The 121,896-nt window shown below is 40.2% G+C and overlaps 1 protein-coding gene and 2 long non-coding RNA genes across 3 annotated transcripts; 2 read left to right on the top strand and 1 right to left on the bottom strand.

The window, feature by feature from the left end:
* Positions 1-4,136: 4,136 nt before the first annotated feature.
* Positions 4,137-25,682, top strand: LOC107980027. The gene is made up of 4 exons (XR_003482456.2): positions 4,137-4,270; positions 19,640-19,752; positions 21,414-21,502; positions 25,220-25,682. It is a non-coding gene; the product is annotated as an uncharacterized LOC107980027 (long non-coding RNA).
* Positions 16,075-112,400, bottom strand: Fyb1 (FYN binding protein 1). The gene is made up of 19 exons (XM_035440592.1): positions 112,261-112,400; positions 96,201-97,332; positions 59,800-59,989; positions 52,046-52,092; positions 48,446-48,465; positions 47,854-47,888; positions 46,845-46,965; positions 43,905-44,064; positions 42,393-42,537; positions 40,450-40,472; positions 38,737-38,803; positions 37,423-37,560; positions 35,632-35,657; positions 33,573-33,639; positions 29,353-29,452; positions 28,308-28,470; positions 22,810-22,843; positions 20,755-20,786; positions 16,075-18,071 (listed from the first exon to the last, which is right to left on the bottom strand). The coding sequence occupies exons 1-19, from the start codon at positions 112,288-112,290 to the stop codon at positions 18,049-18,051; spliced, it is 2,553 nt and encodes an 850-aa protein (XP_035296483.1). The 5' UTR covers positions 112,291-112,400; the 3' UTR covers positions 16,075-18,048.
* Positions 96,532-97,577, top strand: LOC113834129. The gene is made up of 2 exons (XR_004768555.1): positions 96,532-96,667; positions 97,221-97,577. It is a non-coding gene; the product is annotated as an uncharacterized LOC113834129 (long non-coding RNA).
* Positions 112,401-121,896: the final 9,496 nt, after the last annotated feature.

The following is a 121,896-nucleotide window of genomic DNA, read 5'->3' as shown; positions in this document are numbered from 1 at the left end:
ACCAAACAGAAAACAGGAAACGTGGGAAGTGAACTATCTAGAGGGTGAATACCCTTGGTATGACTGAGATAAGACTAAGGTAGTAAACAAGGCTGGAGAGTTGGACTCTTCATTGAGCTCAGACTCAGGCGGTAGATCAAAGTGAACCCAGGTTGGTAGCGCCCCCTGCTCTCCATCACTAGCAAGTACAAGTTCTTTTGGGAGAAGTCTGGCATGTACTGAAAAATTCAATCATCACATGACTTGATCGAATAAAGAATAGTTTATATTCTAAAACATTATCAAAATTACAGGGAAAGTCATCACAAAACTGACAGAACTGTATCACTTCTAGAACAATTTACAGGTAAAGTTGAGTGATAGTGGACTTAAGGTATCGACTATAGAAACAGAATTTAAATTGCCCATTGCAAGATGGAATGATTGTTTTTTTAAACTCCACCCATGATGGAGAAGTGAGTATGGGACTTTCCTTCCCACAGTGCAGAACTGCTACTCTAGATAGAAATGTAAAGCAACTGTTTTTAGGTTGGACAACGGATACTGTGACCTTGAGATAAAAGAAACAAAGTGATCACATTCTCTCTGGATTTCTGCCTGGAATTTTTCTTTTTAAACACAGTACAAAGTTATGGAAACTAACACAACAGCAGGCTCACTGGATGGGAACTAAAGTGACTGAAATTTGCCTGGCAATGGTGGTGGTGCACATCTTTAATTCCAGCACTTGGGAAGCAGAGGCAGATGGATCTCTGTGAGTTTGAGGCCAGCTTGGTCTATAGAGCTAGTTCCAGGACAGCCAGAGCTGTTACACAGAGAAACTCTGTGTAAAACAAAAAAGTCTAAAGTTCAATGATAAAGAGTCATTTTATGTTTGATAAGCAGGGTACCAGGGATGAGGGACTTCTACTGTGCAAGAGACTCGGGAGTCTGCACATGAACTCTCTCTTGCTTATTTACTGGAATTTAAAGTTTAAAAAGCTCTGGGCAGGACTCTGGGGAAGCTTGGCACTGTTCAGTATTAGTTTTTGAAGGACTTTTAATATCTAATATCTTGGTATGTTGGGGGAATGGAAAGTAAATTGCCATGTTAAAAAAAGAACTTGTTCTACTAAATTGCTTCATCTAACCTTAAGAGAAGAGGAAGTGCCTAGTCTCACTGCAGCTTGATATGCCATGGCTGGTTGATATCCATGGGAGATCCACCTATATCTGAAGAGAAACAGGCGGAGGAGTGGATGGTAGATGGGAAGATGGAGAGAGGAACTGGGGTGAGAAGAGCAGGGGAAACTTTGGTTGAGATGGAAAAAACAACAAAAAATAAACAAGCTGGACAGTGGTGGCACACACCTTTAAGCCCAGTACTCGGGAGGCAGAGGCAGGCAGATCTCTATGAGTTTGAGGACAACCTGGTCTACAGAGTGAGTTCCAGGACAGCCAAGGCTACACAGAGAAACCCTTTCTTGAAAACAAACAAATATAATGCATGAAACACGAGATATTATAACATAACAAATGCTAAAAGCAAGGAAGAAAATAATAATCTTACTACTTAAGTGAGCCAACTCATTGGAGGGCAGAAAATGCCGAAGCTTGCTCTCAAGCTATTTAATAGATATATCAAATGACTCTCATGTTTAGATAAAGGGAAAGGTCCTATGGAAACCAGCACAGTGCCAAAGAAAATCAATCTAGGGAGCTCACAATTTCTGATTTATTTCTGATTTAAAGACTTATTTAAAGCTACCAGGCATTTTTAGAGAATGGAAAGACATATAAATTAATAGCACAGGAAAACATCTCAGAAAAAAAGTTATTTGCAATTAAATTTTGATTAATATGACAAAGCAATCCATTGTAAAAAGAACCTTTTCAACAACTGGTGCTGGCTGGATCAACTGGATTGCCATCTACAATTAATGGGTATCGATCTGTACCTTAAAACTTACACAAAAATTGAATCAAGATGGATCATAAACCTTAAAACTGCAAATGTCCAGAAGAAAACAGTAGAAAATCTCCATGATGTTGCAGAGGAGAAGCACTTCTGAGACACGATAGATATCAGGGACATGATCAATACAAGGCTAAAAGGATAAACTTGGATTTTATCAAAAGGCAGACTATCCCTAGGAAGGACACTGTTGGAATGAAAGGATTGGCCACAGACTCCTAGGAAGTATTGGGGTTGTTTGTTTGTTGTGTGTCTCTTTTGTGGCACTGGAGATTAAACCTGGGATATCACATGACTGAGTTGTATCCCCAACCTTGGAAAATATTTTTAATCATATATTTGATAAAGTACTTATATACAAGCTAAGTAGAGACCGCTCAATATTTAATTGGTTTTTTTTAAAGAAAAAGAATCTATGGTGTGATGGCTATTCTTGGTTGACTGTATATATGGAATGGACTATAATCCAGAAAGGGAGGACATATTTTTGATCTGGATCTTGAGGCAAGAAGACAGCATGCCTCTGATTTAGATCTTAAGGCTGGATGACCACACCTTTAATCCAGACCTTAAGGCTAGAAGGCACATGCCTTTATTCTGGGGCCGCACCTTCTGCTGAAAGGACACTGGAAGAAGAAAGTGATATGTGTTCATTCACCTACTTGCCCTTACACATCCATCCATTCCTTCATTGGCATTGGAGTCTGTTTCTAGCATATACAGAAGACCAGCTAAGATTCCCCAGACTCATGGGACTGAGCAACTACTGGATTCCTGGACTTTTATTCATAGATCTCTCTCTCTCTCTCTCTCTCTCTCTCTCTCTCTCTCTCTCTCTCTCTCCCTCTCCCTCCCTCTCTCTCTCTCTCTCCTCTCTCAAACCACCACAGTTTGTGTCTCATCTAATCCATTTAATATTTCATGAAATATGAAGAGAAAAATATAAGGTTGAGCAGTAATAAAGAAGCAATAGTGTGTAGAATTTGCCTATGAGTAATGGAAGGCTAGGATAAATTCCATCAATGAAGAAATAAACCAGTCTCCAGGAAAGGACAGGAAGCAAGTGAAGAGCAGGGAAAGAAAACTCATGAACAGAAGTCTCCATGAGACAGAAGTGCCCAATATAATCATTATCATGTTACATGTATTCCACTGTCTTCCTCCTCCACTTAAGATCTGTCCTTCTCCTCTCATGGTCCTCTTTCTTGTGTCATGACCTATTTATTTTGTTGTTTTGAGCTTTGGGTTTTTGGGTTTTTTTTTAATATTATCTCATAGCCCAAGCCAGACTCAAATTCCATACTTAGCTAAGGATGGTCTTGAACTCCTGAGGCCTCTTGCCTCTGCCGCCAAGTACTACGATTACAGGCATGGGAGCCAGGTGTGGTTGTGCGTGCCTTTAGTTCCAGCACTCAGGAGGCAGATCTCTGTGAGTTCAAGGTCAGCCTGGTCTACATACAGGACAGGCTCCAAAGCTATACAGAGGAACCCTGTCTCAATGTGGTAGTTTGAAAGAAAATAGCCACTAAAGGGAGTAGCACTATTGGAGTGTAGCTGGTTGAAGTAGGTGTGCCCTTGTTGGAGGAAGTGTGTCACTGTGGGGGTGGGCTTTGAGGTCTCCTTTGCTCAAGCTCCCCTCAGTGTGACTATCAGTTGACTTCCTGTTGCCTGCAAGATGTAACACTCTCAGCTCCAGAACCATATCTGCATGCTGCCATGCTCCCTATCATGAAAAACGGACTAGACCTCTGAAACTGTAATCCAGCTCCACTTAAATGTTTTTGCTGTGGTCATGATATCTCTTCACAGCAATAAAAACCCTAACTATGATACTCAAAGTAACAAAACAAAACTGAAAATATTTGCCTGGTGTTTTTTGGTAGTATATGGTAGTATGACACTATCATAGCTGGCTTTAGTGTGTTGATTTCTTTGAAACAACAAGCAGACTTCTTGTTAATGTTCTGTTGTGCAAAGATTCATATTAGTGAATTATAGTTAATGCTTTCAGACCTGGTTCTCCAATTATATCATCTTAATGAGATCTGCAATAACTTCTCTTCTTGAACAAAAATTACCTCCAACAGCCAATTTCTATCCCTCAATGATACGCGTTACCTTTTTAGCTGAGTTTATCCTATCAATAATATACACTATATTTACTAATCTTTCTTTCATATAGGTGTGGTCAACTAACTACTTGATCACTGGGATAGTTAAAATACAATATTTGAACCATCCAGGAAATGCCCTTAAAATGAGAGGTGAATGCTTCCTTCCATCTTTCTTCCCTCTGGATGGAATCTGCACCACAAAGTAAGTTTGGAATCGGAGTTCTATGTCATGCCACAGCAATGGTGTGTGATGACACATGTAAAATTGAGTTTACTGCTGAAGCTTGTTAGAGACTCAGTGTTCAAGTTTTTTCTTTTGTTTTGTTTTCATTGTTGTTGTTTTTTGAGGGCTGATTCTATGTGGACCTGGCACATACCAAAATTCCAAATTTCCAGAGGGTAGCAAATGTTCATAAATCATATTGTTCATACAATGGATTTGAGCATAGTAAGTGATGTTTATCTGTTCTGGAAAAGGTTCTAGAATTCTCTGTAAATTTAAGTCCCCACCCCAGGCCTAAGCCAGGTTTCCCAACAGTACTTACTGGTCTCAGGCCTGTGTTTGTAACTCTTTTATATACAGAACCTTAACTGATATTTTACCAAACTTAAATCAGACATGGTGCCATGAAAAAGTGATTGGATGCTATGTTAGTTAATTTTCTCATTGCTGTGCTGAAAATATCCCAACAAAAGCAGTTGAGGAAGGAAGGATTTATTGAAGTTGTAGTCCATCCTTGTGGCAGGAGCTTGAGTCAGTTGGTCACATTTCACCTGCAGTTAATGAACAGAACAATGTTTGCTTCTGAGCTCAGGTCCCTCTTTCCATTATTTCCCATCCAGAACCCAGCTCACGAAACTGCCCACATTTCTAACATCCTCTCTCCTCAATAAACACAATCTAAGAGCTCTTTCTTGGGCACACCACACGCTTGTCTCCTAGAAGCTCTATTCCACACTGACTCTGGAGCTCATCAAGTGGACAATCATTACAGTTGCTTAGGTGACTAACACATCCACCCATCTTAACAGGGGTGATTATATACCCACTAAGTTGCAACCATTTGCCAGATGCCACCAATTTTTCCTGAAGGTTGTAAAGGGTACATCATGTTCAGGAGAAGATATACTTCTCTTGTACTTTCTTGTCTGCCTACAAGACTAGGAAACAAAATTTAGTCATTGCAAGAAAGCTTGAGGCAACAAAATCTGTAGCTGCCCTTCTCATCTTAGTGTATTGGGATTAAAACCAACACTTTGCAGGGAACAGTGTGATGTGTTGGTAATCCGCCCACATCATGAGTGTAATCACTGTCAGCCCAAGCAAGGGGGTGGGGCGTAATATCACCCTGATCTGGTGATATTAGTGCTATTATGAGAAGTAATGCCTATTTGACAATACCTTCCAACATGGGTCCTGGTACAGGCAAAGGTTTCTGCTTTTATCTCTTTTTCTCTCCCTTTTTTGTTTTTTTGAGATAGGGTTTCTCTGTAGCTTTGGAGTCTGTCTTGGAGCTTGCTCTGTAGACCAGCGTGGCCTCGAACTCACAGAGATCTGTCTGCCTCTACCTCCCAAGTAATGGGATTAAAGGCTGTATTTGTTTATTTATTTATTTATTTATGTTTGTGTGTGTGTGCAGCCACACACAGCCACAAATGTGCACACAAGTATGCCATCATACATGTAGAGGTCAGAGGACAATTTGTTCTTTCCTTCTACTATTTGGGCTCAAGGGGTTGCACTCAGGTTGTCAGGCTTGAAGACAAGTGTCTCCTTTGTCTGCTGAAGAAGCCTTTTCTGTTTGTTTTGATTGTGTTTGTGTTTTTGCTTCTTGTCTTCTTAAAGGAAAGGGTTCAGCGGAGACACAGATAAGCAGTTTAGTTGACAAAGCAAAGGATAGTACACTCCACTCTGGAGGAAGATAGAGAAGGTTCACTCAGATGTGGGGATAGAGGAGGGGGGAGTTAGCAGCCCACTGTGTATTATAATATAGATTGTAAATATGTTTTATGAATATTTATGAGTTTAGTAGAATATTCATGGAGTGAGATGACCCTTTTTTTTCCCACACCATAGTGCACCAGAGCTCTTTTAGTGTATGTCTTCCCATGATCCTCTTGTAAAACTCCTGGGGCTGGGTAGGAGGTCTCAACCATGGTGCAAATGATATTATAATGTAGCCAGTTATTTTTGAGAATGAGACTGTGCATGTGTGGCAGTTGGGAAGTTCTTTGGCACCTTAGTTTCTGGTATAATGGGAAGAATTCAAAAGCTTCATCAAGGAGTTAAACCACAAAACCGAATTCAGATGACCAGGAGACAGAGGCCAGGACACAGTCTGTTTCTGCAGTACTTTGTACTTAGCTCCTTGCCTCTCAACCTTGTCTAATACTAGTGGAATAAGCCCTAAAATATGCTTTGTTTTTTTGAGACAGGTTTTCTCTGTCGTTTGGAGACTGTCCTGGAACTCTCTTTGAAGACCAGGCTGGCCTAGAACTCACAGAAATCTGCCTGCTTCTGCCTCCCGAGTGCTAGGATTAAAGGCATGCACCACCATCACCTGGCTAGAATACCTTTTTTAAAAATGAGGGCTATTAAAGAATTCTTCAAATATGTTTCATCTTAGAGTAAGTAAAGAAATACCAGGTTATTTGATGAATATAAAACTCACAGTTGGTAATTTGCTATGTTCTTGTGTTAGAGCCATGCTCCCCTCTTTTTTAAATGTCCTTCATAAGTAATTGGGGTTTTTTCTTTGTTATTTTTATTCCTGGTGAGGCTTGATCTGTTTGAAAATTGCCCTTTATTTTATTTCCTTGGAAAATGGAAGTCAGTTTTAAAAATACTATTGAAGCAATGTTATTAACATTTAAAAAGGTCCATAAAAATGAACTTATTCCATCTAGAAAAAAGATCTAGAAGCATCAAAACAATGAGTATAAGAAAGCCAGGCTTACATCTCATTTTAAAATGTGATGATGATTAGTTTCATGTGGTCAGACAGACCATGAAAGATGAATATGTTTCATGGTCTGAGTTGCCATGTTAGACACCCGTGAGATGAACACTCAGAGGACAAGGAGCCATTCTAGCTTCCAAGTTGTGTTCTTTGGTGGGAATGTTACCTAAAAGACTTACTCCTATAAAACAATAACATTAAGAAACTATTAATTCAGGATAGGAGAGCATCATAGTTATGTTTCCATTGCTGTGAAGAGACCAAGGCAGCATATAAAATGAAAGCATTTAATTGAGGCTTTCAGAGGACAGTAGAGCCCATGACCACCATGGCAGAGAGCAGGGCAGCAGGCAGGCATGCAGGGCCCTGGAGCAGTAGCTGAGAGCTTACATATGATCTATAATATGAATCAGAGAGAGACAGAGACAGAGAGAATGATGTCTGGGGATAGTGTGGGCTTTTTGAAACCTCCAAGCATTATCCCCCAGTGATATACCTCCTCTAATCACCCCCCCCAACAGTTCCACCTAGGGACCAAGCATTCAGGCACATGAACCTATAGAAACTATTTTCAATAAAGCCGCCACAGGGACCATAAGCTTTTCTTTAAATGCATAGCTGATCCCCCAAGGGGGTGGGACCTGTGGTCAAAGCTGGGAAGTAGGGTGGCTAGTTGCAGCTCGTGTGATTTTTCAGGGTTATTGGAAAATACTTATGCCCCAGACACTTCCATAGGGTTTTGCTGTTGTCCCCCCCCCCCCCGCACTTTGTAATTGTGTTATGTTTTGAGATGGGATCTGGCTGTGTTGCCTAGGCTGGTTTCTCATTTCTGATTTTGAGTGACAACTCCCTTGCCTCAGCCTCCTAAGTGGCTGGTACTGTAGGCACCTCCCTCCACACTTTGCTAAAGGCTTATGCATTTTGTTGTTTACTTGCTTCTGTGTGCATCTTAAATTATTTTATGTTTCGCTTTAGGATTTTTCTTTCTTTCTTTTTTTTTTTTTTTTTTAGACGGGGTTTCATGAGATATCCGAAGTTGGTCCCAAACTCTTAATTCTCCTATCTCAGTCTTCTGAGTGCAGGAATTATAGCATCACATCCATCTGAGGCTTGCGTTTTAAAAGTAAATTGTGTTTGTGTTGTTGTGAAGAGTTCAACTGAGAGTGCCCACAATGGACTGAGTCCTGATTCTGTTTCTTAGGTGATGTTGCAACTGAAATGATTAGTTATGATGGCAGGACCAAGTCAAGTCATGTCATGTGGAGAGGGATGGCCATAAGGTCTCATCCATAAAACACATACTTTTCTGCCCCATTTATTCTCAGTGAATCACTATCCCTACTGAGAAATCTGCAGACTTATTCCTGATAATTGTCCCTGGCAGAACCTATCCCTCAGGTGCTGAATGATTTGACTGCTAAATGTGTTGCACCTGCAAATATTCCAGACCTCCACACACCAAGTGATCCACAGGAACTGAGGTTGCAGAGGAGAGCTTCTGCCAGCCGGTGACTAAGATGGAGCAAACAAATGGCCAGCCTGAGTCAGTGCTATTCTTTCTCCAGGACAAGGCTGACACTGACCATTAGCTGAACTCATATTTTTGTTCAGCTTCTTCCCTGTGTTCCTCATTTCCTGATCCTTGGAAATCTTTCCTGAGAGTAATCTCTCAAGAAATCCATCACAGAAATTCTGCATTAAACTCTGTTTCTGAGGAACCTGACTGGTATGGATGGTATGGATTACATGTTCACGTCTAGATTTTGACGACTAGAATCCAAAATGTGGTGGTATTTGGAGATGGGGCCATTGGGAGGTGACTAGATCATGAAGGTAGAACCTTGACAAATGGGTCTTTATGTGAAGAAGTCTTTATGTGAAGAAGTCTTTATGAGAAGAAGTCAGAGAGAGAGAGAGAGAGAGAGAGAGAGAGAGAGAGAGAGAGAGAGAGAGAGGCGCCCCTCTGCTAACAAAAGTACACAGAAGTTGGAAGTGTGCAACCTGGAAGAGAGGAGGTTCTCTAGAACCCAGCCACACTGGTACTCTGATATTGGATTTCCTGTGTCAGAACCATGAGAAATATGTGTGATACTCACTGTCTATAGTGCTTTATCATAGCCCCTTTGTCTTAGGGTTTCTATTGCTGTGATGAAACACCATGACCAAAAAGCAAGGTGGGAGAAAAGAGTTTATTTGTCTTACACTTCTATATTATTGTTGAAGGAAGTCAGGACAGGAACTCAAACAGGGCATGATCCTAGAGGCACAAGATGATGAAGAACCTATAGAGACTTACTGGATTGCTCACCGTGGTTTGCTGAGCCTGCTTTCTTATAGAACCCAGGACCACCAACCCAAGAATCGAAACATCTACCATGGGCTCAGCCCTCCCGCATTGATCATTACTTGAGAAAATGCCTTACAGCTTTATCTCATGAAGACATTTCCTCAACTGAGGCTCTTTCCTCTCTGATGACTCTTGCTTCTATCACAAAACCAGCCAGTACAAGCTTGAAGTAAGATACTGACCAATTAGTCATTGATCATTAACTCAGCAGGATCTAGAATCCCTGTGTATGTGAGGGAGTGTCTATAATGAGTGGAATGACTGACCCTAAACTTGGCATCATTCAGATTGTATAAAAAAGGAGAGGAAGTGAGCTGAGCACCAGCATCCATATCTTTCTGTTTCTTGATCATAGTCATTGAACAAGGACTCTATCAGGAATGAGACTAAGGGCCATTTATGCTATATCCCTGAACAGGTCCATTCATATCATACTCTAGTGAAGAATTAGACTTAATTCTTTGTATTTCCTTAGTACTGGAGTAAGGTCAAATTTAAAAGTAATAGGCTATTTAGTTTGGCAGGGGAAATTTTCAGAGAGAATAAGATCCATTTCTTTCTTCTTCTTGATCACAGACTAAATCTGAACAACCAACTGGCTCATGCCCCTGCTGCCTTGTCTTTCCTACCTTGATGGATTATACCTTCAAGCTACGAGTCTGTAACAGAGCCCCAGACCTTAGCACAATTGAATCCATGATGGAAGTACTATTCAGGCCAGAAAACTCAGCACATAGATGGTACCACCTGTCAAAATGAAAACAAAGCCCCAATCCATCTAAGTCCATAGTTCTGGGAAAGTCTCTAAATGTAGGAAACTTTCCTTTTCCTTCTATAGTTCCACTCTAGACTTGTGCTTCAAAGCTCACCCTTAGAAAGTCTCAGGGCTACACTGGTATCTCCAATACCCAGTGCAGTCTTCAGCTGGCTAATTAAGACTATTGGTTTAAACTCATGTCAGAGCAGCCCTCTCTGCTGACTACCCCACAAAAAATTTAAAATAAATCTCCTTCCTTCAGTTACTTTGGTTAGATATTTTTTCATAGCAACAAGAAAAATAACTAATACATACCAAGACTCCTTCCTAATGTCTACTTCTCCAATTAGAAGAGATTTTTTTTCTGTTGTTTCTCTTCTAAATGAATATACAACAAGTTTTATGTGTCTATTATTACTGTGTGGTCTGGTTTTCTAGCATTGCATATTTATTTATATCTTGAAGGTTAGATAACCACCATAGCTTAGTATATCTCTTTGAGATCTTTATATATTAAAAATAAGAAAACTCTGGTCCCTTGAGGTATGTGGGAGGCAATGGGATTCAGTGCTTCACTTAACATAGCATCTCCCACTTAGGGCGAGGCTCAGCAAGCACATTGTACTAGCTGACATATCTGAATTCTAGCCTAACTTTAGAAAGGATTGCTTTAAGAAGTGCTGGTAGAAATATAATAGGATAATGCTTTCACATTTGATTACAGATGTATTAAGATCACTGAATTAAAAAGGAAGCTGTAACTTGCATGCCTAAATAAAACTCACTAACTTATTAGAAAATTTTGGAAAAAATATCACAATATCTCAAAGACCCATTTTAAGGAACTGAGGTGAATGAGATGATACTGGTGTCATAAAAGTTGTTTCTTTGGTCTACTTTTTTTTCATTTTTTGAGACAGGGTTTCTATGTGTAATAGTCTGTAACACAAATAATAAAAAAATCCAGAGACAGATATTGGGGTTACAGATGAAGACCAGAAAAGCAAAGCAGCCAAACCACTAAAGAATTCTCACCTGTACCAGTGCTCAGACCAAAGGGACAATGCTGTCCTTAGGTTGCATTTCCAGGCAGCACTGCTCTCCACAAAACCTCAGACTGTTTCCTCCCCCCTTATATTCCTCTCTAGTGCTGGGATTAAAGGCATGGGATCCCAAGTGCTGAGATCAACTTTGTGTGAGCTCTGTTTCTCTTTTAGACAGATTCAATTTCGTGTAGCTCAGGGTGGCCTTGAACTAATGGAGATCTGTCTGCTTCCATCTCCCAAGTGCTGGGATTAAAGGTGCCTACCACCACTGCCTGGACAACTGTGACTAACTAGTATGGCTGGCTAGCTTTGCACTCTGATCTCCAGACAAGATTTATTTGTTAGATCATAAGCAAAGTATCACCACAACAGTCCTGGCCATTCTGGAACTCTGTTTGTAGACCATGCTGGCCTCAAACTCAGAAATCTGCCTGCCTCTGTCTCTCAAGTGCTGGAATTAAAGGAATGCAACACCACTGCATGCCCTTTTTTTGCTCTTCTTGGGTAAGAACTTGGCTATTAGCTACTGAGTGCTATCCTCAGTTGGGCATGTCTCAAACCACAGTAATATTTTAGAATTTTTATAATAGTGTGTCTCTGTTGTATCCCTGGCTGTACTGGAACTCAGTATATAGACCAGATTGGCATCGAACTCACAAGAGAGCTTACCGCTGAATGGCAGGATTAAAGCTTTGAGAATTCTATTTGGTTTCAAGCTATGGTATTTGCAATGTCCTAGACATTGAAGAACGTGAGAACACCAATTTTACCTTTAACAATAGGTTTTCTTATTTTTAATTATATGTGTAGGTGTGTGCATGTGAGTCCAGATACCCCAAGAGTCCAGAAGAGGGTGTTGGGTCCCTTGGAAATAGCTAGAATTAAACACAGTTGTAACCCATGCAATGTGGGTGCTGGGAACTGAAGTTGGGCCCTTTGCAAGAGCAGGAAGTGCTTGTAACCCTGAGCCATCATTCCATATGCCACTATAATTTTACTTTTTAATGCCCACTTTTCTGTAAGATATTCTTTAATTGCTTCTTGTATGACTAAGAAACATGGAAACTGGCTTTCTATTTAAATTGTGAGAAAACTTAGTGGCATGGGACTCATAAGCCTTTACAATTGAGTCATGTATCTCTAGGGCTTAGGTGGAAAACAAATGGTTAACTCAAACTGAGAAGTCTGAGGAAACAAGAACAGGGCATGTTTACAAGTGGATAGACAGTGTATGGAAACTCCAAATAGAGGGATTTCCTTCAACTGACACTTACTGGGTGTGTCTGCAATCCTGACGGAGCCAGATGAGGGAGAAGCAATGAAATCAGATAGCCTGTACCATGTGGAAAAGTCTGTCTGAGTGAGCTGGAATTCAAGGGAGCAAGGACACAACCAGCTATGGGGACTCCTCCAGAAAGATTCTAAAGAAACCTCATTCTCTGTGTCTCTGATAGGCTGCTGTTGTTCCCCACAGGTCACATGATACAGAAGCTGGTAGTCAGGTGATCCTCTGGAGGGAGCTGATAAAGGTTAGGCTCAAAGGGCACAGAACAGTAACAAGCATGTTGGAAAGGGTTATCTGAATGGAAAATACCTATCACCATCAGCAATTTACTCCTGTGCCTAGAACATAAATTCTACAGTTTGCCACAGTCCTCACTGCTCCCTGCCATGCCCAGACCAAAAGCTGAGTATCAAGTTGCCATCTTGTCAGTGTAAGCACCAGTGTTTTTCATAGCATACAACCATTTATTCGTTCATGGAGCTACAAACAATGAGCAAGGAATGTTAGAGAACTGAATTCTTCAAGAAAACAAAGTAAGAATATGTAGAAGTATGATTTTGAGCTTAATGTGTAAACAAAACTGTGATATTCTCTAAAAATAATTTTGGGGCTGGCTGAGAGATGGCTCCATGGTTATGGGTACTTGCTGCTCTTGCAGAGGACTCAAGTTCTGTTCCCACACCTACATTGAGTGGCTCATAATCTCTAATTCTGCCTATAATTCTAGCTCCATGGGGGATCAGTCGTCTCTGGCCTGCTCAGGTACCTGAACTCATGTATACATATGTCCCTACCCCATGCACACATTATTTAAAAGGCAAGAATTTTGTTTCAATTAATTTTTAGTCACTAAGTATACACTTTCATATTTTATAAATAAAAGACCTTGAGTCCTTAAAAAGTTCAGAATCTTGTTTAAGGTTATACAACCTAGCTGATTCTCTCAAATAAGTGAGAGGGGTATGCCGATAGCCATGTCTTTGTCACTCCCAGGTTTGCCACAGCTGCACTCATCTGTCACAAGGCTGTGCCTCTCTTGGGATGAGGAGGCTTACACAATGAAGAATATGAAGGGTTCTGTTCAAGGTTTACCACTTTGTCTAAAGGGAGACAACAGATGAAGCATTATTCAGAGGCCTCTCTGTTTGCTCCAAACTTTGCCAGCCCTGTATCACATTCAGCCATCTTCTTTGAGCAAAGTTGCTCCTTCTTCCTTTCATACATACCAATCTCTAAGAGACAAGTTGTAATCTATTCTCTGTCCCACCATCTGTTTCCAGAAGGCCCAGCACTATTGTGATCAACTTGATCTTGATCATGATCACTTAAGTGAATCTAAAGTCAGCAGTAACCTATGTTTTAGGGAGGGTAGTAGCTTAGCTACCCATTCATTGAAGCTCTTAAGGCACTTGAAATGTAATTAAGAAAAACTGGCAGCCTACAGGCTTAACACATCCTTATAGACGCACCACCCACTGACTCTTCCATTATCAAATATATTATTAAGAGCTTCAAATACCACTTTATAAAAGGATATAAAAGCAAATAAGGCAAGAGTCCTTGTTTTCATGGGGCTCTGTATCTCACTGAACAAAGAAGATAAAGAGTAGAAACAGACTTCTGAGTTTCAAGCTTGGGTAATAAGATAACAGAATGCCAGTGAGGAAAAATATAGAGGAAGAATAATTAGCTCTCAGGTCAGAGAAAGAATTCCATTTGGAGTATTATGAAGTTAATACGTCAGTTACTTTTCATATTGCTGTGACAAAACACCTAACTGAGGAAACTGAAGGAAGGATTTATTTAGCCTTACAGTTTGAGGGGTTACAGTGGTGGTTTGAATGAAAATGGCTCCATAGGCTCGAAGGGAATGAGTCAGTTAGGAGGTATGGAGTAGGTATGGCCTTGTTGGAAGAAGTGTATCAATGTGGGTAGGCTTTGGGATTTCAAAATGCTCAAGCCAAGCCCAGTGTCTCTCTCTTCCTGCTGCCTGTGGATTCAGATGCAGAACTCTCAACAACTTCTCCAGTACCAAGTCTGCCTACATGACACCATGCTTCCCACTGAGATGGTAATACACTAAACCTCTGAACCTGTAAGACAGCCTCAATGAAATGTTTTCCTTTATAAAAGTTACCATTGCCTTAACTGCTATAAGGCTCTTTGGGGACATTGCAAAGAAATGGCTTTAAAGTGATGGCAGCAGAAGCCAGGTTGGAGCCATCTGGAGATGGAGTGGATCTTGAGAACACGAGAAAGGATGAACAGGGTGGGGAATGCTCAAATGTAGCCTCAAACTCACATTCAGTGTTACTTAAAGATGCTTTCCAAAGTTAGTTCCCCAAATTCTGATTCAGTTTATCCCAGGGTTCAGATACAGGTTTTGTTGTTGTTTTTTTGCTTTGTTTTGATCTGTTTGTTTGGTTCAGTGTTTTCAAGACAGGGTTTCTCTGTGTAACCCTGGCTGCCCTGGAACTCACTCTATAGATCAGGCTGGTCAAGAACTCAGAGACATCTGCTTTTGTCTGACTCATGAGTCCTGGGATTAAAGGTGTGTGCCACCACTACCCAGACAGATACAGGTTTTAATAATCTTTCAAGCTGTACTGTGCTTAGTCTGGTTTCCCTGGAAAGCTGACATCAAGATGGGCTGAAAATGCAGGAGTTCTCTTTTGGTGGACAGGAAGGAACGGGTGTGTGTAAGAGAGCCATCCAGGTGATGTGGAGGAGCCTGCTGACAGCAGTGAGTACCTGCCCCAGTGAAGGCAGAAGGCAGGATGGTTGGAACTCTAAGGAGGGGTTAGCAGGGCTGCTAGGGAGGCCTCAACTGACTGGGTTTGCTCTGTGAAGAGTCTGTATGCTGCCTTCTGTCCCTGTTATCCTCAATCGCTGGTTAGGACACTCTGTAGGGACCTTGATCTCTACACAAACCTGGTGATGCTCTCAGAAGCACAGTAGCGGGAGCCTTTGGGTCAACAAATTCCAAACAACTGGAGGAATCTGAGGCATGTTGTAACAGCTGGTGCATACACCTCACCAGTTTAAGATAATGGAATGAGAAAGGGAGTGTGGAAATGGGTTGTGGGTGAAGTATTCAGGTTCAAGTTAAAATTTCAGGTTTTTTTATTGCTAAGAAATATTTTAGTATATTTTAAATATACAGAGAAAGCTACTCACAGCAGAAGTTAAAGATAGGAAGGAATGGGGAAAGAAGGGAGGGAGGGAAGAAAGACGTGGCAGAGAAAGAGGGAGAGAGAAAGAAGGAGGGGAGGAGGTAAAAAAGAGAAGAAGATAGAAAGGGAATAAAGAGCATGAATGGATTATGGAGGAAGAAACTCAGAGACAAGTTAGGAGGAAATTGGATCCTTGGTTATGGCTTTGAATTCCGATTGTGATGTCTTACCCTCTGAGCATTTTGAACATGGGTTAAATTTACGTCTCAGGGAGTTGGAGAGAATTGTACTTAGCTATCTGTTTCTAAGACAAAATCGGAAGCAATGTATCAAGAGGCAGGAGGAGGATGGTACAGATAGGGTTCTTCTGTAGACAGAATCACATTGAGAGAGAGGAAAGACGGTGGCCTTGATGTGCATATGAAGCAGAGGGCAGGGTCACTTGCTGAAAAGGCATTTTATTGGCAGTTCTTCCCACATGACAAAATCTCACACACAATCTACAACAAAATCACATTTAGTATATTAAAATTAACACTTCAAATACACATTAAATAATTATTGCATAAATCTCTCATAGGTATCTGTCCATTTCTTTGAATATAAATCAAAGCTGAAATAGTCTCTCGATCTAATTTGGGATTCTTTAAAACCTAACATTTGTATTGAATTTGTGTTATTCTTAATCACGGAAAATTACTGGAAATATAGTCAGCATATAATCTATATTTGATTCCAAAGTTAACATACAGCCACTTTTGAGCCATGTAATTTGTATCTAGTGACAAAAGAAGTTGAACACAAGGATATTAATGCCACCAAAGTACTTCTAATCAAAGGCTATAATTTCCAACCCAGGAGACTCAGAGTCCCGTGCCCTCTAAGTTGAGCTATAGACGACACTGACATTTTTAAAATTTCAAAACACTTACTAGAAGCCCCAGTTCTAACCTTTTGAAGGCTTTGAGCTACTTTATAGGTTTTCATGTGTGTTTATGTTCCTATGTGTGTGAGGGCATATACACATGGAGTCCAGAGGACAACCTTGACTGTTGTTCCTCGGTTGCTGTTCATGTCCTTGGAAAAGAAAAAAAATTCTGAAGTGTGCATCTGAGATGGGGGAACCATAAAAGCTTTAATTAATGGGTAGTGGAAAATGTTGGGGTAAACTTAATTGAATCCTATCCTCTAAGGACACTGGGAGGGTAATGAAAATTGCCAAGGTTGCATCACGGTCAATAAGAAAACCAGCAGGAGGATTTACTAATTTCAAAACACATCTTCCAATCTGTTATCTGTTTGGATGTTGAGGCATTGTGTTTTGGTTCGTGGTGCTTAGTGTTCTCAGCATTCAAAAGCCAGTGCTTTACAGTCTGGAGGAGGTGGTGAGGAGTATGTCTCAATGGGGAGCATCCTAAGCCAACCACTGGGACTTACTGCCTTGTGTTCCTTCGACTGAACAACTTTCTAGCAAAGTGGTTATAAACATCACTAGGTTCTGCAGAGGCAATTGATAGCAAAACACAAAAACCTTTAAAAAAGACTTCACAGTAAGGAGTCACTGTAAAAGGAGCATGAGTTTCAAGGTTCTTTCTTCCAGCATTCACAATTGTCATGTGCTCCCCCTCCATTTCTCTAGTTAACAATGGCATCTAAACAGAGTAGAGAATTCAACCATGTGTGTATGGATCCACAAAATAAGACTTGCTTTAGACTCTTGTACAGGTTGATCTTAAATGTGCATACAAAAGACAAAGCATGCTTATTGGATAATTAACATATGAGTTCACAGTGTTCAGGGGGGAAAATTCAATACAAATGTTCTGCTGCTACATTGTCTTTCAGAAACTAGAGGAGCTAGCTCTGCCTTTTCTGGGTAGGTAATTTGAACAGGTGATGTAATGCTAGCATGAGCAATAGGTTGTCTTCTTGTGGAATTAAAAATAAAAACTACTTCTTTATATTCTTCTTTCTTCTTCCTCTAAGACGTCTTTGTTTTTCTTTATTTCTTTAAAAAGGGGTATGATAGGGGAGATTCCCTAATGGTGGTCTTAAAACAAAGTATCTTCATAAGCATAACTAAAGTAAAATAGGATCCTTAAGCCAGATGTGGTGCTTCATGTCTGTTTTCATAGCACTTGGGAGGCTGAGGCAGGAAGATGGCCAGAACTACAAAGAACCCCCTGCTCAAAAGAAAAGAGAAGAGAAAAAAGGAGATAAATTCTTATATCTCACTGTTAATCTTTTGACATATTAAACAGAGTTCATTTTCCAAATTTAAAATTTGAAAATTTTATAAAAAGATTGAAATTTCATTTTGTACATTCATTTTTTTTCTATGATACCCAAGATCATTCCAATTAAAATTCATGTTGTCTACTAACAGACACAGTAGAATGGACAGCCTGAGTGCTAGTCATTGTCGTAGATGCAACCTGAAAGAAAAGAAAATACAACTTGAATCCACCCATCAATTTTTGTGTGTTCATGTGTATGCAGGTACATCTGCACATGTGTGTGAAGGTTGGGGGATAACCTCTAGTAACATCCTCAGGGACCACATAGTTTCTCTGAGGTGGAGTCTCTCTTTGGTTCCAATCCTACCAATCAGGGGGAATCCCCAAGGATCTTCCTGTCTCTACCTCCCCAGTACTGGGATTACAAGCACTTGCCACTGTGTCTGTCATTTTCATGTGTATTCTAGCCAGAAGACTCAGGTCCTCATGATAGCAATCTAAGCCTTACCTACTAAACCATTTTCCTAACTCCCTATTAAGGTTTGGGAAATAAGTCTTCATGAAGCCCAGGCAGCTCTTGAACTCAATAGATCATTGAACAGGATTTTCAAATCCCAAGCCTCCCGCTTCCATATTTCAAGTGCTGGCTCTGTACCATCACATCTGGCCTTAAAATTTTAAATACAGATTATATACAACACATCCTGAGTGTTTCAAGTTAGAGAGCTGGATAATTCAATATCTCCAGAATTAAGATTTTTTTAAAGTAAAACTTATTTTATATTAAGAAGACAAACAGAGCTAGTTAAGTGAAATTCGATACAATTAACCTTCTATACTGGCTAGTTTTATGTCAATTTGACCTACAGGGGGGTCTCCGTTTATAAACCTCCCCCATATGATTGTAGGCAAGCCTGTAGAACATTTGCTTAATTAGTGGTTGATGTGGGGAGGCCCAGCCCATTGTGGGTAGTGTCATCCCTGGGCTGGTGGTCCTGGGTTCTATAAGAAGGCAGGCTGAGTTAGCCATTGGGAGCAAGCCAATAAGCAGCACCCCTCCATGGCCTCTGCATCAGTTCCTGCCTCCTTGTTCCTGTCCTGTTTGAGTCCCTATCCTGACTCCCTTTAATCATGGACTATGATGTGAAATATAAGCCTAATAAACCCTTTCCTCCCCAACTAGCTTTTGGTAATGGTCTTTCATCACACCAATAAAAACCCTAACTAAGACATCTTCAAAACAGCCCAATTTCAACAACATTCCTGGAATCTTCATCAAATGAGACTAAAAGATTAGTTATTCTGACATCACATCTGTTGTAATTTAAAAAAGCAGTGCATGAGAGAAAGATGCAATGTGACAGAGCTTGGGTGGAAGGGTTTTTTATTGGGGGAGAGGGGAGACTGGCCTCTGGAGACAGGAGTGGCAGAAGAGAACAGAGAGAGGGGGAGGGAAAGAATGAGAGGAAGAGAGATAGACAGAGAGAGAGAGAGAGAGAGAGAGAGAGAGAGTTGGCAGGGCCCTTTTAAAAGGGAACATAGTGAATGTGCACAGGAGGTGCTCTTAGTGGCTGCAGCTGAGGGCATATCCTGTCAGAGCCCCAAGGACAGGCCAGTACAGGTGCTTGAATATTTGAAAATAAGATTAGTTAAGCATCAACAAATATCTTAAGCTAAAGACTAAAGGGTCAGGGCTGGGAGATGACTATCAGCAAATCGTTTTTTTTGTTGTTGTTGTTTATTTGTTTTTGTTTTTGTTTTGCAAGTAGGGAAATAGGTTTGATGCCAGAACTGATGTAAAAAGCAAAGCAACAACAAAAAACTGGATGGTGTCAGGTGTTGTGGCAAACACCTTTATACCAGCAGTCAAGAAGCAGAGGTAGGTGAATCTCTGTGAGTTCAAGGCCAGCCAGGTCTAGGTAGCAAGTTACAGACCAGCACAAACTATGTAGTGAGACCTTGTCTCCAACAAAGGAACCTCTCCCTCCCTCCATCCCCCCTCCCTCTCTCTTCTCTCTCTCTCCTCTCTCCCTCTCTCTCTCTCTCTCTCTCTCTCTCTCTCCCTCTCTCTCTCTCTCTCTCTCTCTCACACACACACACACACTCACACACCCACAAACACACACAGAGGCAAAGGGCAACATGATGACAACTGTGCACATTTTGTTGAGATTAATGTTTTAAATCATCATTTAAGAATACCTGATGATTTTACTAGTGTATTAGTTATAAATTATGTACCCATTTATTGATCAAAGATTTGTTAGTCTCACATTTTAGCATTTGCCAGCTTTACATTTGTTCACTTAGGATTTATTAGTTTCATATTTAATAGGCTGCAATAAATAATCTATTGTTAACTTCTTGGGCATTATAGTTGCTGTTAGTTTTAAAACAAGTTGCTATGTATTAACTAAGAATGCATTTCTCTGATTTAAAAAAAATCAACCTTTAACTCATGTTATAATAAATAGTTCTCCTTTCCCTTCATTCCTCCCTATGTATCCATCTCTCCCCTGTTCTGTTGTTTTTGACGAAGGGTCTCATGTAGCCTAAGCTTTCCCCCAACTTGCATTGTATAGCTAAGGCCCACCTTTAGCTTCTGATCTTCCTGCCTCTACCACCCAAGTGCTGGAATTATAGGCCTGAACCACCATGGCCATCCTAAGTTTCTCATTCTGGAAAATAAATATACTTTTTTTTTCACTGAATTTCCTAGCCTTGTGTGAAGATGACCCTTTCCTTACCTTTCCCTGTGACACCAGATCATTGTTTTTCCACACATTTTAAAGAAACTCAAATTCTGATTGTATCTGATGGCTTTAATTAAGCCAGCAAGGTGTTTTCTCTGTTACTGTGGTGGGAGATGCATGAGACTTACCATCTGCAATGTCATCATAGATTTCTCCATCACTGGAAAGACACACATACAAAAAAAAACAAAAAACAAAAAAACAATTTTTATTGTGTGGAAAGTATCTTCCCAACATTAATATATAGAAGCTAGCAACAATATGATTGCCACATATCAGAAACATTTAGAGGTGAAAAGTGAAGCTATGCATGTGTATGTGTAAGTGGACAAAGATTTTACATTCATCTCTACATTTTCTTTCCCTGGCTCTACCGACTCCCAGTTCATTCTGCAAATAGAAGAATAGACACATGCCTCGAGGGCACAGATCATGTCCTACTTTGAGCATTGCCATGGGCAGTGCCCATCTGAACTCCCTAAGAACGAGGTGCAGAGCTAAACAAACTAAATTGCCAAGGCAAAACCCTCTTCCAGGTGCCTCAATCCAAAAGTGCAATGGATTTTAACAGTTATTAGTACTAGATTCATACCTTTAGTTGTTTCAAATGCTTAAAAATTTAAATGACTGGAATATATTTGACACGGGAAATGGCTATACTGTTTTCTTCTGTTTCTAGTTTCAAGTATTTAAATTCTAATTATGGAATATACAGTAATAGAATTTTTATATTATTGTGAAGATCACATCTACTGCAGTAATTTTGACTACTTTTGTATATTTTCAGGTTTTGCTGAGCCCTGTAGCTTTATGCAGTATTCTGTTAACAAACACTGAGTGCTCTGATGCGCTGGTAGGCACAAATACGAGTCTGAGGTAAGAATTGATAGTGAAAGTGCATAGTCTAATGAATAATTTATAAATGATATAATAATATAAGTATAAATACAATCTTGAGATGTAGGAAACAGTTCTAAGCTTCCGAGCTGTGAGGTAGCTGTGTCACTTAGGGTAAGACATGCTCTTGCTTCCTGCCCTATATCTGGGCCTTATCACAGCAGCAGCAGCAGTTCCCTTGTTCCTGCCAACTGTGGCAGATGCTGTGAGCTCCCTATGTCTTCTGTTTGGATCCTTTCTCTGAGGTGGAGGGAGCATTTGGCTAATGGAAATCTGATGTGAATGCAAAGAGGACAGATTTTCCTGCTGTTTCTCCCATAAATGTTTATTGATAAATGTATTTTAATAGATAGTGAACCAATGGTCACTTAAGGGTCCTTTCTCCATTTTCTTTTAACCATCCTGCAGTCACCTGAAACACATTCCTTCCATAAAATTCACATCTTTTTTAGAACAAAACCTATCAGAAGTCCCATGCCCACCACTGTAATACTTATGCTGAAGAAAACAAAGATGTTAGGGTCGTTTTCCTGTCTGCCCTCATTGGTGTGCTGGCAGAACTCTTAACATGCATTGCCCTATTCACACATGTGTCCTTTGTTTATGCTAAATGATTTGTGAATTCTTTCATTTTGGCAGTTTTACAAATATTTCTATTGCTCAACCTGATAGTAGGATTGATTTTCTGCTCTGGGTTTCTTGGTGTAGCATCTTAAAGTGTTTTAGAGGAGTCCAAGGGCTTACAAGTACCAGGCTGTGACAGACTGTGAAAAGATCTTATTCATAAGAATACAAGAGTCATTGATTACTATCTTTTGAGGGGCATACTTTCAATAAGGCAACATAATAGAGCACTGTGCTTGGTGTGAGTATAGCAAAATCTTCAGTTAGGAGCTAAACTATGAGCAATTATTAACTGGTGACGTTAGTACCTACAACACCCACCATTTGGTTCTAATTAGTCCAGCTCTAATACTGTAATAATTAATAAGCAAAATGCAAACAATTAGCAAAAAGGGTAGTGGCTTTGCCTAGTGTGTCTTCAGTGTTTGCTGAACAGACAGCTCAATGAGTACTTAAGATTATTCCCCATGAGTGAGCCAGGCTACCTTGCTAATTCCGACTAGCATATTCAGCTTTGTTATTGATACAAATATAGTACATTGTTTTCAATTTATTATCATAGTCCAATCCATTGCATTCTGGAAATAATATTAGTACTTTTTCCTTAAGGAAACCATAAGATTCTTTTTTAAAAATACAGCAATAGAAGAAAATGGCCTTACTTGTCCACCAGGTAACTCCGAAGGACATAACCATCTGTAAAGGGAAAAGAAAATGCATTTTAGTTACAGATACAGCTTTGAAAATATTTAATGTTTAGTTTCACAGGTTGATATACAAGTGAATAATTATTATAAGATAATGTACTGAGGGACTGGCTGGAGAGATGGCTTAGTGGTTAAGAGCCCCTTCTTATCCACAGCACCCACTGTGATGCCCAGAGTCACATCAAATATCTCATAATTGCCTGTAACTCCAGTGCCAGGGGCTCTTAGGCCCTATTCTGACCTCGGCAGGCACCCACTCATGACACACCCTACACAGACACAGCAATAAAAATTTTTAAATCTTTAAAAAGATATATTGAAGAATATCATCTATGTAGAGCATGCTTATAGAGTAATTTGCTCATGCTTATACCACATTTCCCCCACCTCTTAGCATCTCTCACCAACCCCTTTCCTATCCTATTTTTTCTTTTTATTAACTTTTTAAAGACAGCATAAAAGGCAGCTTCACTCTGGTATTTTCATACATAAATCCTTACACTTTTGTGTAATTGATCCCCTTCTCTGGCTGCCTTTCCTATGTCTCCTGCCCTTCTCTTAGTGGTTCCTTTCTCCTTCCAAATACTTTCCCTTCCATTTTCATGTCACACAACTTCCATTACCCTTTCCCTTTCTCTAAGGTCCCCTTCTCCGCTCTCATGCTCTTCTTCCTAGGCCCCTTTGCCACATACACACTTACATATAGGCTCCATCTGTGAGAGAAAAATATGGCGTTTATCTTTCTGAATTGGGTTTATTTGGTTTAATATAGTCATTTTGAGGTCAGAACACAACTGGCAGAAGTTTGTTTTCTCCTCCTACAATGTGAGTTGAAGGAATTGAACTCAGGTTGCCTTAGCAGTATACATGCAAAATTATAAACTGTTGATAAAGGCTATTAAATATTGATATTTAATAATATTAAATGTTTCTATTAAAAATCCCCTGGAAGAGCCTGGTGGTGGTGGCACACATCTTTAGTCCCAACACTCGGGAGGCAGCAGCATGCAGATCTCTGTGAGTTCGAGACCAGCCTGGTCTACAAGAGATAGTTCCAGGACAGCCTCCAAAAGCCACAGAGAAACCCTGTCTTGAAAAACCAAAACAGAAAAAAAAATCCCCTGAAAGATTATAATCAACTTTGTGAAAGGAAAATTAAAGATCATTTAACCACCTTCTTGAAGATTATTATTTGCTGATGCTTTTGGGTGATTTACTTTTCAATTAAATTACTTTTAACTTAAAACTCAATTATGATAAAAATTCTCAGACCTGATTAAGCCACTACTAAGAGTCCTTTACATGGTCAAAGTTAATAATTCATAAAACACAGCTCAACTTTATGAGTTAATTACAAAAGCTATATTCTCTTACACTCTCACACTCTTAGTGTGTTCCCTCCTATATCTACCTTGCTCACAAGCTCTAAACAATGTCTTTCTCTTGTGTGGTTGATTCCTTTGCAGATACAATTGCTCAGTTCTGTTCTTTTCTCTCTCCCTCTCTACCTTTCTTTCTCTGTGCATATGTGAAGGAATGAAGGGAGATATCAATGACTGAATATTTAAGGAAATGTAAGTGGTCACATGTAGGGTGAGGCTGTCCCACTCTATTTTAGTTCCATGATAATGTGATAATTTAGAACTCACTCACTAACTATAAAATCACTTATCCAGTGTTTTTACAGGATTACTGACTTTTAATGTAGCATAGGCTTTGCTGTTTAGTGCTTTCAAGTGTTAAAAGTTTATTCTATTATTCAAGGACGGTTCGAGATAGCGTCAAGACACGTGACTTACCATGGATTGTTATGTAATTTTGGCAGTATAGTTCCTAGAAATTCTTTTTTATGCAGGAAGAAAATGTTCTTGTTGTTCACATGGCTCATATTCACTTACCAATATGGGATATTAATAGAAATATGAAAAAACCCACAAAACGAAACAAAATCATGGTTATGGTGCAGAACGGCTGCTATGTTTAGCCTTACAAAGTTATGAGAGCTGATTCTCCCAGGATTCTCACATGTCACACAGAGTTGTTATTTGGAAGCCTCCCGCTCACGGAGCAGAACACAGTGGTTGGAACAAATGTCTTGAAATATGTTGTGGGGTAGAATAGTTGGGAACGTAACACTCATCCCCCGTATGTGCCAGTCAGTTTCCTCCTAAAATGTTGCTTACTATGGGGTAGATGTGTCTCAGGACTAACAGCTCACCTGTGAGAAGACATTAGAAGTACGGAATTTCCAAGGAAATAGACAATAGCCTTGGAAAAATAGAAATTAACTTGATTTTGTAGTTTCAATTTTTCCTCCATTGAAATGACTGTCTGTTATTGATTACTTCATTTGTTGTATTTGCAGAAAATAAAGTTAAGTGACTGAACTTGGCCTGCTGCAGTGAAAAACATGACTGTATTGTGTGGACTTGCTCAGGCGAGTGAACTAATGGCAAACCTGAAGGGAAACGAGACACTATGAATGGTGTATAATACCGAATGTGATTTATTCTTTTGGTTTTCACAAGAACTAATCTATTTCTTTTTCTTCTCTGACTCTCTCTTTGTATTGTTTCTGAGGCTTTCTGCTAGAACGACTTTAAACATTTCATTCATTCATTCATTCATTCGTTCATTCATTTAATTTTTACTCTTTAAGGTGAATTTTCACTACATCATCCAGACAGTCCTTGAACACGTAGTTTCACCTGCTGTTCCTCAGTCAGCCTCCTAAGTACTGGAATTTTAGGTGTGTGCTAACACAGCTGGTCCACATTGACTTTTTAAGTTTCTGAATAATTTTTTTCAATGAGCGTGCATTGTTAAAACAAAACAAAAAAAACTTAAAGAAATGATCAACTAGATTTGTGACAATGCCCAGCCATTTGAAATCTCTTTTCTGATGCCTAAAGGAAACAGAACATTTATAGCCCAAATAACTCTTTTTTTTATGCCTCATTTTTTTCTTTATAAAGTTTTTCTACAGTGACAGGAGGTGGGGAAACTCTCAGCTCATGAGCATCAGATTGTAGAACTGTGCTAATATTAGCTAGCAATTTTAAACATTTGAGAATTGCCAGAAATATATATATTTAAGATGCCACTGCCTACACAGTTCTCACTTGCAGAGTGGGTGAGACCCGAGTGAATGCAATAATGTCTACACCAGAGGCTTTTGCTCCACACAGTGACAAAGGGATTCTTTACACTTTAACCTCTCATAAACTTTAGGTCACATTCTTTTCTCTGTCATATGTTCAAGAAGAATGGAGACTGGGGAAAACATTAGTCATGCTGGTGCTGAACTACAAAATGTCATTGCTGGTCATGAGAAGATGTAAAAATAAGGGACAGCTTTAGAGTCCTTAATGATCCACAAGCTAACAGTGCTCACCAGGCCAAGCCAGAGAACTGACTTCTGTCTGGTTGATCAACTAGAAATCTAGAGTATTCCTTTGAATCTACCAAGCCCCATTCAAGGTGTGAGACACTATACCAGGGCTGACAATCCAACATCAAGAACACTTTTATGAAATTCTGCACAAGCCCAAAGCCTAAGAAGAGCTGCAAATTAGTGAAACAAACCACTCAGAAGTCCAAGTAGTGGAGTTGGGGAGAGACTCATCATGCTGGGGTAGCTGGTAGTAGGGGGTAAGGATGCTTCCAATTTAAGATGGTCACTGTGTTGTTTGTAGTGGGCAATTATGTATTCCAAGTCAAATATAATAGCACAGTGGGATGAAGAAGCATAATTTATGCAGGGAAAGACAAACATGTACTTTACTTTTGGATGTTCATTCTAGACAGCAAACTGCAGTTGCTGTCCATAGGCTGAATCAGGAAGGGCATTTGTCATATGCTATCCTAAATACTGTGTGTGTTTTAGAAAATATCTGTTTAACATAGGAGTGGATTAGCTTCTTGAGAATGTGGGAAAGATGGATACCATTTTCAAGGCCATTTGTGGTAACCTAGAGGAGGGAGGGATAAATTTCCACAGCAGTCATTCCAAGTCTTAGTGAGTGTATGGATAATAGATTAGAAATTAAGAATGATCAAAAGTAGGAGGTTTGAAAAGGCAAAAAGTGAAATCAAATAGGTACACCAATTCAATCATTCTGAGATAATACTTAATCTGAAAGCTAGTCTCAAATACTCTTCATGCCCCTCCCACTCCAACTACTTGAGTACCCATTGGTTGCAGTTTCTGCAAATATTTAACCATTTTCTTCTATTTATGGAGGGCTTTTCTCTGGCTTCCAGAACTCTCTGTTAGCTTGCTCAACACCCTGATTTTCTGCTTCCTACTTGGTGGGATGGTAACTGGTTATGTCACAGCAGCTTTGGAGCTCAATTATACAGGTGCTGGCCATTTTTTTTTTTATAACAACACTTCCTTGCCTGCCTTCTCTAATCTAACCTTCTCATTTAAAATTTACTTTGATTTTTAAGTGTGTGTGTGTGTGTGTGTGTGTGTGTGTGTGTGTGTGTGTGTATTGTGTATTGTGTGCACAAGAGCTCAGGTGCCTGTGTAAGCCAGAAGACGACGTTGGATCCCCTGGAGCTGAGGTTACAGTTAGTTGTGAGCTGAGGTGTGTTGTGGGTGCTGGGAACCAAACTTGGGTCCTCTAGAAGAGCAGTAAGCACTCTCAACTGCTGAGCCATCTCTCTAGTCCCACACTGTAGTCACCTTTGAGATAAGGAAGTCAAACTAAAACAAAGTTCAGCCTAAGAAAAGTCTTTATGATGAACAAAACACCCCAGGAGTGTGTGAGAGATATTTACACAGTCATTCTGTTTGAAGTAAAACTTTCAGAGTATCTAGAACTGAAGTGGTTATCAGTGAGTTTAGAAATCACAAATACATTAGTGAGAAAGAAAATTGACATGAAATTCTTGATTGGAGTGTACCTTAATTTTAAGCAATGTTCCCACTGGCATTTCAAGCCTGTATTCTGCTACTAAGCAGCACTCACAACCTCCACTCACTGTCATTTTTACAAGATGATGAAGGAACAGTGAGCTCAAGAGGAATAATCTTCCCTAGGAAGAGCATACCAATTGGTTATCTAATACCAAATGGTCAGCCCTGAAAACATACATGCACATGACTTTATAAAGACTGAGAAGGTTATACTACACAGACACAGACACACACACACACACTTAAAGAAAAAGAGGCCATGAATTTGAATGAAGGTAATGGGGGTACTAAGGAGAGGTTGGAGATAGTAAAGCCAGGGAGGGAAATGATGTAATTATATTACAATCTCAAAAGCCCCCAAAAGACTTTAAAAATAGAATTTATTGATTGCAGCACACCAGAATCTCCAGTTTTTTAAACATGTCTGACAACTCATGAACCACAGAACAAAATGAGTTAGTAGAGATGAGTGATCGCTGTGGCCCCACTGGCTGTTAGATGCGCAGTGTGGGTTCAGCAGGGGACTTACATTTGCCTTCCTCATTCCTGCAGAGAACTTTGGTGTCATCTGTGTTTTGAATAACTTCAAGAGATTCCCCGGGTTTTATCTGCAGATCTCTAGCTCCCCACTTTTTAGAAGTTATGGAGGAAGCAACTTTCGTTGAATAGAGAACTCGAATTTCACCATCATACTGAAAATAAAAATAAAAATTACTGATATGTATTCCCACAGTAATTCATTTATTGACCTATTTATTAAGACTTTTTTTTCTGGACATGTCTGTGGGGGTTACCTTGATTATGTTAATTAACAGAGGAAGAACTATGTTAATTATGAGTGGAACTGTTCCTTGGACAGGGGACCCTGGACTGGAGTGAAGTTGAGGTAACAAGATAAGCACTTGCATGCATGCATTTGTGTCTCTGTGCCTTGTGACTGCAGATACAATGAGACCAGCCCCATTAAACTCTGTGACTTCTCCATGGCAGACTGTAGTCAAGAACTGTGAGCCAAAAGAAAAGCCTTGTCCTTCAAGGTGCTTTTATCTGGGGATATTTTTAAAATTTAAATTAGAAACAAGCCTGCTTCACACATCAATCCCTCTCCTTCCTTCCTCCCCCTCCCCCTACTAATCCTCCACTCCATCCCCCCTCTGCTCCCCAGGGAGGGTGAGACCCTCCATGGGGGATCCTCAAAGTCTGTCATATCAACCGGGCCTGGGCCTAGGCCCTTGGGGATTTTATTATAGCCATGAGACAATAACTAAGACAACTCATAACCTCACCAACTTTACATAACTAATATGTATAGATTATCACTGTATCAAAGGTCTAAGAACATCTAAATTTAAGTAGTTATCATAGCATGGTGGATATTAGCATGCATGCTTGCTTGCTTAATTTATTGTAGGAATAAATTTAAATTTACAATGTATTTGGAACAAAGAAAAGTTATAACAGATACTGCTAATATTGTTAACCATATTTTAAAAGTATTTTGTCATTTTGGAATTTTTTTGGAAATTTTTTTCAATTAATACTTTGAACTCTGAATTGTATTAAATATTACATACCTTAAATTTTTTCCTGAGCTCTTTTTCTTCTTTTTCCTGCTTTTTTAGCTTCTTAGGATCTTTTTCTTCTGTTTTTGCCTTTCCAATATTAATTCCTTGACTAGGGTAATGAAACACACATAAATCAACACTTTTAGAAATAGAAAAGAATGGATCATAACAGAGACTTAATCCTCTGCTTTTCTTTGCTTGTTTGTTTCATTTTTCAAGACAGGGTTTCTCTGTGTAGACTCCCCTGGCTCTCCTAGAACTTCCTCTGTAGACTAGGCTGGTATTGAACTCATAGAGATCTGCCTACCTCTGCTTCCCAATTGCCAGGATTAAAGGTGTGTGCCACTACTGCCCAGCCTGAGGAGTCTTGCTGGTGGGAGTGCGAACTTGTAAGACCAGTCTGGAAATCAGTATGGTGATTGCTCAGAAAAATGGGAATCAGTCTACCTCAAGATCCAGCCATTCCTCTCTTGGGTATATACCCAAATAGTGCATATTCATACAACAAGGACATATGTTCAACCATGTTCATAGCAGCATTGTTTGTGATAGCCAGAACCTGGAAGCAACCTAGATGCCCCTCAACTGAAGAATGGATTGAGAAAATGTGTACATTTATACAGTGGAGTACTACTCAGTAGAAAAAAGCAATGGAATCTTGAAATTCACAGGCAAATGGATGGAACTAGAAGAAACCATCCTGAGTGAGGTAACCCAGTCACAAAAAGACAAACAGGGTATGTACTCACTCATATATGAATTTTAGACATAGAGCAAAGGATTACTAGCCTATAATTCTCTTCAGCAAAGAAACTAGGAAACATGAAGGACTCCAAGGTATAAATGGTCCCCAGGAATGGGAAGTGGCATGAACTCCTAAGCTAATTGGGAGCATGAGGGTAGGGGAGAGAGCTGCTACAATAAGAGCAAGAGAAGTGGAGTAGAGGAGAGGAAATGGAGGAGCATAAATATTGAGTTGGGGGAAGAATAGAGGAGAGAGAGCAGGATGAGAGATACCATATCAGAGGGAGCCACTATAGGTCCAAGAAGAGATCTGGAACCAGGGAGATCTCCAGAGACCTACAAGGATGACACAATCTGACAATCCAGGCAATGGTGGAGAGGATAACCTAAAAGCCCTTCCCCTAAAATGAGATTGATGACTTCTCTTTATGCCATCCTAGAGCCCTCATCCAGTAGCTGATGGAAGCAGAGACAGACATCCACAGATATACACTGAACTGAAATCGGGAATTTAGTTGAAGAGAGGGAGGAATGAAGAGCGAAGGGGTCTGTACCAGGTTGGAGAAACCCACAGGAACAGTTGGTCTGAACAAAGGAGAGCACATCAACCCCAGATGCTATCTGGGAGGCCAGTACAGGACTGATCCAGCCCCCTGAACATGGATGTCAATAAGGAGGCCTCTGTACTTCAGGGAGCCTCTGGTGGTGGATTAGTATTTTTCCCTGGTGCAAGAAGGGACTTTGAGAGCCCATCCCATGTGAAGGGTTACACTCTGGCCCTGGACACATGGGGAAGGGCCCAGGACCAGCACAGGAAGATTTGGTGGACTTTGCAGAGCCCCTGTTGAGGCTCCTGCCTGGGGAGTGGTGGGTGGATGGGGTGGAGGGTAGGTTGGGGGTGGGGGATGGGGGTGAGGTAAGGGAGAGGGAGAAGGGACTTACATGTGAAACAAGCTTGTTCCCTAACTAGAACTAATAAATAAATAAATAAATCCTTAAAAAATAATAAAAAAAATTTTCAAGGTGGTGTGTGTGTGTATGACAGGGCCTTAAAATATACACTGGAACTTGTTATGTAGGCCAGGCTGGCCTTAAACTCACAGAGATCCACCTGCTTCTGCCTTCCAATTGCTGGGACTAAAGGTGTGTGCCACCATGCCCAGTATGTAATAATACATTTTTGTTCAGTGTTGTTTTAATTTATTACTGGGCATTATATCAATTATGGATTTCTGACATATAGAAGGGGTTCATGATTGAATAATACAACACACAATTTAAACTGTAAGTAAAAGGACCTACTGAACCAATAATAAACCTGAACAAGATGAAATATGACTGCATGTACATTTTCTAGTTCTTTCTAGAAAATTGAATGGCAGAGATGATGTTATTAAAAAGGCTCAAAAATGCTTTTTTTAAGGAACTGAGTTGTATGTCTTCTAAAATTTATCCATCTTAATATTTTAACATCTAATTAAAATGGAGCTATGAGGCAAGAGATGGGTTTCAGTGGCAGAGCATTCACATACCACACCCTAGACTCGATTTCCAGCAGAGAAATAATACAGAGAAATAAATGGAGACAGCAAGGAGCACAGGAAGTATTGGTTAATGAAAAGCTTTATAGTAAGATTACTATTTTCAATATCATGAGGGAGCATCTTAAAGATAATAGTTAATAGTCAATCTTTACCTTGGCCATTCCATTAAATTGCTCATTGGAAAATGAAAGTTCAATACAGAGTGGGAAGAAGTGAAGTGTGAACCCCTGTAGAAGGGAGTTGTTTTTTGTTTTGTTTTGTTTTTTAAGTACTAGAATATTAGTGAATAGTAAAAACTTGACACCGATATTAATTTTCATTGTGATTATCTAGAAACAATTGCTTGTGACTTCTTTAAAATGTTTGCTTTTTTATTTTTAGCATTTATCTTGTTCACTGTGAAAAGAATGAGGGCCATTACCCACTTTGGTCTTTCATCATTCCCCAGGACCTTTCATTGTCTGGGCATTGGTGAAATTGCTGGCCCAGATTAGCTCTCTGGGATGATCAGAGCATGAATGAATGCTGAAAATGCCCCACAAGCTATTTCTGAAAATAACTTATTCCAAAATAAAATACCATGTTTAAAAATGTAGAATTATTTTAACTTCTGAAAATAAGCAATGAGTAAGAAAAAAAATGGTCATCTCTGATCAAGTTTAATCAGCTGGAGTTTGTTTTGCTCCAAGAAAGGGCCAGGATGTGATTCTGGGTTCCCAGAGAGCTAGCTAATGGAATGTGGGGATGTTTCTAGAGCAATTCAAAACAGAAAAAATGTATTAAAACACACTAAAGATAGGCACAATGTCCTGGTGGTGGGGAATATTAAAATGAATAATTTACCAAGGGTAGATTTTCCTTTCGAAGTCAACTAAAAGGGAGGCAAGCATTCTTTCATTTTTCTTGCTTGTTTTGCCTATAGAACTTGATCTTCCTTTGTGAGCATCAGCATATTTTGCCTTCATCTTCTTTTACTGTTTGTAGTTCAGTAAAATTGACTTAATGTGGTAAGACTAAATACTTGACATTCTCTCGTGCATTCTTAAGGACAGCTCATCAAGCATGACTCGAGTCACTAATGATAGTTCTGTCCTTAACTGACCAAGTATACCATTTATTTCATTTATCTCTTTCTTGAGCGCATTGCTGGAGTTTTCTATCTTTTGTACACAGGTCATCTCACATAGCTATTGAAAATGAGCAGGTATTTTAGTACAATATATTCTAACTCAGAAGAATTTTCAAAAGGTGTTCTTTTTTGCTAAATTGATTTTAACTACTTTTCATATACTTTTAACCTTAAAGTTAAAGAAATGCATGCCTCAGATAAACTGAAGTTATTGTTCACTGTTAACTTATAAGATAAATTTGCATAAAACTTTTGAGACTTCAATGGGTTTGTGAACAAAAAAGGACATACATGAAAGTCCTTCTAAGCAGCATATTCTGTTATTTTTCACACACACACAAAAAAAACATTGGCGGAGGACAGGGAAGAAGAAAGATGAGGGCTGAGATAGAAAGGAAGTGTGTTTGAGGGGGGAAAAGTTGGGGGAAATGGTAAAAATAAGAGAGATGAATCACTGAAATTGCTTGTGAACAGAATCTCAAGTATACATTCCCAGTAAATGAGTGAACACAGACAGTCCTGAGTCACCAGCAAGCAGCAGAGATTAGTCAGGGAACAAGGGGCAGAACCAGTGTCTAGAGTCAGGAGAAAAGATGTGTAAGGTGAGAAGAGGGAGAGTTAAGATAACTTGCTAACAAACTTGGCTGTGAGGTGAGAACTGTGATCAGAAAGGAGCACAGCTTTAGCAAAGCAGGGCAGAGACCACATGATTGCACACAGCACACATACAGCACGCTGAGTTTTAATCCAGCTCAGTGTTGTTGAGCAGTCTCCTTGTCAACACTTCATCGGAATGAAAGCATTGTACTGACCTCATCTCTGCAGGTGGAGCAGGGAAGTCTGAGGCATCCACGTCATCATAAACCTCTTCTCCTGCATCTAATAAAAGACGGAATATGAAATATTGAAATGTTGCTAATTTAAGTTTTGATATGTGCATTCAAAACTGAAGACTGCTTCATAGGCAGTAAGAGATTTCTCAGGGACTGTATACATTTCTATTAAAGACATTGTCTGCTTCTCAAAGAAAGGAAGGACGGAGGGGGGTTCTTGCCTTCTTGGGTGTGAGCATTCAACTTTAAACAATCAATAAGTAAACAAAGAAATGATGGAAACTAGTGAATATGATTACAACTATCATTATTTGTCCGGGGGGGCGGGGGGAACCCAATCCTTGAATAGTGATGTGACTATAAAAATTTCCAAGTGTAATCAATGGGTGAATGGTGGGATTTAAAAACAGTGGACAAAGAAATCAACTCTCTTGGCTATTGGCAGTAGGAAGTAGACAGAAATTCTTACATAATATGGAGTGCTACGCCATTCATCCTTTTGTATATCTGTTTGTGTCAGTCTCCTATCTCTACTATCTATCTATCTATCTATCTATCTATCTATCTATCTATCTATCTATCCAGTCATCCATCTAGTTATGTGTATCATCTATCATCCACCATCTTCTTTTACTGATTTGTTCCATATTAATTTATACTCTACAGTGATAATATGATTGTACTGCCTTCAAAGGAAAATCTTATTTTTGCAAATAATATATATAAATATCAAGTGATGGGAAACAACAGATAGAAAACTAGCCATGACTGGAATGGTGGACTGGATGAGAATGGCCCCAATCCTAGCTTGTGCAGTGCTGGGGATCAAACTCAGTGCTACTAACTGAGCCACACCTCTAGCTTGACACTCTTCCCCTCCCTCCCTCTCTCCCTCCTTTTCTCACCCTTCCCCCCTCCCCCTCTTCCTCCTTCCCCCTCTCTCTCTTCCTTTCCCGCTCTTTCTCTTTTTGAGACAGGGTTTCACTGGGTAGACTTGGTTGTCCTTGAACTTGCTCTATAGACCAGGCTGGCCTCAAGCTCAGAAATCTGCCTGCCTCTGCCTCCCAAGTGCTGTAATTAAAAGTGTGTGCCACCATCACCAGCTCTCTTACAAGAATATTTATGAATTTAAATAGGTAGACTCTTTAAAAGCCCTTCAATATTTTTGGAGACAACATTTTATTTGATTCAGAGAAACTTTTAACAAATTTTGAAAAGATCTGTCCCAGTAAGGTTTTCAAAGAGACCATTGAAATTGTAAAAAGAAGACACTGTTACCCCATTTTCGCCCAACGAGTTAAAGAGAGAATACCTGAAAGTATCTGGTTGTGTGTCTTTTGCATATTTTTACATATTTATATGCATGAGTTGTATATATTAAGCATGGACTGAATGGGGGCGGGGCCAGCTGACACTGGTATCCATCGCTTTCCTCTTATCTCTGTGTCACAGTAGCTTTCAGATTAATACTTTGAAGCTGTCTGTGCTGTTCTGAATAGAAGTACCTTATGGTCCCCAGTTGGTGGTGATGTTTGGGGCAGAGTTTGCTGGTATGGCCTTGGTGATGTTTGTCACTAGAGGTGGCTTTGAGAGTTGAAAATGCACCATTACCATTTCATTCTCTGTTGATGCTTGAGGTTCAAGGTGTGAGCCCTCATGTTCCTGTTCCTGCCACCATGCCTTCATCAAGGTGTATCATAGTAACAGAAAAGTTGGTAATACAGAAGTTGGTACCAAGGAGTCGCCTACTGCTATGACAGGCCTGACCATGCTGCTTTGGGGAGGAATATTATGGTGTTTTATCACAACAATGGGAAGTATCTGATAAATGAACCTTTTTATTTTTATGATTCTGTTATTCTATCCTTGAGTCATTGGAATCATCCAGGGTGAAATTGCTTGCGCCATGTGACATATTTATTGTTTGCAGTAAGGACTTAAAGCAAGCACATTCCATGCTTGATGACATTCAACGCTTCCCACTACCTCATGTGTAAGAAATAATTTGTAAAATACACAATTAGTTTTTATTACTTACCCAGTTCTTTGGGAGGAGAAGGGAAACTGAAAAAAATGAGAATATAGTTAAAATCTGAGTAACACGAACCTTGAAATTAATTCCTTTACATGAGAGAGGCGTGAAAAGCAATATTCTAGAGGTGTGAAATGGGTTAATCTGTTGATCATTATTCCTTTCTTATCCTCCATTTCCCACTGATTTCTAGCCACCAATTTGGAATTTATTGAGACTAGTTTTGAACTAGTTTTGTTGTTCAAAAATAGTCAAGAGTGATGATAGTTTATGTCACCCAGTCACTAGACCAATATTTCAGATTTTCTCTAAAGTTTGGGTGTATTATCACACCAGAGTATGATAAATGGGCTTAGTGTTTTGGAGCCTCCTGATATCCATAGATCTAGCCCAAACTGTTTATTTGAATTGAGGACTGAAATTACAGAGTCAAAATCAACAGCAGTCATTGGCATATGAGCACATTTCTGTGGTATGTACATATCTACACCACATGGGAAAATGATGAATAAGAAAGGAATGTACACTTAAACTAGACAGTGAGAGCTTATGGACAGGGGTGGGAGGGAACCAAGATTAGGTGGTATTTAGTTGTAGCAGAAAAGGACTTTGTTTTTATTATTATCTGAACTATGACAGCTACACACACACACACACACACACACACACAGGGAGAGAGAGAGAGAGAGAGAGAGAGAGAGAGAGAGAGAGAGAGAGAGAGAGAGAGAGAGAGAAAGAGAGAGGCACAAATACACAGAGAGAGGCACAAATACATACATAGAGAGGCACAAATACACATAAACACACACACACACACACACACACACACACACACACACACACACACTTCTGAAAGATTCATGTATAGCACAGGAATGACTGGTTAAAGTTGAAGATGAAGACATTTGCTCAAATAACCCCAAATCAGAGTTTGGTAATGTGAAAACAAGGCAAAAAATGCCTCTTCCTTTACCCCCATGTAAAGGCTATATTTGCTCAGGAGAAGACTTCCTATTATGTATACTCAAAATTGTAAATGTACCATTTATTGACAGCTATTCTGGTGCTCTACAAAAAAAAGATCAAATCAGGAATGCTGGTGTGAAAACAACTTACAAGGATTTCAGTTAAATGTGATGAACACATTAAAAAAGGAAAACATAAAGGCTCTTCTGAACATGATTAAGATCCTTCAAATTTATGTACATGGAATTTATGCTAAGGGGCTCTTTTGAGGCTGTATGGGAAGAGAAAATTTATTAATTAGACAAATTTGAAATACTGACAATAAGTCTATATAGGTATGTAATTAAGAACAGTTATAAAAATTCCAATATTACATTCAGAGAAATTCTAAATTATGTCCTATATTTTAACAGATTAACTTTTAATAGAGAATAATGAGTTTTAAAAGTAGTCAGAATAATGTAAAATGTAGGCTGCCATCAGAATAGTACAGTTTTAGATGGGACTGTACAGATGAGAGAAATCCTACTGAATGACTGTGTGTGCTTGAGTATGTGAGTGTGTGCGTGTGTGCGTGCGTGCGTATCTTTATGCAAGTTTGCAGGGAGAGTAAAGTGTTTCTTAGAGTTACACGCTAATTTTGGAATAACTGGGGTCCTCTGATGTAATTAACACATATATGAGATGACTGTAAGGTGATTAATGGAAAATAACAGTAAAGTGGTGTCAGTTTATCAGGGTTTGCTTATTGGTTATAGAATATTAGTAGCATTCAACTAAACCAATATTAGTGTAGTTATTGTGCACTGAAGGTGGTCAGTTGACTCTTACGATAAACCTTCATTACTGTCTGAATCAGAGACTTTAGGTTTCTCTCGAATACTTTTCTTTCTGTCATCTTTTCCCTTTAACATCTTCAAAATCCCCCAGGACCACGTGCTGGTCTTCTCTTCAACCTGCAGCATGGATCTTTGGAGCATCAAGCATTGATCAGAATGTAACAATCAGCAGACATTGTGTGGACATTCAGAGTTTAAATAATTAACTATGCTGACCAGTGACCAGTCATTGTAGCCAATAATATAGTGCTGCTAAGTACAAATTCTGGTGAGTGCATATTTCTTTCACCAGGCTGGCCACTTTTCACTTACTCAATATTTGCCTAGGTTCCAAAAACATAAAGCTAGGTTAAGTCAGTTAGAATAAAGTTTAAAATGTCTACTTGGTATTGTTTATGATTAAAGTAAAATAATTACTTGATCTTAAATATTCTGTTTTAAAATGGAAAGAAAATTTATTAACTTAAAAGATTTTATAAATTATTATTACAGCCAGGCGTTGGTGGAGCATGCCTTTAATCCCAGCACTTGGGAGGCAGAGGCAGGCGGATCTCTGTGAGTTCGAGGCCAGCCTGGTCTCCAGAGCGAGTACCAGGAAAGGCTCCAAAGCTACACAGAGAAACCCTGTCTTGAAAAACAAAAACAAACAAAAAATTATTATTACAAAAATAAAGGTATTTATTATTAAGCAAAGCATTAACTATGCAATATCAGTTCCGCTATAAAACTACCACAGATATCAAATGGTCTCAATTAACTTAAAACAGGACCTAACTCTGTAGCCCAAGTTGGCCTGGGGTTTACTAAGCAGCTCAGACTGGCCTTGACCTCCTGGCTCAAGTGATCCATCTGTTTTAAGTTTCTAGAGTGCTAGAATTACAGGTGTGAGCCTTGTCATCCAGCTATAATCATGTTATTATTTAAAAAACATCCCAGCCATGTAACTGATAAACTCCAGAGATGGTTGTAAAAGTAAACTATTGATTAATAGATAAATGATTGGAAAGTGTTTTTTTTAAAACATCCACACTGTAATTTGTCCCCCTTTCATTTCAGTTTTTCCATATAATGAGGATTTTTTTCCAATCTACCATTTCATTTGCAGTGTGATACAATTATCCTTCTTGACTTACCCTTACTGTCACTTAAACTTTGACATAATTTTAGGATTGAATAAGAATAGTATTTTCTACTTTTTGAATAAGAAGAATATTTTCTACTTTTTATTTTATCTGGAAATGAAAACTAAATTTCCATATATGTAATCTTTTGCAAGAGGAAAAGGCAATTCAATGATTATTCTTACCCATCACCAGCATCTTCCTCTTCTATCCCATCATAAATGTCATCATCTGGTGGTGGTGGGAACATACCTTCATATGGGTTAGGAAGGAAACCTTTTGTCAATTTTGCAATTTGCTGAAATACAGGTCACTTTGGTTTTGGTACTAATTCTCCCCTATTTGACTGCAGTCAGCAACCCTCTTTCAGATTATCCATTCAAGTAGAAAACTTTACAATTTTCCAGCATCACATAGGCACTTAATAATTCAGTTGCTTTATTGATTATTTTAAAACATTTTGGGGCCAAAGCCATAGAAAGAAATGAGTGATGATGGGCACTCTGGATTTTTATGTAAAACATATAGGTGAGAATTAATACCAGAGCAAGTAAAACAGAATAAGAAGTAGAATTTTAGATATTTATCATGGAAAAAAACAGAAGTCAGGAGGTAGCGGAGAGATGGCTCAGTGGGTTAAGAGCACTGACTGCTCTTGCAGAGGGTCTGGGTTCAGTCCCCAGCACCCACATTGCAGCTCACAACTGTCTGTAACTCCAGTTCCAGGGAATCTGACACCCTCTCATACAGCTGTGCATGTAAGCAAAGCATCAATGTACATAAAAAGGATAAACAAATCATTAAAATTTTTAAAAATATAGTTAATGGTGAATAGACAATGAAGAGCCAGGAAAGAGATACCTTGATAGAGGGAGCCCTTATGGGGTTAATGAGAAACCTGGCACTAGGGAAATTCCCAGGAATCCAAAAGAATGACCCCAGCTAAGAATCTAAGCAATAGTGGAGAGGGTACCTTAAATGCCCTTCTCCTGTAATGAGACTGATGAAAAAAAGAGAGACACCAATAAAGAAAATGAAATGGAATGGAAGACACTACTAGTAGTTGAAAGAAACTACAAAAGGAAAGGTCACATTTTAGTACATATATAGTAGACTAAAACCCTTTCTTGTTTTATTTGCTATGTTTGCTCTTAGGAACTGTGCTATGTGATGCATAACTACTTAAGTATTTGTTGACTACCTTCTATGTGCAGGAAAATGATCTTGAAATATAACTTTCAAGTGTGAGAATTTGAGCTCTTGGTTTTGCTGCCTGGGTCTTTAGGTGGCATCATCAAGGTAGCCATATAGTTTGCCATCTAGACAGGGATAGTTCTGGAAGCAAAGAGGGGTGTTTATTCTTAACTATGTTCAGACAGTCTGCAGAAAGCAAGACTATCCCAGGCACACTGGGAGTGGAGTCACACTAGGATCCACAGCAAACCTGGAAGACAGGTGTGACTGCCTCACAGTCACTTGGTGACCAGGGCTAGAATCTGGGTTATAGTCTCCAAGTCAGACCTTTTTCCCCCCAATTAAAATCCCACTAAGTCTTTCATTGTTGGTTCCTAGGTTTTATACAGTACATAAAATCATGTATGTATATATGACAAGAAAGCAGAAGAGAAACTGTCTAGGGGAACAAAGGGACAAGGGGGTGGGAAGAGGAAGGGGAGGAAAGGCAAAGGCCAGGGGAATATGATAAAGTTCATTATGTACTTGTACAAAAATGTTCATGGAAATCAGTACCATGTGCAATGGCTATAGACCAACAAAATTATATTTTAAATCCTCAATGTATAGAAATATAAAAAATCCCTCTTGCTGTTAGCCAACTAGTGTTTTGTCATTAACTGAAACATTTTCAAGACTACAAACACAGAAAGTACTTGTCTCACCTCCGCTTCCACTCTGACCATGGCTAAGAACAAAACAGAAATAATAAATTATGAATTAATTAGATTTCAATAAGAGATATTCAAATACTAAGAAGACTATAAAAGTTAGCATTCTATTTAAAACTAGGATCAAATATATGAAGAGCAAAAGCATGTTCATTGTAGTAGATACATCGTGACAAGGGAACATAATATAGCCAATACACAACCAGCAAGAACCAATGAGTTATAGTAATATAGTTCACAACAATTATGCTGCTTTCTTTTAATAAACTTCCCATGAAGCAATTTTCAGTAATTACACATTATATTTATAATTGCTTTAAAACTACTCTGTGTTATTTTAGGAGTCAATTAGGACAATTATCATTGCATCCAATTCAACTCTTTTCAGCATCTTAGAACCACTGTATGTAACTCTTAATCTAATATCATTACACTGTGTTTTAAGTTAACACTTTTAAGTTGTGACCTTGATGGGACTTTTATAAGGTGTGGCCCCTACTTCTCTAAACACAGATTGCCTTTTTTTTTTTAACGTAGTTCTGTAACGGTTAGAAACTTTTTCTGTTTTAGCTTTTATAGTTATGTGTTCCACCCTGTATCTTCCTGTATGAGTCGTGTGAGAGCCAAGTGTGGGCACTGGAAAAACTTAGACATTGTCTATTTGTTCAATTTTGCCATCTTGCATGAAAGAATCCAGAACTTCAAGCATTTAGCTTTTTGAACCTAGCTATACTCCAACCCCATATGGCCTTTGGGTAAAGTGCCAGCAAGAGGAATAAGTTTGATATTATCAACTATACTGGTACTCAATTTTAACACTCCTTTTACAAGCCAGTGGGAGGAATTAGTCTGATGCATATCTTTGGTTAACTTAGAAATAAAAGCATACTGTTGTCAGTGGAACTTTGTAGAAAGACATGGTACATCATACTCTAGGAATTGATTTGTGAAGAAGTGGGCACATTCTCTCTACTTGCCATATTCATATCTATTTTCTCTGCTGCTTCCATGCATGAGGCAATACTTGGAATTAATTGTATTCTGGATGGCTGATGTTCCTAGTGAAAATGTTTCCTCTTGGGGATTCTCACATCTCATGCCTTAGGAATGTCATGTGCTAGAAGCAGAGCTACCACATGCTAGTTTCATCTACAGTGTGAATTTATTTATATTTGTATGTAGTATATGCACTTGGCTTGATCTTAGACTAGAACCTATAGAATATGAGTTTCTTAAACCTTTCTTCTTTATAGGTCAAAGGTCTCAAGTATTTCAGTCTAGTCATGAGAATCTAATAAGCAGGCATGTGGGAGAAGATGGCCACCTTTGTTTCCTTCTGCAAACACCATGCTTTGGTTTTGTTACTCTGATCCACAAAAGTGTGGTCATTTTTCTAGGAGGAAACACCACACCAATGTAGTGCAGTAAATAGACAATGCAAAGTGGACCTTTAGTTAATATCTAGGGATCATAGAGGATTGAAATTTGGCTTTTAAGGAATATACTGGAGTTGAAGTGGAAGCCATTTTTTTCCTGTTATATTTTCAAGCAATGACAGGAAATGCATTTAGACTCAGAGATTTAAGAGTGAAAAAGGGGGATTATACCTTACATTTACTACTTCACAACTTCCCAAATCATACTAGTTTTGTCATGTTCCTAACTTCAAATCATAATAAATATTATAAAAGTGCTTTGCAGTGGACATCACGTTTAACACAATTATACAATCCATTATATTTCAAGTAACATGATGAGTGTAGCCAACAAATGAATAAAAGACAATGGAGTTTCACCTGGTCTTCCACTCAGACTAGGGTGATTTAGTTTAGTGATTGAGAGCATTAGGTGACATGGAAGGTAAAATTGTGGAATCTTGAAATACATGCTGTCTGGCAAGGGGACAGTGATCTGCTTACAGTCTGGGTGTCACACACCTGTTAGGAGCATCCTGCTCAGCCACATCATCATAGACTTCTTGGTCATCTTCAACAAGTTTCGATGGAACAGCATTGAGAGTGTTCTGCTTCCGTTTCAGAGAATCATAGTCAATCTCGACAGCAGTTGTTTTAATGTAACCATCTACCAAAAGGGAAAAGAGGTCCAGATAATTGGAGCTTAAACACTTGAGAGTTATAATTGAAATATCAATTGTTCATCTGCTCTTGGATATTTCTCTTTAGGGCTGGGAATGGAGCCTAGCATGCCCAAAACTCTGGGTTTGGTTCCCAGGCTATGCATGTTGCAGACCTAGGCATGCACAATACACATAACCAAAGACTTCATTAAACATTAAAAAGGTGTCTTTGCTTGCAATCTTGACTTACAGACATGTGTAGCCACAGGTTTTATGTGCTCCATCAGAGAATTACTCTGTGGTACTTTTAAGTGAGTTGAGAATCAATTTGAAGATTCTAAAGTGATTCACATGACACATTTCTTCTAACAGAAATGGAGAACATAACCTTTGTAAAATTTTACATTGCTTCCCATTAAAAAGAACTACAGTTGCCATTTTAGATTTTTTTTTCTCTCTACTTAATCAATAGCAAATTCCTAACATGAGACATGTAGGTCTGGAAGGATCTAATGTTAATTCAAAAGGAACACATGGCTAGGCAGATCATAGACTCTCTGAGAAAACATACTACTATTATTCTGACAAAAGGATATAGTATTAAACCAAGTCCTAATGACTTATAATTACCCCCAGTAGATTAAGGCATCATGCAACTCTCATCAGAGAAGCTTCTGTTTGCAGATGCTCATCAATGCACAGATCCACAACAGGCAAAATTGCAGAGAGTAAGAGACCACAGAATGCCTGATCTTACAAGGAAGGTACTTATGGCACTCTTTCCTCCAGAGCCTCAGGGATATTGCAGAAGAGGGGCAGAAAGAGTGTAAGAGCCAGAAGTGGTGGACGATTACAAGGAAACTGTCCTCTGGACCCAGCAGGGCAGGAGTTGTGGCAGTATTCACAAGACCTGTCAAGACCTAGCCAGATCAAATCCCAGCATAAGAGGGGAGTTGGGCATGAAGTTCCACTCCTTAACCAAGAAGTGACTAGTCACCATTAGTTGTTGGAAAGGAAAAGGCAGTTTGCTCTAAGAGTATAGCCCATGGTATAGACCACAATCCAGTGAAAGGCCACACATCCAAGAGTATTTGGGTAGCATAAATTGGTATTTATGGGGAAAAGATAAAGGAAAAAAACCCACAAAGATGGTTGAAAAGGAAAGAGATGTTGAATCTGGGAAAAGTTTGGGGAGGGAAGGTGAATATGATAAAAACATGTTATATGAAATCTCAAAGAATAGCCAAAAAACAATAAAGAAACAACAGAGAGAAAGGGGGGGGAGAGAGAGGGATGGATGGATGAAGTGGGGGGAGGGAGGGGCAGATAAAGACAAGCCCTTGAAGCCTTGAAACCTGGCAAAGGCACTCACATGACCCCCTGGCAGTTCTGCCCAGCCATTTTCCTTCTGGGTTGTCGGTGATTCGGATTATTTCAATGTCTTCCCCTTGCTTGAAGCTCAGTTCATTCTTCCCTCCTTTGACATCACAACATGCTTTTGCATGATGGATAACTTGAATGGGGCCTGTTAGCTACAAGAAGATGGAAAAGCATAACAGAGAACCATTAAGGAATATAATTTTGAATGACAATAATACCACAACTGTCATTCATGGTGAATGCTTTTATTGAAAGAGTCAGGGAAAATCATAGAGGTGCAGCAAGGCCAACAAAGAACAGGAGAACATGTGTTTGTGGTTCATGAGAGAGTGGCAGGGATCTGCTGCACATAAGCACCCTGGAAAAGACATCTAATAAAAGGGCATCATGTAGGTACTTATGTACACTAGCCCTTCCTTCCTTCCTTCCTTCCTTCCTTCCTTCCTTCCTTCCTTCCTTCCTTCTTTCCTTCCTTCCACTTGTTAAATATAAACCTGTAATAAATACTACCTGCTACAAATAAGATAGCATTTTAGAAATAGCTTCAAAAATGGTAAACAAATACTAGACAAAGTTTCATAACTAATGTTATGGATAGCATGATGACTTATTGATAGGAAGATAATATATCTTAAGGCATGAGTCCCTAGATCTGAACTTTCTATTCCTAAACTGGTATTGTCAATAGGGTGTCTTTCATCTTTTGATAAATAAATATGGATTGTGATACTTTTGGAAGAAACTACTTATTGAAGTCTATGTTATCCTGAATTGTGTGACATATTAATTATGCACGATCAAAACTATTTTTTTAAGCTTAGGTTGATACCCAACCATCACATTAGTAAGAGCAGACTTAAGTAGAAAGGCTTTGGGCTGAGCTGGATTTGCCATAGTTGGCCTCTGTGAATGATCTGTAATCAGTGTTTGAATTACAGATCTTCTGTTGTGTATGAACAATCTGTAACCAATGTTTGAATTGCAGATCTTCTGCAGATGCACTGGCCTTGAGTCCATGCGGTGTTCAGAATGAGAACTGGTTACTTGCTGCCATTTTCTTACTACATCAGTGAGATACATATCACCATGTTGTTTTTTAAGCAGAATTTCTTGATAATTTAGAATTTATTTTAGTAGTCAATAAACATTGGTATGTCAGCAAAAAAAGAAAAAAAAAAGAAAAATCTAAGTTGAATTATGGTGTTATGCTTGTGATGCAGTCTCAGTTTTTACAAACCTCAATGTCTATTTTTTCCTTTTTTAATTTAAATTGGAAACAAGCTTGTTTTACATGTCGATCCCAGTTCCCTCTCCCTCCCCTCCTCCCCTGTCCCCCACCCCCTCTTTCTGCTCCCCAGGGAGGGTGAGGCCTTCTATGGGGGATCTTAAAAAAATCTGTCATCATTTGGAGCAGGTCCTGGACCCTCCCCGTCTGTCTAGGCTGAGAGAGTATCCCTCTATGCGGAATGGGCTCCCAAAGCCCAATTGTACACCAGGGATAAATACTGACCTATTGCCAGAGGCCCCATAGATTGCCCAGGCCTCCTAACTGACATCCATCACCAGGAAGTCTGGGGCGGTCCTATGCTGGGGTCCATGAGCTCCCCCTATCTCAATGTCTATTAACACCTGGGTGTGGTAAAGCTTATAAGGTCTCAGACTTGACAAACTCTTGATATGACCTCTACATTCTATTTTAGTTATTAACAATATTATTTGAATGAATATGTGAAACAATGTATTGCTTCTTTTTCCAAACTAATCTCAAATCCTTGAAAACTATGAACAATCTCTCATGAAAAGTACACTATATATATTTTCATGCATTAAATTAAATTTTACTTGAAGAATATACATCTTGGTAGTCACACATTCTGTATGAGTAAAATTTTTTTAGTTTTCAAATTGCAATCATAACTTTACTTGTACATAAAGAAGCTTTTTTCCAAAAATTTGTAAAAAGACATAGTAGATACAGTGTCTATTTATATAATATTTCATTCAATTCTGTAACAAACTATAGAAAAATGTCACTTAATTTCACTCTAAAGACTAAGAATCTGAATCTCGGAGGAGATAGCCGTAAGTCCGAGAGCACAGAATTTGTATGTGCAGCTGGAATTGGAATCTACAACTATCCAAATGACTCCAAGTTGGATACTTTCCTTACATCATACTGCTGAACTTTTGTTTTAACAGAATAAATGTACCGGGAAGTTATACATGAGTGATAGTTTGTAATTCCATGTAGTAAATCCTCTAGAGAAATAAATATTTAAATAATAAAATATGAATTTCCTTAAAAGTGAAGAATGCATTTGTAATTCAGATCATCACTCCAAATACTTCTGAGGCACCAGAACATACCAGGTGAGTTATGTCATTGAATATGGTATAGCTAAGAAAGTTCAACCTGTGCATGTAGGGCAGTGGTGGTAGCAATAGAGGTGATAAAATTACCAAAAATCAGAGAAGATAAAGGTCAGAAATTGAGACATTTTAAAGAGGGTCGAGAGACAGTGGGTCTTGGAAATCAGCAAGTACAAGTCTTAAAGGCAAACATGTAATTCAGATCCAGATTCCACCATCTCTAATGGCTCAAAGGAATTGTGCTTCATCCAGTAACACTATGCCCATTGCTCTGTTATGTGACGTTCCAGATGCAAGGCACACAGTGATGATGTATTCATTTCCTCAATCAACATAAAATCCCTGGAACCCACCAGTTATAAGATAGTTAAATTTTATTTGGATTTTTTATCCTGTTTCATTTTTGGTGGTAGAGATAAGGTAGTGTATTGAACAACAACAAAAAAAGCATTGTTTCAAAACAATGATTACAAAAACTCTGGAACTTCGTAAATTTTTGTAGTTACATTGAAAAGGTTCAAAATGATGCCACCTCTCTCCTCTTCAGTAAGCAAGCTCTTACCTTAAATTTCTTCCTTAGTTCTTGTTCTTTCTTCTCTTTTTCTTTCTGTTCCTTCCGTTCTAGCTCTAACCTCTTCTTTTCCTCCTTTTCCCGTTTCTTGTCTCGTTCTCTGGATGATTCTCTGTGAATAGAAATTGTTAAGTTGTGGCTACAATGTGCAGGTGTCTGTTTATCAGGAACTACTACGCAGAGAGGTCTCTACCCACTACAGAAGGTTTCTGAAGAAGAGATGGAGGCAAGAAGCTAAAGTTGTGAACATTCTGGGTGTATGAAATGATTTGTATAGACAGAAGGAGGCCCACAACTACAAATATGTTCCCTGGCAGCCCCAGCTCCTTCCCCCTGAAATGCAATGCACACCACAAAGAAGCCCCTCCCCCCATCCTCATGACCTTTTGGCATTTCTTCCTCTCACTTCCATGGGCATGCATGAGCATGTGCTCCCAAGCACTGGTATTAATTTTAATGTAGAGGTTAGTTAGAACTGGTTGAGTAATTAGGTAGAAAATTAAGACACCTGAACTCAGCATTTGATTGAATAAGATTACTCCTATTTTCATTCAATTTCCAAGAAATTTCTCAGACTATTTTGAACATGAGTTGTGGAGTCATTTTTCATGTCTATCCAGCAGACTAGAACATGGGCATAAGGGTGCTAGCCATGGCCCACAGCACCTGAGTGTCTGAGTGAATAAGGTCTAATACACAGTAAATTAAGTCCCTCGATACTGAGAGGGGAAAAGCAGATTCTTGAGTCTAGTCCCTGACTGTTTTTTCAAGTAGCTTGCTGTCTCACATGGCAGTTTGTCACCAGAGTCCTGTGTAGAATCCTTGGAGAAGTAAACCAATTTTAGTCCTTTGTAGTGAAATAAGGGATGTCATTACAGGCCAACCATTTGTGTAAATAAAGACTTTTCTTCCCAGTGCTTTTGCATGCCCATACTCCCTCTTATAAAACATTGTATTCATGTTAGAAGAAAATGCTTATGGTAACAAATGCAATGCATACATGTCTTCGTATGTTTCTCCTTCACTCTCTTGTTCCTATCAAGAAAAACAGATAATTATTAACTGGAATTATTTCAAAAGGTCATAGGCATTTCATTGACAACTTATTCTTTAACATAACATGTTTGTGAATTTATATAATTTGAGCCTAAATTGGCTTATTTGAAATTCTTCCTCCCTCCCTCCCTCCCTCCCTCCCTTCTTCCTTCCTTTCTTTCTTTCTTTCTTTCTTTCTTTCTTTCTTTCTTTCTTTCTTTCTCTTTCTTTCTTCTTTTTCATCTCTCTTTCTCATATTCTCATGTTTTGAAATTGTGAGATATACAGGAACAAGCAAAGGAGATTTCATTTTCTGTCTTGTTCAGTCATTAGCTGTGCAGCCAGGCATAAGTTCAGCACTTCACTACCATGAGTCAGCACACTGACTGGCATTGGCATATAATGTTTCAAGCATTTCAATTAAGAAAGGTTAGCAATGGGGAAAATACCATTGTAAAACTTTTTATTTGTCTATTTATAACAATAGAAAGTGAGTCATAATAATTGTTAAATGTTCCAATTTTAGCAATAGAAAAAGAGAAATAAAAATATCTGACCTCTTCTAGAATTCCAGGACCTACAGGATTAAAAAAAATACACTGTAATTACGAAGTACTTCAACAAATGATCATTGGATAAAATAATACATCAGTTCAAAGTATAACATAACTTATGCTTTAAAGCACAAAGCTTAGATAATTGTCATTTTTCCCAAGAAATTATTTTTTTATTAGTTCAAATTAGAAACAAGCCTGCTTCACATGTCAATCCCTTCTCCTTCTCCTTCCCCTCCTCCCCCATAATCCACATCACCAAAGGAACTAGGAAACAAGGAGGACTCTAAGAGAAGAATACATGGACTCTGGAGAAGGGGAAGGGGACAGGATCTCCTGAACTAATTGAGAGTGTGGGGGTAGGAGGGAGGGAGCTGGGAGAATGAGAGGAGGATAATTGGTATTTTGTTTTTTGGTTTTTTCAAGACAGGGTTTCTCTGTGGCTTTGGAGGCTGGCCTGGAACTAGCTCTTGTAGACCTGGCTGATCTCGTACTCACAGTGATCCACCTGCCTCTGCCTCCTGAGTGCTGGGATTAAAGGCGTGCGCCACCAACGCCCGGCCGATAATTGGTATTTTTAACACTTGTAATTTAATTATAAATTATTTTTATTAATTTTCAGAAGATAATGCAAAAATCAAAGACAATTATGCTATCTTGTATTGCTTTATGTAACTCATCACATATTTGATGCATATACTTGTGTGAAATATACAACAGGGAAAAAAAATCACAAATAGTCCACACTTTTTTGACTCATTCTTTCTCAAGGATTTGCTTTCATGTATCAAACAAATCAAGGTGATTAAATTAAAAGGACCAGTAGAGTTTAGTGTAATATACACTCTACTAGATGTCAAGACATTATCAAATATTATAATTAATAAGATAATACTAAGCACAAGTATAATAATAAAACACAGATAGGACAAGAGAATTGTAAAGAGAGCCCAGGGACTGTGCTGAATTGGTTTATGTCAACTTGATACAAGCTAGAGTCATTTGAGAGGAAGGAACATCAATTAGGAAAATGTTTCTACTGTATGGTGGTGGTACACACCTTTAATCTCAGCGCTCATGAGATAGAGGCAAGTGGATCTCTGTGAGTTTGAGGCCACCCTGGTCTACAGAGTGACCAGGACTGTTTCACAGAGAAACCCTATCTTGAAAAAAACAAGCAACAACAAAAATGCCTCCATAAGATCAGACTGTAGGCAAGCCTGTAGGGTATTTTCTTATTTGGTGATTGATGGGAGAGGAACCAGTCCATTGTAGGTAGTGCCATAACTGGACTGATGGTCATAGGTTCTATAAGAAAGCAAGCTGAGCAAGCTGTGATCAGCAAGCCAGTAAATAGCATTCCCCTATGGCCTCTGCATCAGCCCCTGCCTCTGGGTTCCTGCCTTACTTGAGTTCCTGTCTTGCCTTCCTTTGAAGATGAACTGTGATAAATTGAATAAACTCTTTCCTCCCCAAGCTTTTTTGGTCATGGTATTTCATCATGGCAATAGTAATCCTAACTAAAACAGGGACTAAGAAACATTTACATATGGTCATATAATATATGAACATATATATCCAAATTCATATATAGCTGACATACTATAGAGGTTCACTATAAAATAATAGGAAGAGAATGGGTTATTTTGAGTTTGGAAGGGAGAACACTGGTGCTATATATGAGGTAGATTTTCTAGTTTTCTACTAAGTGCTCAAAGACCAAAACACAAGGGATGAAGTTTGTAGAAAAAAAAATAAGGAGCTATTTTATTTCCTAGGAACTAACATTTCTTTAAAAAGTTAAAAAGAATAATTTCTAAGGCAAAACTTAATGAATTTGATACTACCAAAATGTATTTGTGCTGGAGGAAGGACAGATAGACGATAGAGAGAACGGAAGAAGGCTGACATGGATTAATATCTGGGATATAGAGGAACACCTACAAGTCAACCAGGAAAAGACACATCCCCATGGGAACAGAATGGTCAACAGAAAGGAGACATCTGACAGGAGAAAAGGTCACAATATCTCCTAACTAAAGTAAGCTCTCAAACTCAAGAGTGGAAAAGGGAACTATGAAATGAAAACCAATATGGATTAGCTGGGGGAAGAGAGGCATCATCTTCAGTGATGAAGACGTGATCATACTCACATAGATGGTGCTTGCTGAATTCAGTGGGTTACAAAACAAAACAAGAAACATGAAATGGAAGGGGGACTCACGCTGGGGAAGTGGTGTTGATGAGGGTGAGAGTAGCGTCAGAAAGGACGGGAGGCTGAGTGTGATCAAAGTGGCAATATCACAGAATAAGTTCAATACAAATAAAGAGTGTAGAATGAAAACAAGATCTAATGTTATGCCCTGCAATTAGGAAAAGATTAGAAAGATTAATGATGCTAGCTGATGGTAAAAGGTGGGCATGTTGCCACATTTATGTCCTAGTGTTGAGAGTGTAGACAGGGCATCAATTCTGAATAACATTCTAGTCCTACTCAGCAAAGTGAATATCTTGTAGCTCATCACCAGCCATTCCACCATCATTTCTCTTAGAAAAAGCTTCTCTGAGGGCCATATTGGATGAACATACGGAGGAGCTCTGCAGTGTTTCTTATAGTTCCAGTGAGTAAGGGCTCAACAAAATGTGGTGCATTCCATAGAGTAATGTGTAGTTCTTGAAGGGACTCTGGCTAGCTTGAGTGTAGTGAGCAAGGCTCTGGCAGGCCTTGCCCTCCTCCCCATTCCCTCTGCCTTGTTAAAAACTGTTAGATTATATTTCTAAAGCTAGCCACCAAATCTATTTTCTTATTTGGCCACTTCCTCCTCCGGAAGCTACCAAAGTCCAGCAAGCAGAAATCCCCTTTGGTTCACCAATTAATATGCCCAAGTAAAATGAAACACCTCATCTTAACTCAAGATTTTCCCCTTAACCTTAATAAACTTCCATTTTCCTATGTGTCACATCTGTCTCCTGTCTATCAAGAGTCAGTCCTTTGTCCCTCCTTTCCCATGACTCCTTCCCCTTCCTCCTCATCCCCCATCGCCTTTACCACTACACCCTAGCCCATTCTAACACAGACCTCCCCTTCTTCTCTTAAAAATGGCACCTGCAAGGTCATTTGATGGTGTTTTTCTGCCTGAATCAGAAAGCAGCTGCTTTAGCTTTTCTTCCCCACTTAATAAATGATCTCTCTGTGAAAACAGGTGTTTCGGTGTGGTTTGTGCCTAATCCAGGGTCTGGAAGGAAGCCCCCACTGTGCAGGGGTCCCCTTCAGTACTTATTGACAGCACACTAAATTTGTACCCAGAAACGAGTGTTAAGTGTTCTCAAAATGAAAATCCTATAACATACTTTTTATATAAATTACACATACACATACATACAAACATATATATGAGAAGAGTATGTACAAATATATATTAAGTATTTTAGGATTTTGTTTATAGTGAGAGAGAGAGAAGGTAATGAATCATAAGAATTCTAGGAAATAAGTAAAACAAGGGATCCTATGTAGGCCAATGGTGGTAATGCCATTAATGGTGCCATGACATTTAACTAATTCAAACATGTAGCTCAGATTTTTTTTTAAAAGTTACCCCTTACCATCAGAGTGCATGATGCCATCTTGATTTTCTTCATTTATAGTATTTCTGAAAACAAGAAAAAATGATAGAATAAAGTAGACACACACTCTTGCTCACTTTAAAATGAAAATGTACATGAACATATGCATGTAACATGGATCAATGAAAAAAGAAGCCATGAATTTGAAAGAGAACAAGGAAGGTTTGGTGGGAGGGGTAAATGATGTAATTATAGTACAGTCTCAAACATGAAAAATATAAAAAGGAAAATTATTGAGTTATTGTTTTCTCATTAATATTTGCTCTGACTTAAAATCTACACACACTGGAGTAGGTTTTAGTCTTATGTTTATGCTACTACTATGGATTTTAAAAAAGGATTGCTTAAGAAGCTCAAGTTCAGCAAAGCATTTCTTACCTTAGAAAACATTATCTGCACACATATACTCAATTTAATGCCATTTTATATAGGTCTGAGTTTATGCTCTATATCATATGAAAGTAATAAGTATGTAATAGTGACTACAATAGCAGTGACAGTGGAGAATAAAATGAACAAAAAAATAGGTGTAAATGTCCTGAAAAAACCAAGTCCAATTGCCACCAACTGCCCAGTTTTTCTCAAGGCATAAAGAAAAACCCCACAGACAGATAAAGAGGAGAACAATGAAACTAGTCACAACCAACAACAGAGACAACTGAGAAGAGGGAGGGACAAAGAAGGGAAAAAATGGCAGGAATCTTATCAATGGTGATAAGTCCATTGGAGCAGGCCTTCACCACAGTTCTTTGTTTTCACAACACAGCCTAAAGAACTAAATGAAGTTCATTTAACACTAAGCCTGTCATCTTAGAAAGCCATTAGGGTGGGGTGGGGCCATAGCTCAGGGACAGGGTGGATTGCCTAGTGTGTGTGAGGCCCTGGTTCAGTTCCTAGGTAGATAAAAAGCAACCAAGCAAGCAAGCCAACAAACAAAACCTCCAGGGGTTCTTTATCTTAACATTTAAAGATGCAAAACTGTTATTTTTTATGCCATATTCTCTCTTCATAAATTCAGCTTTTAGCTTTTTACTGCTGGATCTTTTTTGGAAGGAAGAGGTGATCTAAGCGAATCATAAAACTGTTTTATACCCGCCCATATCAGGAATGAACCCCTCACTCTGGAACATGTCTTTCTATACTTAACCTATGAGAAATTTCAAAACCGTGACTCGCCCAAGCCAAAAATTTCCAAATGGAGTAGATAAGGCTATCTGGTGGTGGCCTACTGATGGGCCAAGTTTCAAGTTCTGGAAAATTGGAAGCACATGTACTTTATTACAGGATTGTGCTGGTACATTCTTATTCAAAACAATCCCGTCCACTAACTAGAGTGACTTCAGGGGAAGAACACTTTGCCCTTTCCTTTTCTAACCTTAGTCACTTCCCAGTCTTTATTATTTCTCATTACCTCACTTTCCTGTCTTATTACTATTAATAGCCATGAGATTTGTTTTGTATATAAAAACTCAACCACTGATTCTGTTTCCATCTGAAGGGCTAGTTATGCTGCTACAATTCTAATTCATTTTAAAGCAGTCCTAAGAAATGTGCTACAGCGAAAGACACTGACTCAAACATTAATAATGAAAAACCTCAATCTTATGATTCGTTTCACTTCTGAGTCTGAGTAACATAGGAAGAAAATGTAATGAGCTGTACATATTCTGACCACTAGGTGGGGAAACAATGCAATTTAAAATACATTAACTTTGTCTTAACTCTTGGAGTTTTGAAATTATTCTTGATCTCTGGTTCCTGCTTACCTCCAGACCTTTCACACTTAGAAGATAAATTGACCTGAGTGACATGGTTATAAGTCACTCTTGGGAATAACTTCAGAAGCAGGCAGAGCAGGCCCCACCCACATGGTCAAAGTATGCATCTCCCCAGATTCCTTCCTTGACTCTTTTGGAGATTCTACTGTGCACCCAGGGAGATCTCTAACCTTGTCAGCCACTTAGCCCATCTCTCACTAGACTGAAGTTGAGGAAGACTCTTCCAGGAATTGTTCCCTTGTCTACACTATTTTTTCTTCTTTACTGGCTATTTCTTCTTGTTGTGTTTTGTTTTGGTTTTGGTTTTTTGAGACAGGGTTTCTCTGTGACTTTGGAGACTGTCCTTGAACTAGCTCTTGTAGACCAGGCTGATCTCGAACTCACAGACATCTGCCTGCTTCTGCCTCCTGAGTGCTGTGATTAAAGGCATGCACCACCAACGTCCTGCTACTGGCTATTTCTTATCACCATATAAAAAACATGTTCTTATTTCCATATAAGCTCAATATCATCCTAGCTACAAGGTATACTTGAGGTCTGCTTAGGTTCTAGTTACATGAGCTCCTGCCTCCAAATATAGAAACAGAAACAAAAGTCTTTCCCATGCCAGTTGCTGCCCTATGTCGCAAGCAATGTGTACATTGGCTCTTTCCAATTTCTCTGTGTGTACATGCATGTGCATGTGTAGGCCAGAGGTTGAAGTCAGGTGTGTTCCTCTATCCACATTATCTTTTGAGACAGGGTCATTCTCACTGAATCCAGAGCTTGCCATTTAGCTCCACTGACTGGTTGGTGAGCCTCAAGAATGCCACCTGTTTCTGCCATATCATAACCCCTCCACCCCCTCAGCATTGGGGTTACAGATACATGCTGCTTCACACAACTTTTTACATGTGTGATGGGGGCAAAACACAGGTCCTCATGTTTATGTGGCAGACAATTTCCCTCCTGAGCCATCTGTCCTAGTCAGCTTAAATTATCAATTGGACACAGCTCAGAGTCATCTGACATGAACGCCTTGATTGAGAAATTAGATCAGAGTGGCTTGTGGGAGTACCCATAGGCAATTATCTTGATTTTTAACTGATGTAGGAGGGCCCAGACCACTGTGTTTGAAGCTGTCCCTAGGCAGATGGTCCTGTATTATATAAGAAAACTAGCTAAGGAGGAGCCTGCGAGTGAGTGAGCCAACAAAGCCATGTTCCTCCATGGTTCCTGCCTTCAGGTTCCTGTCCTGAGTTCCTGCTCTTATTTCCTTCCATGATGGAGTGTGGCCTGGAAGGACGAGATGAAATAAGCTCTCTCCTCCTTCAAGTTGCTTTGGTTAGGGTTCCAGCACGGCAATAGAATGGAGGTAGAATGATTGCTCTTAAGCCTCACCTTTTGCCCCCTTGAAAGCTGTATCATCAGGTACATGCACTTTTTCCTACCAACCTCCATAGCTCTCTCATTTGGCCTTCAGCAGCAGCCCAGGCACTTGCTCACCGCCCCTATTTTTGGACCCTCAGTACACTTCCTTTCGAAGGAACCGGCTTCCCTTTTGGCAGCCATAACAGCCGAACATGTGCTTGCCATAAACCTGCCTTGGTCACTTAGAGGTCAGATGCCTGTCTCGTGACAAGGAACCTTAGTCACTTAGAGGTCAGATGCCTGTCTCGTGACAAGGAACCCATCAGAAGTTAGCTGGTGGTGCTATGCTTTACGACCCTGGGTGTGCTTTACGGACAAGCGCACGACAATGACGTAAGAGCATAGCAACCACCCTAGGGAGGGCCTATGGGCCATAACAACCAGTTGACCAATCAACACAGGGCAAGCCCTCCAAGCCTGGAAGCACACCAATCGTGAGCCTGTGCGTAAGCCTGTGCGTACCCCTAGACACTCCCCTTACGCTGCCCTATAAGATCTTTTGGGAGACCCAAGGAGCCGTCTTTTCTAGCCGTCCGCCATGGCGGGTGGGTGAAAGACCCGAGCTAACATAGGGTTAGCTCGTTAAATTACAATAAAGCCTCGTGCAGTTTGCAGCAAGCTCTCGAATCCGCCTGGTGATTGGGGTGACCGAGAACCTGGCCTGAGACCCGGGATACTTGAGGTTTTCGGGGGTCTAACACTTTATCCTCCTTCCTCTTTATTCTCCTCTGACCCCCTTCCCTCCAGTCAGTCCCAGACCCAGAGTTTAGTCTTTTCTGTTTGTACTCCTTCCTTCTCTCCTTTAAGTACGCATTACAGTCCGATGTCTCTTCAGTCTGTACCTTTACCAGAACTCTCTCTGAAACTCCATTTTAAACTCTCCAATCACCTCAGTTTTCCCCTTGAACTTTAAATAACACTTCAAGCACATCAGAGCCATGACTTAAAAAAAAAGACCTTTTAGATTTATTCATTTTTACTTTTATGTATATAGATGCTTCACCTGCCTGCACATGTATGTACAATGTGTGTAACTGTTGGGTTCCACAGAAATGGATGTTTGTAAGCCACCACGTGGTTGCTGGGAATCGAACCCACTTCCTCTTCAAGAGCAGCAAGGGTTCTGAATGGCAGTGCAATCTCCCTAGTTCCTAGTCATAACTTACTTCTCTCCTTCCAAACGACTCACCTGCAGCCTCCCTGTGTTATTTGAAGGAATTATTCGATTTCCAGTTTCTAAGACCAAAGGCTTTGGAGCCACTCATGATCCTCACTGTGAGCTTTTTTTTTTTTTTTTTTTTTTTTTTTTTTTTTGTTTGTTTGTTTGTTTGTTTTTTTGGTTTTTTGTTTTTCGAGACAGAGTTTCTCTATGTAGCTTTGGAGCCTATCCTGGCACTCGCTCTGTAGACCAGGCTGGCCTCGAACTCACAGAGATCCACCTACCTCTGCCTCCCGAGTGCTGGGATTAAAGGCGTGTGCCAGAGTTTTATAACTAAATCCAAATTCTGCTGTCGCTCCCCTCAACATTTACCCATAGTGCAGACATTTGTTGCCACCTCAGCCGAGGGCAGCTCATCTTGGTTAGAATGCCTCAATAGCTTTCCTGTATTTCTGTAACATTTCATTAGTTCTGCTGCTGCCCTTAACTCTTGCCCATCTACTGAAAGTGACTTTAATGAAACACAAAACACCTGGTGGCCCTGTGCTCAAACCTGCAAGAGTTCTCATCTCAGGGTGCCAGCTACAGACTGTCACAGCGCATGGAGCCCTCATGAGCTGTCTCTTTTCCCCTTGTCCCTTCTCTTGTTGCCTCTAGTGTAGCCCTGCTAACCTCCTTCTTTAGCCTTTGGACTCTTTAGGCCTCTATTCACCCTCTCTCCTGCCACAGCTTTATGCCTAATGCCCATGCTTCCTCTCATCTTTGCTACCTCACATCTCTGTTTAAAGTTGTAACAATCTGCTGTTTGTAATTACCCACCCCACCCCAAACATGCACTCCCAGTCTCCCTAACTCTGCTCTGCTGTCCCTCTCAGCATTTGACATGTGCTGGCCGCTATAGAATCTTTTACCTGTTGAGCTGTTCCTCCCTCTCCAGTCCTTGCTTTTATATAAAGGCAGGGAGGGATGGTTGTTTTGTGCACAATGCTCCCTGAAGTCCAATTGAAAGGCCACAGAGGAGTGACTCAAAGACTTGCTAAGTGGATATTTGAAAAGCCTAGGAGATCATGACATGAGAGTAGATTTTGATTAGTGGGAAAACAGTTGCAGACCAGCAGAGCGGTGCTTGGGAAGCATCATGGAGACACTCTGAAGTGTGGGTAAGGAAGCAGAGAAACACTGCATCTTTTGCCTGCATCTTACAGCAGCATCTTTCTACCCCAGATCCAGCCCCTACATTGCCCATAAACTCCTGAGCCTGAACAAGAGTGTCCATTTTGATTTCATTTCCTCTATATATTTATCTAACTTCCCTTTCCATGGGGGAAATTTTCTAATCTAGATATTTCCTCATTGTGAAATTTACTGATGGGAACTTTCAAACTGTTGACACTTTCTCTTTTGAAGAGACAGATTAGCTGTAGATATCCTTAGCCTTCACACTTTCCCCTTTTCCTGCGTATGGCAGCTAGCTTCCCGATACTCCAAGCATAGATTTTTCCAGGTAATGTAAAACACCCAAGCCTCTTTTATTCTTTCTACTTTTCTTCCAAGTGTATGTTTTTTTAAAATGAAGTTGGAAGATCATAGATGAGTCACTAAGAGGAGTTTCTTTAAATAAAGCAAATTTTATTACTATCAGCGAACTTTGTGAATAACTGATGGAATCTGAGCCCTTTGCTTTCTTTGTGACTCCTTGCAAAGCTGGCGTATTGACCAGTATCCAATGCTGTAGCACTGCTTTTGAAATCGCTTCTTCCTTCTACAGCCTGTTTAGGAGCCTTATCCGGATGGATTCTAGGGAATGAGGTTTTTCAGAGAGTTAACACAGCAGGCTCAGATGTGTCATATTTTAGAAGAATGTGCTGCCAATGCTGGACTGTGGCTTATATACAAAAATACATTTTCTCTACAATTGTATACTGCAGTGAAAATGGCCTAGCTGGTAAAAGTGTTTGAGTTGCTGTTTGAGACCTTATCAATCATGTGACTGATAGTAATGCTTGCTTTCTTTCTAGACTTCTGGTCTTTTGGCATCTGCCAGGCCCAAGGAACCTATGAGACAGCTCCCCTCCTCCCATATAGTTTCTACCATCTCTGGGCGGCTTCTTCTGGAGGCTGCCTGAGACACACACTGGGTTTCATAGTTATGCTCTCTGTATGGAAGCTTGTGTTTAGACAGCGCCACCTGCTGGTTGTGTCTTCCCTTTGTTTACCTTACTGAATCCCAGTCTCTCCTGTAAGCTGAGCTCGGTGAGCCATTTTAATAAGTCATTAGACATATGCCTGGTCTGGAGGACACTTGAAGCAGTAGACAGAGTGTCAAAGGCCCTTCCTTCCCTTAATGTCCTTAATAAAATCATGACTAGCCTCCAAGCCTTATTAATATTCAGAAGCCACATTTGAGTAATTTGTGAAGATTTCATACTAAAACTATGCCACACTCAGAGGCTTTGCTGAAGCTGTGTCTAAACAAACTTTAGAAGTGTTAGGATCGTGGCCTGCTGTAGTGGCACATGCCTGCAATCTCAACACTGGTGAGGGAGAGGCAGCAGGTCCTTCCTAAGATCAAAGCCAGCCTGGGCTATCTAGTGAGTTCTAGGCCAGGAAAGGGATGTACAGTGAAGTTTTATCTTAGACAAAACAAAACAAAACAAAAAGTAAAATGTAAAATAAAAATATATACATGAAAAAGAAATTCTGAGATCTAAATTCAAAGGGTTAAATTTACCAAAGGGTAAGAAGAATTATGAATAAGAAATATGATTTTATATATATGAAAAATAATTTATATGGGAATAAAGTGTTTAAGAGAATATATATTAGTTACTTTATTTAGCCTTAATATAATAGTAAACAGGTGTCTTACACTTTGATTTGATAGCAGAATCTCCCAAGGTGGTTGAGTCTTCAATTAAACATTTACAGACTCAAATGCCTGGAGGCGTATAATGTTAATATGCATTCACAGCACAGCCCACATAGAAGGTAAGACACACCAAGTTACTCGTACATCCTTAGTTACTAACTTTAAACTCCTATGGAAGTGTTACAAAGTGAAAAGTAGTCATGGTACTCATAATAAATTAGTTTTCAATTTATTGAATTGTGAGGCACTTAAGGAAGCTCTCAATATGATTTTGTAATTAACAAACTTTACCCAGTGGATTATGGACAAAAGACCAACTCTATGGTGTGTGGGGGACTAAGGTAAAGTCAAATTATACTATTATGGTGGAATATCACTGTACTGACCAGTTTTGTGCCAACTGCCTACTAATGTTCCACAGAAGTTTTCCATAGATCTTTTAGCACCCAGCCATGAATAATTTGGAAATCCAAGGCAAGACATTGGTGATGAAATTGTAAGATGATCCTTTACTTACTTCAGATCAAGGGGAGGCTTAATGTTTCTGGGGGGTAGGCTTGGCACTGGAGGTTGTGTTGGGTGAGACGCTGGTAGTGGTGGCTGGATGGCTGGATGGGACATTGGAGGTGGTGGCAGGCTGCCTGGATGGGTTGCTGGAGGTGGTGGTAGGGAAGTTGTTGAGTAAGGCGTCTGGCTTTTGCTGGTACCTAAGAAGCAAAGGATGGTAAATTAAGACAAATCATCAAAATATAAGAACTTACCATTCCAAACATGCAGGGACAATCTTGAATAGAACAGTAGAAATGTATACCCCTTGCTGAGTGAATGCTTTAAAATGTCTAATATTTTATGTATATTACCTTTTCTGAGCTTTTTATAAACCTTTGTTTTAATACTCTTGATTTCGTGAACAATCCTATATCAACTTTATACCACCTTTCATGAGTTTACAAATACACTTTATTTTCTTCATTGGATCTGTATTTTAGACCAAAGAGATCTATTATCACAGGAAACACACTTGTTTTTGACAAGCTCTTCGAACTTTTGATGAATTATGTTTTGTTTCAGCTATGTTTTTTAAACGTGAAAGCCTATTAAATTATCCCCACGAGTAAATCATACACATTATTAAAACAATAATATGATATTAAGAACATTAAAATACGAATTGCCCATATTCCCACCACCTAGCAATGCCTACTAAATTGCATGGTTTCTTTTTGAGCATTTTGGTGCAAATGTAGGACATCTGTCAGTTCCAGTGTATTTTCTCTGTTCAATTGTTCTAACCTGACCCTGTTGCCTTTTATTTTATTTTGAGTTTTGAGACAGGATCTCATTGTATAGACTAGGCTGGCTCGGGGCTCACAGAAATCCACTTGTCTCTTGCCCAAGTGCAAGGATTAAAGATGTGCTAACACACTCAGTTCTCTGTTGCTTTTAAATTCTGCAACATCACACACATCCTGAGATTTTTCTTTGCCAGCAATATGTCTCTGATATTCTAAGAGAATATTCTGTGTTAAAAAGCATGGAACTGAAGTGCATGGGGTTAAATCCTGGCTTGGATCAATTACTTCCTGGTTACATTTATAAAATATAATGTGATGCCACATTATAGGGTTCTGTGGATGCTATGGCCCAACATATACAAAACACTTGGGATAGTATCTGGCACAGAGTAAGTTCAATGTTTTATTTTGCATTTAATAAATATTTGTAGAATGCCTACAAAAATGCCAAGTTCTGTTCTAGATACTAGAAACCCAGCAGGGATAGATCAGACAACAATTTCTGAGGAAAAATATGATATTTAAATCCATTTAATCCATGTAAACTGTTACATAAATTGTGATATGCACAGTGAAAGGGGGAAATACTATGTACCTGGATGTGACTGGCATTCTCTCTAACTCTACATTTAATGGAATTGGACCATATAAGCACTTTTTTTCCCCCATAGGAATTCAAAGTACCAGGCTTCACTCATTGTTTTCTCATCTTTATTTTGAGAAAGTGACAGAGAAAATGCTTGCAATGCAATTTAGACTTAAGCGTGCCTTCTCTAGTTATCATATTATGACTAGAGTAACACCAAGGAAGAATTTTTAGTGCTTAGTCAAATATTTATAGTTATTTTCTAAGTCAAGTATTACTAGTTATTTTCTAACCCATCAAAACATGCATTCACCTCATTCACAAATAGATGAATGAAGTTCTCCCAGGTAACTTTATTACCTTATGTTTGCTTACTGATGAACTGAAAATATCAATCAACAATTAGGTGGGTGCTGTACTCACTCATTGATTACAATAAGATTGGCCACCAGGTATAACAACTGGCAATAGGGGATTGCAAGCAAAGATTCTTTATTTCGTTATTTGGATGTCATGTGCTCTTCTTTTCTGCTGGCAACATTTACCACATGCATATAAGCACACAGGCACCAGCCCTCTTCCCCTGCTGTTAGTAGTTTTTCATGAGAACTTGTGGTTAAGCATGTCTCAGCTACTGCCTAAAATGTCCTACTGGCTAAGGGGGAGTATGCACAATTGCTTTTGCACCTTCCCTGCTTGCTTTAACTCTTTTCCTGTTGCCTAAGTCTCCGTTTACTTTCTGGCTTGATATTTTATGCTTTAAGTTGTTTGTGCCACCTAGTTTCATTCAATATGGAGTTTGTGTCTCTTATCTTCCTTGCTTTGCGGTGACTTTTTTAAGAGGCAAAGAGAATGCCATCCTGGAAAATGTGTTAATTTTACAACAGTTTAAAGACTTGTGTAACTTTTCCATATTTATAGCTATGTTTTTTTTTTTACATGCTTAATCTATTCAGTTCTTTGTCTGTATTTTACATAGCATTTGCTTGTTCTCACATGGACAAATGGAATATAATTTTGCTAATTTAGCTCTTGCTCCTATCTGTGCATATTTTAAAAAAATATCTAAAACCCACCTTGACAATAATATAGCAATCTATCAGCTTGAAAGTATGTAAGGAACTGACTCAAACTGTTCAATACCCAATGAGGTACTTTATCTTAACTAATAATCTTACAGGACCACTCTGGTCCATGCAGCCTTGTGTTGACTGAAAATATGGCCCATGACTATACTTGTTAATTTGAAATGCCTCTTGCACCAGAACATAAATATTAGATTATTAGGCAGATGAAACAAGGTTTTGCTATTTTAATAAATAAGTGATTTGTAGCCAAAGAGAATAAGCTGCTGTGAATAGGCAGCTGGCTAAGGGGGAGTATGCACAATTGCTTTTGCACCTTCCCTGCTTGCTTTAACTCTTTTCCTGTTGCCTAAGTCATTCCTGTTGCCATTGCCTACATATAAAATGTTTATTAACCATCTGTGACTTATATTTCACAGAAAAGGTTTTGGCAAGCAGGACCCATTTCCATATGTGAGTGAACTAAGGCCTGGAATTGGAAGTTACAGACAGGGCTGAGCAATGTCAAGTCTCTTGACTAGGAATCACTGAGAGAGGGCGTACTCAGAAACTCAGAAATCTGCCTGTACTCAGGCTAGTAGGCCTTTCTGAAGAAGCATATATGGTGGACACCTCCTGTTCTTCTTGCCCTGACTCGCCTGCCGTCCATTGGTTATAACATCCAGAGTCATTTTGGAAGGATGTGCTTGCTTTTCCATTGAACTTGGAGCAGAACAGGGTGAATCTCAATTGCTCATGACCTTGTGAGCCAGCAGACAGTCCCAGAGTGCATCAAGGTCAGAGGAGGGCAGACTCAGAGACAGAGAGGAACAGACTGGGTTTGAAATAAAGATGACCATTGGAAAATTGCAAAAACTCAACAGTAAGATTTAATGAGGCACTAAAATAACTGTTATCTCTTCCTACTCCTCATCATATGTTAATGTCTTCCTGTACACTAGGAAGGAGTGGTAAACTATTTTGCTTTGCAAAATCTATGGCCATGTTCAAATACTGCAAAAATTCATTTACATCTATGAAAAATGATTCTAACACAAAACATCTTTGGTTTCTGGGGGGCAAAGAAACAAGTAGGCTAGCTTCAATATATATGGTTGACTCTGCTATCTCAATTTTATAGGCTATATAAAACATAACTAATATTTGAGCTTCTCAAAAAATGTCTTCTTGCGTTAGGAAGAGTACAGACATTGATTACAGTGAAATAAAGAGAGATATATAGAAAACATACATTGGCAGGAAATATCAGAGTAAGAATTCATTCCTCAATTTTAGTCAGGGACCCTATTAGGCATTGCACTTGCATAGTTTTACTAATGTCTCATAACAGCATTGGGATGTATGTTATCATTTAGTTTCCATTTAGTGTTGAAAACTATTCAAGTTCAGAGTTGGTAAGCAATGAACTAGAGACGGACCACAGTCATTTTCTTGTGTTTCTGCCTTTTCTTCTATGCTCTCCCTCTTTTCACAGGAAAAAAATTGAATGTGGGCTGGCATCCTAGAGCATTAACAAATGTGTTAGTAAGGTCCCTTGTGGTCCATCCCCCCAACTCTCATCTGTCTGGCTCAGATGAAGGAGCAAATGGGAAGGGACTGGGCTGGATGCCTCAAGGGGAAATGATGGACATTTTGATGATAAATCAGACAGGGGCTTTAGCAACTGATTGATGGCAAAAGTAGAAGAGAGATGTCTGTGTCTGTGTTAGGAAAAACAGAATGCAACTAAAGAACATTCTACAACATGGAAATAGCTTTCAAGAATCTAAGAAGTTAGCTACTCTCATCCCAACTTTTTTTTTTAATCCTTTTAGTTTCAAAAGTTGAGTCCTTGTACAGGCCACCTGCTCTGCTATAGCATACCTGGCAGGATGGGACACCGGGGCCATTTTGTCAAAAGGAAAAGAATGGGAAAGGCCTTCCATGAGTCTAAGGTGATTCAATGTTATCTGGCCCTGTCCTTTATGGTGATCTCAGACGATAGTAATGCAGGATATCTTATGTGAAAAGATTAAAATGTATAAATAGAAAAACAGAATCTTTCTCCCCAAATTAATTATGCTCCTGGTTCTAATGATAGAAAATTTTAGAAGTGACTAAGAACTTAAAGTTTAATTCTCTGTAAATCCACCCTCGTGTGTACTGAAACTAACAGATACCACATTCACAGTCTTGCCTTTTAAAGCACACCAGAGGAAATTTTCATAAGCACCTGAGTGGTTCATAGAAAGAATATCTATACTGGAGTTAGGAGACTTGGCCTTGTCCAGAATAGATACTTCTTTACTAGTAGCAGCCTTAAGACACAGGACAATTTATTTTACTTCTCTGAATTTTCATTTGGTTTTGCATTCCCAACTTGCAGAGTGCTATGAGATTTTAAGAAGTATGAGCACATGCCCAACACATAGGTGTGTAATATTACCTATGGCTTGCCCTGGAACATGGTTGTATTGTGGTCTATGAGGCAAACACTTGAGAAACATTTGACAGTATAAAATAACACATTTTATCTGTATTTTTATACTTGGGGCTAAGGAGTTTGAACATGGTAAGATGTTCCATTTGTGTGATGAACATCTCTTATAAGCATTAAAATATTAATTTACAAAGAAATACAACATCTTATTGAGATAAGCAGTTCGAAAGAACATATTCGCTTTTATGATTTTATTTGATAAAAATACAAAACATTATATAGAATATAGGCTCATAGGTAGATCCTGCTAAGTATCTAAAAGCACTTTGAAAACATTCAGAGCACACCCAGCAGCCATCAGGGGTAAGGTCTTGAAACCTCTGTGCCTTAGAGTTAGGGAGTCTGGTTTTACAGCATTTTTGCTTGCCTTAATTTAGTGTCTTCTGTTCTTATCTTCAAAGAATTTGTAAACTGTAGTGGATGGGAAATTCTGCAAACTCGGAACATGGGAACTATATTAGTAAGAAAGCTTTTGATTTGAAAGCAAAGTGCCAAGACAGTGTTAGCCAGCTTAGAACGGCCCATCAAAATGGAAAGAAAAGTAATACTGAAACACCAGTGTCAGATAGGTAGTCACGGCCAATTTAGGATGGAGGTGAAGAGGGAGAGATCAAAATGATTCTGAAAAGAGGCCACTTTGCAGTCACATTTTCAACTCCTCACCGTATCTGTGACTTTAACAACCAGAGTGTCCAATTATTGTTCTGAATTTATTTTTAATACTCAAATTTTATTTATTTGTGTGTATGAACATGCCATTCCATACACGAGGAAGTTGGAAAACAGTTTACAGGAGTTAGATCTCTCTCCCACCATGTAGGACTGAGGGCAAGTGCATTTTCCTGATGATCCATCTTGACAGCACCCCCACTTAATTCTTAAAAAATTCTCCCCCCACCCCCTTTTTTTGTTTTTTTTTTTTTTTGAGACAAGGTTTCTCTGTATTGTTTTGGAACCTGTCCTAGAACTCACTCTGTAGACCAGGCTGGCCTCGAACTCACAGAGATCCACCTGCCTCTGCCTCCCGAGTGCTGGGATTAAAGGTGTGTGCCACCAACGGCCAGCTCCCAATAATAACTTTCTTGGCTATTTTTAAATTTACTTATTTTTATTTTATGTGCATTGGTGTTTTGCCGCATGGATATCTGTGTGAGGGTGTCAGATCTTGGAGTTACAGACAGTTGTGAGCTGCTATGTGGGTGCTGGGAATTGAACCCATGTCCTCTGGAAGAGCAGCCAGTGCTCTTAACCACTGAGCCATCTCTCCAGCCCCTTGTTGGCTGTTTAATTATATAAAGGAAAAAATTTTTTGCTAGCAATTTATTTTCAATGCATAAAATAACATGAATTTCAAATTTTTCCAGGATTTAATGAGATTGCTGATTTTTACATCTTTCCCTTTAAAATGATGTTAAATATTAATTAGCTAATGTATTTAAGTACTTTAAAAAGAGAGAAAATCCACATATAAGATGAACTCTTTGTTAGATACTTGTAGACTACAAAGCGTTGTTTTTCTGCTCTAAGAACATATTTGGGTAGAAGACAGTAACTCAGTGTATTTTCTACTAATGGTAAAAGTTATTTTAGGGCTAGGGAAATAACTCAGTGTGTTTTGGTGTTTGTTGTGCAAGCATGAAGACCTGCATTCAAATCCCCAGTAACCACATAAAAATTGGGTGTGTCTGTGTGCACCTGTAGGAACAGAGAGGATGATGAGAATTGCTGGATGTCAGTTCATCCCTAACCAGGTTCAATGAGAGACATCATTTCAAAGGAATAGAGCAGAGAGGAAGAGAGCAGGATACCTGCTGTCTTTATCTGGCCTCTTCCTGTGTACAGAAACATGTGCACCTACATACACATGTGCACATACTTTACATACAACACACACACACTGAGTACTTATAACATGTATAGGATAAAAAGCACTAGAACTCCTTTATTGTACAGAGTTGTTGTGGCTATCCTGGGTCTTTTGTTTTTCCATATAAAGTTGAGTATTGTTCTTTCAAGGTCTGTGAAGAACTGTGTTGGGATTTTGATGGGGATTGCATTGACTCTGTAGATGCCTTTCAGTATCTCAAGAGAGCTGTTAAAGCATGTGGGATAATTATAAACTTTATTGACAGGCAATAACTGCCTTTCAAAATATCCATTTAAATTCGTAATAATACTCATTTACATTACAATAGAGCTGCTTAAGCTCTCAGCCTATTTAGATGAGAGGAAAAATGGGCTGTGTTCATTGTTGCTCCCTATATGATATTCAATTTGAAAATTCATTTTCTCATCAAGGCGGAATATTGTGGGAGATTTGAACAGAAAATTCAATACATTGAAACTGTAATTTTATGTGTAAAACCCATCACTTAAGTATTATCAAGGCTTTGAGCACGAACATTAAGAACAGCTCATTTTTATCTTCCTGAAAAATCCACTTTTCCTTCCTCCTCAAAGGATTCAATTTTTATTTCACTTCTTCAAAGACTCTCAGATTTCTCTTTAACTATGCTCTATATGTTCTTTAGCCTCAACAAAATGTACATATCTTCATTTCCTATTAACCATCCATATTTAATAAGTGTTTTTCTTCCTTTAAAAGTTATGACTGGCATAGTAATATACCTATATTTCCTAAAGTACATAAATGGTTAGCATACAATAAAAAAAAGCACTAGAACTCAGGTTTAGAAATCTGATGAACAATTTTACTTACTTTTCTTTTCTTTTTTTTTTTTTTCTTTTTTTTTTTTTTTGGTTTTTCGATACAGGGTTTCTCTGTGTAGTTTTGGAGCCTATCCTGGCACTCACTCTGGAGACCAGGCTGGCCTCAAACTCACAGAGATCCACCTGCCTCTGCTTCCCAAGTGCTGGGATTAAAGGCGTGCACCACCAACGCCTGGTAAATTTTACTTTTTGAGGGAATGATAAAACCTTAGAACTCCTCTGAGAAACACTTGATGAAGAATACTGCTCTAACCTGCAAATACAGCATCTACATGTAGAGAAGGAATAAATCCTATGCTGCAGTGGCAACATTCTAGAGGGTGGTGCAAACTGAGGCAGAAATAGACATCTAGACTGTCTGGGGCACTTTGGACCAGAGCATGCTTTTGACCAATAGACTGACAGTGTGTGCCTGTGGAGCTCACAAGACATATGTCTGGTTATATGTCTGCGAGGCCACTACTGGGACAAATACATAAACAGTAAGCCAAGGTCTTCCCATGATATCTTCCACTTTTTGAGGGTTTGCAACTAGTAAGCTAAATAAAACACTAGAGTTAAGTAGAGTTTTCTTTATTGAAAATAAATGCTTAGGGTGGATCTGTTTCATACTTAGGAATATTTTTGTGTACATAATGCGATATACTGGGGATGACCTAAATGCAAAGGAACATGAAGATAATATATTATGTATACTTTATTCACAGAGCATGAAGGAAGTTGTATAAAGAATTTTCAGTTTACCTGAAGAGGTGGGAAGTTAACAAGATGGCTCATTAGGTAAAAGAACTTGTTGCCGGGTCTGGCAACCTGAGTTTGATATTTGGGACCTACACATTAAAATTGTCCTCTGACCTCTGCATGCATATGCCCTCCAATAAACACCAAACATATTTATGTTAAAAAGGAGACGAGGTGCAGGACTTGTACTTTGGTGCCATGCTGGGTCATTTAGGACTTTGAATTTTAAGGTTAGTGATAATCAGCCTGTATCAGTTTGTGACAGACACCTCTTAAAATAGAGTCAGATATCTATTTAGTAGACAGATATCGACTATACATGTGATGTTTTTGCACACATATTAATGAGCAACTTAAGATATTTAGGTCATCTCTGATCTCACAAATTCATCATTTCTTTGTAAGAAGGAGGCTCTAAATAATCTCCTTTGGTTATTTTGATATATCACCCATGGTAAACAGCCCCCTTTCATGTAACAGAAGACAAGAACTCACTCTCTTGCCTGGTGAGACACCGTGTACCTGTAGGCCCTTTCACCGTGTGCCCCACCCAGAGCTGCTGGTAACCACTATTTTTTTTTTTTTTCCGAGCCAGGGATTTTCTATGTAGGCCCAGCTATTCTGGAACTCAATCTACAGACCAAACTGATCTACACTCAGAGGCCACCTACCTCTGCCTCCTGAGTGATACTTTTTTTTTTTTAAGTAAGGAAAGAGGAAATGCCACAAAGAAAATTTTTATTAAGGAAATTTGCCTGACTAGTAGTTTATCCAGGAAGGCTGTTTGTTCCCACTACAACAATGGGATTTTAACTGGGCTAATGTAGATCACTAGACCAGTAAAGAGCTATAGGCATTGGCAAAAGGACCAGAAGGATCATCTAGTGCCTCCCTCTAGGCCTGGAAAAAGTGAGTATTTTGGGTGCAATTCCAAAGATAGATAAATGGACAACTGGTATAGCTAAGAATTGATCACAGGGGCAGACTAGACAAGAAGAAAGGACTCAGTTGAAAAGTGTTTGTTGCTTCTGCTGTGAAAATGACTGCTGTTGTCATTGCTCTTTTTGAAAGTTTATCTCTGTAGAAAGAAGGGGCCCCAAGTCAAAAGATATCATAAAAGGACAACTTATAAGTCAAGATCTAGAGAAGAGAATGACAAGGTAGACACAGAAGAGAGGAATTGAAAATACCAAAGAGCAGTGCAGTGCAGAGGGGGAGCAGTGCAGTGCAGAGGGGGAGCAGTGCAGTGCAGGGGGGAGCAGTGCAGTGCAGGGGGAGCAGTGCAGTGCAGAGGGGGAGCAGTGCAGTGCAGAGAGGGGAGCAGTGCAGTGCAGGGGGAGCAGTGCAGGGAAGCAGTGCAGTGCAGGGGGAGCAGTGCAGTGCAGAAGGGGAGCAGTGCAGTGCAGAGGGGGAGCAGTGCAGTGCAGGGGGAGCAGTGCAGGGAAGCAGTGCAGTGCAGGGAAGCAGTGCAGTGCAGAAGGGGAGCAGTGCAGTGCTGAGGGGGAGCAGTGCAGTGCAGAGGGGGAGCAGTGCAGTGCAGGGGAGCAGTGCAGTGCAGAGGGGGAGCAGTGCAGTGCAGAGGAGGAGCAGTGCAGTACAGAGGGGGAGCAGTGCAGTGCAGGGGGAGCAGTGCAGTGCAGAGGGGGAGCAGTGCAGTGCAGAGAGGGGAGCAGTGCAGTGCAGGGGGAGCAGTGCAGGGAAGCAGTGCAGTGCAGGGGGAGCAGTGCAGTGCAGAAGGGGAGCAGTGCAGTGCAGAGGGGAGCAGTGCAGTGCAGGGAAGCAGTGCAGTGCAGAAGGGGAGCAGTGCAGTGCAGAAGGGGAGCAGTGCAGTGCAGAAGGGGAGCAGTGCAGTGCAGGGGAGCAGTGCAGTGCAGGGGAGCAGTGCAGTGCCAAAGGGGAGCAGTGCAGTGCAGTGCAGGGGAGGGGAGCAGTGCTGAGAAATCAGGTGACCTGAGGCTCCGCATTGGGTAGGTCTCTTCCCTCATCTTTAATAACAAACAAACAAGTAAGCTCTGACTCATTTCTAGATAAAGCTTTGTAAGATGAGGTAGAATTTCTCATGATCTCTTATAGTTCCCTGTGCTTTTGTAGGGCTAAGCAATGCTTAGCAGGGCTTTTCTATGCACTTGCTAACCTCTGTATGTACAGAGACACATATCTGATAACAAAACCTAACAGCGTGGTGTACTGAACATGCTGATGTAAATACTGGGGTTCTCTCTGTCTTGGTAATGGTGCTGGAATAGTCTGTGATTCAGACACCCCACAGTTTGGTTAGCCTTTCCCCACTGACTACTAACAAGGCTGCAGGGACCATCTACCTACATGCTCCCCTGTACAAGCTTGGAAGCACCTTTTAGAAGAGATATTTTATGAGTCCTCCTCCTCTGCAACTGGATTTCGGTTCAGTTCAAGGTTTAGCTGTGGGTGTCTGCTTCTACTTCCACCAGCTGCTGGATGAAGGCTATACGATGGCATATGAATCAGTCATCAATCTCATTATCAGGGGAGGGCATTTAAGGTAGCCTTTCCTCTGTTGCTTAGATTGTTAGTTGGTGTCATCTTTGTAGCTCTCCAGACAATTCCCTCATGCCTGATTTCTCTACTGATCCAGACCTTGGAAATCTATGGGCCCCCTTGTAGTGGGTCTGTACTTATTCTAGCATAGGAATGGACTCTGGGAGCCCATCCCACATGGAAGGATACTCCCTGAGCCTAGACACAAGGGGGTTGGCCTAGGCCCTATCCCAAAGGATATGTCAGACTTTGAAGACCCCCCCCCCCGGAAGGCCTCACCCTCCCTGGGGAGCAGATAGGGTATGGGATAGGTAGGGTGTTAGTTGGAGGGGATGTAGGGGAGGAGGGGACAGAGAGGGTCCTGGAATTAACATGTAAAATAATCTTCTTTCTAAATAAAATAAAAAGAGATATTTTAAAGTAGAATTGCCGAGAGTAAGGACTTTGCATATTTTAGTTCAGGTTCTGTCACAATGCCCTCCTTCAATGTTTGTAAAAGAGACTTGCTGAAGGCATGGGTCCCTCTCTCTCCTTGGATATTTAAAATTATTTTTCCAGTGTCATTCACATAATCTTTCTTGGCATGAGAAAAACAGAAAATCTCCTACTTTAAACAGCGGTGTGACAATCAGATTAGTCAATGGAAATGCCCATCACCAGCTCACAGTAGACTGTCTATGAGCCTTAATTCCCTCCTTTATCGAAGTCCTGGTGATGAAAGTCTAGTCAAGTTAGATGTGTATTGATAACATGTTTAGGCTAGTAAATCCACAGACATTATCTATTGTACTGTAACTCTGTACTGTAACAGTTCTCCAACTGCATTTCATTTTTTATTTATTAGACATATTTTGAGTTTTTTTAAAGATAGTTACACTATTTAGTCCAGGTTAGCCTTCAGCTTCTGTACATATATCAGATACACTCCATCCTCTCTCATGCCCCCTCCATAAATACATACAGCAAACACATAATAATTGTGTAGGAAATTGGGGGTCTCTGAGAGTATACAAAGCTCTCAGATTGAAATAAACTGCCCTGTCCTCCTGTTTCCATCTCCTAAAATGCTGGAATTACACATCTGTCATGACAGGTAGCTTAAATCTATGTTTTAAGGTTCATGAGAGTATTCAGCCTTCACTAGTTCTAGTTTTCATCAACCCCAGTGCAAATAAAGGTACAAATTAATGATAATATCAACATAATACATTAATTTTATGCTTAGGTTTTCATTAGAATGATACCAGATTCATGTAGCAGGGTTGGAGAGGTGTCTTAGTAAGAAGGCTTTTTGTGCAAGCAGGAAGATGTGAATTGGAATCCACAGGACCCATGTAAAAAGCTTGGCATGGGTGTGTGCACCTGTAACCCCAGAACTGTGGGCGATGGAGATAGGAGGGTTGCTGGAGCTTGCTGGCTACTAGTATAGCTCTAGATTCAGTGAGAGACTCTGCCTCAAGCGAATAGGGAAGGGAGTAATGGAGAAGGCCAACCAACATCCCCCTCTGGCTTCTGCACATACATCAAATATACTCCCTGCTCTCTCATGCATCCCTCCATACATACAACACACACACACACACACACACACACACACACACACACACACACACACACAATTGGAAATTGAGGATTTCTGTGGGTATACAAAGATCTCACATAGAAATAAACTAATCTAATTGCCCACATCGCAGTCAGATATATCAACTGCACATACAGAGGCAGAGAGATAGAGTTCTGAGCCAAGCTGATCTATACATCAAGAGTCTTAAATTAGCCTGTTATTACATTATAAAAATTAATAGTCAGTCACATTTACTGTTGGTCATCTATATGGAGCCTGAATATAACTGTAAATTGGTAAAATTAGCATCCAATTAAAAGTGTTGGATAATAATTCATATTAATATTCTATCCCTCATGTCCCTCAGCTTCTTTCTTTGATTTTGTTTTAGAGACAACATCTTACTGTATAGCTTGGGCTGGCGTTGAACTCACAATCTTCCTTCCTCAACTTACTGAGCGCTAGGGTTATGAGCATGCTCACTACCCTTTTCTCTACATCCAATAAATGAGAAAATTATTTGCTGCTTCTTCCCCCTCGACTCCTCTGGCTCAAGCTTTAACGTTGCTCATCTAGACTACTACAGCAGCCATTAGCTGGTCTTTTATTTATTTATTTATTTATGTTTATTTTTAGTGTCTCTGTGTGTACATATGTAACCATGTGATATGCATGTGGGTGTGTGGGCATGTGCATGCCTGTGTAAATGGAGACCAGAGGTTAGCACTGGGTGTCTTACTCAATCAATCTCTACCGGATTTTCTGAGGCAGGGTCTCTCACTGACCCCAGAACTCACAGGTGCTGTGAGACTGTCTGGTCACTGAGTTCCTGGTAACTGCCTTTGTCTGTCCTCTGGCCCTGGAACTATAAACACATATGTGAGTCTCAACTCAGGTGCTTATGCTTGCATGCCAGTCTTCCAACTAACTGTCTCCACAACCCTAGGTAATCTTTTTTCCTTGTTTTTACTCACCTACAATTTATGATCAACATAGCAAAAAATGAGCTCTGAACTGCAGACCAAACCATAGTACTCCCTGTCATAATGGCTTCAATGTCAATTGCTTCAATTACAAACTTCAAACTATGATCTTGGATCCATAGCATTTTGTTGGTGCTTATTGTTCCAGACTCATCATTAGCCATTTCTCCTTGGTTCCACCCACCCAAAGACCTTTTTCTTTTGCTACATCAAAAGTATCTTTGTATCTTCAGTCACTAGATTGTGTCATTCTGTCTGGTATGCTTACAGCACTCTCTTAATTTATTTATTTGTTTAGTTCCATTCCTCTAACTAGAAGTTGTTATGAGAGTAAAAAACCATGTATATGTTTCCATTGTTGTATTTCCAGGTGGAAACACATAGTAGGGACTCACTAAATGTTGAATGAATACATGGATAAGTAAATGGTTCTCTTACAGAAAGATAGAGGAGAGCCAAATTCTGCCGGAGATATCCACTCTTACTTTGAACAACACAGTTTTACTATAGTAAACTGTATTTGGCAGGATCTAAATCTAAGGCAGTAGTTTTCCTAACCTGGCATGAATAAGAAGCACATTTAATAGTTGGTTTAACAGTCAGGCAGAGGGACTGTGGTTTTGGATGCTCTTGGATACATCTCGGAGGTCTTGCTTAGAATGTCAGAGAGTTCTAGTGCAAGAGACCTGTGAATCTCACTGGGAGACACATGGACTATTTGTCTCCTTTTGTGAAGTAGAGATGTCCCAGTCAGGTAACAGTAGCATCACTAATATGATAGAAGTATACATTAAGGTATAAAGATATATTTTAAGTAGTATTTCAAAATAACTAAACTGGGAATGATATTTCCTATTTCATTTTACTATACTAAGGATAACAGTTATCAAATTCTGGGCCCACTACTGGCAGCATCAGCATCAACTGAGAACTTATAGAAAGGCCAAAGCTCAGGCCTTTGTAGACCCACTAATTAGACACTCAGTGTTTGAGGCAGCAGCTTTACTCTACAGGTTCTCATGGGGGCAGATACACACACACACACACACACACACACACACACACACACACACACACACACTGAGGTCTGAGCAGCGGTTCTATAGTCCATGGTGTTTTACTCAAAATTCAGTATAAAAATGCCAAAGTTTACTGAAGAGGAGTAGCTCCATGAAGTGTCTGCACTGCAAAAGCGTGATTTTTTGTATGTGACCAGCTCCTCTCTCTCTCTCTCTCTCTCTCTCTCTCTCTCTCTCTCTCTCTCTCTGTGTGTGTGTGTGTGTGTGTGTGTTTGTGTGTGTGGGGGGGGAGAGGGAGGTAGGGAAGGAGATGAATACCGATTCCATGATAGTTACACTCATCTGTGTTGCTTGCTCATATTTTGATATGAACCAATGCATGCTGGATGACTCCAGAGGTAAGCAAGGTTGACCATTAATTTCCCAGGGGAAAGAATTGTTGTTAGTCACACCTCCAGTTTGTGGGAGGGGGAAGGAAAGAGATTACAAGTAAGGGAGAGAGAACAGAATGGAAATTTACTACATTGATTGTTCAGCCTGTATTTTAAGATTTATTATCCCCCCCCTCTCTCTCGTCACTATTTTTTGAATTACAACAACTGCTGTGTGAGTCCTTCCCCACCCCTACCCCTGCCAGAGGCCATCAATGTAGAGTGCTACACTTCTTTTCCTGCCACCTGAGGCTGTGATGATGCCCAGGTCTGTGCTGCCGATTATCACGAGGGGCCTTACGTTAGAAGTCGTTAAAGTACTAACCATTGTTCACCTCTCAAAACGGTCCCAAATTGTGGGGAAGGAAACAAAGATTATAACATTTTTCAGAAATGAGGCTTGTCGTTAAAGTTAAAAGTAAAAATAAAAATAGCAATACGATTTCCTGATTTTCTAATTCAAGATGTCTCCCGTTCTAGTCTTTTGGTTTGGCTTCTCAAGCCCATTTTAACCAAGGTGGTTTAGGCTGCTGAAGGCAATAGCACATGGGTGAAACCATGAACAGGTTTTACCTCAGGAGGCAAGCATAGAATGTGATAGGCAAGGGGCCCTCCAAATTTCCAGAGTCAGTAGTTAGGATCTCAGTCAGGCATTATACACCTGTGGAGGATGGCATCCGAACATCTGTACATGGCAATTCTGACCTGCAAGAGGGACTCTACCTCTGGACCTTTGGCTCTGATAATGGAGGAATATAGCGATGGCTCTCATTATTTCCAGGCAGTCTCAGCTCACACTTAGTATTTCAAGCCATCTTGAATTTAGTAACATCACACAGGCTAGAAGCTAGACATCTGCCTAGTTTCGTGAGTGCTGTGGCTAGCCTCCTAAATTAATTGCTTTCATTGCTACCTTTTTACTATGGTGCTCCCACCCATCTAGGGAGGCTTCTATTTTCTTAGGGGAGATAACAAACCTCAGAGGTCTGTGAACTACCATCTTTTCAGTGTACCTGAGTTTAAGTTCAGAGAGACTCCTGGGCAGTGGTCTAATTAATTTTCTCCCTTTGAAAATGAGAAGGTGGTTAAAGAAGTTACTTGGTCCAGCATCTCCTGAAATGGATATGATTGGGCCCAGAATGGAATCTCTCTTGATATTAAACCCAATTGCATTATCCAGTTTGATAGCTGCAAGCTGATTATATTTTGTCTGACCACTCTCACACTGCTCGTTTCGATAGAACCAGGGCATTATTTGGAAAGAAAGGACTTTATTTTTCCTCTCAATGAATTAACTGACCTTGCAACTGCTGTACTTCACAATTTGAATTGGAAACGTGATGTTTGATAGACTTGATTTGGAACGTCAAATCTGGAAAGCTGTGCATTGTGAGCCTGGTGACTTGAGGTTGTAAGAGTGTGTGCACACGCCTTACCATTAGGTGCCTTGCAGCTCTCACTCTCAACGCTGACCCAGGCTGCAGCAATGGCCACTTCCTACTTCACCCAGTGACATATGTTTGCAAGGTTGTTCTCAGCTTCCCCATCATGAGCAAATTTAAGATTAAGAACAATGACTTCAAGTTCCTTTTTATGTTTCTGCTGAGAACAGTCAAAGGACAAACCATTTGTCTCTGGTGAACTTCAACTATAAGCGAAATCCATTAATCTGCATATTTTTCATGTGTCATTAGCCCTAAGTTTAGTTCTGAGGGACACTGGTCCTACTGAGGTAGTTTTAGAGAGAACGACAAAAAGTTCTATGGGCAGTTGTGATTTGGAAATTGTTGCAGACAGCACTCTCACTTAGATATTCACAGTACAGTCATAGTTTTGTTTGTCTGAAATCAGGTCTCAGAAGTCTCCACTCTCCAGGCTCTCCTAGACTTGCTGCATAGCGCAGTCTGACACTAACCTCTTAAGATCCCCCTGCTTCAGGCTCCCAAGTATTACAGGTATGTGCCACCACACAGGACCCCTCAGTTGTGTCTGAAAGACTTTATAATAATAAAAAAATTTACCTCAGCTTATCCTGCAATTTTCCAAATGTATGTTTCTTACAGAATACTTATTTGCACCTGTATTCTTATAAAAATCTTTTAAAACTTTTAATTAACTTTTTGTGTGTGTGTGGTTGTTTTGCCTGCACGTATGGATATGTGCCACAGGAATGCCTGCTGCCTGTGGAGGTCAGAAGAAGCCAATGAATCCTCTGGAGTTGCAGTCATGGATGGCTGTGAGCCAACAGATTGGTGCTGAGACTTGAACCTGGGCCCTCTGCAATAACAAGTGCTCCGAATTGCTCAGGTACTCTTTACCTCCTCCTACAAAAATCTTAATTCTGAGAGAAGAACTAATGGGTGTGTATCACACATCTTACAGTGTTTTTTTTTTTTTTTTTTTTTTTTTCCGAGACAGGGTTTCTTTGTGTAGCTTTGGAGCCTATCCTGGCACTCGCTCTGGAGACCAGGCTGGCCTTGAACTCACAGAGATCTGCCTGCCTCTGCCTCCCGAGTGCTGGGATTACAGTGTTTTAATAACTTGGGGGATAAGGTTTTTAAAAGAGCAGGTATCATAATATAAACCTAGACTCCACAAAAAGGCCTGCACTTTAGTCTCATTCTAAAAGTCATGCATTTCTGTTAGCTAAGTTTGAGCCTTAGCATCTTTGTTGCAAAATGGAGAGAATCTGGATAGCCTGTGGTATAGTATGGATGGGACAGAAGACCAAAATTAGTTGTAGACTATCCAGATACAGTAGAAAACCATGAGTGATGCTTAAACTCATGTTGGTTTCTCCCACACCAACATGAAGATAAGCCGGAAGTGTCACCATTGCATTTCATGTAAAGAAGTTCATTTTTAAAGCGTTAAAAGAATGTCACCTTGGAAATATACCATTGGCTGAATTAAAATCTTTTTTCTTTAAATTTTTTATTTCATTTATTACATTTCATTTTTGAGACTGGGTGTAACACTATAGCCCTGGCTGGGCAGAAATTCACCCTGGGGACTAGGATGGCCTCTGCATCACTGAAATCTACCAGCCTTTGTCTCCTAAGTTCTGGGATTAAAGTGGGCAACCGTGCCTGACTTGTTCTCATGTTGAACAAAATGTTGTAGTAAGTTTTCTTTTGATTCAATTAAAATGTAATTACACTATCTACCACCTACTCATCCTAGGTCCTATGTACCCTCCTCTCCCAAATTCATTAAGCAATTTTTCTTTAGCCATTGTTGTTATTTTAGTCATTTTTGATAGGGACCTGAACATTTCCTGACTCTCCTAGGGATGCCTTAATTTTGATTAAAATACAACATCTTATAGGATACACAGAAAATTGTCTAGTTTTTAAAAAAAATTTTCTTAGTCTTGTTTTGTGTACAGTGTGCTTCGTAAAAGTACAGTTAATAATAGTCTCACATTAGCTACCAAGAGCCTTTGTGGAGTAAGAGGTTTCTCAGAGTGCTTCCTAAGTGACAAACCCTGTTGTATTCAGCTCAGACAAGCATTTGCTCACTGAACCTCTTCTAAACCTTATGAAGTAAACAGTATTATTGGTCTTATCTTAGGTGAGGAAATGTACATATAATTTGCCCAAATCTGAAAACTTTTCAGTGTAGAGCTTGGGTCTGAACCCAGACAGTCAGGCATCTGGTCACTGTGTACTTCTCCCAGGAGGTAGCTGAACAGTGGATTCTATTTGTGTTCTGGGTTGGACTCAAGAAACAGGAGGTAGGGTAAGGGAAAAAAATAACAAGCTGAGATCTGAGACCTTTCTTTCCATTTTCAGGAAGTAAGTACAGAGGGCTGATCTTTGTAGTAAGAACTCAGTGCTTCTCCCATGGAGACCCTAAAGTATGCAAAAGGTCCCCTCCAAGATGTCCCCTCTCCCGAGCATTTGTGTAGGTATCTCTCTTCTCTCCAGCTCCTTTCCTCCTCTCCTCCCTCCTTCCCTTGGCTGGTGTGCCTATTCAGTCTTTGCCCTCAGTGTAGGCTTCAGTTCCAACAAGAAGGCTTCCCTTCATTTTCTAGGATCATTTGAGACTTTAAATACTCGATGCCCTGTGCTGTTTCTACTTTTGTCCCATTATGTGGAAGTAGAAATGACTGTTTATTTATCTGTGGTTCTTATTAGAAGGGATGTGTTAGGAAGACAGCAACCCACCCATCCTATCTCTGGCAATCCGTAGGGTCTAGCATAGTACCTAGCATGTTCTTGGTGCTCAAAAGGTATTTGCTGCCATCCCCAGCTTCATCTTTCCAAAGTGGCTTGTCATGGGCAAAATAATTATTCTTCACATATAATTTCCTTCTTTCTGATACATAATAGGAAATGCCTCAGACTTTAGGATACTGCTTGGGTAAGTGAGGATGGTGTTTCTGTTTGAGGACTGCCTCCCTGGCCCTGTTGTGTGTTCATGTGTCTAACATCCCTCTAATATCCTTAACTAACTTTATTCTTGTTCCTTTCCTCTTACCCTGATATGCATGCAGGGATTCTTTGAAATGAAACCATAATGAGCATATACAGTTGTGTTGGTGGATTCTCAGGGAGTCTGTACTGGGAAAATGACCAGACCCAGAAGACTATGTGGACAGAACCTTCACTATCACCAAAATTGTCCATCCAGTTATCTTGGCTTTTAAGAGGCAGAAAGCAGTTCAGATGGAAGAAGAGATGTGACAGCCATAGATGCCATTGCTGTGGCAATCTCTATGAAGTGGTGAAAAGTTTTCTCTGTGGAATGCTGATCTAGCCAAAACTGACTCCAGTTGGGGGTAGGTGACAACCTGAGAGGGTACCATTTGCTTTCTACCCTTCTTGCTTCCCCTCTTGTTACAATATTGCAATAAACCCTTTTACTGACGTGATTTTTTGGAGTCTTCACATTTTCATTATTTTTAGTATTTTTTTTCAGCACAAATTGAAGCACTTAAATAAATGACACTTTCCATATTCATTTCTGGAACTGAAGTTGAGGTATTGGCTCACTCGGTGACTCAGATTCATTTGTTCATCTCGTATCTTTCAGTGTCTCTGGAAAAACATGAGGGTGAATAGGGCATGGGCTCTAATTCACAACAGGTTTGGTTTATCAGTTGGTACAAATAACACTGTTCAGAATATACTGTGGATATTATGGGGGCAGATGCCAATCCAGTTTTAGAAGTGTAGGAACAGAGGCAGCTGGAGGTTGTCTATCCTTGCTGTTTCATCGTGTTCTGAGATGATGAAAGAAAGTCTAGGTTCTGAGCTGTCCTACAGTACAGCTACATGTGAACTATTTAAGCTGTGGTGAATTTAAATTTAAATAGTTTTCAAGGCAGAGTTATCCTTTTAGGAAAAAGGAAACAAGCTACAGAGAAACCTCGCTCTGTGCAAACCAGGTTGGCAGTGTTTTCAGAGGTCACAGCATCTGGTTGCATTTTTGATTACTGCCACGCCTGTACAGGAGTGTTATTCTGTATCCTTGGTCACAATAGAAAACAGCAGAATATGCACTTGATCTGTTGGAGCCATCCTAAGGATGTTTGGCTCTGTTGGGTAGCTTGGTGAAGCCCTAGCCTGATGAGAGAATAAATACTGCCCAGCATCCTCCCTTATGCAGTTTTAGACTGCTGGATGCCAGCTTACTGGAACTTACACCAGGCCAGGATCTACAAGAAGTTCTGCAACAGTTCTTACCAATTGCTTGATATATATATATATATATATATATATATATATATATATATCCATTCTTATTTGGCCCACGGTATCCCAAAGGAAAAAGTGGTTTTAAAAATTGCTCCAAATAAGCTATTTTATGTTATAAGGGATAAAAATCACATGGTATTTAAGGAGGAACTAACTGGAGATTTACAAAAAGTTTAGATGTAAGTGTACATAAAACTCTCCTGGTGGGGCTGGAGAGATGGCTCAGAGGTTAAAGTTTCTCGATGCTCTTCCAGTGGACTGGGTTCACTTCCCAGTGGCGGTTCACAATAATCTGTAATTCTAGTTCCAGAGGACCAACCATCCTCTTCTGGTCACCGTGGACACCAAACATGCAGGTGGTACACAGACATAGATGCAAGTAAAACACCCATATACAATAAATAAATAAAATTTAAGTAACAACAAAGCATTTCCTAGGAAAGTCACTAAAAACAAAGATGCTTAGACAGCAGGAAAGGAAGCAAGGAAGGCAGCTCCATGGAGTAAGAGCAGGAGTCTCAGTTTTTGAGAATGCCAAAGCCATTCTGATGGAGGGGGTTTGTGGGTCACACTAGAGTAGTACTGCCTTCAGGAGCAATTACTACAAACAAAAATTCATGATGGCTACTATGTGACATATTTTGAATTGAGAAAGAGTGGCTTTATCTAATGGCAAACTGAATTATATTTAACAATTTACACAGCAAATTCTGTTCTTCGAAAGAACAGCAAATTGTTACAAACTGATTTTCTAGGCAAATTTGTGAAAATATGAGAAAATGCCATCATATTTTCTCCTCAAATTATTTAACAGTTAGTTGCCAGATTTTCAAGGTGAATTACAAGTCAGCCAAATGAAGCCTGAGACATCCTTCACTGTTTTATTTGGGATAGAACAACAAAAACCTGATACAATGAACAATTCAATTACATTAATCAAAACAGTGTTTGGTATGTTTTCTTTTGCAAAAGGATGTATTTCCCTTAATACATTCAGTAATGTTATCTGTTCAAATCCACTTAAAACTGTTACAAGGTGAACTTTTGAAGACACAGTTGAATGGTTTGTTATGATGAGTTTTAGCATGAAAACCCTAGACTATTAGATCACACTCACAGATTACAGAAACTCTTATTTTCTTGCCTTTTTAAGAAAAAAATTCCCTAAGGATGACAGCCCATTTGGGGGAAAGACTAATTTTATATTTCCAGAAGAGGCTAAATATGTTCCTGATATTGCAAACTGAGTTTCATTAATACTCTTCGTTGTATTACTATGCTGAAAGATTTCCCACCAGTCTGCCAGCAAGACATAAAAATTCTCTTTAACAGTGTATGTTATGTTATTTCTTGATGATTTATCCTTTCCTCCAATTTCTTTCAATAATATAATAGAGAAAATTGGGTGTATATTTTCAAGCTAGGCCCTCTCAAAATAAGGGATGAAGAAAGAGTCTGTTCTGACCTAGTTAAACACAATCTATTTTAATATCAAACATTAATTAACCTCTGTCCAGTGGATGTCTTTGAATACTGACATATTCATTCCCCCCTCTTAATGTGAACTACTTTAAGTAAAAATCAATTGTGGCTGTGCTCCAGTTGACTTTCACTTTAGCTGCTTGGCTATATTTGTACTTTAAATATGGGTCTCAGTCAAAATTCTTCTTAAAAAACACCTGACCTACAAGATTCTAAGGAATTACTTTTGAGGCCCCTTAGGGAACACAAAGCTCTTTTTGTTGTTGTTAAGATGGTGTCTCTTTCTATGGTCCTGATGTCCTAGAACTCACAATGTAGACCAGGCTGACTTCCAAATCACAAAGTGGTAATTTGCTTTGGAAAGGTGAACTATTTACTATGCCAAGATATTGTTTGTTCAAGGCATAGTTCAAGTGAAAACTTTAAATCAGCAATTAGCTTCATAGAATGGATGTTTTACCTGTTGCCCAGTGCAAACTTGATATCTGTACTTGTTCCATACGTGAAGAGGCTTCAAATGTCTACTGTTTTTTCACATTCTGATAACCCAACCTTAGGTATTGTCTCCCTTCTTTCCACTCTGGGGGAAAAGCAAAACTTAGGGCCTCACATGTGTTAGGCCAGTAGGTGCTTTACCATTGAGCTGTTTCCCTGCTTTGTGAGGATTATTTCTGTATTACCCATCAACTATTTTTCTGATGTTAATACTTTTAAAAGTTAAATATCTTACAACTAAAATTTAGGTATCTGATTAAAAATGCCTAGTAAAATGGCTGGTGGAGCTTTATTATAGCTGTAGCATAATCTGCTTGTCCTCAGCCTCTAGAAATGGTGGATAAGGTAGATAACTATGAACACATACACACACACACACACACACACACACACACACACACACACACCACACACACACACATTCACGACATGCACACACACACATTCACAGACATGCACACACACACATTCACAGACATACACACACACACATTCACAGATATGCACACACACATTCACAGACATGCACACACACACACATTCACAGACATGCACACACACACACACACACACACACACACACACACACACACACACACATATGCACCCACACACACATGCACAGACATGCATATACAATAGTTAAGTCGCCACCAATGCTTTGAGTCTGTATGATGTGTCAGGAAGTACACTAGGAAGTAGTTTTTCTATATATTGTTTAACAATTATAATAGCTATATAACACAGAAATTTATCTCCACAAACATGAAAAATGAGGCTTACAGAGGCCAAGCACCTCTCACAGGATCCACCCGTAAGTGGTATAGCTTTACTGGCACTTATGTCTCTAGCAACAAAATATCCTCAGGCCTCTCTGATGAAAAAATGATTCTGGCAAAAATCTGCATCTTCAAAATAAAAACGTGAACGCATCTTTATAAAAACAACTTCCATTTCATAGGCAGATGTTAACGGAACTGTCTACAAGGTCACCTATCAACCTCACAGCTTAGAAAAATATAGCAACAAGCATGAAAGAAACATCGTTTCGTAGTGCCACCTCCATCTTCCCCTTTTATCATGAGGCACCCATGAGCATGGGTGTCTATCTGCACCATCAAAGCCTGAGAGTGCCTTCCCTCAAACCTGCTTATCTTTGATTCAACTAAAAAAGCATCACAAAAGAAAAGGAACTCTTCATTTCAGTACAGCTGCCTGGCTTTGTTTGCTCATTTCTTTTTTTATAGTACTATATGAACATAGGTCTCTTTTAAAGATTAGGTGCTTGGTATGTGAAAATTCACTGAGGGATAAAATGAATGTTGTTGCCAAATGATGAATTATTAAGAAAACTGAGCCACTATAGTTGGGGCCCTGATCAGGATCTGGACCTAACAATGACCAATGTTTTTACTCCTTATCGCTTTTTATGTTGCTGATTAGTTGATCAGTTGGTAAGATGAGAAGAGCTCTCCCTAAACAAGGGGATATCTCAAAGGAACAAAGGTGTGTGTGTGTGTGTGTGTGTGTGTGTGTGTGTGTGTGTGTGTGTGTGTGTGTGGTGTATTAACAACTATCAACACAGCAGTTTCTTTTCCAGTAGTATGCCATTATTCTTATTTTCTAGGTCAATTTTCTTAACACCTCCGTTTGTTTCTTTGCTTTGAATGCTGCTTTGAATACCACTAGTAATACTGAATGCAGGTGTTTTTGTTTGTTTTGTTTTTCCTATTGTTTGTTTGTTTGATGAATAACCATCATATTGGCCATGCAAAAATCTTTGTGCAGGGCAGACCTTGAGACCATTGCATGGTAGAAAGGGAAAAAAAAGCAAAGATGAGGGGACTAGAGAACAGAAGACAGGAGAAGAGGAAGGGCAGATAAGAGTGCCAAGAGTCCTTGATAACTGACATGCTACTCCACTTGTCCAGGCTGACAGGCAGTTGCAGTTGACAATACAACCACCAAATATTTAAATGAGAGCCATAGCCCTGTAAGGGCTCCACATTTCACCAGAGAGCTTGGAGCTCGCTGTGATCTAGAAACTGAAGCATCAGTGTTGCCACAGCCAAGGACTTTTGGGTTACTGGTGTTCTGCCACCACAGTGGTCTGAGCTATGCCATCCTGGGTGTTACCGTATTTGAATAGTATCTTTGTACTTCCCTCACTAAGCAAATGTTTAAGACCAAGCACAAGGCAGTACCTGTTTGCTCAAACACATTGCTCACTCATTTGCGTGTTCTGATGTAATCACCAACTTCTAGTATCCTGTTTCAGTGCTGTTTTGTCATTTCTTTGGTCTGAGAAAAAACACCCATGACTTGGAAACTCTTCATCTTCCCAGCTCCTCACTTCTTTGTACCACTGTGACCAGGAACCTGATATAAATAAAAATCCAACTCCTGTGTCCATCCTAGACTCCCAATGCCTGTGTCCACCTCCACCCTTATCCCCTGTGTCCACTCTAGATCTCTCGAACTTGGATCATGGGGTATTTTAAACACAGCTTTAAGTTAGCATTTGAAAGACTAAAGCCCAATTTTGATGTTTTGTTTTTACTTCTGAATGGAAGACATGACATGTTAGCATTGGTTAGAACCTCAATCCACCTTTGCTATCTTTCTCCCATTGCTGTTTTCTTGTTTTGTTTTTTATCTTTTGTTTTCCATTTAGGGCTCACAGTGGTCAGGAAGTTGTGTCAAAGACATTGCTAGGTGGGGGCAATCCTGTTACAGTTTAACTCAGGAAAGAACCTGAAAGCCTTCAAGTCCCAGGTCTGGTAGTAGAAGGCTGCTTTCTAACATTCTTATTTGTTAAGGATGTCTAGTCATTTAGCACTAAAAATAGGGGAAGGGATAAAATAACCCCCTTGTTGCATCACTTTGGGACAGCTCCTGCCTGTTCTTGTATTTAGATGAATTGCATTCTCCCAGACATGCTCTGTCCATGAGATAGTCGTTTCTAGTAAAATAACAAGTACTGATAACAACACAAAATAAAACCACTTCCCCTTAGCCATCCTTTCCCATATGCTCCTTTTAGGGGAAGAGACCTTGAGGTAAGAAACACCTGCTTGAGAACAAAAAGACAAAGCTTGGTAAAGGAGTTTGAGCTGCAAGCAGCTGAAATGCTCTGAATAAGAAAATGGAGAGATCGTTTTTCTTTGTCTTTGCTGTTGAAAAGGATGGGTCAAGCAAAATCAGAAAAGGAAAGAGAGGCCAGCCACTGGAAGAGGCCAAAGCTAGTGTTCTCAAACCCTTAGCTGCCTGTGAAGAACAGAGGTAGACACTATCCCATCCATGTTTATGTTCAGCATTAATGCCTCTGGCTCTTGACACCTTCCGTACAATCTGTCTTGCATGAAATTGCTTGCAACAATTAGGTTGCAGTGAAAAATAAGGAGTCTGCCTGAACTTTTGCTTTGTTGTGGCAGCATACAACACGGGGCAAGGAAGAGATGATCTCTTAAGTCCATCCAAATTAGGAGAAGCAAGAGACAGAAGCTGGGATCATCTTTGAGGAATCGAGCCTCTTGCTCCTTCATGAATCAACACAGAGCAGTTCTATAACCATCCAGCTGGTGCTTGGAATTCATTTATTCTGATTTTAAGGAGCACAGGAACACAACTAAAACTTAAGCCTTTTATACTTAAAAATTGCATGAATCGAATTCTCTGTTTCCTTAGTGAATAACTCAGCAACCTGTTTAGCTTTCACATGTCTACAAAATTCAGCCATGGTGACCATAGTTCAGCCCCTAGCACTTAGTTGGGTTGCCCACAAAGGCCTCTTGTTCAGCTCCCAGGTATCTGATGCCCTATTTTGGTCTCTGGAGGCACACATGTGTGCACACTCCCACAGAGTCATTCATTTGTACATGAACTCATGAACATATATATATACATATATATTATATTATATATAATATATAACATATATATAATAAAATGAAATCTTTTTTTAAAAGAAAGAAAAATGGTCAAGGAGTAAGTCATGGTCATAGATATATGTGTAGAAACAAAGGCATGCATACATACAAATGCTTGTGTGTGTATGTGTATGGTGTGTGTGTATGGCATATGTGTGCATGCATGCTCATGTGTGTGCATGTGTGTGGAAATGAACTAGAAGCTAGCATCTGGACAGCAGGCAGAAGCAGAATTCCTGGAGAATTCCTTTAGATTCTCAGTAATTGAAATCACATGTGGTAACTCACCTTCCTCAAGGCTACAACTTGGGAGAGAGCTACGAATTCCTTCAGGATAGTAAGTCAGCCACTGAGCAGAAACTCCTTTTGCCACTTAATCTAGGTTTCTTTCTCTTTCTAGTATAATTGAGCACATCTATGGATCATAAAGGTCTATTTTGGAGGTCTGCAACATTTACCCGTCTGGCCTTAATTGCTTATTTGGACAGGAATCTTTCAGTGCCACGTCATACAAATCATGTCACACAGGTTGATTTTGAAAATCAATCAAGCTTGCTCACTCTCCAGGGAATTAAAAGAAAGTTAGGTCAATAGTTGAGAATGGTTAGGCTAGGTGTGATGGTACAGACCTTTTAATTCCAGCACTCAGGAGGTAGAAGCAAAAAGGATCTCTGTGAGTTTGAGGCCAGCCTGATCTATGTAGTGAGCTCCAGGACAGCCAGGGCTACATAGAGAGACCCTGTCTGAAAAAGAATTGAGAATGGCTCTGTGTGTCTCTCTATCTCACCAGCTCTACTCTACCCCCAGAGAAACATGCACAGTTGCCCGGAGAGTTGAAGAGCCGTTGTGTGCACAAGGGCAGCTGCAGAGACACAGCTGCTGACTTCATTCAGCACAGTGGCTGTTTCGATGGTGCAGCTCCTTTCTTTGGGTAAGAAAACCTCATATGGTTTTAGGTTCAGATTTTTTTTTTCTGTAACCAGATGTCACCTGTTTGGTTACATTTTGCTGATAGTACCTATTGCTAGTGGGGCTCTATCTGGGGTTTTCCACCAGACATGGTGGACATGCTAGATAGAATTAGACATCATCTCCCTTTCTCCTTTGGGCACAAAACAGAATAGAAAAATGTTTCTTTTCTATTTACTAGCAGTTAAGATATTAAGATAACAGATTCTCCAAACTTTTTGTACTTTCTTTTCTTCTTTATCTATTGGAAAAATAATTAATCTAGTGTTCTAGAAGGTTCCTGGAACTCTGGAGAAATGGTATAACTATTATGTTTATGCTTTCTATGAGAGGATAGAAAATTTCCAAGGAATTCTGAGAAATCGTGTAGCTGGATTTCTGTTCTTGGGGTGTACTTTTGTTGCTCCAATAGGTGCAGTTAATCATTCATTTTTAGAAGCCAATTTCATTTTGTTCTTAATATACAAAACTTATCTGAACAGAACGCCAGTAGCACAGACACTGAGATTGACAATTAGTAAATGGGACCTGGTGAAACTGAGAAGTTCTGTAAGGGAATGGACATAATCAACAAGACAAAACAGCAGCCCACAGAATGGGAAAAGAGCTTCACCAACCCCACATCTGACAGAAGACTGATTTCCAAAATATACAAAGAACTTGAGAAGCTAGCCACCAAAACACCAAACAATCCAACTAAAAAGTGGGGCACAGAACTAAATAGAGAATTCTCAATTGAGGAATCTAAAATGGCTGAAAGACACATAAGAAAATGTTCAACATCCTTAGCCATCAGGGAAATACAAATCAAAACAACTCTGAGGTACCATCTTACTCCTGTCAGAATGGCTAAAATCAAAAACACCAATGACAGTTTATGCTGGAGAGGATGTGAAGAAAGGGGAACACTCCTCCACTGCTGGTGGGAGTGCCAACTTGTACAGCCACTTTGGAAATCTGTATGGTGGTTCCTCAGGAAAATGGGAATCAGAAGATCCAGAATTCCACTCTCAGGCATATACCCAAAAGATACACATCCATACAACAAGGACATCTGTTCAACTATATTCATAGCAGCATTATTTGTAATAGCCAGAACCTGGAAGCAACCTAGATGCCCCACAACTGAAGAATGGTTAAAGAAAATATGGTGCATTTACACAATGGAGTACTACTCAGCAGGAGAAAAAAATGGAATCTTAAAATTCAAAGGCAAATGGATGGAACTAGAAGAAACCATCCAGAGTGAGGTAACTCAGTCACAAAAAGATAAACATGATATGTACTAACTCATATATGGATTTTAGACATAGAGCAAAGGATTATCAGCCTATAATCCACACTGCCAGAGAAGTTAGGAAGCAAGGAGGACCTTAAGAGAGACATGCATGGTTCCCCAGAGAAGGGTAAAGGGACAAGATATTCTGAGAAAAATGGGAGCATGGGGGAAAGGCATGGGAGTTAGGAGAAAAAGAAAGGGAGAAGAGGAGGAGAGAGGAGGACGGGGGGAGCAGGAAGATTGAGTCAGAGGAAGAATAGAGGAGAGCAAGAAAAGAGATACCATAATAGAGGGAGCCATTCTGGGTTTAAAGAGCAATCTGGCACTAGGGAAATGTCCAGAGATCTATAAAGTTGACCCCAACTAAGAATCTCAATAGTGGAGAGGCTACCATAAATGCCTTTCCCCTATAATGAAATTGATGTCTACCTTATATGCCATCCTAGAACCTTCATCCAGTAGCTGATGGAAGCAGAAGCAGACACCCACAGCTAAGCACTGAGCTGAACTCCTGGAATCCAGTTGCAGAGGAGGAGGAGTGATGAGCAAAGGGGTCAAGACCAGGCTGGAGAAACCCATAGAAACAGCTGACCTGAACAAGGGGGAGCTCATGAAACCCAGACTGATTGCTGGGAAACCAGCATAGGACTGATCCAGACCCCCTGAAGGTGGGTGTCAGTTAGGAGGTCTGGGCAGTCTATGGCCCCATAGACTGGCCTCTGGTAATGGAACAGTATTAATCCCTAGTGTATGAATAGACTTAGGGAACCTGTTCTACATTGAGGGATACTTTCTCACCCTAGACACACAGAGGAGGGCTTAGGCCCTGCTCCAAATGATGTGACAGACATTGAAGATCTACCATGGAAGGTCTTGCCCTCCCTGGGGAGCAGAAAAGGGATGGGATGGGGGTCGGTGGAAGGTAGGGGAGGGAGAGGGATAATGTTGGCCTATGAGTCCATTATCTTTGAAATAGTTTTTATCAAGGCAGAGAGACAGAGGAGCCTTTAATACCATTTACATAGAGACTACAAGTCAAGCTGTATTTGAAAAGACTTGTTTCACTTGGCCTGGAGATTGTTTTAGTGGATCGTATGATGGAAGGTATCTCCCATCCAGGGATTATGTAACAGGCACATCTGTCTGGGCTTCCTAGCTAGTTGTTCTAGTAGACTTGGGTGAACGCATCAAAACTAAGTTGGGAAGAGCCTTTTGTATTTCATTGTCAGAGTCATACTCTGTTTTTGACAGCTTTGGAGTTTAAAAGTAGGACCTTACTTATACCATGCTAACAGTCTTCCTCTGAGCTATATCTATAATCAATTCCATGCCTGGCTGAGTTTGTATTTGTTTCTTGAATTTTCTTTTCAATTTTCTGCCTTTCCTGAGAAAAATCAAAATTTCATCTTAATGCTTTTGAAATTTTAGGGATTACATGAATTTGATCAAACCTGGAATAGACTAAGAGTCATCTTAGTTTATTTCACACTTGGAAGTTAAGTCACCCTTTTCCAATAAGCCATTCATTTATGTCAAAACTGGTGAATGTTTTTGACATTTCCAAATGTGATTAATGTTGATACAATGCCAGTTACTTTGGTACTATTTCCATATATCATTAAAGCTTGGGAAATTACCAATTTCAGCCTTTGGATCACAGGAAGATGTTTTACAACGGGAAATCATGACATGTTGTCACAAAATTTTATAGGAATTTCTCCTTCACAAATGAGAAAGGTGATAGTCTCTTCCATACAGGGTGGATGTCACCATAAGAAATCTTTTCTCTATAAATTAATGGGCATGCATGGACTATTGACTAGGACAACTGCTAAAAGAATAACTAAAATGTGAGTGGGAAGAATTTTGAAGTTCAAATTCAGGACCAAGCAAAGAACCAGGAACCTAAATATACCAATGACAAAATGATATGGACACCAAAGGAAATAAGTTTGCTTTCTTTTTCTCTTGCTCACATTGTCAACTCTTACTGTATTTGTTTTTCTCAAAGTATAACCTGGTTGCTTGGTAAAATGAGGGCCTTTCTCAGGGAATTTGTAGGCTGGTAGTCAGTACTGGGATGATTGTCTGAGTGTTCTTGGTCAGTGAGAGTAATCTGCAGTGTATGGTATTGGGCTCCAAGGAAGCACTCCTAAGTTTCTTTTCAGCCTGTTTAACTCATGAATGGGTGGGTGGCTGGTCCCTTTGGATATGTTACTGATTCCTAGAGTAAAGTGTTTTTTTTTTTAGCTGGTACTAAATAGGGATGGTGGGGAGCTACAAGATATCTCTCCTCTAATTCTCAAAGGAAAAAAAATATAATGAGGTAAGAAAGACATCCAAAATTACTAGTTAGCCATCTTAGAAGGAAGGAAAAATAACCTCATACACAAACTTTAAGAAGTTGTCAAGTAAGGAAAGAAATGGAAAGTTCTCATGCTAGAAGAGGCAAACAAAGCTCCTGACCTTTTCTTCAGACTCAGAAGCATCTTGTTGGTGGAAGACAGTGATTCTAGAAAAACCTGTGAATTCTCACTAGTACATTCCACTTCAGAGGTAGACTGAGGGGTAACTGACTAGCCTGGGCAAGGTCATGAGAAATACTCAACAGAGAGGCCACAAAAGGATCATCAGCTAATGCTGGCCTTGTAATGCCTGGGACAGAGCACTGAACAGGAACTCAGAGAACAACAGAATCTGAGTCCCCAGCAAATCCCAAACAGCTTTCAAACACCGTGGAGACCAGCATTTAAAGCAAAGCTTAGACCCTAGACCATAGCTTGAGGGGAGGACAGGTTTATCACCCTGGAGCAGAGCTTCTAGCTGCTCAGATCATGAATCTGCCAAACCAAAAGTGATGGTGTGATCTCTGTGTGTATGAAAGTGAAGATCCCTGGAAGAACCCAAGAACAACAGAGGGCCAACATCTGATGATTAAATGATGGACAGACATAGCCTCTCTAAATATCTATACTTCTAGGACAAAGATTTCTCTGAGAATTTCGACAGAAAACAAGTAATTTTCAAAGGCCATTCAGGATGGCCTCTGACTTTCCCCACAGTAAAATTAGTTGGCATGAATTGAAAACAGAGGCTGTAAATGTTTGTTGAAACAAGAGTTGGGACTTGACAAAGCCCAGCAATGCTCTTTGTTGGGATATAACCCTCCATGGGATAGTTTGCTCAAGAGAACAAAGATCAGGTCTATCTTGATCTTGAGAGATGTCTAGGACTCAGTGAGGGAAGACCAAAAAAAAAAAAAAAAAAAAAAAAAAACCAGAGTAGCTCAGATCTGATAAAGGACTTGCGCATTGAAGGGAGCCTTTCCAAGGCATTTATATTAAAGGGTTAAACTGGCTTAAACCAGAGGCAGGCAGATCTCTGTGAGTTCCAAGACCAGCCTGGTCTACAGAGTGAATTCCAGAACAGGCTCCAAAGCTACAGAGAAACCCTGTCTCAAAAAACAAAACAAAAAACAACAACAACAAAGAAGTACCCAGACATGGTACAATAAGTGCTAACAATAAGTGCTTCCTCAGGAGTTGAGATCTGGAATAGAAAGAATTCCCAGGAATCTTTTGAAAGACAGATTTCCCAGAATCAAGAAAAGTGAGAGAATTGAAGTTAAGCCTGGGCTCTGGTCTCAAAGTGCACAGACATCGGGAGAGTGAGACCCTAGCTCAATTTGGAGAAGGCCTCATTGCCTCCTCAGGCCATACCCCACAGCTGAGCAAGTTCTGATTCATGCATACACCAGACACACATCCAGGGTTGTGTCCTGAGATGCTCCAATGAGACACACTTGGAGTAGACACACTCTAAATAAACCTCATTCTTAACTTCCAATGGTATTGCTAACTGTGGAGAAACTTGGTTCTCTGGAAGACTATTAACCCTCAAATCTTTAAGATGCATTTGAGCCTTGAATACCTTTCTTGTAATAGCCTGCAGCAATAATATGGGGACTACTGCAGCACACTAAGATAAAGCATTTCTCAGTACATAAGAAACAAATAAATTCTTGTTATAAAAGCATATGTAAAAAGAAAATGCTGAACCGGAAGAGGGTGGTGATAGCTCTGGGATCTGTGGAAGAAAGTCTTCCCCTCTCCTAGAAATCGCTCACTTGCTATTGACATAGTCCAAGGTCCTTTGCTTTACCCCTTTAGGGTGCTAAGTGGTAGCTCTCCAGCTGAACTCTGCTCCAAGCCTAAGTTCTTTTTCTTATTTATTTCATTTTATGAATATTTTGCTTTCATATATGTCTGTGTACTACATGTGTGCCTGGCGTCCCCGTAGCTCAGAAGAGGGAGTAGGATCCCTAGAACTGGAATGATAGATGGTTGTGAGCTGCCAAGTGAGTGCTGGGGTCCAAACCTAGTTCCTCTATAGGAGCAATAAATAATCATAACCCCTGAGCTGTCTCTGTGTTCCACACCCCAACTCTTCTTGATGTCAAGTTCCTGTCAGCAGGGTTAGTTGGACGAGCACAGGTACAGATTGGGGGAGCACAGCATTCTACTAGCCTTTGGTTAATGCTGACCCTGGATTCATTCCTGTAACTGTTAAGGTACTTAACTGATTATTTCCATAGGTAACATACAGAAGAATTAGTGTTTTTTTCTAGTGTTAACACGACAAGAAAGAGGGTTGAACTGAATGTTTCCTAGTAAGTTTTCTCTGCATCCTACCCATGAACCAACATCTGGACCTGGTGGGGTGCTTAAGATCTCAGACATGATGCTGGGTGGCTGTGGCACACACCTTTAATCCCAGCACTTGGGAGGCAGAAGCAGGAGGATCTCTGTGAGTTTGAGACCAGCCTGGTCTATAGAGTGATTTCAGGACAGGCTCCAAAGCTACAGATAAACCCTGTCTCAAAAATCAAAACAAAACAACAAACAAGAAGTACCCAGACATGATGGTAAATAGTACCAGAACACCTGGAAAGAAGTCTTTTAAGGGAGTCAAAAGAAGGGTGAGTTTGAGAAGGTTTTGATATTTCAATTAAAAAAAACGTTTAGGGTTTTGTAATTGTAAATGGTTCTAGTGCCAGGGTGGGTGGAGGAACCAAAAATGTTATTAGCTCCACATTCAGAAAACAATGTGTGCATGTTTACAGCTTACAGGTGAGACACTGAGAAGATCTCTTCAAGGTGGACACTTTGTATAAAATTCATTTTGTGTCAAAGCTCCATTTAATTGAATGTACAGACAGTCTGCTGAAGTAATTAGTAAACTATGGAGAGTATTTTAGTTTAAACCTGGAAAAGCTGGGGGCAGCTAGCTTCATGTTAATATACCTCTGTGGGAGTATAAATGCAGGAAAGTGATGAAAATTGACATCTTTTCTGTTCCACAAATGAGAAAAGAATGGTAAACAAGCTGATTTCTGCTTTAATGGAGCTCACTGTTTTATTTATAATAATTTTTAAAAGGACATGTTTTAACCAAAAGACAGCAAAAGACAGGAATGCAGAGTCTTTGGGTACCATTTGTGCCTGAGTCATCATTTCAAGAGCTTGTATGTTTCATTAAAGGCAGCCAGCATGGAGACTAGGACAGGATGAGCATACAGTCTACAGAACAGAGAGACATCAGAGAGACATGAGAACCGCTCGTGGCCCCGCTTATGTAAGCTACAATTTGGGCCAGTTCCCTAAAAGTGCTGGGATAGAATTCCTTTTCATTGCTTGCAAAGAATAAATAGAGTCATATAAAAAGTCCTCTACAAATGATAAATATTTACCTGGATGTAAAAACAGAAAAGGAGTAATGAAGCAGGAAGTAGGAGAGTATTAGAGGGAGGTTTAAAAGCCAACAGAACAATTACATAGAATTTTTATTTTAAATTTGAAAACTATTGTAACTACTTCCAGCAACGATAAAAGTGGTTTGCTTAGAGTAAGTCTCTATGTTCACTGCAAAGCATTTTGGTCCAATCAGTACCCTTACAACTTAGATTGAAAAACATCATCATTGATAAACATCTGGCCAACCTCACTTTTTTTCAAAGCATACAATTGCTTGTCTTTCCCACCTTATTACAAATGAATGGCTAATGTTCTGAAATGTCTCAGGCAACCAGGAATTTATCCCAAAGTCCTTCAGTGTGAGACCTCACATCTAGCCAGGTGTGTCTATCATGAGCATTTGTCAGAGCCGGAGCAAGAGCTGTGAACTCGGAAAACCTTGGTGGCTATAGCAGACATCTAGAAATGTCCCTGCAAGCTGCCATTCTGAGTTGGAGAATACACATCAAACTGGGTGAACTGTTATTAATCAAGGGAACAAACTGCCCTTGATGAGACCGGTCTTGGGATAACAGTCATGGCAGCCTGGCTCTGTGATCTTTCTCCACCCCTTGTAGAATCAGCTGCCTCCTCTTGGCCCCAGTCAGGAGCAGGTAGCACAATCTGAAGGTGATGACAGCCTTGTGCCACCCAGACTTCACCTTCTGTTCTCTCTCTTTTCTGCTACATAGAGGGAGCCTGTGCACAGACCTTTCAGAGACTAGATTTTTTTTTTTTTGAGGTGGACATCTCAAGTATCTCAGGCTGGCTGGCTTCAAATTCTTTAAGGTAGTTCCAAGACTTTGAACTTCTGATCTGCCTGCTCCCACCTCCCAATTCCTGAATCACAGGCCTGTACTACCATACATAGAAAAAGACAATGATAATTTTATTTGGAAAAGCATATGAATTACAGTGGTATGGTCACTTGTATGTATCATTCTATTTCCATCTTACAAGGGAGAGCAGTTGTGTACCATTTGCTAGGATATTAATCACCGAAGGCATGAGTGACCCTTTCTCATCATGACACAGGGTGACAAGTATTTACTGAGACATTCAGTATCAAATTTCACCCCCACACCATAATATTGCAATGACATCTTGGGAAAAAAACTGGACCAGTCTTCTAGAATGACAACAAAACACTCTTTGCCTCTCTTCATTTTCTAGCTACGTATGCCTTTATAAACTGCATATAGACATTATTGGGAAATTAAAAACAGCTAAAATATAATATATGAAGTACTATCTCCTAAAAACCCTGTTACTCTTGGGCTTAGGGAACACAATAAATAGCATTTGCAGCATTAACCATTTGATCTGGATTAGGGGCTGCTTTATTAACAAAATGTCATTATCATAGTTCATTGTGACATTCAAAAATGCCTCCAGGTGATACATACATCCTTTGGTGATCAAAATTAGACTCAATTCTAGAATACTGACTAGGAAGTCTGCCCACTTCTCTCTTTGACTGTTGATGGGCAGTATATTTCTCAACCAACAGACACAACCAAGGGAGGAAATGCAATGGTTATCCTTAAGCAAAACCACTTACTGGTCAAATGGATGTATTGCTTTGAAACTGTCCCTCCTAATAAGTCAGTGCCTCCCCCCACCCCCCAGGCACTTTCTCACAGAATACACAAATAGATCTTGGATTTTTCGACTTCGTCAGACCTCCTACACAAAAGGAAAAAACCGCCAAGGGAAAACTGACCCTATACTCACATGAGTATCAGTTACGCAACATTCCTTGCTCTAAAGTGCCTCCTAGAAGCTGCAACACTCTCGGCTGGGAGCAAACCACAGTTACGAGCAATGAGAAACAACTCACTGTTGGCTGTGTCAGCTTTTCGGAATCTGGTCAGGTCAACGTTGGGTGGTCTGCTGGGCTTGGGTGGAGGCAGACCCAAGACAGACAAGGGAGGCAGAGGCTTCTGCTTGGGAGTTGCTGAATTCTTGTCTCCTTTGTCCCTCTCCTGACTTTGGCCCCATGGTGTCCCCGCTGTCACCTTGGAAGGGGCCTTGGGGAATCTGGCTGGCTCTTCCTGATTGATTTTACTCAGAAAGATGTTCTTTGTAACATCTGTTTTCCGCTCTTCTTTTTTTTCTTCCAAGTTCCTGGCGAGCCCTGGGCTCCCTCTGCTTGCAGCAGGTTTCAGAACCACTCCAGCAAAGGGCGAACTTGACGGTCCATTGTCTTTATCCTCTGTGTCTTCCCTACCTGGTTTGAAAGGGCCACCCTTGCCCTTAGCCCCTAGTGGCACTGGGGATCCTTTCTGGACAGCCACATTCTTAGAGGTACTCTCTTCTTCTTGGGAGTCCTCTGTACTCAGGGATGGCTTCTGGCCAAAAGTGTGTCTGGGAAATCGGGGTTTGGAGTCAGCATCTTGTGTGGCTGGCATGAACTTGCTCTTAGCTCCAGCCACCTTTGAGAACCCTGGCTTTAGATCGTTTTCGGGGATTGGGGGAGTAGGCCCTGGCTTTGGTCCTGGAGTCTTTAAGTCAGACTCTTGGTTCAAATTGTGCAGCTTGTTCCCAGAAGGCCGTAAAAACGCCGGTTTGGGATCTTCTTTAGTCAAGTTGGTGGGTTTGGGGCTTACAGGTTTCAGAAACCCCGCTTTGACCTCAGGGTCTCTAGAAACCGAAGTTGGCTGTGTTCCAAATCTTTGGTTCACTCCACTAGGTTTTAAAAACGGAGGTTTGGGATCCTTGTCAGACTTATCCTCATAGGTAGGTTTCGCTGCCAAGGGTGGTTTTGAGGTCCCAAATTTAGGCGTGTTGCTGGGTCCTGCGGGAGGACTGGCATTTCCTTGGTTGTCAAATAAATTCTTTCTTGCTTGTATTCCCGAAGGCGCATTTTGTCCTGCAACTTTGAAGGGCCTGCTGTTGACGGAGACCTCCTCTGTCGGGTTAGTCCCTGTGTTGAACTTTGCCATGAGGGACTTCACATCTGTTTTTCCATCCTACAAGCACAGGGAACAACAACAACAACAAAAAAAACCCAGCTGAGAGCCAGAAGTCTCACTTGCAACTTAAAGTACTACATCTTCAAGGGCTTCCTGATCTGCGGCCGGGTGCCGGGGTGCTGGGGTGTCGCTGATTGGTTGACCAGCTATTGTAACATTTAAGTTCCTCTATGGTAAAATAAGTTGTGAGCATTTCTTGTAAAGGGAGGGCTATGGCTGTGCATAAACTTCTGTTTGTCATACAGGGACTTGCTCATTTATGTTGAGAACGTTTCTCTGTCCCCCTCACTGTCTGCCTAGCTGTCTTGTTGGATTTACTCTCACTCTACATTTCTCTAGACTTTCGCTTCATTTGAAAACATATGGAAGTGACCAGCAAATGAATTCTCCCACATTTTACAACCAAGACTCATGTGGAAACTGAACTTAAAAATGAAAGTAGACACTGTAAATTTAGGCTGGATGCTTTTACCCAGGAAAGCAATGTTAGCATCACTGTGGCTGGGGAGAGCTTTCCTGTTCCTGTTGCATTTAAAGTCTGTTTGCTGTCAGGGAGATGTTACAGAACATCCCAGCTCTTCTAAAAATAACAGAGTGAGGTTTCCTTCTTATTTATAAATACAGAGTGCTACTGTGTGACTGTATGCAGACTAACAGGCCCTGAGGTGGAAGCCTAGGGAGGGCCATAGACCAGCGGCAGGGACTGGTTGGGGAGTCTCATTTCTAGATCTTTACCTCAGTCTTGTCTCTTCTAGTGCCATGAGGTCCTGCCTCTCCTGCCCTCCTCATGAGAATTAGGAAATAACTCAGGAAAGGCAGCATTCACCTTTCTTTGTTAATATAGTCCAGTTTAACCTGGGAGAATTAATGTTGTGTTTGCTCTTTCTTTCAAAACCACAGAGTTTGAGCAGGGGATGTGGCTCAGTTGAGAGCATACCTGCCTAGCATGTCTGAAGCCATGGCTCAGATGCATAGCATAAAATAAAGCAGGTGTGGTGGTACACTCTACAGTGCCAGCATTTAGGAAGCAGAGACAGGAAGACCAGAAGTTTCTGAAGGTTGAGGTTATCCTTGGCTACACAGCAAGTCTGAGACAAGACTGGGCTAAATGAGATCCTGCCTCAAAACAAAACAAAACAAAAAAACAAAGTTAAAAAGCTTCTCTGAAGCTTCACAGAGAAAGAGAGAGCAGAATGAGAAACTACCAGACAGAAGATGTTGCCCAGTGATGCAGCAGGTGCTCAGCATGGGCAAGATTGTGGGTTCCATACACACACACACAAAAACACACACACACACACACACACACACACACACACACACACACAACACACACACACACACAAACACACACACACACACACACACACACACACAACACACACACACACAAACACACACACACACACACAAACACACACACACAAACACACACACACACACAACACACACACACACACAACACACACACACAAACACACACACAAACACACACAAACACACACACACACACACACACACACACACACACACACCTATACATGCTTGTACACACATGCACACTTACCAAAGTTTGCTCTCTGGTTGGATAGAAATTTATTTCTGAGAAAGAAGTTTTTGATTCTATGATTAAATGAGTCCACAGTGCAGGCACAGTGTATAGAGCATTAGCACTGGCAAATTAGAAGGCTTCCTGTTTTTGTATAAAGAAGAAAGCTTACTAATAATCTATTCTCCATCCTCTCTGCATTGCCGGGGAACTGAGCCCTGCTCCGTTTTAGCAGCTTCATGTCTTGCGCATCACAGGGGAAAACCCTTGAAATACCCCTGACCATTGTCAAACACCACACCTTATTTTTAGTTTTGAAAATATGGAAGTTGTGGATTTAGAATGGAAACTTTAGTCTTGCCTGCTAGCCTGGATCCAGGCGACCCTGCAAGTGTCTGAGCTAAAGGCACAGGCCTTGAAGTCAGTGACTGAGGCGCAAGCCTTGACTTTGCTATATAACATGGCATTTTCCAAGTCTGTTTTCTTCATCTTGGAAATCAGAACTCTAATCCCACCGTTGACTGGATTTTTGCTTGTTTTAATTTAACAATTAAATGGGTTAACACAAGCGGTTAGGTATTTGAAGCACTTGCTTAGCAAACACAAGACCTTGAGTTTGGTCCCTAGCTCTGAACCAACAAAAATATAAACAAACAGATCAAGAATTGAATGCAACATGTACTCACTGATATTTCTGCCATCACAATAGCTTCCAATTCATTCATAATGTAACATTGTCTTTTCCAGATAGAGCTAATATGGAAATTATTTACATTGATGTGTCTTCAAACAAGCACACTTATGAATTATACATAGAATTATCATTTGTGAGTCTAATTCACCGTCATCTTGAGAGTTTTCACCAGATGCTGAAAGATGGGGAAGAAAGGAGCAATGGGTTCCTTTTTGGGGCCCCTTGAAGAAACAGTGAGTGGAGCCAAGCTCACTGGTGTGTTTGGCACATCAACACCTTGAACTCTACAAGAGGACTATTTTCAGGAGTCAGTTTTCTCCTTCCACAGCACTGGTCTGGGGACCAAACTCAGGCCATTGGCTTGGTGGCAGGCATTTTTATCCACTGAACCAATTCACTAGAACCCTCTGCCCCCTTTTAAATTAAAAACAGTGAACATATACTCTATTTGTAATGAAACCAGAATGCAAGAATATTAATGTTTAATCATTGTTGTTTTCTCTTGATGACAAAAACAGACAAACAATAAAACTAGCTATTCATGTTAAAATTGAAGCTAAATTTTGATAACCTTAGACAAATAACCTAGTAAAAATGCCACAGTCTAACCAAGGGAATTGTGAATGTGAGACAAGTGCTCTACTACTAGGCCACATTCCAACTGCTGTGTATATTTTAAAGTGCAAAGGACAGGAAAGATCCACGAACAACAGGTAACTAATGAAAATCTAAAGTAACTTGGAAACTCAATTTTGACCTGTTAAGATGTGTTTGTTGTGTCAGGAGGTGGAAGCACAAGCCTTTAATCTCAGCACTCGGGAGGCAGAGGCAGGGGAATCTCTGTGAGTTCAAGGCCAGCCTGGTCTACAGAACAAAATCCAGGACAGCCAAAACTTCACAGTGAAACCTTGTCTCAAAAAACCAAACAAAGCAAACAAACAACAAACAACAAACAAAAAAGATGTGTTCGTTGTTCTGGGAATCAAAGCAGGAGGAGAATGAATCATCTCTGGGGGTGTCATTATTCTATCCTGGGCAAAAGACACAAAAGGAAAAAAAAAGTCTTCATGTGATGATCTATAGCATGCTTAATCCCTAGGGAAGCATAAGTTAGTAATAATCATTTGTGCAATTTTTGAAAAGTTCGTTGCTAAATGTTTGCCTTGTGTGGTGGTATGTTGACTCACTTGTTCTGAATGGCTGGTTCTTCCCACTGAATACCATTCATTCTTACTCCTGCCATGATTGCCCACATCACAGCCATGGTTATGGTGGCATTATAGGATAACATGAGGCTGTGAGGGGCTCGTGTGTAAAGAAAAAAAGGTCTAGGAAGACAGCTGTAGTCCTTTCCAAGGCTTAACTGATTACACACAAGGAGCAGGAAGTAGGAGAGACCCAGTTTCTATGCTGGTGATGGTGAGGTCCCTCAAACCTATGAAGCACTCTGCTGAATACAGCCCATAAGACATAACAAAACACAGAGAAGACAAAAATCCTTCTCCAATCTGAAGAAGTTCTCAATCTTGAAGTGGAAAGCAGCTCACGAAAACGTAATAGATTCAAGAAGATCAAACTAACATGGAGAAATAGTTTTCAACTATGGTGGTTTGCTTTGTAGAAGGAAGCTGAAATGCAATACTTAGGACAAACCCTAAGCAAATACAAAGATGGTAAGCAAGCCCCAATATAGAACAGCAGACTCCAAGTGAGATTTGTTTCCCTCCAACAGCATAGCACAAATATTTAGCTAATTATACTTTGCATATGTACATTGTCTATTTGGTGAGATATAAAAGCAAGGAACTGATTTTATTTTTCTTTCCCTCTTTAGGAACATGCCTCCTCCCAAGTAAACATTCCCTTCAGGCCTGGGACTTTCTCCCACAATATACATTAAAAATACACTGGCTGATGGACTGAATTTACTTGAATTTCTCTGCAAATGATCACAGAGGAGCTGGAAGATTATTTCTTTACTTCTCGGTTGACCTCAAGCACAAATCCATTCTAGCATCTCCATCCCATTGCAAAAGGGAGGTAGTGGGTTCCAGTCAGCTGAACCTCTGAGGCTGGAGTGAGTACAAGGCCCCCTTTCAACAGGATGTGGGAAACTTGTCTCTCACCACAAACTAAGTTCCTGAGAGCAGGAGCCTACTGCTACAGAGGGCAGGCTTGAGTGGGAGGAGCTGGTGGCAGAAGCTGCAGTGACAGCCTTAGTTGTGACAGCCCTTTCCACATGTGAAGATGGAGATGCGTTTTTGATTTTCCACCAGCCAGCAATGCCGTATCCCCAGTGGCTTACACTTTGAGGGAAAATGACCTTTGAAGAATACAACAGGCACCCCTGGGCTCTTCCAGGGCTGTGGGTGTTTTTCCATTTCTTTATGGTAGGTAGGCCTGAAGACATTGGCAGAGAACTTCTGTGGGTATCACATTGTAGCATTGGCTCTAATGCACCTGTTAAAACCAGGACCATTGCCATGTTTCTGCTTTGTAATTGGAGGGAAAAGAAGCAAGAGGGTTTAGCAAGTCATAAGCCTTGATGCTGATGACCCGGCTCCCAACTGCTTTGAATTCTCAAGGTGTATCAATCAGTAGGATTTTCATATCCTCCCTCAAAGACTAGGAACTTGGACATCTCTAACTTGTCAGTCTTCTTTTTTCCTTGCTATCCTGTTAGATACCTCGGACACACAGTATTAAGTTTGTCATGACCTCCAAAGGCTTGAGCATAAATAGCAGAAGGGGTTAAACACAATTTTCTGTGTGTCTTTCATACTCTTCATTTTTGATTTCTTGATGTGAGTAGAGATGGGGTTTAGAGCTCACAGAGGATGACAGTATAGATTCTACAGATAGTATAGAACAATGAACAGTCCTATAGTTGTGTGCTTTGCTTTTCTAATCTATACACACACGTGTATGTACAAATAATTGGACGATATATACATATGAATACATACATACATACATACATACATACATACATACATACATATTGAAGCAAATGTAGCCCGAATCTGCTTAGGGTTTTTTAAAGTTCTTTTAACTTACATTATCAAAGTGTATGAAATTAGAAGATTGCCTTTGAAGAATTTACTTTTTAACTATTGAGCTTATAGTAAAAAGTTTTTGCACATATGTTGTTTGTTGCTGACTTGGGTCTTGAGAGGATTACTGCTTATTCTATAACACAGATAAGCCTTCAATTGTCTTAGCTTTCAGCTAGTCTTTCTTGTGATTGTTTTCTAAAGCCCACAGGAGAAAATTCAGTTTGTTAAATACATAATAAATATCCTGTTGATGGAGAAGCTTGTCTGAGGCAAGAGATCTGCTCAGAAGGCAGCAAACTAAGTGAGACAGGTGGCAACTGCTGCTCATTGAGGTATTCAGAGTTTTAAGCAAAGTAAGAAATAGACATTAAGTGGTGTATGTAAAGTTTCAGATGGCATTTTGAACTATTACTTTCCAAAGTGTGACAATGCAGGCATTTCTGTCTCATTTCCTACCTTCCTTCCAGACCCCATCCCATTCTGTCTCTTTCCCTTTTGAACATTGAAGGAAGCACATGTAGTATTTACTGCCAGCCTTCAAAATGATCACCTTCAATGACACCTCTACTGAGTGTCAACCTTCAGCATCACAATCGCCTGACAACTCTTGCTTTTTCTCTCTGGCACAGTGACAAGCCTCTTTGGCAGCTAAGCTGCTTCCTTCACCTTTGGTGTCACAGGGCTCTTCACTGTATCACACCCTTTGTCATTAAAATTGTGATGCTCTCCACCTCACACTTCCTGTGGCATACATTTTGTGTACCTACCTAACCATCGTTTTCCCCTCACCTTTCCAAGGGGCTTCATGACTCTATCTGCTCAGGGTTCTCATTCATTCACTCACTAATTCATTCATTCATTCATCAAGATAGTGGTTTGTCCTATTTGAGAATTCTAGACATCCACTGTGTATGCATGGAATCTAGTGTATATCACTTTGCCACTTCTTAGTTTATTACCTGATATGAATCATCTCCATTTACTCCTATATTTAGCAAAAATTGATGCATTCTGGTGTCTTATATCTATTACTTGGGAGAATAACATGTCATTAAGTGCAAAATTTCATATACAAGAGGAGAAAAATTCTGGCAAATGCTATCATGCAACCTCTGAAGACACTTGACTAAGTGAGCCAAACTGGTCACTCAGGAACTAACATCGAGTGGTTCCATTTACATGAGATACCCAGCACAGTCAGATTCACACAGGCAGGGTGATTGCCAGAGGCTGGGGGAGGGGAGGAAAGGGGAGTTAGCACTTAATGGATGCCCAGTTTCAGATGGGAAAGATGAAATGTTCCTAGAGGGATAGTGAGGGCTGCACCGCAATGTGAATGTGTGTAATACAGAATTGTGCAGTTACACAGTTTAAGCAATGGGGCTGGACAAATGCCTCAGTGGTTAAAGTGCCTTTTCAACCTGTGGACCTGTGTAAAGGCCACATGGTGATGGTGGCTGCCTGTAGTTCCAGCATTGGAAGACGGAGGTGGGGACCCCCACAACAAGCTACCTATTGAGACAAGTCCCACAGTTAAGCTCCTGGTTCGATTGTAAGACTGACTCAATGAATAAGGTTGAAGAGCTCTAAGTATGAATCTGTGATTCTCCATCAGCCTTAAACTCCTAAACAAATACACACACACACACACACACACACACACACACACACACACACACACACACCTCTCCCTTTCTCCTTCACACACACATACACACACTCACTCTCTCTTTCCCCCCCAACACACAAAAGGATGATAACAGCAGATTTTATGTTAACTATGTTTTACAACCATACAAAAATTCAGTAAAAAGATTAGTTACAATCAGTTCTTGGAGAAGTATTAAATCAAATATGATGTAATAGATACTAATGGGTCAATGTCAAATACTAGCATGGATAAGACAAGAAACTATTAGAGTGGTATAAGCATGACATTAAATCACCAAAGTTGAAGGCCAACACAGCAAATATAGGTATTTTGGGCAGTGTCCTATAACACGAGGACATCTAGAAGGTGGCAGCATCACCTTGAAAACTCTTTTCTTTCATTTTCTTTTTTCCTCTTTCATTTCCCTTTACTTTCAAAACATTATGGAAACATTGGGCCAATCTTCAGTGCTTCTGGGGAAGCAGAATTGAGGCCCTGGGAACACTGGAGTTGCCATCCCACAAATCTAGTAGAAGATGCTGGTAGAGGTTCAAAGCCAGACATCAAATCATGGGGAACTATGGTGGAACTTGGACACCAGCTCTTAAGAAGGATAGAGGATGTAGAAACGGCTGCTTTCAGAAGGTACTTGATCAAGAGGACCCCAATACCAGAATGGTCTGATGGGCCACCAACTCGAAGGACAGAGCCATTGGAACTTGGTTCTGTCTGACACCCTGACTGAAGATTTCCTTCTGTTGTTACAAGCCACAATCTGTGTTACTTTGGAACAAAAATCACTAGAAACTAAAATGTGTACCCCCATCTGAAATACTGCGGGCTAGATTTCTGTGAGTCAAAGTGCTCACATGGATGAGGTTTAGAGAGAAAGGCAGAAACAGTTCTTCTCATAATTACATTACAGGGCCAATGTTTGCTGCTATCCATTTCTCCCCAGGTGGCAACCTGCTGTGTTTGATGATTAGTCATAAACAGAGGAGACTTGGTGGCATTTAACCTGCCCAAGCAAGGTCATATGCTGTTCTGACCTGTTGTCAGGGCGCATGCCCCAGCAAGGCGCTTATCTGAGCGAGTCAGTTACTGTATTGTTGTTGCAACAAAATACCTGAAGAAAAAAGCAGCATAGGGTTTATTTTGGTTTACAGCTTTTGAAGGTATAGTTCAACGTGGCTAAGAAGTTTTGGTGGCCGGAGATGAGGCATCTGGTCACATACATCCACAATGAAGAAGCAAGAAATGATGGATGCTTGTGCTCAGCTCAATTTCCCTCTATTTTGGTGGTCTGGGCTCTCAGCCCACAGAATGGTCCCATCTCAATTTAGACTAGACCCTAAATTGATTAATTAACCTAGTCAGACAGTCCCTTATAGATTTGTCCAGAGACTTGTTTGCATGGTGACTCTGAATTCCATCAAGTTGATGGTTAAGATTAATTATCACACAAAGTACACGCTGAGATTATACAGCCTCATAGATTTTCTTGTTTCCTGTTTCTGCAGCTAGGTTGGTTAACAAAGCTCCACGAGCAAGGTGAGTCTGGGGTGTCCCATATTACCAGAGAATTCCCAAACTAGCTTCTGATACAAAAATATCATTTGGCTTCTACAGCCTCCTAACGGCTTCTCACCTGTGTCTAGACACACACTTCATTTGTTCTGGTAGTTTGTGTAGAGGCTATTCCAACTCCTCCTCTGGTACTAGGCAACTGTGCAGTAATTAAGAATTACCATATCCCTAAGCTTTAGTAACAAGAAAGAAGGTAAAATTGGGCTTATAGCCAAACCAGATGAATTGGTGGCCCCAGAACAGAGTCACAGTGTCTAAGAAAGAAACAAAACCTTGAACACTGGGTAGTTCAATGCCCCAAATTTTTACAGGAAAGCAGCAGAGTGAGGGACCTGTCCTGATGCTGCATGGGACCTTACTCTGTGTCTCTACCTTGCTCATACACTCCCCTCCTCACTGTAGTATTGGTAGCTGGACTGACCGCAACTGACAGATAACAGATGATTTGTGGATTGTTTTCTTGCTGGGTGCTGGGCCAGATTTGTGGGCATCACCTAACAAGCCTCTTTTTAACTCAATTAAGAAACTGAGGCACAGACACCCACTACGCACAGTCTAACATAAACCAAATGGATCTTCACAGTCCTCACCCAGAACTCGGGAGCCAGAGAACCCAAACCTTCTAATAAGACATGGCTTGCTTTATGTATGCTCTTGTTCCTAGAAACATTGCCCCAGAGGCAGCTCCTAGCACAGTTTCAGACAAATGCATGGCTCAGGCACATCTGCAAACTTCCCTGCCTTGATAACTTCTGATGCAAGCAGGATGCTGAAAACTGCAATCAAACTGCTGAGAACTTCCCGGCCATCTTGTGCACTTAGTCTTTGGGCCACTAGATGTCAGTATAACTGCTCTGTGAGGTAGTGTCAACTTTCAAGACTAGCGTTTCTCAGGTTACTGCTTTGGAGGGAGCAAGAAGGAAACAGGGTCTCTGGTTCAGAGGAAAAAGTGGGGAGGGATTAGGAACCAAATGGAAGTTAAAGAGATGGAGATGACAAGGAGGTAACAATGATTTCAACCTGTGGAAGTGAAGTACTTACAGCCTTTCTCCCCCCTTTTTTGTTTAGAAATATTCAGCCAGCTTTCTCACGGTGTTCCTGGGACTGGAACAATTCCCTGGATACTAATGGTTGCTTTGAGTAGGATTGTGTTGGAAAGAACAACTTCATCTGTCTCCCCCTCACCTGTTGTTTGTTGCCTGTTTCTTGGGGGCTTTAGACTCATTGAAATGTGTGTCTGATCTTATATATGTATGTGTTGATCTGTGTGTCTCATCAATAAGTTTCCCTCCTAGCAGGGAGAGAAAAAGCTGTATCAATCTATGGTGTTGCTTGTGGGATGGCAGACTCTTTCATTTTTCCATATGAGCAAACCTGTACTTGGTGCCAATATATTTCGAACAAGTGGCAATAATTTAAAGTTACATGTTAGTATTCAATATTAACTTTATCCCCACAACAAACCCACAAGGCCAGTACAATCATTACATCCATTTGTTACAGAAGAAGACTTACAGGCATTATATGGCTCTTTCAGAGTTACACAGCAGATAGGAGGCAGAGTCTAAGTCCATATTCTTCTAATGACTCTACTATAACTCTAGTAAAAGGGGGAGAAAACAAAAAACCTAACACATTCTTCAAAAGAGAACCAGAGCCTGCAACCCAAATCTGTGGTTACTAGCTATTCTCAATGTCTTCCTTGGCTGACTGGTATCTGTTAGTCATTATCTATCCAGTTTGCCAGGGCCTCCTTTGAGAACGAGGGCCATTGTCTATGGCCTTTTTCCTTTGTCAGTGTGAGACTCTCATAGAAACTTCATGCCCTGCCATATCTTAGAGTTTGAAAGAAACTGAATGTAGTTCCCCCCGCCCCCATCAGCAGGACAAACCCACATTTGTTAAGATTGAGAATGGGGCAAGTCATTGGTGCCCAGCTCTACAGGCAATAGGGTTGTGCCTCTGGCTCTGTTGCAAGACTAGAGGTTTGCAAGGCACAAGAGGCCATCAAGTCACAGGGATAGACACGTTCCTGGCTGTGTTTTCTACCTGCTTTTCACCCTCTGGCTAAGAGAAGGCTGAGGTTTAACATCTCATGTCCACCTGCTCTGCTGTTTTCCAACAGAACATGCCTTTCTTTCACTTACTCAGCCAGCACCATCTGTCCTGCCAGAATTTGGAGGTGGCATCATTCCCTGCTGTAAAAATTCACACACTGATATGAGAGATGAGACCTGGGAATACTTGTTACCTGGTTGCTGCAGAAGAAGGTAGGAAGGTGGATAGGCTCATTTAGTGGGTTTTCCTGGGGGCCAGGCCTTGGATCCCCTTGCTTTTAGCTGCTGTGTCTGTCTTGCATGCAAACTCCAAGAACTAGCGGCATATTCTGATGCCTGGCAGGGCTGTGTATAGGGGAATGGTTGAATGAGCTGCTCCTTCCTCTCTGTACCAGGCTGACACATACAGAGAAAAGTTCAATCATGTCCTCAGGATATTGAGCAAGAAGGGGGAAAAGATGGGAACTGAAAAATGTCTATTCAGCCCATATACTTCTGCTGACATTTCCACCAAGCATGTGATATTCAAAAGAGTGAAACCGAAGTTCTGTCAGCCATAACCGTAGATGAGGACAAGACTTATAGGGATTTTGGTTCCAAGATCCATTTGTATACCCGGACCTGTCACCTTGCAGTAAAGGACAAGTTGTACTCTTGGTTGGGAAAGTCCCCCCGCAGCCAATGTGTGCAATACTTGGGGCCTAGCTCTGGCTGTGGTCTAGAGATGAAATGGAGTGCTTGTAGGTGGCAAGTGTGCTGGAGTGTTCCATGGGCTCACTGCTAATGTTCTTGTGAGACTTCAAACTCAGGGGGAAACAAGGTCCTAGATGATAATCTGTGATAAGAAACTACCTTAGGATTTTACAAATTTCACTTAATTTCTTTCTTCATTTGTAATGTTAAAAACAAATGTGAAATCAAGTACTATCCGGAACCCTGCAAAATGAACAAGAGTGGCTGTTTCTCTTCATGGCTTATGACCTTGTAGAGGTCATGCTAGAGATGCCCACTGTCCTCCCAGGAAGATCTGCCCCTAATGAGTTAGTGAACTACAGCCCAATAACCCTCTCTGGCCAGCGGCCTATTTCCAACATCTCTCAAAACAAGAAACTCTTACAGTTTGAAAAGAACTGTAAAATGAACAAACAAAAAAGTTAAAATTAGCCCTTCCCTCTGTGCTCCCCCTCAGTTGTCAAAGAGGATCCTCTTCTTGTTCTTTCTAAGGAAACTGAGAGCTACACTCATAGGACTGATGCCCCTCTATAGACTCCATTGGGGATCTTTACCTTCACAATACATCCAATCAGGGTGGTGTTTTAACACCTCCTGGGTTGTCGCAGTCTGAGAATGGTTTTTGTTTGCATAGTCAATAAGGAAAAGGGAGAATATCTCCATGGTGAGTCTTTCAGGATAACACGTAGCCCTAGCATTTCTTCCTCCATCAAGAAAGACGACACACCACAAAGAGCATGGTTTTTGTTACCTATAATCCTTCTTGAGATAGTCATATCTGAAAGTAGAGTTGAAAAGGATTACTTGTATTAAGTCTTAAAAGGAAACTGGTGGGCTGGGAAAACCCTTGGTGGGTCAAGCATTTGCCATACAATCATGAGAAGTTGAATTGAAATCCTCAGAACTCAGAGATTCTGAGTGTGTGTGTGTGAAGCCAGGTGTGAAGGCACGTATCTGCAATCCTAACATTCCTATGGCAAGCTAGGAAGCTTGTAGTCCTGCAAGCCTGGTGTACCCAGTGCTGAATGGAAAAGAGACCACATTTCAAGCAAGATGAAAGGTGACACCCAACACCAGAGGTGTCCTCACGCATGCCAGGGAATGTGCTCACCTGTGACATACATACATGTCAAACACACACCATACACAAAATAATTTTAGAAAGATACTGATATACTATATACGGTTTTCATTATTTTTGTGGTTACTTCCCAGTGAAATCTTTGATAAGCCACAGGGAAATGTGAGCAATTAGATAAAAATAAAATCACTCAAAGTTTTCTCAAGTCAACATCAGACCTCCCATCTGCCACCCAATCCAAGGTGACACCTAAGTACTTCTGAACATGTTACTAAATGTTCAGGGTTCCCACTCCCACAGGAGTGGTTTTAAGCAAGTGATGACTGTCTGTATCTCTGGGGTAGGAAACTTGAGCCATGATGATCCTGTGCTGCTGTATTATAGACCACAAGTTGGTATAGAAGAGATAGTAAGTTGGGAGGGTGTGTAGTGGAAGTGGGGGAACCTTTTTACTCCCAGCATTATCACTCCCAGGATCAAATGCCTGTTTAGGATATCAGTATCCCTCTTTATTGCCCAGCTAAATTTCACCTCTAACTTGTGCCCATTCCATCTGACCAGGAAAGTGATTACTGTTCACTCCTGTTACCTGTCCATATGCTTGTTTCTCTGTTTCCACATTAGAAGTAGAACTTATTATTGCTATTTCATGCAAATTATTGCTGTTTAATTTTTAGAAATGATAACATTTCTACTCAATTAAAAAATTTAGTTGATATCCTGAGTCTTGAAATAGGTTAACCAACCTGGAAACCAATGGCCAAGGGAGTCATATTTCAAGTGTGGTGATATGGTGCTGGTGACCACACTAGTTCCACTGTGTGTGCATTGAAAGCCTTTACTGATGTATTTGAGAATGCAATCACCTGGCCCAAGATCAATGGGTTCCTCTGTCCCAGGGATCTGAGTGTAGTTTGATAGCACTGCGTTCCCCTCTAATGCTCTGAAAAGACGAGTGTATGGCAGCCCGAGCCACACCCTTCCACCGCCAAGATTAATGTGTAGCAGATGATGTTCAAATGAATGTCTCAGTGAAAGCTCACGACGTCTACGTGCTTGGCTTGTGAGCCAAGTGTGTTCAGATCATAGTTTGTCAAAGAAACATATTCCTCCACTGTGCTTACTCTCTGCTGTGTTTGGCTATAAGATGCCCAGACTCACTGGTAATGAAGATGAAAGTGGGTTATGTGGAAGTGGAGAGCAGACATGGGTTCTGCTGATTTTCTTTGACTTTTGTGGTCATTTCCTCTTCCTTACCTCAAAACTTCTGCATAAAGAGAAACATCATAACTCACACCATGCACGATTGGCTCCTATGTAATGTGTGAAAACAAAACCCCAAACAAAAAACCAGTAGCTCTCCTCTAACATCTTCTGCCTTTTCTTCTAACTTCAGCATTATTTTTATCATCTGTTCTTTATTTTGCTTCTCCAGAAAGCTGGGAAACTTTCTGGGCAGCTTTGGAGTTTAAAGCTTTTAAAGATCTTGGAAATACATTTGCATCAGAGAACAAGACTTAAAACTGAGAGATCGGGAGGGGGGTGGAGAGAGGGCTCAGTGGTTAAGAGCATTGGTTATTCTTCCTGAGGACCTGGGTTTAGTTCTCAGTGCCTACATTGTAGTTCATAATTTGCCTATGGTTGCTCCATTCCAGAGGCTCTTGTTGCCCTCTTCTGGCTTCTATGGGTACTGCACATGGTGTCCTAACACAGGTAGGTGAAATTATATATATATTAATTATATAAATTAATACACACACATATATTATATATATATATATATATATATATATATATATATATATAAAATCTTTAAAGAAAAAAACAACATGGACAGAAAAAAGTTCATGAGACCTCACCCTACACAAAGAACGACAAGTCACTATGGAATGCTGAGAGCAGGAGAAAGTCTTTCCCAGGGAAAACACAAATTGATTATCCAATACCAAATGGTCAACCCTGAGATATATACATATAAGTAGTATTATGCAGACTGAGCAGATTGTATTTATGTATTTAGAAATATAGATAAGTAGCAACAATGGAAAAAAAGAACACCTATGAATCTGAAAGAGAATGAGAGGGGGGCTACATGGGAGGATTAATATCTGACTTATGATCCCCCCCCTTGAACTTTAATTTGTTTTATCTAGAATTTATCTTTTCACAACAAAGCATGCACTGCTTTATAACTATAGCATTTGGTTGGAAATATGAGGAAATACAAAAGATAAAATGTTTAAAATAGAAGATTCAAGAAGCGAAACAATTTTTCTTCATTCTTGATGAATTGTTTTGACCAGTTTTTTTTTTTTTTTTTTTTTTTTTTTTTTTTTGAGTGGGGTAAGGGATCCTGAAGGTCACAGTGGTCACAGGGATGGCTTTCAATAACACCACAATGCTCCCTTCCCTTCCTGCTGGCTCCACCCTTTTGATTTGGTTAGCAAGTTCCCATACCTGGCAGTATGCACCTAGAGGCCCTGTCTGGTTTGGCCCCCTCTCCACCCCCACAGCTCACCGTGTTCCCTGTTAGCCTCTTGTCCTTCATGGGTCCTCATGTCTCCCTTTCCCTGCTGAGGCTCTTATTCCTGACTTTCTCATCAGGTGAACATGTCTGGATAGGTTTTTCTCTCAGTGTCCCAACAGTCACCATTCTCTTACGACATGTGACATAGGCAATCTGCATTAGCCTCCTTTCTCTGACTCACATTCTCACCTCCCATCAGCTTGGCCCAGCCCCTCCCAAAGATCTTTGGAATTTACCACTCCCCTCCCCCACTGCCCCTCTCACTTCCTGTCTGACAATGCCTTAACTTCTTATAGAACTGTTCTTCAAATGGGATCCTTCCCCATAGGACTGTCATCAAGATATTCCTGTGATAAATGAATCATATATTCCTGTGATAAATGCTTAAAGCATTTCATTGGCATTCCAACCCTCAGGATAAAAGTAACCCAACTCCTTCCTCCCCCCTTTTTATTGACCTTATGGCTTTACTCATGCTAGGCAAGCACTTTAGCACTGAACTGTATTCCAAGCCCTCAAAGACAAGTGAGGCTTTCTTTCACTAATTTGGAACACATCTATAGTCACACATGATATCCCTCTTTCCTTATGTCCATACCTGCCTCATTCTGGTCTTCACATGGGTTGCCTGACATCTGTATTTAAGCTCAGCTCATATTTCACCCACATACTCAAGACTCTTTTTCCCCCATTAGAGTACTTGCTACATCACATGGTAATATCTTTGTCTTGGTTTCATTAGACATTGTCATTGGTATGGTTCTTCATTTGTCTGTGTCTTAAGAATAGTAGTCATTGGACTTTATGAGTTACCTCCCTATGAGTTATTGTTCAGAGAGGCCCAAGAACAGTACAGGCTATTACCATGGCTCTTGGCTGCCCACCTCAACTAGATGGTAAGATCCTATTGCTGAAGACACCACTCTTGTTTCAGGACCCAGAGATATAAAAATTAAACTGTCCAGGAAACTCTCCCTGTTGGTCAGCTTTCACACTTCTGAAAGGTGCTTGCTAGGTAGGCTGCTGAGAAGAAAATATATCAATGATCTCATGGAGTGCTGGCCCCTACATGTTTTAATACCAATCCTCCAGGCAAGACATGCTCATTGGTGTAATAGTAATAAAAGATTGTCTGTGGGGGTAACCAACCATTCCCTTGATAGGTCTTGAGGCCTACTCCTCTGAAGGGAATTCATGACTGTACTATAATCATGGTCAAAAGCCATGACTAAAGAAGTAATACACCTAGTATTGATGTGTTTTTTTCTAAATGGTCATGTTATGCTATGGCCATCTAAATATTTATGTTATAGTCATAGCTATGTGCTGCTCCCAATCTTGGCCAGAGAATAGACTTATTGCAGTTGGGCAGTGGTTAATGCCAAGATGTGTTACTGTGCAAAGTGGTGAGAATAAGCTACTGTGAATGCTCAACCACAGACGGAGCATCAATATAAACCCTCCTCTAAGGCTCAGGGAATGAAGGGACTAGCTACCCATTTTGGCAGCCATAACAGGCTTGCCTGACCTTGCCTTGGTCACTAGGAGGTCAGATGCCTGCCTTGTGTGTGACCAGGAACCAATCAGAAGTTAGCTGGTGGTGCTATGCTTTACGGCTCTGGATGTGCTTTACAGACAAGTGCACAGCAATGACATGCAGAGCATAGCAATCACCCTGGGAGGGCCTATGGGCCATAACAACCAGTTGACCAATCAACACAGGGCAAGCCTGGAGGCACACCAATCCTGAGCCTGTGCATACCCCTAGACACTTCCCTTATGCTGCCCTATAAGATCTTTATGCAGTGGCTTCTTGCTGTTTTTCCTAGCCATCAACCATGGTGGATGGATGAAAGTCCCGTGCTAACATGGAGTTAGCTCGTTAAACAACTGCAATGAAGCCTTGTGCTGTTTGCATCAAGTTTCCGCCTCCACCTGGTGATTGGGGTCGTTGCAGTTCTGGACGAAGATCCTGGGGGCCTGAGCCTCCGGGGGTCTTTCAGGACCATCATAGGAGAGGGGACAGAAAGATCCAGAGAGAGGGAAGAGTGATGTGAAATGATGCCCTTGAAATTGCAGTAGCTGTGATTATCTACATAGGACCTGCATGATATCCAACCAGTTAAAATTCCAGCAGGTAGAAGGAGGAGTTCATGAAGCCCCATGCCCCAGTTGAGAAGCTATTGGCAGTTAGTTGACCGTTGTTGCATAAGGAAGAATCCTCTTTCTTTAGAAATACAGCCACTGGCCTCTGGAGGTGGACTGGCGTTTTGTCCTGGTGGGTGGGAGGGACTTCGAGAGCCCATCCCACTTGAAGGGATTCGCTCTGTCTCTGAACACATGGGGAGGGGCCTAGGCCCAGCACAGGAAGATTTGGTGGACTTGGTGGAGCCCTGGTTGGGGGCCCTACCCTGCCTGGGGAGTGGCGGGTGGATGGGGTGGGGGGTAGGTTGGAGGTGGGGGAGAAGGAATGGGGGGGGGAGGGAGAGGGAGAGGGAAAGTACATGTGAAAATATTAATAATTTAATAAAAAAAAAGAATAATGAAAAAAAAAAAAGAAATACAGCCACTGGTATATTCCCCATGCTCCAATTGATGACACAACACCAATGTGCATTTGGACAGCACTAATTGGACTCTGTGGCTTAAATTAATACATTAATTAATTATAAAATGAACATGTGAAGTTGAGAAGGAAATGTGCTGGAATGTCCTGGGGAAAACTGAGGGTGGAATGAGGGGTGGATATGATCAAAATAATTGTACATATCTATAAAAATTTCAAATAATAACAAATGTGTGTTTAAAGCATTAGCAAAAATGTATGCTAATGACACATAATCAAAGCAAGTTTTTAATATTTATTAGATCTTGATTTGAAATAAAACAGGGATTAAACAAGGATTATAAAATAATTTGGACCCAGATGAAGAGATTTCAAGATAAGCAATCAAATAATATAAAATTGTTATGCTTTAAAGTTTTGATAATAACTTTTAAGAGATACATACTGAAAAAAAAACACTAAGAAACTAGTTATTGTTTCACATAATTTATATACTCAAGTGGCTCAGGAAAGAATTTATATAAGCATGTATGATGTGTCAAATGTTAAAAATTTGAATACATTTAAACCATGAGGGTTTTTGTGTAGTATTGTTTAAGCTTTTCTGTAGAATTGAACTTAAAAAAAAATCTGAACAACAATAACATCGAAAAAGGAAATGTAGACTGCAGTGTTTTCACTTTCAGACAGACGTCTGTCCGTCTGTGAAGAGTCTACTCCCATAGTGGTCTGAAGAGCTAGTGTGGCTTACTGTAACTCAAATTAAAGTCATCTGCCTGACTTCAGCCGGCAATTGCTTTGCAATCAATGATATAACCTGGTGCAATCCAATCCTTCAGAACCTTTGGAAATCTCCTTAGGGCTTATTCTTCATGGAGCTGTTTCTCTTGAAGTTTACAGACTGACCTGAATTTTGACCTTGAGAAGCTCACGTGGGAACCAGAAAACAAAACTTGCATGAGCTGTAAGATCATCACCTGTCCTTGATGTGTGCATAAATAGCTTGCCCCTACCTCAGTGGCCAGTTAAAGAGGAAAAAGACTGAGCATCAGGGATAAATTTTTCCTGTAGAAATAACATCTCTGTCTTCCAGGACTTGATTCCTGGGCATACCATCACTATGAGCAAGACGAACTTTGATGGGTAAAGTAGCAACCTCAGAAGAACCCTTGTAAAGTCGTGATAGTCTTTGGCAAGTAATGGTGGCAAATGGGCCCTAGGAAGAATGATGACGGAATTCTGACTTTAAGTGCATATTCTTTTATATTAGAAAGCCCAAAGGGCTGCTGAGATGACTCAGAGTACTTCCTGCTCTTCCAGAGAACCCAAGTTCAAGTCTCGGCACCCATATGGTAGTTTACAACTGTCTGTGGATCTAACATTATCTTCCAGCTTCAACAGACACCACACGCATGTTGTGGATGGTCATACCTGCAGTCAAAACACCTACACATAATAAATAAATATAAATAAATATAAGGAAATGCGACAAATCTTTGCCAATTCCTGGTGATAGACACGTTATTTGTTATATATTATGGTTTAGCTATTTTCAAAATTCTTCAAACAGATCAAGAAACTAGATGTTATTTCAACCTCTCATGGAACAAAGATTTCTACGCAGACTTGCATAATCGATATGCCAACTCTGTCATCTATAGCAATGTACTGTTGGTCTTTGTTATTTTTTTTTTCAGTCCTGAAGGAAGAGGAAGCAGAGCTCCAAAGCTGAGGTTCTCCTGACTACAAAGAACCACACATTTTAATTTTAAATTGTCAAACTCGGGTGTTTTGGATATAGTATTTTCCCTTAGTTCCCAGCAGCAGCAGAAAGAGATGAGCAAATTAAATACAGAACGATGAAACCATATGCAATCTTTCCTCTATATGATGCAATTTCTCTTCCCCCTTTTTACATTTTAGAAGCTAAGAAAACAAAATTGCTCCCACTTGTATTCTTCCTTCTTTGTGGATTCTGGCAGCTAATAACACTTAAAACTACAATTTTAGCACCGCAATTGATAATTCCTTTGTACCTTTAGCTAAAGGTAGCTTTCTCTATAAAACACATGAGAGTAAAATGATCTATACAGCTTTCTGCAACTGTGTGAGGGTGAACACAAGGCTGGGGCTCTCTGAAGAATCTAGGGACTCAAGATTCTGGAACAGTAGACTGAGTATTTTAGTATTGCTAAGGTCAGATTTAAGAGGTAGAAGGACTCTGAGCCTGGCTGGGACAGGGCTGTGGGCACACCATTCCTTGGGGGAAGAAAGGCAGACATATGGCTACCTGTCATAATGTTGAGTCCCATCTGTTCTGAAAGCCCAGTTTGTACAGAGTTGACAAATGAATACAAAGTGAGAAAACCGGAGGAGAAATTAGCAATTGTCTGTATCCAAGGGAAAGGACAACAGAAATGAGTAACTCTCCTGGGTAGTATACCAGTTTGAAGAGAGTCTAAGCAGAATTAATTAGGATTAATTATCTCTCAGATATTTAAAAAACATTTATTTTTGTGTATGTGAGAGTACATGTCCATGTGTTAGGTCATACACATGCCATAACCTAAGTATGGAGGTCAGAGGTCAATATTAGGTGTTGGCTCATGAGCTTCTGAGAAAGTCTCTTGTTTTTGCCTGCCATCTTGCTGTAGCAGTGCTGGGATGACAGACACACGGTGCTATATATGGCTTTCATATGGTTTCACAGGATCCAAACTCAGGCAGTCCGGCTTATATGACAAGTGCTTCAGTCTGCTATTCCATCTCCCCTGCTCTCAATTCTGCTTTGCAACTTCCAATATAACCAATCATAACTATCTTACAGTGAAACATGCAAAATGTTACCCACAAAAATGTCCACCTTTGGACCCCAGGGAGTACAAGTATACTGTTTTGCATGACAAAGGGGAATTGTAGGAAAATGATTAAAGCTCAAAGTTATCTCAAAAAACAAATTCATAGTGCAACATCTATTAGCACACAATATGTTTTAAGCCTCAAGGGAGGAGAGTGGGCATAAGAAATCATTACAAGGTGATGGAGCCTGAAATGTTATTTGAACAATGAGTAGGTTGGGTGGGATGGGAGAAAGTGTAAATAGGGAAGTATCCAGAGACAAATAGTTTCAAATTCTTCCATGCCAACTCTGGGGGAACTGAAACAGAGAAGTCTACATTCCCATGGTATCAGCACATCTCTGATGTGCTCTCTCTCTCTCTCTTTCTCTCTCTCTCTCTCTCTCTCTCTCTCTCTCTCTCTCTCTCTCTCTCTGGTTTGGGCTCCAGTCACTAGACTGCTGTGACATTAGCCTGTGCATGAGGCCTTTGGGGGGAGTCTAGATAAGGTTGGGTCACTGAAGTAATAGCAGAGTTTGACCATGGCGATGAGACTTGAGCAGGGATGGCAACCCTGCCTCAGACAGAAGGGAAACTGTAGGGCCACAGAAGAAGGAGGTTATCTTTCAAGTGTGTGGCCCTGAGCTTTTGGGAAAAGGATTAATAGAGAATAATGAACAACAGTGAACTCTGTCTCTGAATAGGTAAGGGTTACTGAAAGAAGGAAGTGGCATGATATCTGTTTAAAACAATGCATGTGTGCACACATGCACCTTCCATTCTCTTTAGTAGTCTTCTTTGATCAAAATGAACACTACAGTGGCTAAAGCTGTAACTCAATGGGTAGATTACTTCCTTGACCTAGACAAGGCCCTGAGTTCCACTCCTAGACCTCAGTAACAAACAAGAATCCAAAATCATTCACATTGTTATATTTAAAACATTGATTTGATGTAAATTTTATTGGTATCATTGACCCCAAAATATAAGTCATGTGAAAGTAAAAATCCAGTAGGCTTCCAGAAGGATAAGACAGAGCTGACTTAGCAGCAGGTTACTCATGTTCCCTGCAATAACACTCCCCCTTTCTCTCTCTCTCTCTCACACACACACTCCACACTCATACACACACTCATCTCCATACACACACAAATACACATATTCACCCACATACACACCCAAATACACACACTCACCCACATACACACATAAATACACAACTCACCCACACACTCACCTACACACACACACAAATACACACACTCACCCACACACTCACACAAATTTACACACTCACCCCCCCACACACGTTATTCATGTGCCATTTCCACATAGCCAGCCTTAGCTCAGTTTGCTGATAGTTCCAGCTGTCTTCTGAAATTAAAATTAATTCCTCATTTAAAACTATTGTAAACACAGGATCTTAAAGTAACTATTTTGTGGAACAAAAACAGTTTGTATGCAACTGGAAGGAGCTAGAAAACATTTGGCCAAGCAAAAGAATGGGGTGGTTTATGAGGGGAAAAAAGTAAGACTTAGATGTAGCCATCAATAAAGCTGTGAGTAATTAGTTGATTGGATGAAAAAGCATGTTTACATCCCTAACAGCATCTGGCCATCTGAGAAACAGTTATCTCTGCTTTTTCCCTTCTTCAGTTAACTATTGTTTGGGAGACTAGTTACCTCATGTTTGTACATTTCACATTGGAGAGCCATCTTAAATTGGTCTCAAGTTGGCATTGGATACTTAAAACTTACTGGGGGACCCCCAAAGAACTTGCTAGTGATATGAGTAATCACTGAGAACATTTCTGTTTGTTATTAATCCGTTTAAAATAACAAATCATTAAATAGTAATAAGGCTATCACTTTTATGAAAACTGTATTTCCCTAACACACACTTTATTAGGAGGCACAGCTTTGTTTTTATAGTTTTGCAAATGTCTTTAAAATGTCTAGCATGACAGAAAGCAGCTGTGTCCTCATGCTTGCTTAGTGTTTAATCTGTCCTGACACTGTTTTGGATGATGTATTTGAAGATAATGGCCTCACACAGACATGCTGTTGGAAAATGGAAGGATGTCTTACTTGCTTTTTCACATGGTCATATATTCTCTGGAAAGTCCCACTGAACATTCTTGAGAATGAGAATCCAGAAGGAAAGTGACCCCTTAGCATTATTACATAAGCATTCTGGACCTCATAGAGAGGGAGTAGGCAATTCCCAATAGTCTTGAAGGTCACTTGGCCCTGCTCTTGTTGATGAGAGTCCATAGCTTTCCAGGGTGCGTGAGGTTTCCTGTTGCCTGAGGTTGGTCTTCATGTGAGCCATCTACAGACTCCAGAGGCTTACTTCTATGTCTGTGACCAGCATCTTCCCTTTGCTTCACTGCCAACCACACCAGTGTCATGCCAGCTATGGTGATTTTATATGGAACCATAAGGAATCTTAGCAAAAGTCTCTCCTGTGGTAATTATTTATTCCTAGCTGTATATTTCTTTATTTAAATATTGTCAATGAAACAGTAAGATGACTCAGGAGATAAAGGCACTGGCTGATGAGCCTGGCGCCCCAAGTTCCATCTCAGGACCCACAAGGTGGAAGGAGAGAACCAAATCCTACAGGCTCTCTGACCTTACACATGAGTCATGGCACTTACGCATACATACACAAAATAACAAGGAAATAAATGTAATTTTAAAATTATCAAATAAGCCGGGCAGTGGTGGCACACGCCTTTAGTTCCAGCACTCGGGAGGCAGAGGCAGGCTGATCTCTGTGAGTTCGAGACCAGCTTGGTCTACAAGAGCGAGTTCCAGGACAGCCTCCAAAGCCACAGAGAAACCCTGTCAAAGCCACAGAAAAACCAAAAAAAAAAATATCAAATAAAATTAGAATATTATTGACACTTAAAAGACTTAATCCCAGTCAGGGAGACTTCTTTGTGAATATTAGTTGATTTATATATATAAACAGGTATTTATTAATCATTTCCATTTAGGTCATGACCTCCTGTGAGGCTTAAAATCTGACTCTAATGGTCCTCTTGTGAAGAAGGGTTCACAGTAAAATAAGACCGTTTTTATTATTATTATTATTTGTGTGTGTGTGTGTGTGTGTGTGTGTGTGTGTGTGTGTGTGTGTTCACATATGCATGCAGGAGCCTGCAGAGGCTAAAGGCCTTGGTGTTCCCAGAGCTGGAGTTACAGGCAGTTGTGAGCTGCACAGTGTGGACACGGGGATTGAACCCAGTTCCTCTGCAAGAACAGTATGTGCACTTAACATAGTGCTGAACCATCCCTCCAGCCCCTACAGTTTTGATATCCTAAAAGGCAATTCATAAATACAAACTCAATATTCAGTTAAACTCCCTGTAAGAAAAGAGGCTAATATGATTTAGAGGGTGATAGATTTTGTATTCATCTTTTAACTGGGAATAGAGACAAGATGGCGCCTTCAAAGAGGGAATTACAGCAAACACCTCAAGGAACAGCTTTCCCCTTGGTAGCCAGAGCAGAATTCTAGTGAACAAAGATGACATCTTCCCACCCCCCCACCCCCTTGGGGCTAGAAAAGGGATGACACACATTTCAAAAATAAATATCTCTTGGCTGATTTGATGCAGCTGTCATCTGCAGCTGTGTGTAATTGGGACAGAGTGGTGTCAAGAGGTTGTCCCAGATTTACCTTTAGCATTTGGCAGAATTTGTGAAGTGTGGACTACTTGTTTCAGGACTAGTTGCTTTTCTTTCTGCCTCTTTAATGATGACTTCTTAAACTCCTGCTACACCACCACATAACTGGGCAGCTAGACAGGAGTGCCCATTGTATCCAATGAACACTTGTTAACCAGCTTTTGAGCACGTGTTAGGTACTAAGTGTGTTGTGTTAGGTTAGTAAATGATGAATAAAATCTTCTTATAGGAGAAGGATTAAACAGACACAACTGCCATAAATGGCATCCAATACACATTTCACACACACACACACACACAAAAAAAAAAAAAAAAAAAAAAAAACAGTGATAGAGCAATGCTGTTCAACATCATGGACAGATTATTCTTTTTGTAAAAATAGAAATGTTCTACAGTCGTTCAAAGTGGTAGCCACAACCACATCCCACCATGGAGCACCTGATAAGTATCTAAGGCAACTGAGGAACTGAATCTTAAGTTAATTAGGAACATGTTTCAGACAGTATCTTGTTGTGTTGTTTTCAAGTC

Source organism: Cricetulus griseus, chromosome 2 (genome assembly GCF_003668045.3).
Source record: "Cricetulus griseus strain 17A/GY chromosome 2, alternate assembly CriGri-PICRH-1.0, whole genome shotgun sequence".
NCBI classification, from domain to species: domain Eukaryota; kingdom Metazoa; phylum Chordata; class Mammalia; order Rodentia; family Cricetidae; genus Cricetulus; species Cricetulus griseus.
The sequence above is the reverse complement of the archived record's forward strand: the minus strand, read 5'-3'. Positions and strand labels throughout refer to the sequence as shown.

What these genes read in the sequence shown, in the direction of transcription:
- Fyb1 (XM_035440592.1), bottom strand. Translation starts at nt 112,290, where the DNA reads ATGAAGGACAAGAGGCTAACAGGGAACACG. An exon ending in AGAGGCTAACAGGGAACACG is followed by an intron (nt 97,333 to 112,260) that starts GTGAGCTGTGGG and finishes CTGTGCTTGTAG; the next exon opens with GATGGAAAAACAGATGTGAA. An exon ending in GAGCAGGATGCTCCTAACAG is followed by an intron (nt 40,473 to 42,392) that starts GTGTGTGACACC and finishes TTTTGTTCTTAG; the next exon opens with CCATGGTCAGAGTGGAAGCG.